Source organism: Eublepharis macularius, chromosome 4 (genome assembly GCF_028583425.1).
Source record: "Eublepharis macularius isolate TG4126 chromosome 4, MPM_Emac_v1.0, whole genome shotgun sequence".
Classification (NCBI taxonomy): Eukaryota; Metazoa; Chordata; class Lepidosauria; order Squamata; family Eublepharidae; genus Eublepharis; species Eublepharis macularius.
Window position 1 is genome coordinate 125,611,357 of NC_072793.1, and position 121,896 is coordinate 125,733,252.

At 42.7% G+C, this 121,896-nt stretch overlaps 1 protein-coding gene across 3 annotated transcripts; it reads left to right on the forward strand.

The window, feature by feature from the left end:
* Positions 1-37,298: 37,298 nt before the first annotated feature.
* SLC6A6 (solute carrier family 6 member 6) lies at positions 37,299-110,086 on the forward strand. Of its 3 annotated transcripts, XM_054975957.1 has the most exons (16): positions 37,299-37,502; positions 47,375-47,410; positions 51,462-51,527; positions 74,363-74,599; positions 74,821-74,955; positions 78,980-79,214; positions 84,019-84,151; positions 87,664-87,798; positions 89,086-89,189; positions 89,299-89,423; positions 92,910-93,022; positions 97,240-97,377; positions 98,281-98,383; positions 99,473-99,573; positions 101,105-101,275; positions 103,831-110,086. In XM_054975957.1, exons 3-16 carry the CDS (start codon positions 51,473-51,475, stop codon positions 103,969-103,971), a joined length of 1,926 nt encoding a protein of 641 aa, XP_054831932.1. In that variant the 5' UTR covers positions 37,299-37,502; positions 47,375-47,410; positions 51,462-51,472; the 3' UTR covers positions 103,972-110,086. The 3 variants fall into 3 exon arrangements, with proteins under 3 accessions (XP_054831932.1, XP_054831934.1, XP_054831933.1); XM_054975959.1 differs by lacking the exon at positions 51,462-51,527; XM_054975958.1 differs by lacking the exons at positions 47,375-47,410; positions 51,462-51,527.
* Positions 110,087-121,896: the final 11,810 nt, after the last annotated feature.

The following is a 121,896-nucleotide window of genomic DNA, read 5'->3' on the forward strand; positions in this document are numbered from 1 at the left end:
GTCAGGAACTACAATGCCAAGACCACGGCAATACAGCCCGGAAAACCCCCAACAACCATCGTTCTCCGGCCGTGAAAGCCTTCGACAATACATCAAAATCAACTTGTTGTTGTCACTAGAGGAAGTGACATTGTCTGATGCTTTATTTTGTTTACAAGTATCTTTTTAATTTTTTTATTATGGCCTTCATGTGATGCCTAGAAATCTCCCTGAATTACAGCTGCTCCCCAGACTCTAGAGTCCCCTTGCAGAAAATAGTGCTGTGGACTGTGGACTTTATGGCATTCTATCCCACTGTGGTCCCTTCTTGTTGCCAAACCCACCCTCCACAGGCTCTAAATCAGAGGGACGAGGGGAGTCTCTCCTCGTCCCTCTGACAGTGAGCAGAAGCAGCCCCGCGACAGTGCCTGCTCTGCCCACTGTCAGAGGGACGAGGGGAGTCTCTCCTCGCCCCTCTGACAGTGGGCAGAAGCGGGCCTGTGGCGGTGCCATTTCTGCCCACTGTCAGAGGCACAAGGAGCCCCGCGGCACCGGCTCTGCCCACTGTCAGAGGGACCAGGGGAGTCTCTCCTCGTCCCTCTGACAGCGGGCAGAAGCACCCCTGCGGTGGCGGCTCTGCCCGCTGTCAGAGGGATGAGCGGAGTCTCTCCTCGTCCCTCTGACAGTGGGCAGAAGCGGCCCCGTGGCAGCACCAGCTCTGCCCGCTGTCAGAGGGATGAGGCAAGCCTCCTCGTCCCTCTGACAGCAGGCAGAAGCTGCCTCGCAGTGCCAGCTCTGCCCGCTGTCAGAGGGACAGAGAGAACCCATCCCTCTTGCACCTGGGCCCAGCAGGCCGGTGGCGCTGGGGTGGGGCAGGGGGGAGAGGGCTTGGGGTTGTGGGGTGTTTAAAGGGCCCGGACCCTTTAAACTATCAGCCGGCATGCGACAAGGGGGAATCCCCCCCTGCCACCTGCCAGCTGATAGTTTAAAGGGATGTTTAAAGGGCCACGAACATGAACACTGAACATGTTCGATAAGGGAACATGTTCACTTCTGTTCATTGATCGTTGTTCATGGATGGCAACGAACAACGAACAGGATGTTCGTGGGTTTTTTTCCATTCGTGCCCATGTCTAAATACAACTAGGGAGCTGGAGCTGAGAGGAATGGCTTATCCAAGGCCACCTATGGAGCTCATAGCAGCAGAGGGATTCAAACTAGCAGAGTGCTCATTCACAACCTAACCACTTGTCCACTATGCTACAGCAGCATACATCTTAATGTATGCTAAAATTGGTTTTGTATTCCAGGCACAATTTTCAGTCTGCTTCTGAGTACACCCTGAAACTGATTGTTAAGTTCTGTTACACAATAGTGCACAGAACAATCAGACACAAAAATCAGTTCTATTGGCTTAGCAGGCAGTTCAGTTCCACTGCTGCAAGCCACAAGATGTGTCCAGAATGCACCACTGAAAATGGCTGCCTTGGTCATCATAGCTATGGCTCTGGGGAAATATTGAGGTAAAGTAAGTCATAGGAAGGAACATAACAGACACATGAAAGCACCCCAGATATTATAAATAGCAGGAAACAGAGAACAACACAGCAATTAAATCCATGTGGAAATAAAACCTCTTGTGGCCACTGCTCACTCCCCCTCCTCACAACCCATCCTGTTCTTATTTTCCAAAGTCTGAGAGATCATCTGATTGTTGTTCAGTAATGCGCAGCCAACAAGTTTAGGTCTGAAGCATTATGCAACGCACTTAGGCGTCTGTTGGTATTTCTCTCTTGATGTCCTGCCATGGATATTCAACTGTTCTACACCACTGCCAAATCAACGGTTTGTAAAGGAGGTGGAGGAAGGGAGGAAAAGGAAGAGATTCATGCAGATTTGGAGTCATTGGCTTTTATTTTTCATAATGCTCCTGAGACATTCTACCAGCAGTTCTTTGGAACAGGCACATACATGGTCTGTGTGGGTTTATTTTGCCTTTCGTAGGACTACCAAAGGTGTTTCTCATGGCTTCCTTGAAACCTATGAAGAAAACTGTCAGTAATTAAAATCAGTTTTTAAACATGGAACTTTTTTCAGTTTAGGGCAATAATACTTGGACTTTGTATAGTGTTCAAAATGCTTCACATACATTATTATTATAAGACCCCTGTAAGGTTGGCGAATGGCGAGTATTATTATCAATATCCCTGTATTGCAGAAGAGGAGGGTTGCTAACCTCCAGGTAGATCCTGGGATTACAACTGATCACTAGACTACAGCAATCAGGTCTCATGGAGAAAATGGTTGCTTTGGAGGTGGACTCTATTGCATTGTTCTCTGCTGAAGTCCCTCCCCAAAGCTCACTCTCCATAGGCGCCATCACCATGTTTCCAGGAGCTGGCAACTCTAGAAGCGCTATGAAGTAATTCATAGTACAGGTTGATTTTGAAATGAGAATATCCTGGTTTGTAACAAACATCACAAGGATGCACCAAAGCATCCTATTACACGTTTTTATTGTCTTTCTCCTACTCTGTTCATTTTGATGTCTTTGGCTGCTTTCAGACGGGGGTGAAAAACATGCCCTGACCATGGCAGCAGCGAGTGGAGCAGAAACAAGCAGGAATAGCCTCCATGTGCCCCATTCCCAAGCTGCTTGCTCTGCTGCTGCCCCCCCGCCCCCTCCTGTCATGCCAGTAACTCCCTTGAAAGTCCTTTAAATTGATTTCCCCCTCCTAGTCGTGCCATAATGTGATACTGCATAGCTCAGTGAAATGAATTCTCTAAAGGGTCGAAGCTTAGCTCAGCCATTTTGAAACTTAGCTCTGACCCCTCTCCCTATGGTGGCTACAGGGGCTGCATCTGCAGCCACCCCACAGTTTCCAGTTTAACCAGAAGAAAATGAGGCTTATATTTTCTCCAGAGTTAGGTATGGGGAGTGAGACAAGTTCTGCACTGATTAGTCCTGATGTCATTTAGATGCTTCCTCCTCTTTAGTGGAGGGCTCACTGCTGCCCATGTGGGTAAGAGCCCTCTATGGAAGCAACCTTAATTTCAAATACCAATATTTTAAGGATTTTGTGGGTTTTAGGTGCGTTTTTGGCTGGCATTTTAAAATAGTGGGGGGGTTTGTTGGTTGTCATCTGTGTTTTAATGTAAACACCTTGAGAGCCATGAATTCAATTGAGAGTACAGAGCATTAAAATTTAAAATACATGAAATAATATATTCTCGGAGTCAACAAAGGATTTCCCTCATAACCCTACCTCTCAGGTACCTACCAAACCTCACAAGGCCCTGAATTCTTAGGCCACAAATACTGTGTAAATGGCTATGCAGGGGTGGATAGAAACCAACTCAAAACTCAACTTGCAAAGCCACCACGCTTGTCTAATGCCTTGTACCTTTACTTCTTGCCTCCTAATAATGTCACTGCTATTTTGAATTGTGTTAAAAATGAGTGCAATGTATAAAAAAGCCCAAAGCCATGGTGTAAGCAGTCAGACTTGCCCCCACAATAGTAGAAGGCTTATGAATATAGTTATGCCATAAGCCCCTTCTCTGAAGCATTAAAACTATTGCCCAAGCTGTCAGAAACATGGAAGCCAGATCCCGGCCAGGAGATGGAACGTGCTAACATGGGGGATAACACGCGAGGCCAGCTCACCGCCTCCCACACCCTGGAGATGAGCTAAGGATCATGATACAATAGGGCCTTCCTGGAGTTCCTAAATTAATCACCGCAATTCACCCTATCGATCAACCCTTAACCACTTTCCTACTCTTAGGTGATTCAGGGAGCTGATAGCCTCACTCATCCATTCTCTGCGGATTGTCAATCATTACTGATAACTTTAGTTCTGCCTGGGAAGACCTAATCAAACCTTCCTTGTTCATTGTCCCACTTCAGAGACAGTTCACCAGCTCTTTGTCTCTTCCCAGAGACAACTTCTCAGTCCTTTGTCCCACCCTGGGAACAATCATTAAGTCTTTGTTTTGGGGGCAGAAGATTCAATTGGACTGCCTCTCTGCTATAGCTGTGTGCATGTTCTCGGATCCAGCATCCACCCTCAAACTTCTGTTCAAGTTCTTCCACATTGACACTCTGGTTGCTCAATGTTCTCTCTCCGAGACGTGTTCTTCTGGATGGTAAATATCACCCAATTCCTTAAACTCTATCCAACTTTCACCACTGCTTTCTAGTTAGCTCTGAGTTTGTGCTGTGTGTGCTTTGTGTGCTGTTGATCTTTGTTATTTTCAATTAAAAAATCCGTTTTTGATTGAAACCTCTGTCTGGTCATTGAAAGAGTTGTCTAGCTGGGACAATCCTCTTATACGCTGGTGGAAATCTCGAAGTTATCCCCTGTTGCTGCCTCTCCTTGCACACTAATCCCCCCAACTCACAAGGAGACCTTCCCATTAGGTAACAATGGCAGCAACCTTAGGCTAGAGGGCAGAGTTGGAGACAGAAAGGAATAGAAAGCAATAACAGCTGTGACAGCTGGGAGTAATAAGTCCATCCAGACAAACTCCAATTCCCCAAATGCAGACTTGTGCACAGAGATCTTAGTCTTGCTGTTTTTATTCTTAGGCACTCGATTACATAGCTGATTCTTCTTTTAGTCTAGAGACTCCAGCCCCAAGCCAACACAACTCACAAGTCCCATCTAAAACAGGAGATAGATATAGAAGAGAGAGAAATTCTATTTTTTACCCAACTAACACATTAAAATTGAGTGTGTTGTTTTAAAATACACATGCACTTTTGGGCTTTCAGCTCCATGGATGACAGTGGAACCATGCCAACCTGTGCCAGCTGAGGTTTTGTCCTTAATGTCAGAGCCACAGGATTAAGTGGCATTAATGATAGCGCTGGGATTGGAATCCAGGAATTACAGGAGCTCAGGCCACTAGACAGCTTCCCTCAGCTTTACCAAAAGAACTACATGCTGAGGAAATGGTTCAGGTCTATCTAATTTAGGTTCAAATCTATTGGCATTCATCTTTTTTTTCCCCTCACCACCCCCATAATTGCCTCAGGGCATGTTATTTGCTAATGAACATGGCTATTTGGGTATAAACAAAAGGGCTGGTGCCTCTTTACTCAGCCAATCCTCTTAAAGAACTATGTACGAGAGTCATATAAACAAATTCTGTCATGACGCAAATGGCAACAGAAGGTTAGGACAAGTTGGTAAGAATAAGCACCAACTGGCAACTGGCACTAATGGAAATGTTGGAAACAAAGCTGAGGGCACAAAACTCTTTGCCTGGCCAGCAAAACACGAAGTAGTTCTTAATTTATAAAATGTCATTGCTGATGTGTTCTGAGCTGGGCAGGCCTCAGACTTGCACATAGGCTTCCCTTTGTTCTCCTGCATGAGTTGCTCCTCTAGGCTTGCCTCCTTACATGTCTAAAACAGCAATTCATGAAGAAACACAACAGGTGGGCTCTACTGAAGGTGAGCAAAGGTTATGTGCAGCTTTGGTCCATGGACGCAAGACATTGGAACCATGGGGCCATGGAGGAATTCAGCTATCTGGAAACTCATCTTAGAGACTTCCTTTCTCAAGTAAAAGAAAAAGCACCCCAAGCTTGGGAACATAGGGAGTCACTCTCCCCCACCCCCAGCCACATTTTAAGGGCATAGGAACTAGACCTGCCATTTTAACAGTTAGTCAAAACATGATGGGTTCCCATGCAAAACCTCAAATAGGCCAATAACTAACAGGATTTGATAAAGATCACAGTTCCTTGCAGTTTACATGCATATTACAATATAGTACTTGGGCCCATCTTGTATATTAAAGCTACAAAGGTATTATCTCCTTCCTTAGAACCAGCTCAGAATTGCACAGCAAACACAGTGGTTTAATGTTACGTTGTTATTTGCCATGAAAGGCTCACTTTAAGGAGAGCCAATACCATTCAAGGGACCTTGGTTTATATAGGAACAGACCCTAGTTTATACATTAACCCTTTGGGTGCCAGTTTGGCCTTTGGATGTGCCCAGAGAGATATCTTCTGTAGATATCTTCTGTGTATACATGGGTGGCCATTCCAGTAACAAGTCTTCTCTTCTTAGTGGCCTCTCTTAGGATTGTCCATACGGAAACTGCTAGAACACAGGCTTTTCCTGTAGTAAGTCCAAGTAGATGTAGAAGAACGCACCACAATTGGCTACCTTTAGAAAGTGATACAAGACAGCTCTCTCTCATAGGGCTTTGGGGAAAGGTGAATTGTTTCAACGGATTTGGCTGTGTGTTTTTAATCTCTGTGTTTTTACTTTATACATTGCTTTTATTTTGTTAAGAGACTCCTTTGTTTTGCATCCTTGCAACTTCTTGTTCCTCTGTTAGCCAACTTCAGTTAAAGGAAATAAAGTAGGATATAAATATTTTAATTAATTAATAGGCACACTGATCAGAAGCCAGGATTGACTGGGGTTCTCAGTTGAGTGTTACTCAGGGCCAGGCTACATATTATGTGGGAGATCTGTGATTAGATCTCATGCAAACAGTTGAGGGGGGGCACAATCTGTATCAGGAAATGGGCCCAGGGGAAAGAGTTAAATGTGCCCCCCACACACACACACACTGCATGTCTTGATTACACTGGAACCACTACCAGCAGCAGTGGCATTTCCATTTTAAAAGAAAATGTCAGGAGGTCTAATCACAAATATCCTACATAATGAATAGTTTGGCTCTCTGTGACAAATCTTAAGTGTTACTGATACTGTTCACTTAATTGGGCAAATCCACACGCCCTTGGTGCATCCTGGCGTTGTGCTAAATAGTCGCTATTCGCTAAACATCCGGAAGTATAGTGTCTTTCTAGCATGATTTCAGAAATCGCGCTAGAAAGACGCTATACTTCCGGGCATTTAGCGAACATTTAGCGCAACGCCAGGACACTCCGAGGGCATGTGGATTTGCCCCCAATCTATAATCCCTTCCTTTGGCCCATTGCACAGATAGACTGAGTTTTCTGGCTTGGGCTTGGAAACAGTGGCGCTTGTTCTTTGCTTGATGGGCTAGCTGTTCAGTAAACTATGCTGAGGACCTCTAGCTCAAATGTACTAATGAAAATCAGTAAATGAATGAATAAAGGGAAGAGAGCATTTGACCCATGGAGTATATTCTCAACAAGTTAGTGTGAACTGAGTGTTTTAACTTAAATGATAACAAATAAAAATAAAAGAACAAAGCACTATTACGGTGTTGAAAGTTGCCACCAGGTGAATGTGAATGTCATGTTTCTATTCTATAGAAGCATTTGAAAATATCAGGCTAGAATGTGGCAGAGTCTTTGGTTTACATAGTAAAGAGTCCAGTAGCAGCTGTAAGACTAACTAAACGAGCTACTGGACTCTACAATTTTGCAGCTACAGACTAGGATGGCTAACTCCTTTGGTTTACATGTTTGCTGAGTTGAAAAATTCTGTCATTCGTGCAACAAGGTAGGGATTGGGTTATGTTTTGTTTTTAGAATACACATACATGAACACATGAAGCTGTCTTATACTGAATCAGACCCCTTGGACCATCAAGGTCAGTATTGTCTGTTCAGATGGGCAGCAGCTCTCCAAGGTGTCAGGCAAAGGTCTTTCACATCACCTGCTACTTGGTCTTTGCACTGGAGTTGCTAGGGATTGAAACTGGTACCTGCATGCCAAGCAGGTGTTCTGCCACTAGGCCACAGCTCCTCCCCTTAAAAAGAGCCAGGCTCTTCTGATTACCAGAACAGGGAAACAGACAGTGATATGAGATTTTAAATACATGATCAAGAAGCCGGAAATCAGCCTAGCATATGCTTGTCTGGCCTAGGACTTGAAAGTTCTTTGATAAAAGCAGTTCTATGTCATTTCTTAGCAGTTATTTCACTTGAAATAGCCTTGGTTTTACCATGTACCAACTTTTTACAAGCTCATGCTGAAATGATAGATGTCTAATAGGTATCAGGCTGTTTCTCAATGTGTGTTACTTGAATCTCTGTTACCTACAGACACGGGTCCCATGGGATCTGAATTTGTATGACAGATGGCTTGTGCTCCATGGAGAGAACACACACATTGACTTAAGTGGCAGAGCTTGGATGGATTCCAAAAGGGAAAATAAGTCTGCTCCAAAATAGAGTTGTGGAAATGTTTCACTAAATAGGGAATTTTAGCATGTAAGTATCTTGTTGAGGCCAGTGTGGAAAATGTCAATATGTATAATGGGAATCTGCCAGGTGGAAAAATCATAGAGAATTCCTAATAGCTAGTGTTGGCCTCTCTTGTTCCTTTGTATGCCATCAAGATGTCATCAATTTCTTATTTTTTTAAAGTCAAATAACATAAGAGTAGACATGCTGGAACAGACCCATGGACCGTCTAGTTCAGCATCCTGTTTTAGTTAGTGGCCAGCCAGGTATTTGACACCCCGCCCCCCCCCCCAAACATCTCTAATTAGGCCCAGGCAACTCTAAAGTTTGAGTCTGAATCTGATTTGAGATGGGTTTGGTTATGTTAAATCTGCATGCCAGTACCCCTTATTCCTACTGCCTTCCTCAAACATACTCGGGTGTAGTGGTGGGAAGTCTTGGAGAATAAAGCCTAGACATTGTCATGAAAATGTGTAACAGCTTCCATTTGTGGAGCCTGGGAACATGCTTATGTCATGCCAACAGATGCTGTCATGCATGCTCACGTTGGAGGCCTGCAGCTGCAAGTCCTCTATGACACAGGTCCTCCTTTTGCTAAAGTACAGGAAAGGAGGGCAATGGTGAGAGGGCTGGGTGTATAAGTTGACTGTGATGTGGTGATCATTGGTGGTGATTCAAGCTTAGACTGAGTTTAACCCAACCAATTTGGCTTCAACTCAAATCAGGCCAAATTTATTTTTTTAATCAGACTTATTCTGAATGAGGCTGAGGGAAGCATACCCAACAACAGTCACATCCATATGTTGGTTGCTATAGTGCTAGGGTGAGTAATCAGCACAGTGATTCAGAGCGCATACCCAAGTGTATGTGCACCAGCATCAATGGCATGATCAGTACATGAGGTGAGAGCTATTTTCTTACTTAAGCAGTATCAGTAATTCAGACCCCTCAGAACAGGAAGTGACTTTTTTAAACAAGTATTTTCCGTTGGGTGACACCTCCCTCCACTACAGTCACTTCCAGCAGTAATATTAGGCAGCACTCTCATTTTAGCATCCAGGGGGACTTAAATCCAAATCCTGACTCAGCTACAAAGCACATTGGGAGCCTGGGGAGAAATCACCATCTTTAAGCCTAATTTAACCCATTAAATTGTTCTTCTTTGGAGACGTGAAGCAGGATACAAACTAACTCAATAAAGAAAACCATTGTGTATTCTGTCTGAACTCCTTCATGGAAGGAAGGAAAACATCTATTTTATTTATTTTATTTTACAGAATTTATACCCTACCTTTCTGCCCTCATAAGAGCCGTCAAGGCAGCAAAATATGACAATTACATTAATGTTTCATAGAATTCTCCCATTAAAATTGACAGCTATTACTGACGGTGATGCCAACAATGATCCCAGTGTGAAAAGATGACAGAATTCAGAGGCTCGGGCAGAATAGGCCATGGATCTCAGTGTGCACTTGACATACACACTGAAATGGTGAGCATACACATTTAGAATGTTTACAAAAGTGCTTAAAGATGCCTGGCCACCTCTGGGGGCAGATTAAACATCTACAGTGTCTTATCCTGCTCTGGCATGCCCCATGTAGAAGAGATTTGCTGTTAGACAGAATCCACTCTGCAGAAGTAATAGATTTACTGGAGTCAGGTGGCAATGCCAGTGGAAAAAAAACACCCCTCTCGTTCTATCATAAACAATAAACAATTCTTCCTTTTCTTGTGTCAACTTGCAATTAAATTATGCCCTCTTGTTATGTGTTCCACTTATCCTTCATAAATAATCACCCAATTTTAAAACACAATGAAAGAAATGGGTATGTACTGGCCTGCATGGGTAATAAATTGTCCAAGACAAAACACAAACACACACACACATCTTAATCTGTTATTAAAACACACACATGGAGCATTGTTTACTGAAGCCCATAGAGTGCAAGACTGGACTAGGTGGATAAACATTCTTGGCACCCAAGCACTGAGCGGAGACTGTGCAAACTGCAGAGCTGGGTTGCCACTCTGCAGAGGAGAAAGGGAGAGAGCAGCTTCAGCAACACTCTGCTTCTGCAATACAGCCAGACTGGGGTGTTTTGCACAGGAGAAGATTACTCCAGCACACTCTAGAGGGGGTGCAGGGTGTTAGTGGGAGGAGCAGGTGTTCTGTTTCCTTATCAAAGCAGTACAACAACAGGCAGTTGTCTCTAATCTGTGAAAGGCTGGCCTTGGCAGTTGTTAAGGGAGGCCTGAACTCTAGGCCCCCGTCTCTCCCATGCACATTTCATACTTGTCTTGCTTGGATAAGAGAATATCAGACCAACAGCCTATCTAGTCCAGCACTAGATGGCCCATGCGGTGCCTCTGCCTACTCAGAAGCCAAGTGGTGGGGGATAGCCAATGTCTTCATTATGTGGATGACCATCTCATTGCTCTTCTCCAGCAGCTGAGATTCAGAAGTAATTTTCCTCTCTGATTAGTGTGCCATGTGTCATCCCATTTACGTTGTTTGGCAGTGTTGGGAACCAATGGCATGCTTTGTATTGGCTTGTTTTGCTTGTTTCTGGCAAGTCAGGGCTTAATTTAGGCAGGGTTCACCATAGTTTAATTGTGGCATGTGATGTATGAAATAACAATGAAAACAAAAGTGAGTATAAGGGAAGAACCTTTCTCACAGCACAGCTGTCTCAAATCCAGGGAGCTCTGGCTCTTCTCTGCAGAAAATGAAGCACTCCATCATGTTATAGAAGGATGGGCAAGAAGACATGACTGTAGGCCTTTTCTACTGGATATGGCCACTTACCAAGTTTAGGGAGAAATGGAATCAGTCATCAGTGGTCTTTGTAGGGACGTTTTGCAATCAAGGAGGCTCCCATTGGGAAGTTTACAATGTCAAAATCTGAATATTTATTTAGCAACATTTATCCCCCACCTTTCTGACCTCAAGAGGGCCACCAAGGATGCTAACAAATTAAAACATACATACCAAAATTACATTATAAAATCAACTAAAACATGCCATTAAAACACTTAAAACCTGTGCCGTTTCCACACAGCTGCTCTTTCCCACCCTTGTCCCACTTACTGTGTGTGTTTTGCTGAGTCGCTCTAAAAACTCAGCGCTTACCTTGCGCTTTGTGGTCTCAGGCAACCTCAGCAGCGCCTAGAAAAAGCGGGTTTAGAGGGGAGGTGGGGCACTTTTGTCAGCATCTCCTGCCTCCCTTTCAAAAAATTTTTTTTTGCTCTGAGCATGCATGATTGCATGATGAAAGCTTAGGGGAGGAGCCGGGCGGTGATCAGAGCTGTCCTCAGAGCGCTGTTACCATCCACAGCCCAGGAATGACAAAAAAGCGCTCTATCAAGCCACGCCAAAAGGAAAAGCTGGAGAAAGTGCGTTTACAGAAGAAACACCTTAAAAAGGTAGGTAAATACCCTGCACCTGTTTTGCTAACCGAGATGTGTGGCGGGAAGGGAGAAAGCTGCCAGCGTTCTGTGAGTATGCTGTCCCTTTAAGGACATGTGGAAACAGCCCTGGTCTGGTCTATTTCTATAGCTATTTCTCTTAGATACGAAGGGTGGGTTGTACTCTGTCCTCCTCTTATATCAGGTTTGTGTTGCCTAGAATAAACCATAAGTAGTATAAACAGTAGGCATGGTTGCTGTCATTCATGGCAGACAGATCAGCTGTTACCCACTATGAGCTGTTGCCTGTAACTGATCTGTGATAGGAAGATCTAGAGTACTTTATATTTACTTCATATTTACATTTGTTCTTAATGAAGGAGTATAGCATGCTTCCACTCTAGCCAGTTAGTTTCAAATTGCCATTATTCATTTTCTCTGTTTTAATGGGGGATTCAAATAATGATGCTGGACAACCATTGCATTTGTGTTTTCCTGTTATCCAACCATCTTTTCCAGATTTGGTTATGGCAATTTCTCCAGCCATAAGATGTAATAACAACTGTGCCAGATTGTCCAGGCAAAGCCCTCTTAATGGTTGTCAGGACTACTGTCTCTTTACATTTTCATTTTGGTTCCAGCTTAATTAATTACTTCTTGGTCTCTTCCACCAGGAGCCCCATGGCTCAGAGTGGTAAGCTGCAGTACTCCAGCCCAAGCTCTGCTTATGACCTGAGTTCAATCCTGATGGAAGCCGGGTTCAGATAGCCGGCTTGAGGTTGATTCAGTGTCCATCCTTCCAAGGTTGGTAAAATGAGTATCCAGTTTCCTGGGGGTAAAGTGTAGTTGACTGGGGAAGGTAATGGCAAACCACCTCGTAAAAAAGCTATTTTCACATGTCTTACCAGCTCCGGTACATCGCGCAAAGCTCCCGCAAGGACAGCGTCTTCCTGGCGCAATTTCATGCGAGAACCATGAAATTGCGCCAGGAAGACGCTATCCTTGCGGGAGCTTTGTGCGATGTACTGGAGCTGGTAAGATGTGTGAAAACGGCCAAAGTCTGCCAAGAAAACGTCATGATATGTGACCCCATGGGTTAATAATGACTCAGTGCTTGCACAGGGGACTATCTTTACCTTTTTAAAAATTCTCTTCCACATCTGCCACAGCATCACTACAGGAAGTATTAATGCTCATGTTGTGTTTGTGTTAAATATTGCTTTCTCTTTTTTATTGTTGCTGTAGCATTATTAGAAAATTATAATAAAAAAAATGTATCCACAGGTAAAAAACAAAAAAGCCCAACATCTTCCCCGATCCCCTGTAACAGAAACACAACATCTAGCTGTGTGTTCGAAATCAGGCAGAGGTGCAAGCAAGCAAACATTCTTTGAAGCATACAGAGGTACTCATGCAATGAGTCTGCTATCCTCCTCTGCTTGCTGCATCTTCATTTCCTTTTGAGAGGCTGAAAATGTGAAGGGAAGATTCAGAGGGCAGACACTTCTCTGCTTTAAAGAGGTCGAGATGGTGGAAGAGATGGTGGTATCAAAAGTTTCTCTCTCCTGGTTGGGATAATATAGATAACTGTAAAGCACTAGGCAAGTTAAAAACTGCTTCAGAAGATATAAAGATTAAGGTAGGACTGTGCTCATTTGAAGCAGGCTATGATTGCTGTCCCCAAAAGCTAACAGGAGCACCAAGTGGGGGACCCTAGCAAGCAGGCACCAATGACCATGGATAACAAGAACCCTTGTTATATGCACTCACCTGATACCTGTGTAGTAAAACCCTTTCTTAATCACTGTTTAAACTCGATGTATATGCATTTATTTCCTCTGAACACCCTTCTGAATAAATATTTCCCAGCCACCTAAGGCTTTTGTGTTGTTTGGTCTGTCAACACTGACATGTTTTCGGTAGTGACCAGGTGCTTAGCACAAGCTTTTGTCAATACAGTCTCACCAGCACCCAAGACAACTGCCTCTCCCAATAGTATTACATAACACGAATCTTCTCAGTGGCCCTCCAGTGTCACATCACAGAATCTGACACCTAGCAGGTCTCCTGGGATCAAACTTTCAAATAACACGTTGAGAACTGATGGCAGAATTAAAAAAAAAAAACTTGCTAGACATAGCAGTTGGAAGAAGTAGACTCTGTGAAGCCTGAGCTATGCTGGAGGGAAGTGGGTTGGAAGCAGCCAGTAACCTCTGAGGAATTTCAATCCTACACATTTGCAATTGTGTACATGGCATTTACTTGGTAGTTGATGCAGCGGGGGAAGAGAAGCCAATCTATGAAACAGAAAGCTCAGCTGTGCTGTTCCTGGGGAGAGGGGGGTGGACCAGGGAGAGGGGAAAAAACCACAGGTATAAAAATGACAATGAGTACAAACTACCAAGCAATAAGCTTTTCTGCACATGTTCTTGGGAAATTAATGAGAGCTGCGTGAAATGAATGAGAGAACACAGTACTCATTGGTAGGGCTTTTTTTCTGGGAAAAGAGGTGGTGGAACTCAGTGGGTTGTCCTTGGAGAAAATGGTCACATGGCTGGTGGCCCCGCCCCCTGATCTCCAGACAGAGGGGAGTTGAGATTGCTCTCCGCGCCACGGGGCAGGGCCACCAGCCATGTGACCATTTTCAAGAGGTTCCAGAACTCCGTCCCACCGCGGTTATGCTGAAAAAAAGCCCTGCTCATTGGTTACTAAAAACCCTGCTCAACCAGACAAGCGGTCCATCCAGTCCAGCATCCTGTTTCTCACAGTAACGAACCAGTTGCTCGGAAGGGCCAACAAACAGGGCGTTGAGGCCAAGGCCTTCCCCTGGTATTGAGCACTGGGATTCAGAGGCTTATTACCTCTGGGTATGGAGGTTCCTTCTAATCAGTGGCCGTCGTCACACGGGCTTTTATTTAGCGCTAAAATGGCGCTATTTCCCGGCAAACACCCACCTTATTCCAACACTGTAGTGATTTTCTCTCTTCTGCTTTGTGCTTGATAGTCGTGCTATTTTGTGCCTCAGTGTGAATGCCTCACATCGATGTATTTCGCCTCACAACGTCCTATGCCCTCCCTTCAATCCCAGAATCCATTTCTTCCTGCGACTCCCCCTTTTTTAATTTTATTATGTCCTTATAACGCCATAACACAATGCAAACTTTCTGCTAAAGTAAAAATGACTCAATCGCCATGGCAGAGTCTTCAGCGATGGGGATCACGTCGGACAGGGAGTTTTCTGCGGGCAAAGGGCTATTTATATAATTTCAAAGTTGGAAAAACAAAAGGGTCGTAATGTTTTGCTCTAACAGAATGTTTATATGCTGTTATTCCGTTATAGCGGAATTAAACGCCAGAATAATAAAAAAAGGGGGGGAGGAGCTGCTTCTGCGCGGTTAGAGAGAACAGAACAGAGTGCTTCGGTGTGGACAGCTGGTGGTGCGAAGAGCCATTAGGTGACCCAAAGAAACGTTACTGTGCCGATAACAGGTAGGACGCTATATGCTGTAAATTTAATGGAAGAGATGCCCATGTGATGACGGCCAGTGTTTCATCTTGTGAAACCCTCAGACCATATAAGACATGATGCTGGTTCAAATTCTGTACGTGTTATTTGAAAATATATATCTCAAACATTCTCAAATATTATTCTAACACTTTTTGCACTCTGTACTTTGTACTTTGATATCCCTTGTAACTCACAGCTCTATGTTTTTTTTCTTTTCTCTTATTTTTATTTTTAACTTTTGTCCCCCTTCCCTTTTCTTTTCTGTACCCCCTTTTCCATATTAAAAAATAAAATACATTTGAAAAAAGAAGTGATGCTGGGCACCCTTTGACATTTTGTTTGGTGGATGATGCAAGAATCCCCCTTCCCCGACATTCAAATGCTTTGCATCTATAAAGTGGCATTGGGGGCTTTCCAAACAATTCCTTTATTCTGCACTCCATAAAGTGATTGGATTCATCCTTTTAATCACCAGAAGAAATCTCAAGATCCATTTAAACACCTGGGCATTTTGCCATTGACTTCAGCTGTATGCCATGAGAAGTTAAAGTACGATGGGGCCACAGAGATTCTGTTAGGTTCACTGTGGTATGAGCTTTCATAAGTCTACACAGCTCATAAACCAAGACAGTTTCTCTATTAGAAAAAATTAAAGCAGTGCCAGTAGTTTTAAAAAAAAACAATGAATAAAGGGCAAAAGCACACGAAGAAACGGGGGGTATTAATTTTTAACATACTTTCAAGTTTCTGATTCACAGGAGATGTATGCTAAATTTACAATAAACAGAACAGATTTACACTTGACTCTGTTATCTTTGGGCACAGAACTATCCTTATGCCAACAGTTAATTCATGCTTTATTTTCCTAAACTTCAGTGGAAAAATGCCATAGCAAAATATGAGTTAATCTCCAGAATTGTGAATGGTGTGATTATGCATGCATACTTAAATAACCAGGTTTTCCAGCAATAAATGCAGCAGGCCCTACGTTGTGACCGCCAGTTCTGTGAAAGAAAATCTAGCCATTGAAATGCATGGGCACCACCGACAATTGATAGTGATGTCATGTATAGTGAATATAGTGAATAGGCTGGATGAATATTTGTCAGGGATGCATTGGGCAGTGGGTTGGACTAGAAGGTCTGTATGGCCCCTTCCAGGTCTATGATTCTGTGAATATGTGACAGACTGCTTTTTCTATATAGGGTGGACTTCATGCAGATACCACAATAATACCCAAATGTATCCTAAGAATTAAGAACAACAATATCTTTCTTTCCTTCCTCTCTTGCTTGAAGAAAAACAAATTGTCTGGTTGATTTATAGGGGAATTATATAAATACGTGTATGGGTGCAAAGAACATGTTGAATCAAGAAAAGGATTTTTCATTGGTGATGCACAATGGCATGATTCACGATTAAAGAATTAATATAAATTCTGGTTTTGTAAAAAACTGGAAGACGATTGTGTCAGTATGCTATGTCACTATTTCAATACAAGACATTTTAAGCATATCTAAAACATACTTTAGCATATCTAAAACATAATTTATATCATGAACATACTTTATATCAAAACATACTTTATCAAGCTACATTCTAGAATATAGAATATAGGGCCTTCACTGGTTGCATTCACACAAGACAAACAAACTTTGGTTGTTTATGATGACAGAGAACCGGAAAGTCTTTATGCTTTACAATCCCCCTCGCCTCCCACTTTCTCTTGTGCATGACATAGATAACAGAGGCTTCCTGCTTCAGAACAAATTGCAGTTTGCATTGATACCTAAAATGAGAAAAAATGACAAATTTTTGTTACCTACAAACCTCAATCTTAGTTTGTCTCCCCCTGCCCCCCACCCATGCTATTCCACCTCAATGTGAAATCAGCTTTTCCCTGTCTTTGCTTCGGCCATTAAACCAAATTTGGCCCATTACCACATCACAGACAGAAGAGCCATAACAGTAAGTAGTACTGCACTTATTCTAATCAAGCTCACTGATGAGAATAAGCTATTCCAAAGAGAAGCAGGGTCTGGCTCAGTACTTGGCTACTAGATTGTTAATCAAGAGCTAGTGTGGTATAGTGGCTAGAATGATGGATTAGGAAGAATCTGGGTGACCCAGGTTCAGTTCCCTGCTCTGCCATGGAAGCTTGCTGGGTGACCTTGGGCCAGCCACATGCTCTCAACCTAACCTACCTTACAGGATTATTGTGAGGGAAAATAGAGGAGAGGAGAATAATATAAGCCACTTTGGAGGCCCATTGGGGAGAAAGGCATGGTAGAAATGAAATTTTTTAAAAGTATAAACGTCTCTGATTAATTAGTGTGCCTTTAGCCACACACATAATTTATTTATGTCATTTATAGTCCTCCTTCCCCACTGAGACTCAAGGTGGATTACACAGTGTAAGATTAGTACAGTGGGTTTCAAGGACATTTCAATAAACAATGCCAAAGAGTATATAAATGCAAAGTTGTAAAGACATAATATTAACAGAAATCCAATACAGAGTTGAAGAAATTCTGAAAGAGAGCATAAGCAATTCTAAGGTTGACATATTAAATGATATAGAACTACCCAGTAGCATCATACATAAAGCAATAGATAATACATAGAAGCACATACTGGTGGGTCCAGCTCAAGGGGTGAAGGGAACCAGCAGGGTGACAGATGACACAGAGCTACCAGATGGAGTTCAAAAGGCCACAACTTTATTGATTACAGCTTTACAGAGCATTGGGCTAACCTCCCTGCCAGCTGCTGACCCCCCCACACCCCCTCAGCCCACCAGCTGATGGGGAAACTGTGAAACGGCAGCCAATGGGCATCCATGAGGGTATAAGCCTCTGTGTGGTTCTCCTGCTATCTGGGAGCAAGAATGCTCTGGCAGCCCCCAAAGTGGGCTTGCTCCTTCCATGTCTTGCTCTCAAGATCCCTTAAGAGTATTTCCATCTATGGGGAAACAGTGTCATCTAGCCATGTTTCACCCAAAAGGATCTGTGCCCCAGTACCAAACCACCACAAGAGCCCCAATGTAGCTCCTGCCAAAACTCCTAAAGCTGCAAACAATCATGGAGCCCATCCCACACATCCTGTAACCAAAGATCCTGAACCCAACTGGACAGGTGCACCTGTTACCTAGATGGGCCTTCTTGCGAGTTGGGCAATGAGCAAACAAAGAGAAGCTGCAAGAGGTCAGTAACAAGCGAGATCCTCCACCAATGTATACCAGGTCCCTTCCCCGAGGAAACTGACTAGACAGGTGTTTTCCAAAGCGAAGAATATTTTATATTAAAGGATATTTTATTTATATTTTATTTAAAGAAGAATTCACATACCGCAAAAGGCAAATATATAAAAATCACAGGCACACAAGAGTCCTAGGAAAAGTAGTGAGAAAATGAGGAATAGTTGTAGGATTTGGGTAATAGTTACCTATCAGAGGTCCACGGAGGAAGAAGGCTTGAATGACAACTGCTCCTTTCAGGGAGGCTCAGAGGGTTCTGAGCACTTGGATTCAAGTAAGTGCGGACACTTTGGCTGGGGCAAAGCCCAAGCAATTATAGGACAAAATGGGCCCTGGGGCTGGAAGGAGACTTCAGTTCAAAAGACAATGACCTTAATGGTTGTCTCTTGGGATAGACAAAGGGATTGCAACACCTTGATTGGCATTCTGGGGTGTGACAATGAGAGCTCGGGAGGTTTAGATTAGTCATTCTCAGTGCTGGACAATGAAACTGTTGTTTTGATTAAGTGTCTTCAGGGTTGGATAAAGAATTTAAAGCTTAGATTAAGTTTTTCCCAGGAAGAGTTTAAACTTATCAGAGATGATTGATGGCCCTTGATTGCTGGATAGGATTTGAGCTGGGGTTCTGATCAATGAGATAAAGGAGAGTGGAATGTCTGAAGGGTATTGTTAAGGGAACTCGCTCAAGCACCTTTCTTGTCAGGAATCTTACCTGTCCACAGCAGGGAGGACAGGAACCAATCACACCTAATCACTCAGCATTTCATTCACATTCCATCCATGCCTTAGTCTCCTGGGTGGGAGCCGGCAATGGGTAGCTTGCTAGTGCAGCTTGCAGTGCATAAGAGGCCTTATGATTTTACTAATCATAAGAGCATATTAAATGATGGAAAACTAGGTGGACGGCTCACACACCCTGTCAGGACAGAACAACACCTCCACATGAAAGGAAATGTCCAGGTGTTGAATCACATGGCCTCCCACAGAGATCGTAAGGCATTTGACAACCTTGGCCACTTGTTGTCTAGCCATATCAATCTTCTCAGGGGAAGCAGCACCCCGCCATGAGTGTCTCCAGCAAGTCTGCCCACAGCAGACACATGTCTGGAAAGTGATCATGCAAAGCCCCCAAGTCTGCCCAGATGGCACATGACAAGTCCAAGCCCGGTCGGGCCCCCAAATCATTCTCTCCAGCTGGATTATGAGAGCATTGGGCAGCCTGCTGCAGGAACATGGGAATGAAGGCGCTCCACTGTATCCCCTCGCACTGATCCATCTCATGATGACAGCTCCCTGGAGCCCCAGGTGCCTGCTCCATCTGGAGTCTGCCATGTAGCATCCAGCCCAGTATACCAAGCTATGTTCGCAGATCCAGACCACCTTCTGACAACCTGAAGGAACTAAAAACAAGCAGGATCAATGGCCAGTCCAGAGCATATGTATGCTTAATCGCATTAGACCACCACCTGCCCATTGCTTGGATCTTGAGGGGGTGTCCGGGGCTGGTGCCCCCGCCCCCAGCCTCTCTGGCCCCCTCCCCCTCGGCCCCTCGAGACGCGGCAGCCTGGACCCACCTAGAGGGCGACGCCGCCATGGGAAGAGGAGCTGGGAGGAACCATGCCGGGGACAACGTCACTCCACGGCCCCCAGCAGATGCGACGCCGCTTCCCCAGCTGTGACACCGGCCGGAGAAGGGCCAGCCAGGAGACAAGTCGCCACGCCTGGCCAAGTCGGTGCCTGGTCCCAGCCAGCTGAGAGGGCCTGGGTGCGAGCTAAAGAAGGCATCGCGGCCAACCGAAGGCCGGGGGAGTGCTCGACGCCGGCGCAGGCGCGGCCTGGCCGCCCCAGCCCAACGCAGCGAGGAGGCCCAGCGTCAGAAACACTGCTGCCGCCTCATCCCAGAGGGCGGGGCCACCTAATGCCGCACAGGCCGGGGACTGGGCCAGGCTGCCGCCACTCACAGAGGGAGGGAGCAGCCGAGGGAATACGAGGGGAAGAACAGGCAGGGCAACCAATGGGTGTGGGCGGTGGGGGTGGAGCACGGGGGTGTGGCCCCATCTGGCAGCAGTGATGGGGAGCACTGTGGGGGCGGGCATGTGGGAGGCTGGGAGGGTGTGGTAACGAGGGCGGGTATATCAGGAGGGCTCCAGACCAGGGCCGGGGAGGAGAGAGCTGGGAGGCTGCCCTCGAAGCTGAGGGCCAGTCTTGCCCAAGGAGGGCCGTGCCCAAGAGTGCTGCAACTCGCAGGCCGGCCCCTTTATGAGGCCCACTGGGGAGCCCCGACCAAGCACTTGCGGCTACAGGGCAGTCCCGGCCAGAGTCAGCCAACGGCCATAGGCAAGCGAGCAGCAGGGGGGGAGGAAGACGGACCTGAGCCCCACCCTCCCAGCTGAGGGAGGACCCGCTGCCGCCCCCAGGGGGCGCCTGCCAGCGTAACAATGGGGAGAGGCCGAGGTCCACTGCTGCTGTAGTGGCCCCATTTCTGAAGAGAACCCTGAATTCCCTGGCTGGCAAGCCTGTGGCTGCCAAAGATGCCCTCAGCATGCTGATGAATTGGAATCACATGAGGAAGGAGCTCTTGGCATGAACAAACAGGAGACCTAGGTCAGGCAGGGGTCAAAAGGTAAGCTGACAGAGCCCTGACTGGGCATGGAGGGTGCACAATCAATGCCAAGGAGAAGCAAGTACCCCACCCCCTTTCACCTGTTTTGGACCATCTCAGAGTGAGGTGAACCTGAGAACCCCAAATGGATATGTCTCCCCACTTGAAAGTCAGAGTCTTGACAGCTGTTGGCTACCAGCTCTTCCACCCTGAAAAGGCCAGCATGAAGGTGGCCTCAAACAGCTACGACTCAAATGTGGACCAAGAGGTGTACTGGAGCTGTCCATTGACCCTGGCAAGAATGGGCCTAGTGATGGGTCTGCACAAATTGCTTGGGGGTGGAGCGCTCCTTCCCCTGCCCTCAATGGCCTGCCACACAGCAAAGGAATTACAGGGGTCCAGGAAGCTCTGGACCTTGCTAAAGTAGGAGATGGCAGCCAGGTGACTGCTTATGGTCTTGGGGGCATATCCCCCTTCTCTCAAGGATGCTAAGTAGCGTCTCAGACATGGGTGAGGCAAGCCCTCCACAGCTGGCGGAAAAAAACCAGAAACCAGTCAGTGCAGCCCAATACACCCAAAAGGTGGAGGGGGCAATGGATGCCAATACTTCCTACATTATTGATTGCTCCCAAGTTCCCACAGATACTCCAGGAATGGGTCTAGGGTCTGGCAAGCATCTGGGGCCAGGGCAAAGAACTGCTCTGTCTGGAATCGAGACAATGCATCTGCCTGCCACATAAAGGTGAAGTTAGTGGCCAAGCAGACCAGGACCAACTGATGCATGAGGTGCATGACCCACTCAGAGCATGAGGACTAACTTCAGGACTCGGACCACTGTCTGGTTGTCACACCAGAAGCTTACCTACTTGTCCTTGAGCTGCTCCTATCAGATGACTACAGCCACCAAGGTTGAGAAGAGCTCTAGGAACATGAGATCACACCTAATCTTATATCCCCCCAACGCATGGGACCACCTCTGGGCACACCATCTGCCCTGGAGATAACCCTCCAAATTCATGCTCCCAGCTGTGGCCTTAGTCTAAATTCAGATGGAGATCATCTGCTAATGATACTAGAGCCATGACCTGATCTGAATCCAGATTGAAAAAGTTCCAAAGCGCTAGAGTTATTCAAAGACCTGGAACTGGCAGATTAGGGACAGGGCGATAGTTGGCCATGTCATTTTTGTCTAGAGGTGTTTTTTTAATTAGCAGACAGATATCCGCCTGTTTGAGCAGCTGGGGAAAGAGCCCTTAGTTAGTGATTGATTTATAATAGACCTCAGTGGTTCATTTATGTGGTTTTTATTTGATTTTAACAGCTAAGATAGGCTAGGATCCAGTGCACAAGGGGGGCTTTCACAGATGCCAGGATCCTGTTAAGATCCCTCATTGTAACTGGTTCAAAGTGGTCCATACATGAGCCAAATGATTTATTAAGCATTTCTTCCATCTCATCTATCTTACAGCTAACATCCAGATCAGAGCGTATTCATGCTATTTTATTGGCAAAAACTTTGCAATGTCCTCACAGTGAATTGTCTGTTCTTGAGAATATAAAGGTTCTAAATTAAATGTTAGAATCCTGCTGTATTAGCATTCTGCCCAAGAAAGAACTATGCCCACATTTTCATTTTCCACAAGTAAGTCAGACTGACCCAATAACATAACTAAAAACTATTTGGAATCACCCACCAAAACCACAGGTCACTGAGTAGACCAAGACTGCCTCCAAAACACACACACTTCTCCTGAAAGCTATTTGGAAACCTTATTTGGAAATATTCTAAGGAACTGTACTGTCCCTCCTCCCCTTCAACCATCCCTCACGCCCACTCCCCTTTTCCCAAACATGGAAAGAAATCGTTTTGTTTTTTATTCAGGCCTCTTGCCTTATAAATGGGTCTCTTGAATCTATGCCCCAGTCTAGCTTTCACCCATCTAAGAGTACCTCTGTCATGTGAGCTCTGGCACATGAACATGTCCTTGTTTCTCTTCTCCTTTGTATTATTTTCTGCATAAATGCTCAGGACCTTGGCTTGCGAAATGGATCTATCCTGTACCTGAATAGATATTATCAATAGCTATAGCCCCAGCTTTACTCATTTATTCTACTTCTTCAGCCTTATACTTCCCCTCCCCTTGAGCTGAATACATTGTTCAGTGTTTAAATTCTTGGAGTAACTGAGTCTTGTTGTGAGCTTCTAGAAATGGGGATTATTGAATGGCTGATATAATCTGATTGATACAGGCGCATTATTCCCTGCAAAACCGTCTTTTTCTGATTTAACGCTAATCAGATTCTCCATGCACCTTCCAGGAGAACAGAGACACCTTGCCCATTTGTGAAAGATTTCTTACAACCATTGGTGCAGGTCATTACCTGGGCTAAGAGCATTCCTTTCAGATGGGGATAGAACCAAATCAGCAGAAACTTTTAACATGGGGCTAAGAAATGATAGTAGGAGGGTTTGCTTCCTTATGCTTAGGTTATTTAGTGTGAATCTAAGTTCAAATTAGAAAATAGACCACGTTCACACTGGTGTGTAATGGATGGATCTGGCTATGACCACATACAGTAGGTGAAACATCCACTTTATTGCCTTGCCTACAAACCAGATTGTGAGGCTCGCTGATGGTAGGGTCCGCCACCTTCCCCTCTGCTATGATGCCACCTCCATCCATGGTCCCCTAGGTCAGCTTCTTACACCAGCCAACTGGTCGCCGTCACCCCAGGGAGGTGTCTTATCCAGTCGAGGGCTTGCCCAAACGGCTTCATAAGCAGTGAGTGAAGAGTCAAGGCCATGGAACCCCTGGGGAACTCTTTCCCACCTGAGAAGCTGCCCTTAGCAAGCAGGGTCAGTCCTCCTTATCTCTCTTCCTCCTAATGCAGGCCCTGCTGCACTCCCCAAGTGCTTGTCCTCAAAGCCCAACACCTGGGCCAGTGGCTGCCACATGGCCCTGACCCAGACCCAGCCCTGCACCCTATTGAGGCTGTCCCCTGGCACTGCCTCTCAGCCCTGCCTAGGCCTGGGTTCTGGTTGGTCAGGGCCTGCAGCAGGCCTGAACGTGACCTTAGCTAGCCTGCTGCTGCTGGGTGTAGGTCCCACCCCTGGACAGGAGCCTGGGATTCTGGCAGACGAGGCTGCTGCCATGGATGGGCAGTGTGTCTCCACCAGAGGCTGGCAGCAGGCTGCAGCTGCATTTGGCCACTGGGGGCAGCTGTCCATGCTGTCAGGAGCCCTGGCAATGCTCTCCCCCAGGCTGTTGAGCTGCAATGCTCCACCGGTGGCCTGGCTTCCCCATCAGTGGTCTCCTTCAGCATTTTCCTCCTGCCGATTTCTGGGTCAGCCCTCCCATCATCCATGCCCAGGCTGGCCCAGCGGTCCCTGCTCCAATGGTCCCCGTTTGTGGGGCCTGCTAGACTCCAGGTGGGTACCGTTCAGCCTTGGGGGGGGGCAGGTGGAGCTTGGTCTGGGCCACACATGGAGCGAGCCCCGGACTCAGATTCTAGAGGACAGTTTAATCCTGGTTTGTTCCAAACAAAGAAGTCATGCAGTGCACAAAGGTAAGAGCGAGGGAGCATGCAGCCCTGAGGTATTTTTGGTTCCTTCTCGTCACCAGTTTGATGTATTGTCGAAGGCTTTCACGGACGGAGAACGATGGTTGTTGTGGGTTTTCCGGGCTGTATTGCCGTGGTCTTGGCATTGTAGTGGAACTACAATGCCAAGACCACGGCAATACAGCCCGGAAAACCCACAACAACCATAAACCAGTTTGTTTGTGACGTCTGATCACAGCCACTATGTTCTCTGCATGTTGTTTTATAATAAAGTACATTTTAAATAAAGATTTCTTTTATCCATCTTCATAGTCTATTTTTATAGTCAATGGAGACAAACACAACTGACATCTACTTGTGTGCAAGTCTACAGCATTTATTTTGGGACTGGAGGAGTGAGGGTGAAACCCACTCAATGGCACAGTTTTAATTTATTTAAAGGAATCAGCTGCGTGCTTTTCTTAATTTATACCTGGAAATAAGAAATGTGTGAGTAGAAGTCATGCTTTCAGGGTAGATAAATAGCAATTAACATACCAGCGTAGGGTTCCTTATTGCTTGGTAGAACAGCTGGCTTCCCCTGACCACCCCAACCCAGATCAATTACAAGTGATGCTATAGTGAAAATGTAGGAATGTGGTATCCTAATATAATAGTTAGCTTGCCAAGAACTAATTAAAAAGTAACCGTTCTAGCTTCTTGGGTGCACAGAATCCATAAATCAAAGGCAGTGTTATGATCCCCACAATACAGCTGGGGAGCTGGGGCTGAGAGGAGTGGCTTATGCAAGGCCACCTACTGAGCTCATGGTAGTAGTGGGATTCAAACCACCAGAGTGCTGATGTGCATCTTAAGGACTTAAGTACTGTGCTACAACAGCTAAGTGCATGATGTTTCTGGCAATCCATTCTTCGAATATAAATGCTGGAAAAGATGCTAGCTCCTTTTCACTAATCTACTACAGCAACATAATTACTATAAATAAAAGCCTCATAGAAACGTAAACAGGAGTTATATTGGCAAAATATCAGCATATCCAGTCATTAATTTATCTGAGATCTGGAAAGGCACAATGCTTTAGATTCAAAAAATACTCATATGAATATAGGAAGTTGCCTCACATCACACTAGACCATTGGTCCATCTAGCTCAGGATTGCCTACTCTGACTGGCAGCAGCTCTTTGGGGCCTCCGTCAAAGGAACGTCTTTCTCAGCATCTGCTACCTGAGATTCTTTTTAGCTGGAGATACCAGAGACTGATCTTGGAGTCTTCTGCCATGTATCCTACCAATTAATGGGCCATCCCTATTCTATACATTGAGCTTCTGTGACTTGCGGATTGGGTTTGCTAGGTTTTGTAATGCTACAAAAGCCGGTACAACTGCCCAGGATGTTTTCTTGGCACTCTGAGGGTTTCCCCCCCTTCCTCTGGACATACAGCAGGGGTCACTAGGGGGAGGTGAGGGGTGAAGGTATTTGTGAATTTTCTGCATCGCTTAGGGGGTTGGACTAGATGCCCTTTGGGGTATCATCCAGTTCTATGTTTCTATGTCTTTCTGCCATTCCACCCAAGGCAGTTTATAATATAAAACAACAGCCCACCATATATTGCACTCAACACAAAAGGAAAAGGAGGAAGAAAGTGAAGGAAAACAAGTACAAATTCTTAGATAATATATGGAACTGTTTCATGGTGAAAAGATTGAATGATCACTGCAAGCAATTCCAGCATAGAAAGAGCAAAACAGCAGTCGATCCCAGGCAGGCCAAAGGAGGTAGCTTCACTGTCTCACTTCTTCCTCTGAGACAATCAGATGCTAAAAGACTCACACATCTCTGAAACGAATATCACCGAATGGAAGGAACTTTCTTGAAGGCATTAATGAGCTTCCTAATGATCAACCAGGAGGGCACTTCAAGGGCCTCACAGGAGACACCATTCCACAGGAGGGAACTATAGCCAAGAAGGCTTAGTTGGAAGCCCACATTACCTCAGTTAAGACAAGCATCTGAAACTTATCCCCCCTGCACACAAGCCCAGCAAATATTATATTCACAGGGACCAAGGTTAATATTTTCTCTTGCAAGATAACTTTCTCCTGAGCTGAACACTGCCCGCTTGTAAAGATACTCTAGTAATGGCCTTCACCTAGGGTTGCCAGGTCCCCTTACCATCTCCATAGGAGGGGGGGGGGACCCAGCACATACCTTCCCAGTGCTCAGGGACTTTCCTTGGCACTGGGCCCTGTACCAGTGCGATGACAGTACTTCTGGGAAGTGATGTCATCGCACAAGGCTGGGGGGCATGCGCCGCACACTTCACTGTTGGCCCAAATCAGTCCACTGCAAAGCACAGGAGCATTCTCAGGGGGGCACAATGATGTCAGCGATTGGAAAACCTATCTGCATGGGAGGCCATTTTGGCCATCTAATGACTAGGCTGTTGTAAGATATATTTCTCGTTTTGGCTTTAGAGGGTTTGCTGACACTGATGATGGGAGAGTCTAGTTGATCTCCTGTTTTTTATTGCAATGGCTAGGGCTTTGGGGGTCGTTTTGTTATTTTACATTTAACATATGCCATTCATACGGAGCAACCAGAAAAGTGTTATATAAATGAATAAACAGACATATATGCCAAAAGTGAAGTGGGAAAGAGTAGGGAGGAGATCATGTTGGAACTACTGGTCCAATATTCCCATCACTTTTTCAAACAAGGGGCTTTTATTGCTTGAAGGCAGCACATTTTAAAATGTCATCTTACAAAATGGAAAGTATTTTTAAAATGGTATTTTTAATTCATCCAACCATCATACCCTCCAAACATTTGGCTGTATAGAAGCCAAGGGAGGACAGCTGAGTCATGTGGTTCTTTCCCCATTATAAAATCCTCCTTCTCCAAGTATGAATGCCTCCCACTTTAGACTAATGTGATTTGTTTTGTAACCCAGAAGAGAGAGATGAATGGTATGACTTCGTATTCCTAGAAAATACAAAGAAATTAGGGTAAGCAGTGTGTAGCTCAGTGAAAGGAATTAATGAAGGCCCTGTGTTACTGTTAAAAAAAATCAAATCCATTTCTCACCATGTATACCTTTGAACTGCAGGTGTTGTAGATGTAGCAGAAATGCATGTAGGCCTTTTGTTAAGCACACCACAGGCACCTAAAGATTCATCTAAAACAACCAACAATGGAAGATTCAGTTAAAAATGAAACATCTAGATAAAAAACATAGAATGCAAAATAAATTCACAGCACTAGAGTTTATCTAGTTTTTATGGAAATACATTATAGTAAAAAGATTTCTCAGGATGCATTAGCATTAACACTGTGATGGCAGTTCACTCTTGGATGGTTCTTGGATAAAGTGGCTACTTCTTTCTAATTTGCAGCTGCGTAGAGTGCCTTTTCAAAAGCGTGTCCTCTGTTCTACATCATTTAATGCAAGGGAAGAGTGGATATCCATTACCTTTCTTCTCTGCATGAAACAGGAAAGAATAGCAGCAATTTGGCCCCTACTGATTCAGTCATGAGCCCTTTACTGTACAATAACAACATTGTCTTTTCCAGTAGTTTAAACATATGCATAATTGGGAGTTCCCTTATATCAATAATCTGTCTAGCTCAATATTCTCTACATCTGCTACTTCAGATTTTTTTAAACTGGAGAAGCTAAAGATTGAATTTAGAACCTACTGCTTGTGCTTTACCATTAAGCCACAGTCCCTCCCTGGAAGAGCTTTCGTTGGATGACAATCTTTCACTCCAAAATACTGTATCTAGTTCATTAGTTAAGCAGCAGCAAAATGCATTATCAATTGAATGCTTGGATAAACAAAATTATTAGTGGGGTCCTAATAATAATTATATAACAATAATACAAATAACAATAATAGCTCATAAACGTTTATGAAGACACCACCAAAATAGCCTTATCCTTTGAAGGTGAGGTCACCAACTTCCATCAATGATTTCAAAAGACAAGCTGCTTCACATAGAGGCAAGCAGTCCCTCCCTACTCACAATCATTGGCACATATTTCCTATTCTTCTGTGTCCTGAGGAGCACATCCTATATGTACCAAAGTGCTGTGGAAAAATAATTCTACTGGTCCCTATGTGGGTAGGACATGTTTATTATCTTAATTTTGAAAGGGGGAAATGCTTTATGTAGCTCCTATACCTATGGAGGACCATACAGAATTAAGACTCATAAATCAAACATACCTGAACAGCACAGAAAGACAGCACAGGCATAAAAACATAAAGCAAGCAATCTAGAAGGTATTTTACAGATAGATACCTGACTTTGACAGATAGTGAACTACCCAGATCTTCCTCATGGCTAAGAGCTCCTGCCTCTCACACAAACACACACACACAGCTGAGTGCAAATTTAAAGATATGTGTGGTGACTATTACTGGAATAGTTTACACGGATGCACCATTCAAATTACTTAATGTACATATTTCCTTACAGAAAGATCAGCCCCCACTTCACAGAAACACCTCAGTGCGTAATATGTGCTTTCCCATGGTATGATCATATATTGCAGGATGTGCAAGAATATTTCAATGAGGTGGGACGGGCTAACCATATGAGTAAAAATATTTACAGACATTCTCAAAGGGCGTGAAGTCACATGACAAAGAAGTAGCTCTGTGTGTTGTGTTTAAAATTGATTTTAATTCTTTTAAATTGTTTCTTAAATTATTTTCTGCCTTACGGGTCTTAATTGGGTGGAAAGGCAGAGAAAAATGTTTTTAAAAAATAAATAGTCCACCAGCCCCAGCCCCAGGCAGATTTAAGCAGCCAGGAGGGACAAGCGTTGTACAAGCAGGTGGTAGGTTTCAAACTTCCAAGAATACTATTCATATCCTTAGACTAGACAAGCTGAAAGGAATCCCACACAACTCGGTAAACTGACACCCTGGGTCCTTCCGATCCTGTTGCTGCTAAAGTAGAGGGCAAGCTGGTACAGATGCAAGAGACTGTATCTGCAAAGTGCTTAGCAAAATGATCGCAACAGGCTGCAGAACAGTCTACTTCCTCTTGTAGGCTGGAACCCACATCTACAATGTGCAGATGCAATGGTGGCAGAGAAATATTCTTTGCCGACATCACTGCCATGGAGTAGGTTTTAAAATGAGTTTTAGCCTGTACCGCAGAAAAGTGTATTACAGTAATTTATCCTGGATGTACAGAGCATGAATCAGTGCGGCCAGATCATGCATTTCAGGGAACAGACGTGGCTGGTGGATCAGTTGAAGATAACTGATATATCAGTTAAACATTATCAGTTAAAGCTGACAAAACATATCACATGCCACAGAAAGGACATGGGCCTCCAACTATAGGCCAGGATCCAGCTGCTATGAACTGGCTACTTCAGAGGGGGCACAACACATACACCTCAGAACAGACTCACTCGTCAGCCCTTGAGCAGTTTGTCATTGACCAACAGAACCTCAATTGTCTGGACTGAGCTTCATTTTATCTTCTCCAGTTCAGGACTTCCATAGACCCTCTGGACTCAACTACTAAGGAGAACCAGAGTTGGTATAATCTGAATATTGGTGTCAAATTACTCCAAAGCCCCTAGAGATCATTAGGGGCTTTGGAGTAATCTCGATCAGTGATCTCTATCAGTGGTTTCATGTAGATGTTACATGGGGGATAAGATGGAATTCTGTGGGACCACATAACATAAAAGCCCAGGGTTGATCAGGAGTCTTCCAGCACTACCTTCTGGAATTAATCAGTCAAGTAAGAGCAGAATCACCAAAGCACAGTGCCCCCTACTCCCAAATAAGCCAGTCCTCTGGAAAGATACCATGCATGAAGGTACTGAACACCACTGAGAGATCCATGAGACTCAACAGGGACACTCTGCCAATGGAGACCAACAGTCAGGGCACCAAGGCTGTTTCCATACCAAACAGAGGCCTGAATCAAGATTGAAATGGGTCTAGAAATCCATCTTCTCCATGACCACCTGAAACAGCGTAGCTTCATATACAAGCTCTTTCCTCATGTTTATTCCTATAAAGCACTCAGAAATGAGAAAAAATAGTCCAGATGTATGTTGGTGGCTACAAATTCTTAACTGTGCTCAATCAACCAGGAATTTGAAACACATTTTATTGTAATTGGTCTCAGTGGTTTGAAGTAATGTGCTCATGAACAGGAATGTTTAGGATTGCGGCTTAACAGTGTAACATAACCCACATATTATCATCTTGTAAGACTCTTTTGAATGGCTTGGTTTAATAAAATATGGGCCAGCAGTACCCAATTTTATGTCATGTAAGAATTATGAGGATTATTATTACGTTAGTCTGTTCTGGGTGCTGTTTATATGTTCTTGATTTCAAAACATCTTTGTTTCCTCTTATACATTTGGTGCCCAAAGTAGTCGGATTATTTTTACTTCTGCTGGTTGGTTTCAACAAAACAAGAAGAGACATGAACCAAAACAGTGACAGTCAGATTCTGCACAAGGGAAGTTCTGCCTACTTATTCAGAGAATTTAACCCTCTTGGTACAATGGCTTGGCCTATGCAATATTTCACCAGTGTCAGGGCCTGGTTGCTTACTTAAGCAGTGAGGCTTAGAATAGAAATTGACAAATCATATTTGACTAGGATTTGAGACTCAGCTTCAAATCCCCACTGTGCCATCGAAGCTTGCTAGGTGAGCTTGGTCTAGTTACACCCTCTTAGCCTAACCTACCTCATAGGGTTGTTGTGAGGATAAAATTAAGGAGAACAATGTAATTCACTTTGAGTGTCCATTGAGGATGAGGTAAAATGAAGTAAATAAACCAGTAACAGTTTTAAAATCCTTGTCTAGCACACCTACAATGCATTTATGAGTGTCCCTTAGCAGTGAATGCAGCCATCCCAATTGCAACAGCAAGAGACAGGCAGAGACCCCTGTGTACTGAGGTTCTAGGTATCTCCTAATCACCTCATCTCCAGTTTTCTTTCCCACCAGATCCACTATCTGAACAGAGATCATTTTTGATTGTTCTGATTGCACTGAGTCTCAATGAGAAAGGAAGACTGTAAATGCATAAATAAATAAAGTAGATAAAATGACAATCACATATAAGGCTAATCAAAGCACCGCTGATTTGGTGCAGCCTAGAGGGACCAGCTTTTATGATGTAACATAACTTCTGGAAAATGCATTTGCTCCTCAGCATTCTTTATATCAACTCATATTTTCTCTGTATACTTGTCAAATTCATTGCTGAGGCAGAATAAATTTAGTTTCATTTTTTAAAAATAGTCAACTCACTTCCGTTGTGGTGCAACATTGCCTTTCAGTCACACTTTCTACACTTTTCTAATTCACGTGCACATGTACATGATATGAACATCAGTATTCTTCTCTAGGATCTTTGATTCCGCTCCCCTTCACCCCCAATCCTGTTAAGCATTCCCCATACTTCAATTTCCAAAGGCAAGGCTTCCCAGATTGGTTCTCTTTGGATGAGAGACCACTGGACCCTTATGCTATTTTTGCAATATTTGCTGTATCTACAAATAATAAGACCAGTATGCTGCATGATACTTTTATGGCAGCTAATATGGACCTGGTATGCGTGACCGAGACTTGGGTGAGGGAAGGAGAAACAGTTGCTCTTGGTGAGCTGACCCCCCCGGGTTATGCGGTCCTTCATCAGTCACGAACTGAGGGTCGGGGGGGAGGGGTGGCAATCCTTGTCCGGGAGGGTTTCTCCTTCAAGCCGCTTCCCGCCCCGAAGATCTCTGGCACTGATTGTGTGGGCCTGGTGTGGAATGCCGAGGAGAGTTTGGCTGTCTGCTTGGTGTACCGACCGCCCAGCGCACCAGCAGACGCCTTACCGCGCCTGCTAGAGGTGGTTGCTGGGTGGGCCTTGGAGTACCCCAGGTTGATGGTGCTGGGGGATTTCAATGCCCATGTAGATGATGCCACCTCGATACAGGCCACGGACCTGGTGTCAGCCATGGCAACACTGGGACTCTCCCAATTTGTATCGGCACCCACACATGAAGCAGGCCACACGCTAGATCTGATCTTCGGGATGGGATTGGATGTGGTTCTGGATAAAGTAGAGTTGGTGCCATGGTCAGACCACGCGGTTGTGAAGGCCCGGCTGGGCGTGCCACCCCCCTCCTGCAAGGGCGGTGAGCAAATTTATGCTCGCCCACGGAGACTGATGGACCCAATTGGGTTCCAGAATGCTCTGCGGGAACCAATGCTCCACGGTGGTTCATTAGATGAGCTAGTGGAGGGCTGGCAAGTCCGGCTCTCTGAGGCCATCGATGAAATCGCCCCCCGTCGTCCTCTTCGCTGCCGGAATCGCCGGGCTCCTTGGTATACGGAGGAGCTGCGGCAACAGAAACGGGAGCTAAGACGACTTGAACGCGTGTGGCGGCGATCTCGGGACGAGGAAGCAAGAACATCTTATAGGCTGTTTATGAAGTCCTATGAGATGGCGGTGAAAGCTGTGAAGAAAGAGTATTATGCAGCTTCCATCGCATCAGCTAGCTCTCGCCCAGCTAAATTATTTAATGTGGTCCGTTCATTGGTCTCCCAATCAGGTGGAGACCATCAAAAGTTGAATTTGGAGATAAGCTGTGAGGCTTTTGCGAGCTTTTTTACTGATAAGATCTTGCTTCTCCGCCGCGACTTACCAGCCACAGTTGATACAGTAAATGAACTAGAGGCCCCTTGGCCGTCTTCGGGACCCATATTAGATCATTTCAGCCCTCTTTTCGGGGAAGAGGTGGACAGGATTCTGCAGGTGGTACGGCCTACCACGTGCCCCTTGGACCCGTGCCCGTCATGGCTGGTGAAAGCCAGTGTTGACGGGCTTCGGAATTCCTTGAAGGCGATTATAAACCTGTCCTTGAGCTCTGGGGTTTTTCCCAAGGCGCTGAAGGAAGCTGTGGTACGGCCTCTTCTGAAGAAATCATCATTAGATCCTGCTGACCTGCTCAATTACCGACCAGTTTCCAACCTTCCGTTTTTGGGGAAGGTGATTGAGCGGGCGGCAGAGAAGCAACTGCAGAATTTCCTGAAGGAGACCTCAGCCCTAGACCCCTTCCAGTCTGGTTTCCGCCCGGGACATGGGGTCGAGACATTGTTGGTCGCCCTCACAGACGATCTCCGCAGACATCTGGATCAGGGCGGATCAGCACTGCTGATTTTGCTGGATCTGTCAGCAGCGTTTGATACGGTCGATCATGAGCTTTTGACCCACCGCCTTGCCGATGTGGGGATTCAGGGGACAGCACTGCAGTGGCTGGTCTCCTTTCTCCACGATCGGGGACAGAGGGTGGCGCTCGGGGAGAGGGTGTCATCTCGTAGGCCACTGGTTTGTGGTGTGCCACAGGGAGCGATACTCTCTCCATTATTATTTAATATCTATATGCGCCCCCTCGCCCAGCTGGTGCGGAGTTTCGGGCTTGGGTGTCACCAATACGCGGATGACACCCAGCTTTATCTGTTGTTGGACGGGCAGCCTGGATCGGCCCCTGATGCCCTGGAGCGTGCTTTTGAGGCTGTGGCTGGTTGGTTGAGACAAAGTCGGCTGAAATTGAATCCCACGAAGACGGAGGTCCTGTATGTGGGTCGTGGGGAGATGGCTTTGGGACCCCAGCTTCCTACACTTGATGGGGCAGCACTTACACTGGCCCCGAGGGTTAGGAGCCTGGGGGTGATTCTGGATTCCTCCTTGAAGATGGAGGACCAGATCACTGCAGTTGCCAGGTCTTCCTTTTATTATCTTCGGCAGGCCAGGCAGCTTGCCCCTTATTTGTCTCCCCGTGACATGACTACAGTGGTCCAAGCAATGGTCACCTCTAGGTTGGATTACTGTAACGCGCTCTACGCTGGGCTTCCCATGGGCCTGATCCGGCGGTTACAGCTGGTACAGAATGCAGCAGCGCGGGTCATTGCTGGAGCACCGGTGTGGGAGCATATTACACCGGTGCTACGTCAGCTGCATTGGCTGCCAGTGGAGTACCGAATCAGGTTCAAGGTTTTGGTGTTAACCTACAAAGCCCTACGCGGACTGGGACCGACGTATCTGAGGGACCGTCTCTCACCATATGAGCCCCGGAGGACTCTCCGCTCTGGTGGAAAACATCTTTTAAGTGTCCCTGGCCCTAGGGAGGCCCGCCTGGCGTCGACCAGGGCCAGGGCCTTTTCAGTCCTGGCCCCGACCTGGTGGAATGCTCTGTCTTGCGAGACAAGGGCCCGGCAAGATTTGCTTGCATTTCGCCGGGCCTGTAAGACAGAGCTATTCCGCCAGGCATATGGCTAACGCCGGGCAGTGCCCACCCCCCCCTTGAAGGGGGGGGGTTAAACCATCACCCCTATGCAAACACAGAGGCATGTATGAACCACTGGGCAGCATGAATTGTTATATTTAATGTTTTTAAATGTATTATTTAATGTTTTTAAATGTTTTTAAACATGTTTGTATTTGTTATCCGCCCTGAGCCTGCGAAAGCAGGGAGGGCAGAATATAAATATAATAAATTAAATTAAATTAAATATATGTGCAGGGCAAAGGCGGCGTCCCAGAGGCATTATTACAAGATAGCTGATCTACCTTCAGTCCTCACGATGCATCCCGAGAGACATCCTGTACCCCAAAATGTTTCAGCCAGCTCACAGCTATGTCAGCTTCTCCTTTCCTGCCAGACTCTGAAATGCTGTTTTCCATTCATACAGAGACATACCTCCTCCATTAAGACGGGAGTCACCTTCTCCAAGCCTGATAGTTTGCTTCAAAAGAGCTATCAGTGGACCATCTTCCTGACAATTAGCTTCCATGGAGACATCCATGACATTTAAGGAACACTAACCTTCCTTTGTCCTAGAACTTCCTTCAGTTCCCTGAAGCCACCTGCTGGCCCACTGAAAAACCCCAAAATAAAATCCATGTAATGCCTTATTAAGATTAATCAAGATGACAAAAAACAGCACACAAGCCTTCAGGGCACTCTTACCTGGGGATGAAAGGGAATGAAGGGGAAGAATTTCAAATACTGACCTAAAGTTGCTGTCCTCAAAGAAGTTTCAAGGGCAGATTACAACGTGAGATTGCTGAACTAGAGTTTATTTACAAGTTCAGAACAATGGAACCTCTGAGGCTGAACTGAAACACAGGATTCTTATTCCATTACAAATGCTATTTTTTCCCTCTAATCAAGGTGCAATCTAATCCCTCTAATCAACCTTTACATTCTGACTCCTTTCTTGGCTTCACCCCACCCACCTCAGGATTTCTCCACTCCTCCCTGTGTCTGAAGAAGGGAGCTCCGACTCTGGAGAGCTTATACCCTGACAATCTTGTTGGTCCCTAAGGTGCCACTGAACTCAAATCCTCCTGTTCCATTGCAGACCAACACAGCTACCTACCTGAAACTATCAAATAGTGATGAATTTGTAAAGTGAGAGGTACCATGTCTCATATCTGCTGGGAAGTCACACCCTCTTACTGGGAAGGTAATTCCAAACGTGCTTTGACTGTAGTTACCCAATACTGAAGGGATTTGAGGGGGGGTCAATCAAGTTTTTTTTTTTTAATTACTTCACGTTACAGGTTTGAGTTATGTTACTGAGTGAAAATAGGTAGCATGGCTGAATGCTGGCCACTGCCCTCTCATATTTTCGACCCAAGCAACCTTTTTGCAACATCTCCAGGCCATTTCAGATTACACTCCTATCACCCACTGCCCTCCAGCCACTTGGGAGCAACATTTCAAATCTCACAAGCATGCAGCGAGGCAGAACAGGTGAAGAGGGAAGGCCATAGCTGAGCTGGAATTTGTACCCATGAAATTTCCTTAGCCACAGCTCACTTCTGCCCACTGCATCTGTCTGGGGAGTGGCGGGGTCTGTGTGTGTAGGTGTCCACCTAGAGGGTAAAAAAAAATGGTGGCACCTCCGGAATGGGACTTTGGGTCCCTGGTTCAGGGACTGGGGGAGTGGGCAGGACGCAGGCTGCAGCTCTGTCTTTGAAGCATCCAGCATTGTCATATAAAGCCCATTCGTTCCTGAGTCTAAAAATTGCTTAACAGCAGTACTACTGAAGGTAAAACATGATCATGCAAGCGAACGTGGAGCAGCATAGCCACATTCCCCATACAGCCATGATTGGTTGCACAGTGCAGGATGTGTCAAACGCAGGTTTGTCTGTAGGAGGTGTGAAATCGGCTCGCAGCGTTCCATTGACCCACCTACCCTGGTGAGAAGGGGGTGGGGTGGTAGGCCAGCAGCGAACTGTTTCTGACCCTGCAGTGAATTGTTTGATTCATAGGGTCGTCATAAAGTCGGAAGCGACTTGGAGGCCCATAACACACACCCTCGCCTATTAGGCTGTGTGTGTCTTTGTGGGTGGGGAGTGAGAGACGAGGGAATGTTCTCAGCCAGCGACGCCCTCGCCCAGTCCCGCCAAGCGGACGATTCCCCCCCCCCACACACACACATTTGCGCCCCCCCCCCCGCTTCCCATTGGCCACGGGCCGCTTGCTCCTTTCCCGCCTCCTGTGGCACGCCCGAGCTGCAGACTCCCTTTCCCGCCTCTCCGTAGCAGCCGTCGCCGCTGCTCAGGCCGCCCGGCAGCTGTTCCCGGCTCCTCGAGGCCAGCAGTCCCTCCTGGCCGCGCACAGCCCCGCGGGCCGCCTGCCAGACGAGGCTCCCCAGCCCCCCTCCGCGTGTGCCTGCCTGCGTGCGTGTGCGGCCGCCTGAGCCCTGGCCCCTCCCTCGCCTGCCCGCCGACCCCTCCCTCTTCCCTCCCCCCGCCAAAGAAGAGGCCGAGCTGGTGTTTTTCCACTCAGCAGGATGGGTGATGCTGAACGCTCCCTCATTAGACAACAGACACGAGAGGTCAGGAAGAAAGCGCTTATAAATTACCGTTTCCTCCCTGGCAGCCCGCTTAGTCGCCTTGCCGCTCTCTCCGGGACACGTAGGACAGACCCACGGACAGTTGAGAAACTGGACAGCCACCTGGCCAGGGACGAGCCGCTGCTGCAGGTACCCGGCCGCCTTTTCTGTGATTTAGAGAGAGGAGGAACGGGGGCGAGAGAACGGGGAGAAGAAGGCAGGCAGAAGCCCCGCCGCTACCTTTTCGCGCTCCCTCCGAGCTTTTAGGAACAAAGGAGGCGGGCGGGCATATGGAGCTGCTCGCCCTTGTCATTGCTGAAGGCAAGGAGCCGCCGCTCGAAAAAAAGGCAACCCTGCTTCTCCTTTCTTCTCTGGTGGCATCCCCTGAGTCAAGGTGGGAAGGAAGGAAGCCTTGCACGAGGGCTTTTTTGGCCCCCCACGCCCAGTCCTAACAATATCCCTTTCTTCCTCCGTGAAGATTTGTGCTTATCCTTTGTCATCTACCTTTACGATGCATTCTTTGGCTGCATTTTGAGAGAGCATGGCGGAGTTGCTTTTGTCTGCCTTTATCTGGCAAAAAAACCAAAAGTGTGCATGTGCACCCTTGGAACATTGTGTGGTTGGCTTCGCTGTAATTTCCACCTCTTTCCCTCTTGACACCTTGTGTTCACTTTTTAAGAAGAGATAACAGCTAAGTGGAAGCCACTTGTGTGGTAATGCTTTCCGCCTGATTTAGTACATTTTGTTCTTTTGTATGTGAGCATGTGTGTGTCCCCCCTCAAGCAATAGGCTGCTAATTTTTTTTTTGAAGGTGTGGTTCCCTTCTCAGAAATAGTGAGAAAACACCAGCTCTTGGCTTCACAGCTGTTGCCAGTCCTTCTAAGCTGTGATAGCCTTTTGCAAACCCATTCATTCATTTTCTTAATGGGGCGGCGATGAGGGGGGAGAAAAAGATTGAGATACTTTCAGAAACTTCGCTAGCCAGAACTGAATCTCAGGCACATTTCACTGTCAATGAAGTGATTCTGAATTTGCATCTCTGCAACTGGGATCAGAAGCCAGCACCAAGGTAATGACTGTTCAGCTGTGTATGACCATTGAACAAAAGATGCTTACAGACTTTTAGACACACCATCATCTTATATTTCCATATAAGAACATAAAGAGGAAGCCACTTTGCATGCATGTAAAAGATCAGCTGATGGCAAGTTGAGGACATTGTCTTTATACTTCCTCATTAACTGGAGAATGAAATGAACATTACCTATGAAAACTGCTTTTTGGCTAGGGTATATAAATTCTGAAATCAGGTGCTCTGGATTTTGTTTTTCTTCATAGTACAGTCTAATCATACATGCTGGGATTCAAGGCCGATTGATATATTTCAAGCAAAACTTATTTCCCATGAAGTGTACTTAGGACTGGTGTCTTTAGAATTCAGAAGATAGCAAGGTACAACATAATGTGAAATGAAAAGACAAGTGTAATAATGAAGAAAGAGCTAGCTTCTTTTGAAATCTTGAATCTTGTGGCTTTTGACAAGGTGAAGAGGCTTTTGACAAAGTGAAGAGAGAGAATGTTTAGTATTTTTCCTTAGCCTCTGATTTTTTAACCATATCAGGAAAGGTGCCAAGAAAATTCAGTTGTGCTTAATGTGCTATTTTGGTAACCACTATATTTGATTGTCCTCATGTGTCAAACGGTCTCAAGTGTTGGTCTGGCAAAATTGAAATAGCTTTGTTACAAAACCCATGAAATCAGCTATGTGATTTGGAACTTCAGTGAGTTCCAAGTGATAAGATTTTATCACTTTAAAACTGTAAAGCAAGTTTTTTTTTAAAAAGTAGGATAATTGTTGGATCACATTTGAGAACCAAAGCCAGTCTAGGCCAAACCTCTGTGCCCTTGGCAAATGAATTTGTTTTACTTGGAAATGAATGATGTTGCTTGGAAGTTGATCTTCTGTAGTAGAAAAGGAATGGCTTTTAGTTTGTATATGAGATGAATTGGTCATCTACTGTAATAACACTGTCATTTGCTTAGGACAAATTCTGTGAATTAAGTGTAGCTGGAGGAATAAATCTGTATTGGTTCAGCTTTTCTTTCTGTTTTCCATTTTAGATTGCTTGTCTTTCATCTTTCCAGGTTTGTTCAGTTTTCATTCATGTCTAACCTTTGCTCTTCAAGCTTTCAACAGAGGCCTCCGCTCCTGTTTTCTTCTCAAGGTCTCAGCATTTCTTTCATTTTCCTTTCCTACTTTCTTCTACACAATTCTCTAAACCAAAGGTGGCGCTTTTGCAGGCCAGCAAAAGCAGATCTGATAAATAACATCCCATCCTGTAGGGGGCACTATGTGGGATGAGACAAACATAGTACTTCCTTGAAAACGGTATGTAGAAAGAAAATACAAAAAGAAGACATTTTTAAGTTGTTACTTGGCCATTGATTATATTAGTATTTTCCAGTATTGCATAGATGAAAATATCCTACAAGTACTTCTTATTGTATTGGGCAAAATCGCATATTGACCTTGGATGCCATCTAAAGCATATTATGTTTATGCCAACATAGAACATTAGGAAGTAAACAAATACCTGGAAGTGTTTATCTGTGAGCTGATCATGAAATGAGCAGCTTTGGTTTTAGAGATGTTGGGGTGTCTGAGGACATATTTTAGTAAAGCTAAAGCAAACTTACTAAAGCTGATTTACTTCTGGAGTAGACCCAGAGTGAAATGTGATATTGTCTGGTTATTAAATGTCATGATGGTATATATTTGGCATTCTCCCCCCCCCCCTTTTCTTTATGGTTGAAGGAGAATGGGCTGAAATAAAAGAGGATATTAACTGATTAATGAATATTTGGTTGAGAAAACGTTGCACATAGGAAAAATATGTGACTGGAATATTAAAAATAGATGAATGAGACATAAGCCTGACAGGGTTTTTGTTGTCGTTCAGTAAGGCTCTCGTGAGAGACTTTTGTATCGGTCGCTCTAGGGCTTATTCAGTGATTGCTTGCCAAATCATTAGTGGCATCTCAATTACGGCCCATTGATGTCAGGAAAGCTCAGGGGTCAAACTCCAGGTCACGGGAAATCTGTGATTGGATCTCTCAGGTTTTTTTATGAAATGCAGCAGGACAGGGCAGCAAAACCCTTTGTCCTGCACCATTTTCCCAACCCAAATTGCTGCCCAACGTTCATTTTGCCTTATGTGGTAGAGGACGCTGGGCACAGTTTTGATTCCATCTCCTGCATTGCCTGTAATATCTCCTAAGATTTTTCCCCTTTCCTGTGAGGCAATAGAAACTGTCATAATTAGAGGTTTTTTGTTGAGCAGAGTCTGTGTGCTAGAATTCCAAAGTTGGTATGGCACTACCAATGGGGATTTGTGGTGCTCCTGAAGAGATTGCCCGTTTCTTCTGTGCTGCCTGCTCCGTGGCTCAGTCAACTAGAGGCAATATCCCTCTACACCTAGGGATTGGGTCAGTCCTCAAGACATACTGAGTTGCACTTCAGACTTAACTTGTGGCTCTCTTTCCAAAAAGATGAGCTACCACTGATCTAATTGATCAGATCGCCACAGCTAGGAATAGGGAAAAGGTTTTTTTTTTTCCCCCAGGGCAGGTTGGCTTGTGGTTTCGAGGGAGGGAACAGTTATCTTCCCTTCTCATAGCTTTGATTCTTCAGAATATTTCTGCAAACAGGAAGGAGTGGACTCTTGCCTATCTCCTCCCACCACAACCAAAATTTCTCTCCAGAAGTTGCTTCTTAAGTACAAGGGACGCCCCCCCCCCCCCGCCAGCAGTATGAGAGTGGAGTTTGTGAAAATCCCCTATTCTTTCATGGAAATTCACTGTGGGACCCAACCCAATGTGTGAATCAGTTTACTTGCTTGAGCTTCCTGTGCTGTTTTCCTAAAATAGTCTAAACATTTTGTATGGTCTGTTTTTATTTGTGCTTGTGGAATACCATAATCTATATGAAATGAGTTAGAACAAGTTAAGATGTGGTGGTCTGATTGCTGTCATGATGCTTTTTACTAGTCACGGCTTCACTCTGCCACTTTAAGTATATCTGATCAACTTCTTATATGGATAACCTGGATCTCATGGTAAACCCTCATCCCAGTGCCACACCTACTAATCTTTCAGGCAGAAAGCTATGCTTGTCCTTTGCAATAGAGTGCGTAAAAGTATTTTTCTTCTCTTTGTAGTGGTGTAAATGAAAGTAATCAACAGGAAAATAAAAATGTGGTCTAGACAAGGTTTAGGAGAAAACCTAAGGAGAAAAGAGGTTATGAAATATCTAGTAATAAAGATCTAGGCTTAAGTTTGTGCATAACATATTAAGTGATAAATTCATGTCATTCACCGGAACATTATGGTACTTAAAAAGTCTACAATTGTTTTGGAAAATTCCTAAAAACTAATAAGAGAATGATATACTGTTGTACAGAAATGGTTCAAAATATATTCAGAGTTTGTTACAGTGAACTGCTATATGTAATATAGAAAGTGCTCACATGACTTTTGAGGTTGTGGGATTGGATTGCATTGTCTCTTTGGCAGATTTGTTGATATGTTGGGTTAACAGTGCAGTATGCAGAAACAAATGTTGCCCATTCTTGTGACGTGTTTCCAGGGTCTGTTGCATAAGTAATAACCATGTTTCTGTCCATTCCCTGTTCTGTCTTTACACAAAAAGGTCCTGTTATAAATTTCTGTCTGTGTCTGGGGAAAAAAGGCTACTATAACATCTAGTCAATAAAATTGAGATAAACAATTCCTACCTTAAAGTACTGTGGAAGAACAAGATAAAGTGGTTTATATGCTACAAGTGTCTCATAGATCATCATCATAATCTTTTTAGCTCTATAATATTGTTTCTGATGTCTGCAGGTTCATGTATGAGAGTCTGACTGCTTTTTCCTGCCAAAGTGTGTCACTGCCAGAAGTAGTGATGTTAGAGAGAGTCCTTCAGGTGCCCCATCCCCTTAGGAAAAGCCGCCCTCCTGAACCACTTCACTAGCATGGGCAGAAAATTGAAAGGAAGAGAAAGGCAAGTGACTGGGTTTAGGGAACATGTGACCTTCCAGCTAGAAGAGAGGCATCCATATTCTAGTGAACCACTTGCCTCATAACGGCACAGGGCAATAGGACCAGCTTCCTCTGCTTAAAACGTTAGAGGAATTAAAGTGCTTTTCCAGCATCAGCAGCCATTACAGCTGCCCCAACCCGTGCTTAACTCAGACTTCTTGGCACACCTAAGGAAAGCAGCAAGAACGTCTGAGATGAAGAAGGCAGAATGATCTAACAGCCTCTGATGTCACAATTGTGTTGTTGTTGTTTTCCTTAACTACCATTGTAACGGGTAGGCTGAATGGAACGGAAAGGGGGAAAGGCTGGGGCATGAAGCGAGAGTTAAGGTGAGACCATGGATAAGTGAGGTTTCTAATGGATGGAGAGAAAGAGGAAGTGGCAGGAACTAAGAATCGTGGGCATTCTTTGATATTGTGAGATCTGAAATTTTTTTAATGACTTGAGATTCTTTAATTTATATTCATCTTCTAATAATTTAGCATTTGGGGAGCTTTTTGGGTCATGATGTTTTTAAAGAACTGCAGGAAAAGCAGAGCCTCTGCCTTCTTTAGAAACTTCTGTTCATTGTTTCTGTGGACCTGTACAGTGATTTAGACTTGATGTGTCTTTCATCATTTATCCTCTAAATCACCCTACTACATACAGCTGTGACTTGCTCAAGACATCTCCTTATTAGTGCTAAGACCCCCAGACTTCACACCTCCATATCACTGACCATACCAATGGTGGCAATGAAAATGAACATGAAATAAGGGACTTAAGAATGATTGGGCTACATAAAAGACATTGGCAGAAGCCTACCTTTGTTCTGCTCTTATTCACCAGTTTTCTTGCCACCTGATGATCGAGATAGTCATGAATTAGGTGGTCCCTTGAAGCCAAAGCTTCATAAATAGATACCAAGGGATGGATTAGATTCTGCTGTAATACATCCATCACCTCAGCACTACACACTTCAGTGAACATCCCCTGATGCTTTCAATTCTGTCTGATTCCAGTCTTGTCCCCCCACTTTTAAAATCAAACATGCTTGAATAATCTCCTCCAGCAGTGACTGGAAATTTGCCTAGAGGCAAGTTTAAGGCTGCTCACATGTAGACTAAACCAACCTTCTTTATCCACGGCCTCTCCCTTTCCCAGCATCCACATCGAACTAGATTGCCTCCATCTAGGGATAGTTTTATAGTTGCAGCTGGGAATGAGAGCTTGCTTTGTAGAAGCAGCTTGCTGCAAGACAAACAGTTGCTTTGCAGAAGCAGTATGTGCACCTTATCCCCGCTGCAAACAAGGACATTCTGTAATGACTCAAGCAGGGTCCATTGCCTCACCACACACAAAAATTGACTATCTGTTGTTAAGGGCCACTTCACGGAGGGTTTTTTTTTTTTTGCCTATATGTCTGTGTGCTGAATTTGAAATGGCTGTGGCTTCTCAGTTACATATGCACATGATGAGGGGTCATTTTGTAGAAAAAGAGCTGCAGGAACTCATTAGCATAACTCATTAACATATGTCACACCTCTTGACATCATTTGCATCGTGTGTCATTTGCATAATTGATTTGATCGGGCCCGAAATGGCCAGGATTTGGCTGTTGCCAGACAGAGTGTTCCCCCACCTGGCAGTGGCCCGATCAGGGCCGTTTTGTCCCCAATCTAGGCCGAAATGAGCCCAAAATGGCTCAAAATGGCCATTTTGGGCATGTTTTGGCCTGGATTGGTCCCAAAATGGCCCAGATCAGGTTGGTGCTGGGCAGGGGAGGGGTCCCCCACCAGGCATCAACCCAATCCTGGTGGTTTGGGCCCTGATCCCAGCCGAAATGGGCCCCAAATGGCCATTTGGGGCCCGTTTGAACCCGCATCAGGGCTGAAACAGCCTGTATCAGGTCAGTGCCAGGCAGGGGAGGGTTCCTCCGTCTGGCACCGACCCAATCTGGGCTGTTTTGGCCCCAATCCTGGCAGAAATGGGCCCAAAATGGCCAATAGTCAGGTGGGTGGGGCCACCTGACTGACCTTTTGGGGGAACTGCCGGAACGGCATTCCAGCGCATTTGCCCTGCACATGATGATAAATCCACATTTGCCACATACATAACATTTGAATTCATGCTCACCAGATGAAGTAACAGGTGCACCACTCCTTTTAGTAGGTTGGAATAATTGATGGTAGGTGCTTCCAATCCTTAGTAAACTCTGTTGATTGGAACCTTATTGAATTATTGGAGTGATCTGACAGAGTACTTTGAGTCTTAAAACATGTTAAAACTTACATGTTTTAAAACAGTATTATACTGTCAGGTGTCAAAGAATGAAAAGTAAATTTTGAAGAAATCAACGCTTCTGAGAATCAGTGCCACCCATTACTCATTCAAGATGTATTTCAAACTAAATGCTGGTGCAATCCTAAGAACGCTTTCCTGGGAGTAAGCCCATTGAATAGATCCAAGATGAATTTGGAGCACGCCTGCTTAGGATTGCTGTCTTAGAAAATTGACTTCTTTTTATCCTTGAATTTACTTTCTGGTTTTGCTTGTGTGACACAACATGAGCCTGTTTATTTCAGCAGAAGCAAATGCCTCATGTTCATAATTTGTTAGCCTGACTATAATGTGGTTGTTTCCCATTGTCTCTGCTGTCCAGTGTTGGCTAGGACTCTTCTTCTCTAGTGCAAAATGATACGAACTTTATAGCTTTATAAAGGCTTTGTTTATTTATTTACATTATTTCTAGTTTGCCTTTCTTGCTGACACTCAAGGCGGATTACACAGTGTGAGCGAATATGATCAATAATTCAGCTAAAGAAAGAGCAAGTGTTACTTTGGTTATGTTTGTACGGAATTTATTCTTTTCGGTTATGATTATTGCTATCTTTTTAGTTTCGCCATCATTACCCCCAACATTGTTTTGCTCCCATCATTATACTTTCAGGAGGTTGAGCCTCAACAAAGGGTTTGCAGTGGTGGTTCTGAGAGCTGCGTTCACTCAGACTTCAACATATTGGGTGGATCCCACATTCCATGGACACAAGGATCGTGTAACTTTCCTACATTCAGCACGCCCGTACAAACTTGAGAGAGTTTATTTCCAGATTTGTGGGGGCCCTATGGACCAGCCAGAGGGCTGCAGAGAGCAAGGGGAACAGAGCAAAGTCGCTCCCTTCTTTCCCCTCTGTCAGCAGTGCTACACTGATGAAAAAGGGAGAAAGGTAATTTTGTTCCCATTTTCCTTCCAACCACAGATCACTGAGCCATGTGGCTGTTAGTCTACATGGATGCTGCAGCCCTGGAAATAAACTTTTCTGGTTGGTTAGGACTGCTAGGGGGAGATTGAAGGTGGGAAAGATCCACAACAGTGCTTTCTGCTGAAGTATCACAGGGTCTAATCCATTTCCTGCAGTAGACCCAAAGGGCAGTTTGCTAGCAAAAGAAGAATACCAAGAAAATGTATGCCACAGACTGCATTCAGGTCCAATTTAACCATGATTAAAGTTGGTTCCTCCGTGCACTTGGCTTTTTCCATTTCTCCCATGTTACATAGAACATGGTTATTTATTTATTTACTTCGTTTATAGCCGACCTTTCTCACTAAGACTCAAGGATGAATCCAAAATATAGAAAACAATTCAGTATGACAGCACAAGACATCCAATAAAGAATGCAATTGCACTAGAATTACAGAATTAGAAAACAATGCAAACAAAAAACCAGTTTAAGGCATGATAAAGGGAAGGTGGTTTAAGGCTATTCTGGTTACCTTTGAAGTATGAATATAGGTGTGCAACTTAACTGGAGCTGATACCCACACCCAACAAGTCAGGATTCTCTTAACTAGGGTTTAATCCTAATTTAGGATTCCCATTAGTGGAAGGAAAGCTTAGCCACATATCTACATTTGTATGTCAGGGATAACTATAATTATTCTTAAACCTCCATTCCTTCGTTGTGCTTTGCATAAGAAGTGAAGGGCCAGGCACATGTGTGAGCAAGATTCGTGCAAGAATGTGCAAGATTCGTGCACATTTTTGTTAAATCGATGTTTGAGAGCAGCCACAGTGTTTAAGGATCCATGGAATGAGAAGCCTAGCCCAATTGGTTGTTTTATGACACTTCTGACTCTGGGGGAGGGGGAATAAATTAAAAAGTTCCATCAGAAGAAAGGCTGCATGCTAGTCTTTTGCACACTGTATTAGTTTTCCACTTCAGGAGACTGTTAATCTAGAAGAAATTGGAAGGGGGGCAATATCTCCCATGCAGTCTTATTTTACTACCTCAGAACTCTGACACATCATTGTCATTTCATTTTGCTGCCTGCAAAGGACTTCAGCTACAAGTTAGTTAGTCACAGAAAACAACTTGGACTGGCCTGCTGCCAAGGAAAGATTCAGCAGTCCTTCCTGCCTTTCTCCATCCTCCCACAGCTCTGGCAAACTAGAAGGAAACCACCAACGAATTTGGCCACAAAGTCCTTTGTCTGTGGGACAAAACGAGCTGGTTTCTAGCCTTCCATGATCAAATTTGAAAGTTCAGATTTACCACTGTAGGCTGGTGCAGACCTTTCTGTGTTAGAACAGAGATGGTAAATAATGGAGAATCTAGGCCTGTGAACCATGAACAAAGACTCTAGAAGGTGATTAAAGGTAGGATGGTGTGGGAACTCGCACGTGTAACTTGTACTCTGCCTCCTTTGAGGAAATTTTTTGTGGCATGTTACATCAAAGATTTAGTGGAAAGATAGAGGGAAATTTGTCACCTGTTAGCAGAATAGGCACTGTTTTCCAGTATTCTGATTTAAGTTTTTTAAAATGTTCGCAGCCTACACTTCTCTGGCATGATAAAGTTCATATCCTTATTTCCTCCATTAGAGTCTTCTTTTTTGTTTTATTTTATTTATTTTATTTCATTTATTTCTTTTTCTGAAACAGGAAGAGAAAATCCATTCTGGAGAGACTCTTCTTCATGTAAGTGTTACTTATGCTCGTTAATGAAATTAGTAAAATATTAGCAGTAGAACTCAGATGTTTGGTGTAGTGGTTAAGAGCACGGGATTCTAATCTGGAGAACCGGGTTTGATTCCCCACTCCTCCACTTGAAGCCAGCTGGGTGACCTTGGGTCAGTCACAGCTTCTAGCTCTCTCAGCCCCACCCACCTCACAGGGTGTTTTGTTGTGGGGATAATAATAACATACTTTGTAAACCACTCTGAGTGGGTGTTAAGTCATCCTGAAGGGTGGTATATAAATCGAATGTTGTTGTTATGTTCAGAATCCAAATGTTCAATGGTGGATTATTAAAAAGAAGTAAGATGCTATTAAAAAGAAGAAAATTAGTACTATTACTCTGAGTTTATTAAAAAAAGGGGCGAGAAAGAATAATTTAAGAATTGCCCAAGATCACAGAACAAACCAGTGTAAGACAATACCATAGAATGCATAAGATTTCCTTGCTGCTGTGCTAAGATACGCTTTTTAAATCTTGGATTCTGCTACCTAATCCAAGTTACTATTTGCAAAGTTGGTTTTGGTTGTGTGCACGTGTGTGTGGCCTCAGATAGTACTTAGATATTACAGGCTCTTTCAGTGCTTTCTTGCATTATTTGTTAACAGTCTTGAAGACCTGAAGCATTTACTAGCCCAAAACCCTCTGCCAATTCATGTATCCTAGTGCAGTTTGAGGTGGCATACTATTCATGCAGGAAGAATAGTCGTCCCTGGCAAGCCTCTAACTATGGGGTGCTGCTGAGCAGCTATCATCGGCTATAATTTGAGGACATTTACAGCACTCTGTACTAAAAGTCTCCCCTCTTCATGAGTGTCATACTTAAGCCAAGTGGAACACATGTGATAAAATGTTTTTATACATGGCTCATAAGTTTGGCTTGCTCATAAACAGGTGCTGGTTCCAAAGAGCTACTTTAGATGAGTTGAAGTGTTTGAGTACATTGGTAGGACCTTTAACCTTTTTAAAGAAAGAAATAATAAAAGTGATCCCAGTATCCTATCACTAAATGTTTTTCAATCTCACGCCCATTAGTTTCAAAAGTATTTGACCATGCAGTATACACTCAGGACTGCTGTTTGGAAAATGTATTCAAAGGCCTCTTTGGAACATGGAACAGTTTTTTTGGAATATAGCCCCTGTGTTTGAAAAGTTTTTTAAAACATGTACATATAATTTGATAAGGCATCAGAATGTTCTGATACAGCAAAATCAGCCTTGGAGTGAGAAACTACTACATTGTTTGTGATATGGATTTTGTTTTGCATAATTTCTTTGTGTGCACTCTGCCTTGTTTAATGATAACCCCAAGAACATTTGCATCAGGAAATTTTTTCATAAATGAATATGCTTTTCAATTTAAAATAACACACATAGAACTACAATGCTACTTTATACTTGCATAAAAACAATTGGTTAATGCATAGCAAAAAAGCTATGTAACTTTTTTTTGCTGTTGTTGGGCTGAATGATTAGTTGAGCTTTTAAAATAAAAGCAGCTCGTGCAGCACACCCTGCATAGGTGATTATTTCTGTGTCAAGTGCACTGATCTGTACAATAAATTATTTCTGCCTTTCCTTTAAGCCATTATTTTGCATCTTAAATTAGCAGTATTTTCAGGTATAGAAAAATGTTGGTGAGGATTTACTAGAATCTTCAGTGGGGCAGAAAGAAGAAAGGAGGCTGTGCTTCCTTGCTCAGGCTTCCTCCCTTTGCCATGTCTCTCTCTCTCTCTCTCTCATACATCTCAAACAGTAGAGTACAGATGGGCAAGGAGCTCTCCTTCCCTCCCTCAGCCCCATCCCTTAGATGTGTAAGTGTGCCTTCCTTAACTGTCTGGTGATCGAGTTGGGATATGAATTCATTTATAAGCCATTTTATAGAAGGTAGCATATAGATGGACCCAGTGTTACCTGCTGATTTGCCAGAAGCAAAATATACATAGAGGCAATATGCTAAGTGACCCATTTATTGTTTTCATTGTCTCCTCTTGTCAGTTACACTAATGACAACTAAATGGGCAGCTTTGGTGGGTGAGGATTGAAAGCATAGAAGTAATGTGGGGTGACCCAGAGAATATCAAGTTCATTGCAGGGGGTAAGAGAAGGAGAAGAGGGAGGCCCATTTTTTTTTGCCCTGGGCCATCAGTTCATTTGCATTATGGTCTGCAAGATGCATAGGAAAAAGTTTTCTTCCCAACCTGATGCCCTGGGAGGAAAACCTATAGCCCATCATCTGACCACACTGTTATCCCTGGCTGAAGAGAGATGAACCTGCCCACATTTATTCACTGTGCCTTGCACACTAGTTTGTAAGGTCGGAGGAAATGCTCTCACGCCACTAGTCCATGGGGGAGCAAACCTGAGTCCTATTCTCTAAGCCAGGCCAGCCTAACCTATTTTCACTGTGTAGTAGCAGCTGTGGACGAATGATGAGCTTCAGGGCAAAGGGCTCTCCCTCTGGTCCCTGTTCACTGCCCAGAGACTTCAGTCCATTGAAAGTGTCAGGGATGTCAAATGGAGAATGCACCTCAATGTACAGTGGCATATTTCCTCTCCTATACAGTTATACATATGGATATCCAGCAGTAGACTTTTCCTGCTCTTTGACTAATAAAGTCACTGTTATTAGTTTGCTTGGAGAGCTTGATGGGCTGTTTCTACCCTAGCTGCTTTCCCTAGAAAATTTCTGCAGTACCCCAGAATGTAGTTTCTGAAGAGCATTCAGATTACATCTTCTGTCCTTCTCCAGCATAGTTTATGATTGGGCATGCATGAGCAGAAGGATTTCCATCCTGGGGGGGGGGGGGCTGCTGTGAAAAGGAGAATGGTGGGAGTCACACTTCTTTGCCATGTGCAGAACAAAATGACCTTTTCACAGAAGGGATACATGGACTTCCTTGGCTGTATAGTGGCAACAAGGATGCATGAGTGGGAGGGGCAAGATGTTAGAAGGAGAGAAAATTTGCTCTGTCTCTTTCTTCCCCCTTCATGACATTTTTTCTGAGGCCCATATGTAAAAAAGGATGGGATGCAGCAAAGAAACAGAAACAAAATGTACAAAAAGGTCTGCCTTGTACACATGCTTATAACATGTGGACTACACGTAGTACATACATGCAGTATGGTTCTACACTGCCTGCTGTGGCATGTAGCAGTGAAAAGCAAACTTTGAAATGCTGGGTGCTTCTTTTTCTTGCATCTGCACATAACAATGGAAGGTTCAACTTTGATATATACATTTTTCTGTTCATAATCTCTTTGTATGGCTTACTGCTTTGGCTCCTTTTGACTTGTACAGCATGAATTTTTAATAGGAGCTAAGCGAGCTCCAGGGAGTTACATAGTAATGGCTTGTTTAAAATGCTTGTCTAAAACGTTCCATATAATTTTGGAATGGTATCTGATTTTTTGGTTTGTTTTTTTTTTTAAAAAATTGGTCCTGCAAATTAATTGCAAAGTTAATTTGCAGGACTATAAAACATAGACCTAGATCTAGTGGTAATTTTGTGCTAATGGAAGGGATTTGTGTCAGCAGAGCAGTACTTCCTTACCTCACCCTCCTCCTTTGTTGTAGCCCAAAGTGCGCCCCCAAATTCTGCTTTTGGAGGACAGCCCCCTCCCCGCCAGAAATAGCATAGGGGAGTCAGAGGTCTACGGAAGGAGGGGGAGGGGAAATTGGCAAAAATCGCTCTCCCATCCATTTGTGGGAATCCTCTGCTGGATCCAAACAATAATGCTTCCAAGACAGCTGTGTCCAGGTATTGAACTGAATCATTAAAACAGAAATGAATTCTCAAAGAGAATTCAGAATCATCAGGTTTGTGACCCCAGATGTAGCAAAGCATGAGAAATATTTCGAAGTGGGTTGTTTCTTAGTATGGGACTCGTTATGGACAAAGTAGACTGTTCATTGCCATCACCAGCCTCATTTGTAACTGTAATGCTAAGAAGGCATCATCTTACTGTGATCATTTGCGACAAATACTACCATCATTCATTACTTTCTATCAGTGCCTCACCCTATGGAGGAACCAGCACTGCCCATCCACATTGAGGAGGGGACATACGTTCCGACTGGTGAGTGCGGTTAAGATAGATGCTTGTGAAGGGGGGAGGTGTCATGTTGGTACATGGAGCTTGATGACTCATTTGTTTTTATCCATGTCACTAAAAATTCTGTAAGTGTTGCCTGCAAGCATTCTATATATTTGTCTATATTAGTTTTTCTAAAAGCTACTGCTTTGGCATTGTCAGTTCTTAGCTGATGAATGGAAAAAATTATGCCACTCTTCTGCTTACGACTGACTTATCAATATACCCAGAGTTACCAGCTCTCATCATGTTACTGCAATTCAAATGAATATAGGGATTCCAGCTGTCCTGAAGGCAGAGAAAGGTACAATCCAAAGAATATTGAGCATAATTATGACTTCCTAAGTTTCTCAGGATTGTTCTCGGTATTTTATAAATGATTCCTGCAGTGTATACAACATTTTTCTTCCCTTAGTTTTAAGAAGTTGTCCTCTGTCCTGGTCTTGGTATAGACATTTCACTTTGTTTGTGATGGGGTATGAACCTGCTGTTCACTGGTGAAGACACACTCTTCAACCTAACAATTAGTTTCAGCATCTGACTGCTTGGAACCTTTACTAACTAAGGTTTGTTTTTATTGAATGACAGGAATTCTTAACTGGAATTACACCTTAGTGAAGAATTCTAGTTATCATGAGAAAAAAGTGCCACATTTGGATGATGTGTCTAACTGAAATTAGATTGAAGATGTGCCACATGAGAGGAATCGAGAGAGAGAGAGTATGTGAGACTGTATTACCAGGTTCATGTTCATCGTGGTATAGCAAATGTTGGATTCCAACGTTTCTGAAAAAAATTAAACAATTTTAACTATCAGAAGAAGTGGATAAAAGATCAGGCAGAGGACAGCTATTGTGTCTTGGTGGGTCTTAACTCATGGCCATGCATATACATAAAGATCTTCATACTTTGTCAAGACAATCTAGATCCAGCATTAATAAATATAATCTGCCTTGAGTATCAGTGGGAAAAGCAAACTATAAATAACATAAAGATAAAATAAAATTATGCAATCTTTATATTTTAAGCAAATAAAGCAGATTTATATGTTACTCTATTTTTTTAAAGAAAAGGTGTTGTACTTTGAAGACTTCATATTCTGGTTTTGTTAGTCAAGCAGAGAGGCAAGTCGCTTGGGCGAGTACTGAAGTCAGGACACTTTTCTGACTTCTGAGATTTCACCAGGCATTTACTGCACTCTTTCAAATAGAACTTTATGAATAGTAAGGGCTGTTATCTTTATGAATATCATTACCTTTGCCTAATTTTCTCTGAAACATTTTATTGTGTAAAAACATAATTTATCCCTTGAAACATTACTATTTCAGTTCTAAAACTTCTACAAAATTTGTTACATTACTATCCTATCTGTCTTCTGTCATGGAACTCAGGGCGCTATACTTGGGACTTGTTTCCAGGAAGTCCTCCCATCCAGGCATGGGCCAGACCCAGATCCTCCTTAATTTCAGCCAATGTACTGTATCCTGTTCTCTCTAACTATGGTAATTAGGAACAAAGCAAGAACCAGCCTCCTTCTCAACATTTCTTGAACTTTGTCTGATTTTTCTTGCCTATAAACGGCTTGTTTTCCAGAAACGTTTGAGGGTTGTAACTTGTAACGTATCTAAAGCTGAGATCCTTTCTTCATCAGAGTTACTGTAGAAATTGCATTCAGAGGAAATAATGAATATCATTAGATGTGATTAAAATGAGACCTAGAAAAACCTGTGCTGTACTTCCATATAAATGAATGGATTTTTTTAAAAAAAATCATGTTTGAGCATAATTCTACTCTTATAGGGTGGGGTAGCTTTTAATTAAATAGATTTTACTTTTAAAGATAAAATTAAATATCACCTTATGTGTCATTGACTTAATAAAAGAATAACATTTTTTCACCTTATAATTATTTTTAAAAGCTTATATAAAATGTGTTGCCATGGCAAACTTAACTCATAGGCTTACAGCTTTTTTATGTTACAAGTTACAACCTTCAAACGTTTCTGGAAAACAGTCTCTGACACCAGACAGAGGAGCAGAAATCCAAAATAAAATTCATATGTAGGGAAGGTTGAGTGGCCATAATCACAGTTTGTTAATAGTCATTAATTTTGTTACCACTATAAAATGGTTCTGTGAAATTATCAAATAGTGAAATGATGAAACAAACATAAATATATAAATAGAAGCAAAATTGTAGCCTGAAATCGGCTAGAACTATCAGACCTGGGATGCCAGGTTCCTCATGGAGCAAACTGGGGGGGGAAATCAGACAAAGTTGAGAAGGAGGCTGGTTCTTGCTTTGTTCCTAATTACCTTAGTTAGAGAGCACAAGATACAGTACATTTGCTGAAATTAAGGCAATCTGGGTCTGGCCCTTGCCTGGATGGGAGGACTTCCTGGAAACAAGTCCCAAGTATAGCGCCCTGAGTTCCATGACAGAAGACAGATAGGATGGAAGAGGCTGTCTTGCAGTTCCTGATGCCTTTCCTCCCACCAGCCAGGTTAAGCAGCAGTGAGGGCGGGGAGAAGATGGCAGGAGTGGGGAATCCCCCGCTATACCAGGGGACCGAGCAGCCCTGAATCAGACAGATGACTGGAACCCCCCCCCCCAATTTGCTTTCTTTTTCTTTTTTCTCTGCTTGCTTGCCTATGGAAGAGATTATCAATATTTTACAGTAGAAGTTTTAATATAGCCTTAGCAAGAGCAAACTGTCATCTACTATGACATTTGGAAGAATGTTTTCATGGGGTTGTGGGGTTCTTTTCCCTCACACTGGAATTAATTTTGTGTTCATATAAAAGAAACTTGTACTTTTGTGAGTTTTGTTGGCTGTAGTTCAAAATAGGATTAATTATTTATTTACATATTTGTGCAAATTTCATTTTGCAGAACATGTTTTACAGAAGTCGGCAACGTGTTTGGTTTCCATAGAGAAGTGGAATGCTTACTTTGATAATTTGATTTTTCCTATTATTTGACAGATGAGCTTTTTTTTTTTAAAGCATATTTCTTGTATAACAGAAAGTTGTCAAATTCGTTGTCATGCTATGTTGAAGATTTTTCTGAATAAAATCACATGATCTTCAGAGAAAGGATGTTTTGGTTTAAGGGGTTGGAAATGATATAGGAGTCTTTCATTTTCAGGGAACTGGAGGAACCTGGATTCGTGAGTCATACACACATGCACACACAGAACATAATCTTTTTGCATTTCTACTCTGGACTACATAGAAGATTGCAACTGGCCTCCCTTTTCAGGTGCTGTGGACTCCTACCTCCTTGATCCATCCTTGCAAATATACATAGAAAGTCTGCCTGCTTACTCTCCCTCTTGTCCATCTTCTCACCTGTTACCTGTTGTCTCTTCTAAGTGTTAGGTAAAATTGCTCTTTCTTCTTTGGTCATACAGGGTTTTCCTGGATGCCTTGCCCCTGTTAAATATGTAGCCAAGTTCTTTTTCTGGTTGGGAAAAAGGGAACAACAATGGAATTGGAGGGCAATGTCTGCATTACCAAAGAGGGTAAATATGTGGCCAAGTATAGTACTAGCTCACCCCTCTACTTCCTCAGCTCTTTGAACCCATCTGTGCTACTGGCATAAATTGATTCTAAGAATCATGACTTTTACCAAGGAAACTTGGAAAGTGAAGCTTTGTGGGTGCTGTCAGTTCTCCAGGACTCTCACAGGGGTTTCTTTTAAAAATTAACTACTTAATTATAACCTTCCTTTTTCTCAGCCACATTCCCACACACTAGTTAAATGGTTCTTAAACACTCAGGGCTAATGGAGGCACAGAGCTGCTGCTACACGGGGATAGGAGGCAGGTGGAAAGGACTGGAAATGAGAGGGGAGAGGACTTCAAGGGAAGTCGTTGCAAGTCATATCTCTCAAGCCATCCCAAAGGCCACCTTACACATGCTACGGGCTTAAAATTATCCAAAGCTTGATTAGCAGCAGGTATTAGAAATTATGATCTTTCAGAAGCCACACAATCCAAGGGGTTGGACAAGCTCTGAGGTAAAGAAAGCTGCTTTCATTCCAGGCTGCTCCACCTGGCTTTTTAATTTAACACATTTTTATGCTGTCTTTCCAATTTAATGCTCCCAAGATGGAGAAGAAACAAAAACACAACATTTCTTCAGTTAATAGAGGAGAGAGAAAATGGGGGATGTTACCTCAGAGTTAGTTTGTTCTATATGCACTCAAGTGTATAAATAGAAGACTCACTTCTTCTTTGCTGCTATTTCACCCTCAGTGTGTAGGGTGGGGAAAGGCAAAAAATGACAGATTATAGGGTTTTTGGGGTGTGTGCATTTATTTCTGCTGTTTTACCATTCAGAACAGAACAAACAAAGCCTTGTGAGCTTTCTTGCTGGCAGGTTTATGTAACATCTAATGTTTTCTCTATAGAAACATCCTGGTCCTTTTCTCTTTCTCACTGCATTTCCAGTACTCTGGTTACTGCTGTAGGGCTTCATTTCCTGTTTGAAACACGGTGATTCTCTAGTTTCTGTTCAGTATTTTTCCCTTTGGTATTTTGTTAAGTAGAGACGTCCAAGTTTAAGGAAATAGATTTACCAGAGTTCATAAAGAAAGGTTTTCTTATCACAAACCTAACAAATGCAGCCATTTCATTTACTGGTGTTTTTTCATACTAATAGTCCTGCCCTGAACTGTTATCACAAAACTTTATATCGATATTGATGACTTGTACAGCTGAAGAAGTAGTGTATCCTGATTGTTACGAACATGAGAAACTGCCGTACACTGAGTCAGCCCCTTATTTCACCTAAGTCTGATTTTTAGCAGTTCTGTAGGGTCTCCAGTGTTTCTCAGTTTTGCTACAAACACTTTAAACGAGAGATGCAAAGAATAAACTCAGAAACTTCTGCATGTAAAGCTTGTGAGGTGCTATTTCACACAGGGCTTTATTTCCTGTTACAGGTCTGATAGTTTTATCAATGATGCAGTGGAATCCCAGTTGTAGTGTAGCTTTATGCAGATTCCCTAGAAATGTTGCACTCAGTAGGACTCAGTGTAGAAAACATTAACAGAGCCAACCTCTCCATGTCTACACACTGTGCAGGACACATTAAGACGAAGAAGATATAGAACAGATTTATTCTTTCTTTCTGTAGAAGGCAGGACTAGAACTAATGGGTAGAAATGACCAGAAAGTAGATTTCAGCTAAATATTAGGAGAAAGTTCCGAATGGTATGGCTTATTCCCCAGTGAAACAGATTGACTGAGGAAATGGTGGGCTCTCTTTCTCTGGAGGTCTATAAGCAGCATGTTGATGGGCCATCTGTTTGGGATGCTATAGTTGCATATTTCTGCACTTATCAGGGGGTTGGGCTACATGAACTCCAAAGACCCTTCCAACTCTAAAATTATAGATCTGCTACATTTTCTTTTGTGCATTCTGGGAGAAAGCTCAAAGTCTGCACTACTGAATGATGGCTTTTTTTCTTGTAAGATATTTAGGAATGGCCTGGTCAGTACAGAAAATTACTGTCTTGTACCAAAGACAATCTTAATCTGGTATATTCAGAACAAAACAAAGTGCAATATACAGGTTTATGACTTTTAAGTCTACTTCTTTTTCTGATTTGATTAGTCCAAAAGAGAAGAAAGTTGGCCTTGGGGAATTTGCTTTTGATGTGTCAGGACAAATAAAAGAATTCTTAGTGGTCTAAAATGCCATGACATCATTGCAGGACAGAGCTTTCTCTTGAATCAGACGGGAAAGTGGCTCAAAGAACAAAACAAATTCCCCACCACTGAAGGAGAGGGTGGGAGGGTGGAATGTAGTGAGTTGAAGTGAAACAGAAGAAGTGTAGATAAACTTACGTTTCTGAATCATAGTTTCAGCAGCTTGAATGCCTTCCTTTTCTTTTTGTAAATACTAGTCAGTTCTGATATGCAAGAGTTGCTTCTAAGACATCAATCCTGAGTGGGCCTATTCAGAATCCTACTTCATTCATGTAATTGGGGCTTACTCCCAGAAAAGTGTTGTAAACCAGGTCATTCCTCACTCAACTCAATTTATCAATATTATTAAGTTCCCCCCATTTATTTGTCTTCTATAGCTGCCTTGCCATCCTTACTTACTTGGCCTTCTTGCTTATACTGGCAGTACAAGATCTGTTGCGGATGCTTGTGTTGTTGTATGGCTCTGGACAGCTACAGAAAGGAAGACAAGATGAAGAGAGGCCTGTTACTGGAGCAACTGCCTTGTAGCATGTTATGTTCCAAGCACTCCTCATGCACAGCTGTTCCTTGTGTGGCATTACTTTGAATGTTATGTAACACAGAACTGATTTACAGGATGAATTTTGTCTGTGCCTGGTGCAGCCATCATTTCTGGAGGCAGTGGCTTATAACTGTAACTCTGTCTGTGGAGATTCTAGTTCATATGAGGTATTCTCTGCATGGATATGTAGACACTTAGGAAACACTGAAGAACTGATTATGTGAACTGGTCTGTAAGATGTTAGGCATAACAACAACAGAGACAGATCTGGAGGTAAATACAGATTGACAGGTGTCCTGATGTCAAACAGCTTTGTTTTAGCAGCACAAGCTTTTCACCTCTGTGGTTAAAACAACATACTAAACATGGGAGGCTAGATAGCATTATACAGTTCTGTGCCACTTACAGGAAACTGTTTTAAAAACTTACTTTCTTCCCTTGTTTTGGGGAACATGCTGCACCAGTATGGGGTAGATTCTAGTGCCACATCTCTGCGCCAATATGGGGTAGATTCTAGTGCCACATCTTATGAACAACCACGCAGCTGCTCTAAGGATCAGGCTGAAAATCTGGTGTGAACCCAGATGAATAAAAATAGATGGCTTTGTTAAGCTAAGTACAAGGGGTGTCACAGCTCTCTCATCATACTGAGTGTATTCTCCCGTTAATCTGCTTGCACACTAGCACAATTGTACATATACAGGGCTCATAGGAACCTAAGAAGAGCCCTGCAGCATCAGCCCAGTTGCCCATCTAATCCAGCATCCTGTTTCCCACAGTGACCAACCAGTTGTCTAAAAGCTAAACCAAGTGAGACAAATTACATGAGAACGCTCAAGTAAAGGAAGATGCAATGTTAGCCGGGAAGCGTAGTTTGAATTTCACCTTTCTCTACAGAGCCAACTAGATCCCCCCTCAGAGGGTTTGTTAATAATTGACAGAACCTTCAGGGAGACAAAGAAGAAATTAACAAACCCTCGGAGGAGCAATCAAGCCAGCTCTGTAGAGAGAGGTGAAATTCAAACTATACTTCCTGGCTAACATCGAGTCTCCCTTCCCTTGAGCGTCCTTGTGTAATTCTCTCGTGTGGTTTAGCTCTTAGAAAGAGCCCAACGAACAGGGCAAAGATGCCAAGGCCTTCTTATCCTGATACTGCTTCCTGACACTGGGCTTCAAAGGCTTCCTGCTTCTAGATGTGAAGTGTTTTAAATATTTTATTTATTTAAATATTTATTAGCCGCTTTTCCTCCAAAGGTGCTCAAGGCAGCTTACAATGAAAGAGATGCAGAGGAGTTCACTGTGTTAATCTGTAGTAGCAAAATCAAAAAGAGTCCAGTAGCACCTTTAAGACTAACCAACTTTATTGTAGCATAAGCTTTCAAGAATCACAGTTCTCTCAATTCGGTTTCGTTTTCTCAGCCATGCCGGACGCTCCTCTCGGCTGGTCCGGGAGGAAACGACCGGGCACCCTGACCGGGCGGCTGATCTGCAAGGATTAGCCCCCAGGACTCCCAGGGAGGGAGCCAGGGTCCGGGACGCGGCGGGAAGAACTCCCCGAAATCAATGCGGGGAGGGAATTGCCCGTTTGTCCCTATGGAGGCCGGCAGATGTGCGCGGCGCCTCGAGTGCCGCCGGGCAACGAGAAACGGCAAGTAAAAGAAACAGGCGGAAGCCTGTAAACAAGCGAATCCCTTCTGTTCTACAAGCGTTTGTGAAGGAGAGGTTGATCTGAAGAAGACTCGCTCTTCCCCTTCGTGGAGTTCCAGAATTTTGTTGGCGCCCCCCCCCCCCCAAATGGCAGCAAAGAAGCAAAGTCCCGCTCTCGGTAAGTCAATCTCGGCCACCTTGCAGAAAGGGGAGTCGCTCGAAGAATTGGTGCGCAGGGCGGTGGTGGAAGCCATAAAACCCTTTGTTGACAAGCTGAACGAAACTGATCAAAGGGTGGGCTTAATTGAAAGCGAGGTGAAAACCATTAAGGCAGCAGCGGGGGGGGCAGAAAAGTCTGCTCTGGAAAGTGCGTCACTTGTGAAGGCTACAAAAAAGGAGCTGAAGTTGGTGGAGAACCAACTGATCGGGCTACAAGTGGAACGAACGCAGACAATTTTGCGTCTCCAAAACGTGAAAGAGGAGGAAAATGAGGATCTGTGGGATTTGGTCTCGGAACTACTGGCGACACCCGCGAGGACGACTAAAGAAGAGGTTAAAAGCGCCATTTTGGAGGTCCGTCGGGCTTCTTCAAAATATGCAACAAAGCGACAGTTGCCTCGTGAGATCATTATTGACTTTTCAACTAAAAAGATTCGGGACACCATCCTATATAACTCATACAATGCGGATTTGGACTTTATGGGTTTGAAAGTCAAGATTTTGAAGGACGTTCCATTTCTAGTCCGGAAACGGCGTTTTAAATATAAAAAGTTTGCAGCTCTTCTGAGGGACCATGGAATAAAGTACAAATGGTTATTCCCGGAAGGAATATGGTTCAGATATAAAGATCAGGCCTATAAGATATTATCAGAAGATCAACTAAAGGATTTTGAGAATAAAAACCCAGAACTCTGCTGCACCAAGAACGAAGAAAAGGAGGAGCCGGAGGGGGGGGGGGGGAGGAGGAGAGCATTGCAACAGCAGTTGCACAGAGAGAATTGCGTCCGGGACCCAGAAGGGGGAGGAAAGTTTAATCAGAATTTGAAATGTTTATTCTCTGTATGATTAACCACTCCATCATTATTCTATGGAGCTATTTTTGTATTATGACAGTATGAAGGGAAACATTGAAGTGTAGTGTTTAGTGTTTGTAGTTCATTCCCCCCCCCTTTTTCTTTTTCCACTCCCCTTTGTCCCTTCCCTCTTCCCTTTCCTTGTGATAGTCTGGTGTAGTGTTTTGTAGTTATGAAAAATAAAAAAATATATATAAAAAAAAAAAAAAGAATCACAGTTCTCTTCGTCAGATGCATGGAGGGCAAGAAGAAACTGGTCAGATATATAGGTGGAGAGGGGAGGGAGGAGTAGATGCCACACACAGTCCCCCCCAAAAGCAGTTAAAATACATTACAAAGCTGTCCAAAATAAAACAGTCTTCAGCTGTCTCCTGAAGCTAGAGAGTAAGGGGACAGACTCACCTCCCAGGGGAGATTGTTCCACAGTCTTGGAACTGCCACTGAAAAGGCCCTCTCCCATGTACCCGACTATCAAGGAAGATTCTTTGGTTGATTGGACAGTTAGGAGGGCCTCTCCCTATGATCTCAGCTCCAAGGCAGGAATTTATGGGAGAAAACAGTCCTTCAGATGTCCTGGTCCCCAGCCATTTAGGGCCTTAAAACATAAAAACAGCACCTTGAATTTATAACTTCCATTTATTCACCATGGTAGTAGTCATTTTGTGGATCTATCCTCCATTCGTCTAATTCCGTTCTAAACCCATTTGTGCTCTTGATTATCACTGTGTCCACTGACAGCTAATTCCACAGTTTAATTCCTCATTGACTAAAGAAGTATTTCCTTTTGTCCATCACTACACTGGATGTTTATGAATTCTAGTATGGGAGAGGAAAAAATGTTCTTTAGCCACTTTCTGTACCTCCTGCATAATTTTATAGACCGCTCTCATCATGTCCCCCCCCTCCTTAGTTATCGCGTTTCTGAACTGAAAATTCCAGACTCTTAACCTTTCCTCATAATGAAGCTGATCCAACTCTTTAATCATTTTGGTTGCCCAAACCAAACTTTGGTTCCATCCATGGCAAGTGAATCATGAATGTTGCATAAAATGATACGAAGTAATCTGCTAAATAGATAGTAATTGATTTTATTCCCTTTATGAGATAAAAGCTGTATATTTCAGTTAATGCAAATGTAGCATTCCCAGGTGATGTGATAATTTATATCAAGAATTGCTTAGATACATTAAAAAAAAGATACTATAGCTTTGTTAATCCTACTTCTGATGTCAGTGTTTATATAAAGGCATGAGAAATGGCAGTGACACGTAAGCAACGTTTGCTCTCTAGGAGCAGTAAAACTCAGATAAACTCCTTTGTACTTTGTAATGTCCTCAGTTTACTTCATCGGATGACGTTTAAATAGGCAAAGGCCAGCTCGCTATAAGAAGTGCAATGAAATGAAAAATAAATTTAATAAGTAGAAGGCAGTATAAAATGATACAAGGTAATCTGATAAGAAGGTACGTTAAGATAAGCAAGGGAAGGAAAACAGGAGGGATCTTTCAAAACAGTAACAACCACAGGATACAACCACTGTTTATTACACTTCAGAACATGCAAGTGTGAGATTTGTAGTTAATGCTAATGGAATTTCAGCATTTATATCATTTGCTTTCGGCTATGGCTTCTGTGGCCAAACAGCCCTGCTGACCCATGAGCACCTCTCTGTTTGGCCCTCAGAGGCTTCTAGATGCCCAGCAACCATCTTGAGTCTCTACTTAGCAGTGTGCCACTGACTCACAGAGGAATTTCTGTCTTCCATATGGTGCCACCAGCTGGTCATATTAGAAATTACCCTCAGAGAGGGCCAGCTTCCCTTGCCATGTTGCTGTTCTAAGGCTCCACCTAGTGCCTCCATCTCCCACTCCCCAGCAACTGGTAACCATGGGGACGGCTTACTGCCTTTGCATATTCTGGGGAAAATAGCGATTTAGCAACTGGCTGCCTCTCTTCCCCTGTCACTCAAGTTAAATAGTGTGTTTAAACGGTAGAGGTCTATGCAGTATGAAGAACAAATTAAAAGAGTAAAAGTTCACATACATACACTCTGCAAAGCAACAGATCGAGCAAGGAACACAAAAGAAAGGTATAAACACATGATTCTCCTGTCTCTCATACTATACATGCCCCAGCTGATCTTATTCTAAGGCAGGCTCTTTAGCTTAGAAGTTACAGTGTTCTAAAAACTTCCCATTACCTTGGAGTCTTTGTCCAGGCAGCAGTCCCTTTGTTCCACATGGTGACCATCAAGATGGAGTTCAGCTGTAGGAATTCTTTTCCTCAGATGAAATCAGCCAAAATTGATCTGCAAAATGAACCCTCTCCTTCTAGGTGTCAGATTTGTGCTAAGGTGTGAACAAGCCATTTCATTGCCTCAGGCTGGATGGCCTTATCATTTCCAAAGCTTTGATGGTTAGTACTTGGGTGCTATTTGGAAGCAGTTGACTTCCCCCTTCCTGCCTATCTTCTGCTAGGAGAGAGAAAAACCTTAGAACCGAATGGGGTGGGAGGAGCCCAAACCCTGAAGTAAAAAGGTATTCCTCCACAACTCCCAAAATTATTCAGGCAGCACAGTAATTTGTTAGGGGACCTCAATGGGATCATCCTCCATACTAGACAAGAACTATCAGTTAATGTCAAAAAATGGTACCATAACAGTATTTAGTGCACACTACTGACCAGTGCAGTGGAATGATTTTTCTTGGGTTTGGAAATAGAGATTATATTTTCTTTTTCTTGACATTTGAGAGAGCAGAAAGGCAGCTGGTGGTAGTGAGAGAATCATGGCTATAAACTCTGTATATATGTGTAAGTGCATGTCTATGCTATCCTAAGCAGAGTTTAGGATTGCATTGTTAGGATCTCTCCATGTAGTCAGGAAGCCAACATTTTCAGGGAAAGAGCTCTGCATAAATACTTGTAAATATATAGGCTCCATACAAAAATTACAATGAATGTGTGTAGGTCACAGGTATAGATTGCCTTTGAGGGCCACGCCCCCAACACACATGTTCATCCTTACCTCTTACAATATTTGAAAAAAAGGCTGATATATTGTTATTTAAGTGTAAGTTTTTGGATGCCAAAGACAGACGTTACGTACTTTCTCCTTCATAAAATATAGAAAATTCTAGTTGAGTGCTCTGAATTTGGTGTGATCGACAGATTCCCAACAGTAGAATGACAACAATTGAAAAGAAGGTCTGGAGAAAGTTCCTTTTTGTTTTGGAAGGCCTCTAGCTGCATTTGGACTTGCTTCGTGCTATAAATGGCAGCTTTGGCTCACTGCTCATCCAACTTTTGGGCCAAGCCCTTGTTTCCTGAATGGAAGTCAGACATATGGCTCCTGGAAGCAGCCAAGGAATAGAATAACTTGTTTAGGCGTTATGAATGTAAGTTATATTTAAATATATTGTGACTGACTTTGGAAGACTCTGTTCCCTATTAACTGATACTGTAATAATAGCAAAATAACTTCCAAATATATGCTGATTGTTATCTCTTAAATGGCATTGTTGTTTCAATCAGTGGAATAAAAGAGCAGGAAATTAAATACAAATCCTATTAAAGTTCAAGACAATGCTTTTCACTAAACAAACTTTCCCCCCCTTGGAATTCCCCTCAGTACTGCGATTCCTCAAACTGCCTCCTTTTCCTGCAATTGGCAGTAGCTGTGGTGGGTCATAGGATACACAGCCCTAATAGCAGGCTGTGCTTTAATAGTCACATGTTTGTCATAGGTTAGAATATTTATACAGTTCAATGCAAATATTATGAGAGTAGTCTGTTCCATAAGCTATACAAATATTCTTATGAACAATGGAGACCTCAGAATTTGGCACCTGAGGACTACAGGCACTTTTGACTTCAAAGCCATGTTCGTCATATTAAGAAATAACATAACTAGCTCATGTTTATTATTACTCCATGTCTAAGCACTGCTTTTGCTTTATTCTGTGATGTCTGAAAGCATTTGCTCATTGGCAAATCAAGAGTTCACCCTTGGTTAGTTCTAGCTAATATGGTAATTCTCCCCCAGCAATGACAGCCTAAAGCCAATCAGACAAATGGCTGCAAGTTTTTCCTATAACAAAAGCATCCAGACAATCTGAAATCAGTTCCATTTTTAAAACAAGGATTTCACAACATGGTTCACTTAATCCAGATAATATTCATTCTTTCTCCAATTTTTGAACCTTTATAATTTATTCTTTCACCCATTTTAAACCTTTACAAACATGCAATAAAGTCTCCTTGAGGAGTCTTTTACTCAAGTGGTGTGAGGGGGTGTCTCAGATTTTGGATTATCTCAGTAGCCAGCCAAGGTTTGCGCCCATCAGCAAGCCTTTCCCTCCATGTACCAGAAGACTTGGAAGTATGTGTGTGGGTAGGGATCCCAGGTCTCCCAGTGGGGGTGGGGGATCCCCTGCTCCCGCCCTCTGCCCCCCGCCACCACTCATCTGGCTAGGGGGGGGAATGCATGGGGACGGGTCTCCTGGACACACTTCCATGATGCGACAACATCACTTCCTGGGAGTGACATCATCACGTCATCCCGAGAATGCTTCCATGCTTTGCAGTGTGCTGATTTGAGCCCCAAACGGACCGAATTGGGCCTGTTTGGGGCCCAAATCAGCCCACTGTGAAGCACACAAAGACAAGGAGAGATGACAAGGTGAGTGCTGCCCCCTCCTGCCGTGAGGGTAAGGGGACCTGTCAACCTTAGTGTGTGTGTGGGGGGGGAGGGGTTCATGGACTTTTGAGCAACTAGAAACACAACTGATTTAAACATTTATTCATTTACTTCATTTATAGCCCACTTTTTCTGTTGAGCCTCAAGGCACAATTAAAAACAATGCAATAGGAACAATATTCAACAAGCAGTATAATAAAAACGAGATTATAGAACTAAAGAATACACAGCAGAAATGGAATAATACATACAATAAACCAAGATTCTATGGAATGATAGAAATGTGGGAACCTTATGCTATTTTTCAGCAAGAATTTACCTGCCATTTTGTTTCAGCATGCCTCTAATCTGCCACAGTGGTTATAGACTAGTAGAGCACTCGCTAGTGATCTGTAGACTGAAACTGATAACACTCACACATGCTGATGAGAAAATCAACCTTTAAACAAGAATCCAAGGATGTGCAGCACTGTAAAACTAATGTCTTCTTTCCTGCTTGGCTGCGTGTTTAAAATGGGCAACTTTACGTGTCTCTCAAGCTGCTGCCACCTGCTCAGTGTAACACAGAAAATCATTCAAATCTCTCTTCCGTGCAGGTGGTGTGAGGGCAGGTCTCCTGCTCTACTGAGTAGTTGTCAACTCCAGGTTGGGAAAGTCCTGGAGATTTGGTGGTGGAGCTTAGGGAATCCACTCTCCAAAGCTGCCATTTTTCCCAGGAGAAAAATTTCTGGAGATCGCCAGGCCTCCTCCTGGATACACACCTTAACGTGGTGAGGGGGTTTGAGTGTGTCAGTGAAGCTGAGAGCAACACCATCAGGAGCACAGGCTTGGTCAAGAGTCTAAACTCCTGGAAGTGTCACTGAAGGCGGAATGGTCAAAGCTGAGACACCAGACTAAGACATATCCATTCCCTTCAGGAATTAACGGTCACATCAGCGGAAGAGAATTGAATGTTCCAATGGGGATGGGAGTGGAGGACTTCTTGAAGGTGAGCTACTGGGCAGCAGCAGTAATGGATGTGACACTGGCAGAGGATCTTTCACAGACAATGGCAGTATCACTTCAGCTAACCCTGGTTAGTACTGCAAAGCAGAAGAAGGCAATGGCAAACAACTGCTAATTTCTTGCCTTGAAAACCCTATGATGAGACAATCCAAAATGAAAAAAGATATAGTGCTGGAAGACTGGACCCCCCTGGTAGGATGGCACTCAATTGGCTTCTGTGGAAGAGCTGAGGACAAGTACGAATAGCACTATTCTTAATGATGGGACTGGATTAAAGCCAAAAGGACATCCAGTTGAGGACATGAATAGATGCAAAAGAAACATTCAAAGCTATGTGACACACACAATAGGAACATGGAACATGAGAAGTATGCATCCAGGTAAGCTAGAAATTGTAAAACAAGAAATGGAACGTTTAAACATTGCAATCCTGGGTGTGGAAATGACAAACTCAAAAGAAATGGTGTTGCCCTAATACTTGGGCAAGACATAGCACAAGCAGTCAAGAGCTACAACACAAAGTCTGACTAATATCAATCAGACTTCAGGGAAGGCCTGTTAACATAACCATCATTCAAGTTTATGCCCCAACTACAGATGCTGAGGAGCAGGGGTCATTTCGTAGAAAAAGAACTGCAGGAACTCATTAGCATAACTCATTAGCATTTGCCACACACCCTGCCATCACTGGAAGTGTGTCAGAAGGCAACACCCACCCCTCAGGCCCCTTTCCCCCCAAATCTCCAGGTATTTCCTGAAAATAAAGCAGAATGAACTCAAAGCAGCTTACCCTCCTCTGGAGAGCCAGCCCCAACAGCCCTACTTGCACGGATGCACTCACTCACTAGTCACAAATGAAAATAAAGCAGCAGAATGAACTGAAGCAGCTTACCCTCCTTTGGCGATCCAGGCCCAGCAGCCCAGCTTGCACTCACCCGCGCGCTCTCTCTCTGTCTCTCACTCACGCACGAGTCACGAATGAAAATAAAGCAGCAGAATGAATTGAAGCAGCTTAGCCTCCTTTGGAGGGGAGGCAGAGGGGAGGAAAAGAAATTACGTGGGCGGAGCCAAAACCCACGTGACCACTTTTCAGCTCTACCGGAACGCTGTTCTGGCATGTTCCCCCTCCAAATGAGCCCTGCTGAGGAGGAAGAAATCAAAAACTTTTACGCAAGTGTCCGAGATGAAATTGATCACAGACCTAAACAAGAGAGATGCTGATAATAATAGGTGATTGGAATGCAAAAGTAGGAGACAAAGCAGAATCAAACATTGTGGGAAAATTTAGACTAGGATCATGAAATGAAGCAGGAGAGCGACTCATAGAATTTTGCAACAACCTGTTCATTGCTAACACATGCTTCAGGTAACCAAAAATATGATTGTACATGTGGAAATCACCGGGTAACCAATACAGAAACCAAATAGATTACATAATTGGAAGGAGAAGAAATTCTATTCTGCCTGCTAAAACAAGATCAAGAGCTGAGTGTGACACAGATCATGAGTTGCTAAATTAGAATAAAGCTGAAGAGAAACACTAAAAGAATCATAATGCCAAAATACAATCGAAAGGATATTCCTGAAGAATTCGAAGTCCAGGTAAAGAACAGATTTGCAATACTAAGTTTAATTGATTGTGAACCAGAAGAACTATGGGCTGAAACCAGAGATATTATCAAGGAAGAATGTGCAAAGACTGTTTCTCTAGCCAAAAGAAAGGAGAAGCCTAAATGGATGTCTGAGGAAACTCTTAAAATTGCTAAAGACAGATAGAAGCAAAAGAAAAAGGGGACAGAAATAGTCAGAATTCTAAATGCAGCTTTTCAGTGATCTACACGCAGAGACAAAGAAATCTATTATAATAACCACTGCAAAGAAATAGAAGAGAACAACACAAAAGGAAGAACAAGAGATCTGTTCCACAAGATCCAGGAAATCAAAGGGAAATTCAAGCCACGGCTTGGGATGCTAAAAGATCAAAACGGAAATTCAGTATCTGATCAGGACAAAATAAAGGAAAGATAGAAACAATACACTGAAGAACTATACAGAAGAGATGGAAGGATGACAGATATGTTTGAAGAAGGGGCCTTTGATGAAAAACCAGAAATCTTAGAAAGTGAAGTGATAGCTGCACTCAAAGCAATTGGGAAAAACAAGCATCTGGAGTAGTTGGAATACCTATAGAGCTATTTGAAGCTACATTTATCCATCAACATCTTAACAAGAATCTACCAACAAATATGGGAAACAAAACAATGACCCACAGACTGGAAACGCTCGGTCTACATTCCAATTCCAAAAAGGGGGTGCCAAAGAGTGCAGCAACTATCAGACTATCACGTTAATTTCCCATGCAAGCAAAGTGATGCTCAAGATTCTACAGTAAAGACTCTTACCATTTATGGAACAAGAAATGCCCGATGTTCAAGCTGGATTCAGGAAAGGAAGAGGCACCAGAGATCACATCAAAAATGTATTATGGCTAATGGAATGCACTAGTGAATTTCAGAAGAAAATCAGCCTGTTTTATAGATTACAGCAAAGCTTTTGATTGTGTAGATCATGAAAAGCAATGGATAATGTTAAAAGAAATGGAGTGCCACAACATCTGATTGTTTTGATGCGCAACCTGTACACTGGACAAGAGGCTACTGTTAGGACAGAATATGGGGAAACAGAATGGTTTCCATTGGCAAAGATGTCAGACAAGGATGCATATTATCTCCTTACCTGTTCAACCTCTATGCAGAGCATATCATAAGGAAAGATAGATTAGATCTAGAAGAAGCTGGAGTAAAAATTGGTGGAAGGAAATTAGCAATTTGAGATATGCATATGACACCACATTACTGGCAGAAAATAGTGAAGACTTGAAACAACTACTAATGAAGATTAAAGGAGAAAGCGGCAAAGCAGGATTACAGTTGAACATCAAGAAGACAAAAGTAATGACTACTGAAGAGTTACACAATTTTAAAGTTGACAATGAGGAAATTAAAATTGTTAAAGATTTTCTATTCCTTGGTTCAATCATCAACCAACAGGGGGACTGCAATAAGAAATCAGAAAATTGAGACTTGGAAGAGCAGCTGTGAGGGAGCTAGGTAAGATCCTTAAAGATAAAGATGTGTCTCTGGGAACCAAGATCAAGATAATCCAAACTATGGTATTCCCATTACAATGTATGGATGTGAAAGCTGGACAGTGAAGAAAGCTGACGGGAAGAAAATTGATTCATTTGAAATGTGGTCATGGAGGAGAGTTCTGCCGGTACCATGGACAGCCAAAAAGACAAATAAGTGGGTACTAGATCAAATCAAGCCTGAATTCTCCCTAGAAGCTAAAATGACAAAACTGAGGCTATCATATTTTGGCCACATTATGAGAAGACAAAATTCTCTGAAAAAGTCAATAATGCTAGGAAAAGTAGAAGGCAGTCGGAAAAGAGGAAGACCTGAAACGAGATGGCTTAACTCAATAAAAGAAACCACATCCTCCAATTTGCAAGGTCAGAGCAAGTCTGTTAATGATAGGATGTTTTGGAGATCTTTCCTTCATAGGGTTGTCATAGGTTGGAGGTGACTTGACGGCACATAACACATACACCAGGTACTACCAGGCCACTCATCTCACAAATTGGCAAGTAAATTGTCCAGAAGCTTGGACATATAAAACATTAAGAATTAAAAAAATTTTTTCCTGTTCTGCTGTTGTTGATCATCTTTGTCTGATTAATGTTTCTTCTGATTGCCTCCTTACCAAGATCTTTCCTGTTCTGTGGTACTTTATATTGATTAGCAAGAAGATACAAGGATGGGAGCAAATGGTTTCAGGGCAAGGTTACTCATGCTGTTTACACTTCTAACAAACAGAATTAAGGAGCAGGGGCTCCATCTCATTCGACTAAACCAACAGACACAAATTTCAGAGGGCAGAAACAGACTGTTCCATTGTAATGCATTTCATAAATACACCACAACAATAAACATTCTTCAGACTATAGTATTTTTTAAGGTGAATTCTCTTTAGACCGTAGGACTTGAGAAAACTGACTTGTGTTAAAACGGCTTTTCAAATGTTTAACCAAGACACAGAGACATGATTTTAAGCAATCAATGTTTGCCCTAGTTTCGACTTGCTAAGCTGTATGGTTTATGGAGGGTATTTCATCTGCATGGGTACATTGATGCATATCTATCTTGTTCCAGTTGCAGATTTCCTGCCAATTTGATATCAACCCAAGTTTCAGGTCACTGTTACACAAGCTAAATCTGTTTACAGATCTGGAAGCAGCAAATTAATTCTAGGCTTCCAGTGGAATAGTATGGTATAGTTTTTCTTAGCAAATGGGTCCCCTCATCTACATAAACAAGAAGAAAAATTTTGCAGCCTATAATAAATGTTCTGGTTTGTACAAGTCTATTAAAAACATGGGACATTTTCTTTTCATTTATCATGGAAAGATAAGAAGGCTAATGTATTGTTAGTGCATTACAGATATAGTCAGATTATTTAAACCAGGCATTACTGCCTTTTATTTTCAACGTTATGCTTAAGCATTTACTAGCTGAATCATTTTTGCCAATATGTGATTTTAAACATCTTAAATTTTAAATCATTAAACCCAATCCAGCAATTTTCTGCTCTGTGTGTGCATGTGCTGATCCTCACAGAATTGATGTATTGTCGAAGGCTTTCACGGCCGGAGAACGATGGTTGTTGTGGATTTTCCAGGCTGTATAGCCGTGGTCTTGGCATTGTAGTTCCTGACGTTTTGCCAGCAGCTGTGACTGGCATCTTCAGAGGTGTAGCACCAAAACACAGAGATCTCTCAGTGCCGATCTCTGTCTTTTGGTGCTACACCTCTGAAGATGCCAGTCACAGCTGCTGGCGAAACGTCAGGAACTACAATGCCAAGACCATGGCTATACAGCCCGGAAAATTCACAATAACCTCACAGAATCATTTGGCAAATTTGCAGAACAATGAGAGAGCCAATGGGTGATCTTTAGGTTGCCAGTTCCCTGCTGGGGTGGGGATCCCCCACTCCCACCCTCCACCCCCACCCTCCACCCCCGCTTACCTGGCTGGGGGGGGGGAGACACGCCTCCTGGGTGTGCTCCTGCATGCTACAGTGCACTTGCGCACACCACAGCATCCTGATTTGGGCCAGGTTCAGCCTGATTCAGCCCAAATCCATCTGGATTCGGGCCAGATTGGGCCGCTGTGGAGCACGGAAGCATTCCTGCACTCCACAGCAGCCCGATCCAACCTGAATTGGGCCACTGCAGAGCACGGAAACCCTCCCATGCTCCACAGTGGCCCGATCCAGCCAAAATCGGGCCAGATTCAGGCTGAATCAGGCTGGATTTGACCCCCTGCGGAGCACGGGAGAGCTCCCAGGTGCAGCTCCTACTTTGTGTGATGATGTCACTTACCAGAAGTGGTATCATTGTGCAGGGCTTAAATTCACAGAAGTGAAGTTAAATGGCTTAAATTCACAGAAGTGAGCATAATTCAAGTGGACTATCTGCATCTTGGTCTCTGCAAAGTGTGATCATTTACTTCTATACTTCAATGCAAATTGCCTCTCCTCCTCAAGTCTGCCTACCTTCCTCCCACAGCTTCCACACTAGAATTATTTTGTGACCATTTAGGACATGTAAGACTTCCTGGATGGATCTTGTCTGAGTGTTTATGTTTCACTGATTTTTATTTAAAATGTTTAATTTAGCTAGCTGTATAGCTTTGTAGATATATTTATACGCATTGCAATCTGGTGTTTCCCCCAGTCTGGCTGGCCCAAACTAGCCCAATCTCATCAGCTCTTGGAAGCTTAAGCAGGTTGGCCCTGGTTAGTATTCAGATGGGAGACCACCAAGGAAGTCCAGGGTCAGGGTGCAGGAGCAGGCAAGGGCAACCCACCTCTGTTCATCTCTTACCTTGAAAGGCCTAACAAGTCACCATAAATCAGCAGGTTTTGCTATGAGTTTTATTCAGAGCAAGGCTTCAATGGCAGTTTTATTGGTCACTACTATGGCAAAGAATGTGGTTCTATTGTATGTCAGCATGACTCAGCCTTGCTTACTTTGAAATAGACGTGAGTTGCTGAAGTGGCAGTGGAATGAGGTGGTGGCGTATGTCAGAACTTAACTGAACAGAAAGGTTTATTTATACAGGAGCTTTTAAAAATCAGTACGAGGATATAAAAATAGAAGGAGGGGAAAATGCCACTTCAGATCCTTCCGATCATTAGGAGGATAAATCACTGCATTTAAGAAAAATTCAGTTTAAATAGAAGCATCATGATAACTCTCTTGGTGCTGCCATAATGTTCCAGTTTATGAAAAATATGGGAGTTTGGGAAAGAATTACAGGCATAGAACAGATGTTGGAAGTGGAAATGGGATGTGGGGGGGGGAGAGAATTAAGTGACTGGAACAGATTTATACAGTGATCAGTTCCCATTTACATGGTACACTGTGTTGTTGCAGAACTGTGATCAGTCAAAGAGAAATCTGTTGGAAGCACAGCAATGAGTTGCTAATCTTCACACAACTCTACAGAACACCTGAAAATTTGAGAATGTCAGTGACATTCAAGGGGTGAATCTAGACGAGCATTTCTGCATGGGCAAGGATTTCTGCTTGATGTTGCATGACTTTCCCAGCTCCTCCCCCAGATGCCCCCCAAATCCTGTTCTTGGGAGAAAGGGGAACCAAGAACAGGATTTCAGGGGGCATTTTGGTTTGCCGCAGAAAGGAGGGAGTGGGAAAGTCAGAAATCCTTGCATTTGCAGAAATGCTAGCTGGGATTTAAGTCACAGTGCTGAATGGAATTAGGGCTTGTTCTAAGTATTTGTATTCGTTGGACACAGGTTTGGTCCTTTTCCACAGCTGTGCATTCTCATCTCTGCCCCTCAATATTCAGTGTTTCTTCCTTCTCCTCCAAGAATCTCTGCTTCTTCTTCTCCAGTATCTTCTCCCTCTGCACATGGATGCACATCCTTCTCTTCAGGAACTTTCCTAGCATCTCTACTCTTGCTACTTATTTCCTATCTATTTTCCAGTCTTACCATACATACACAGAGAGACATTCTTCTGAACAAAAATTAAAAATATTAAGCATGGTGCAGGTGCCTAATGAGTGCATAAGGTCCAATGTCCTCTTCTTCCAAGGCCTGAAAACTGACTGTGGGAGAAGGCTATCCACTAACAGCTTAGCATCACCCATAGGCCTAGCTGGAGGCAAATATCCCAGCTGTTCAATAAGCAATTTAGAGAAAAATGCCTTTTTATTGCTTCCATGCAGAAAAAGTTTCTATGGGGATTTCCAGTCCTTACAGTCTTGAAAGAGCTGGAGAATATTTTGTTTACCAGTTTATTTTTTTAAACACTCTATAAAAATGTCCAAACTGTAGAGAGGCTGCCACTTTTCCAATGATCAGTTTTGTTGCTGGATCAAAAGCTAACATTTGTGCAATGGATCAAGTTCTTAAAGCGGCCATTCTAGAGAGTCAAGAAATGGAATGCTAAAATCATATTCTGAAAAGATCCTTCATCGATGTCAAGAGGCTTTGATGTCATTTTTGGCCAATTGTGAAGTCAGATAGTACTATAGCCTTATCTTCGTCTTTTTTGTGTGCTCATATTTCTGTACCAACTTGAAAGAACCTTGTTAATTTATCACCTTTGTATTTTACTTACCAAAGTGGTTCATAAGCAAAAGCAGGGCTTTTTTTCAGTGGGAACACGGTGGAACAGAGTTCTGGCACCTCTTAAAAATGGTCACATGGCCGGTGGCACTGCCCCCTGATCTCCAGACAGAGGAGAGTTGAGATTGCCCTTTGTGCCGCTGGCACTGAGGGCAATCTAAACTCCCCTCTGTCTGGAGATCATGGGGCGGGGCCACCGGCCATGTGACCATTTTCACCTAGGGCAATTTAAACTTTAAAAAACTCCCCCCTTGTTCCAGCTGACCCAAAGTGATGTCATTGTGCGGTCTTGAGTTCCACCACTTAGTTCCACCACCTCTTTTCACAGGAAAAAAAAGCCCTGAGCAAAAGTATCTACTAAGTAAGTTTAATCAAGTGAAAACTGTTCATAAAACCTACATTGTGCTTTTCTTCTTTGTAGAAAAAAATATGGCAACAAAGGAGAAGCTGCAGTGTTTGAAAGATTTCCATAAGGATATCCTCAAGCCTTCCCCTGGCAAAAGCCCTGGGACACGGCCTGAGGATGAGGCAGAGGGGAAACCACCACAGCGTGAGAAGTGGGCAAGCAAGATTGACTTTCTGTTGTCCGTTGCTGGAGGATTTATCGGTTTAGGCAATGTTTGGCGATTTCCGTATCTCTGCTATAAAAATGGTGGAGGTGAGTGTCAAAGTTTTTTTGCAAGTAGGTGGAACAGCTGTGCATGTTCATTTCTTATGAATGCATGTGCCAGAATATTAAACTACATCCAAAATTTACCTTTTCAATATTGCCTCCCTTCTATTTATTTTTCCCAAATTTATCTTCTTAGAAATCAAATCCTCAAATCATCAGTGAGTCGCAGAACTTTTCTAATCATCACCCTTATATTTTCTCTACAGGTGCATTTCTCATACCTTATTTCATTTTTCTTTTCGGGGGAGGTCTTCCTGTGTTTTTTCTGGAGGTGGCACTAGGACAGTATACCTCCGAAGGAGGAATTACATGCTGGGAAAAGATCTGCCCTATTTTCACCGGTAAGTTATTTGCCTTTACATAATGCTGTGAACATCCACATCTGCATTAAGGCCCGCTCTCAATATTCGGTCACACTGCACTATGACCAAGAAATTGAACCCACAATGAGGCTATGCAGAGGAGGAATAGGGCTGTGTACCTAAGAACAATTTGATTCTCAGTGGGTGGAGTCAACAGTGTCAACCTAGTGGAGTTCCCATTATACCCCTTCACTTTTCCCCTTCTTATGTAATGGGTTGTACCATGTTCTATGGGAAAGAGTAAAATGGTGACCTCGAGGTCTCTGTTGCATTAAAAGGTAAAGCATGATCTCAGCCTCGGTTAGGAACTCCACAGTAGGGTGCAAATGTCAAATAACTGAATTGTTTCTGAAAAATCCATTTTGCTTGTAATACTGTAGGATCTTCCAGAGATATTTTGGATGTTCTTTGGTTCTTCTTACAGCTTAGTGTTTTCTCCCTCTATTCCTGTATTCAGTAAGATTCAGTTAATTGTGTGAATTAGCATTTATTTAGGAAGCTTCTATTTCAGTGGAAATCAATCATGCACATATGTACTTTAATGAATAGTGATGGGATATCTCATTTTTGATTAGTGAGATTTTTTAAAATTGTCACCCAGTATTGCTAAACATGCAGTTTCACTTAATCCCTACAAAATCTTTCTTTTTTATTAAACTGAAAGTTCAGAGTTTATTTAAAGAATACACCTGTCTATTGGAGCAAAGCTTGCCCTATCATTAGATGTCTAGATGTGTAAAATTTCCTGTAACTTTAATATATATTAAAGTGTAATATATATGAGAGAATTGATTTTTCCCTGGATTGTAAAGCTTAAAAATCGGAAGTAATCTATCCTTTAAAAATATTTTTAAATATTATAACAGTATTAGATCCCAATAAGGTTGTTTTTACCTTATTGTTAAATTGTACCCTTTGGTACAAAAGGAGCTCCCTAAATCACCTTCTCTGAAATGCTAATTTTTGTGGTGCATGATGTTAACTCGCAAATGGTCTGGGCTCAATATTTGCTTCAAAGAACTGTGGATTGACTGCTGCAACCCCAAGTCCATACAAAGGTTATTGAAGAACTGATGCATTCACAGGTTACTGAATTGTTCCAGAGCAGCTTGATGTGGTTAGTCTAGGGTTACCAGCATTTTGTGAATTCCAAAATACCTAGAAGCAAGCTTTGCTGAAATCTGTAAGACTTGCTTCCAAGCAAACGGTACGAGGATTGTGAGGATAGTTAGATCCTTGTGGCAGGATATAAGCACCTAAACCATTGCTTGCATGCTGTTTTCGGCAGTGCAGGACATGGTCTTATCTACCAATGACCTTGTGTTTGAAAAACAAACAGGACAGTATTTTTTAATGTCAAGCATTGATACTAGGGTTAAACATTTATCTGGTTTTAGTAATAGCAGGCATCAGTCCTTTGCAAAAAAAGAGAGAGAGAGAAGGATGACCACATGAAACAGATTTCACTTTGCTGACTTTCTCCATTTACCTCTTGACCTTCTTGTTATCTCTGGCACAGATTTGTTGCCTGTTCACTGAGAATATTATTACTATTACTATTACAATTGTGGCAGCTTCTGTCTGCTGTTTGTTATGCATATTACAGTTAGAGGCATGAAGGTTTTGTTAATTTATTCATTATTTATTTATGTTATTTATATTCCGCCTTTCTTACTGAGACTCAAGGCGGATTATATAGTGTGAGATTAGTACAATTAGTGGCAAGGTCAAGGGCAGGCATTTCCATACAGTGCCAAGAACATTTCCGTAAACAATGTCATGGGGTAAAAGAATATAAGTTTACAAAGATATAGTATTAGCAAGGATCCAGTATGGGGTTGAGGAACACAAGCCTTGCCTTGCTTGATCAATGCAAGCAGCATCTCATCCAGTAGACCTTGACAGAGGTCAGGCAGATGCCTGAAGGAAGATCATAAATAGGGCTTGATCCTGGATGAAGGTAAGCCCATATGGGTTGTAAAAAAGTGCTACCTCCCATCTCCTGCTTTGAGCCCCACCCCACAGAGATACAATACCCATGAGAAACTTTAGTTACTTTCACCCCAGGATTTCCCTGAGGTAGACCTTCAGCACTTGAGGTCTCTAAACTTAAAGCTTTTGTAGGTGAAAGGCAAGATTTCTTCAAGATGCGTGCCTGGACTGAAAGTGCTTCTTCAGGTGTATTTGCAGGCTTAAATTTGTCCATTGAGATTTATATAGTTTTTTTTAACAGTAAACCATCCTCCTCTTCAACAGCTGTTTGGGAAATGGTATTAAAATCCCTTTAATGCCAAGAACAGTTTGCCATTTGGTATTAGAGGCCAAATTACAAAAACGAGCCCTTTTCTCTGAGTGGAACTTTAGAGCGGCTCTTTGGGTTTTATTTACAGACTGTTCTTTACACACAGCAATAGAGCCATAAATATTAGTATCATGCTGCAAGGTTACCATAGAAACAAAAGCATGGAATTGAATGTTCTACCAGTATGCCTAAAATTATGTTTAAACTGAATTTGTTCCATTTCTGCTTCCAGCTCTTATGACAATTGCACGCGATTACCTGGGCGGCGGGGGGAGGGGATAGAGTGTCAGATGTGACCCTGGAGGTTCAAATCCCCACTCAGCCATGAAACTCTCTGTCAGCGCCATGCCAAGCAAAGCCATATCATTCTAAGCCCACTGACTTCAGTGGATGTAGAAGAGTGCCACACTGCTTAGGACTGTACTGTGAGTGGCCCATAACTCTCTTTCAGCCTGAAGTACCTCATGAGGTCGTTGTGAGTACAAAAAGAGGGTTAAATAAAACACCCCTCTTTACACTGAGGAGGGAGGATGGGATAAAAATGTATTGATTAGGTAGTTGTAGCACTAGCAGTCTTAATCTGTCTTAAGCACATAGGGCTGCTAGTTTTCAGACTAGTTCCTCTAGTGGTTTCTTCTTGATTCTTGTTTCAGCTTGATGTGCAGCAAATACTAGGTGTTTTTTATTTGCCTCCATATCATGAAAAGCTTCATCTTCCCATTTTCTCTGGTAAAGGATCAAGACATTTTTCTCTTGTTCTTTTGGCAACTGTACTTAATCAGTGCACCCATGAGCATGGACTCTGATTGTCAGTGGTGGCGTGCAGCATAATGGGGAAAAATTCATAATGTCGACATCACTAAATCCTTTGGACCCATATAAACAACAAATGAAGTACAAAACTGTCTTGCCATTGTTTATTCAGCTGCTTGAGACCTTTGTCTGAAGTTCTCTGTCCATATACCTTCATGGAGGTAGTTGGAGGTAGTTGGTGTGTAGCGTTTTGATGACTGTTTTGGGTTTACAAATACAACAGAATGGAATGATAAGGGGAATGTACATTTCAAATGGCAGATAGAAACATTACATTTTTAATGCTTCCCTCTGTAAGAAAACCCCTGGAAATGAAAGTTCAAGGAGAAAGTTGATAATTTAGCTATTTGCATATTGTGTTAACGTTCTACGTAGAGAATTATTAATATCGGGGAACTTTGAAAAATAAAGTTACTCCCCTACAGTCACAAGTGGGGCAGTCCATCCTACACCCTTATTTCTAGATTAGGCTTGTGCCTAGAGTTGCCAGGGCAAGCATGGCCAAGTGAGAGGGCTGGGAGATGGGGACGTGGAGGGGAGTGTCACAGTTGGTTGCTCTAGGAATCACAACTCTGTGATATAAGTCTGTGGTTGTACCATAGAATGTCTAGCAATTCCTAAAGCTACCCGTTGCCACTTTTGGGTTGTACACAGAAGTAATGTACTGGTATATGGGCCAGAATCTTTCCCTCCCATTTTTTTTCTTCTAGGCAATGGTGAATCACTAGGATGTTGCCATTAGTGGGCACTTGGTAAGCCTACCTGTGCCTGCTGAGTTCTAGGTGAACAATCTCTTAAAGTAGTGAAGCCTCATGTTCTTCTGTAACAAAGATTGCATCTTGATGTACATTATTTCATACATTTCTTTCCCCCCTTTTTTTAAAACAGGAATAGGTTATGCTTCCATAGTGATTGTGTCGCTTTTGAATGTGTATTACATCGTCATCCTGGCTTGGGGACTGTACTATCTGTTCCAGTCTTTTACGAGTGTCCTGCCCTGGTCCCACTGTCACCACAAGTGGAACTCCGATTCCTGTGTGGAAGACACTCTCAGGAAGAACAAAACACTCTGGTTGTCTATGAATGTCACCAACTTCACATCTCCTGTCACAGAGTTTTGGGAGTAAGCAAGTTTAATTATTATTGGGTGTAGCATTCTATATAAGAGACCTAGAGCACAGATTAGCACTGCAATACTAGGTGGTGGTTTCCATGTTGGGGTGGTCTTGTATGGTTTTTGTGTTGCTGCTGCAGCTGCTGATATGGCACAGTTGCAATGGACTTTCCACATGGCGGGTTTCTATGCAGTTTCCCAGTCCCAGTCCCCCAGTAGCAGCCATCCCTCCCTACCCTGGGCCAGTGGACCATTGTCAGTTTCCAAAAAAAAATAAAAATCAGAAATTGAATATTCTTTTATCAATATAATGTATAACAATCTGTGTACCAGGCTCTCTGAATCCCCAGCTTTCATTTTTTAAAAGTCTCTAGCCCCTTTTATTGCAGAAATATGCCTTTCCCCTTTTATCTTCTCAGTGAAGGGGGCTAGAGACGCAATTATTTTAAAATGAAAGCTGGAAACTCAAGAGAACCTGGTGCACAGATTTTTATAATTATATCAATATTCAATTGCTGATCTTTTAAAAAGCCCCCTGCTGGTCAGGGGAATGGCAGCCCTGGGGACAGGGGCAGGCAAAATGGCTGCCATATGAGCAGGAAAACCCACCGACATGGCAGCTATCTAGGCTTTACTGCGATCCTTCACAAAACTTAATAGCAAAGCCAGGGAAACACTTGGAGGTACATGAATGCATCATGTTGCTAAGCAGGGGGGGAAAACTCACTTCTCAACTGCATCAAACTCAGTGCAAATAATTCATATCAGAGTGGCCACAGAGTTATATACCCTTCTAAGCCCATTGACTTCAGTGGGTTTAGAAGGATGTAACTCTGTTCAGGATTGCACTGAAAAACAGCAGCATTGAAACTATAACAATAAGTTTGAAATATGACCTGTCAGAAACTGAGTTAATATTTTTTTCCTTAAAGTTGCATAGACTCTTAGTAAAAAGATTTCCCTCCCACCACACATACACTAATAGCTGCATAGGCAATATTAAGTTCTCATTCATGTGTTTCCATTTTTTTTGCCACATTATGATAGCTCATATCTGAATGAAGATGAACTTATTTATTTACAAAATTTTCATCTCATCATTATGCTCTCATAGGGCCACTAAGGCCACTAAAAAATAAAACAAATTAAAATATCATCTTAAGAACCATTAAAATCAATACACAAAGACATCATTAAAACAATGTAAAACCAGAGCTTAAAATGAATGCAAAAAAGAAAAACAACAGTTAAAACATTTAGGATGGAGGAGGGATCATTGAGGGAACGCCAAACAAAACAAAACAAAAAATCTTCACCTACTGACAGAAGACAACAGAAGGGGACAGGTGAATCTCCCTGGGTAAAGAGTTCCGGAGTGGAGCCAGTTATTTGTTGAATTAAGTGAATATAACACAAAAGATAATAGATATCCTTTCCTAAGGATGTTAAGAGAAAATTATTTACTTACTTGGCTTTCCCATTTGCTTAATTATTTAGGACTTGGGCAACATTAAATTATTCTGTGTAGGCAGTGTAAATGTAAGGAGCTGGGATGTCGGAGGTTCTGTCAGCAGAAGCCAAGCCTGGTTTATGTGTAACATTTGCTTCCAGTATGGCTGAATTAATTTCTTTCATTTACATACCAGATTAGCTCTCTGAAGGGACTTGATTAACACATATTTTATAAATAAATGTAAGTTGATAGTTACTAAATGAACAATGTTCGTGCAGAAGATGTTTGGCATGTGTTCTAAATCACTTAAGTAGAATATATTACAAATATATCATAATCTGCTGATGACTGTGATAAATGAGAAAGTGAGGTTTATATGATAAAGTTGGTAAATACAGCATTCACAATAGAGTTAACCATTGCACAGTGCATGAAAATCAGTTGAGTTTACAGTGGCTGACTCATGCACAGGAGGAGGGGGGAAGATTTGATTACTTATTACTTAACCAAGGACTTTGCATCTTACATTAATGAAAAACTTTCAGTAACCTTTAATGATAGGTTATATACACACATGCGTGCACGCACATTTTAACTGATCAAAGAAAACCTCAGAGCTAGCTAATACATTATAGAACTCATTCAAAAGTATGGGATAATGCTTTTTATCTTGCAAATATATAAACTTCTTTATCATATGTTAACTCACTTGAAATTAACAAGTGAGTCAGAAGGTAGTCAGGGAGATCAATGGCAACATCCAAAAACAAATTCCAAATAATACCTTTTATTAAAACCTACTAACTTAACATAGACCAGCGTGCAAGCTCTCCAGAACTGTTCATCTGAGTGGATGTTCACAAACAAAAGGGGTTGGGGGGCCTTCTAGCCATGGTCTCAAGTCTGCTTTTTCTAAATCTTGGGTAAAATGTTTGGCTGACTTCAGAGGGTACAAGGTGTAGTTAATAGGAGGTTGCAACCGTGGCATTATGGGAAGAAGGAGCATGCCATGGGTGCAACTGGATGCTAGTCACACCTTGCATTCTCTGAAGTCAGCTAAGCATTGGCCATGAGGTTCAGATAAAACTGCCTTCAGGCCTGGACAAGCTTCTTATCCTCCCCCACCTTTGTTTTTTAACATCTGTTTGATAAAGTATCTCTCTAAACACTGTGATGTGTTGTCGAAGGCTTTCATGGCCGGAGAACGATGGTTGTTGTGGGTTTTCCAGGCTGTATTGCCGTGGTCTTGGCATTGTAGTTCCTGACGTTTCGCCAGCAGCTGTGGCTGGCATCTTCAGAGGTGTAGCACCAAAAGACAGAGATCTCTGTCTTTTGGTGCTACACCTCTGAAGATGCCAGCCACAGCTGCTGGCGAAACGTCAGGAACTACAATGCCAAGACCACGGCAGTACAGCCCAGAAAACCCACAACAACCAACTGTGATGTGTTATTTTGATGAGTCTTAATAAAAAGTATTACATTGCTTTTGTTTGTGGATTTCACTTGAAACTGATAGAAGACGAATGTCCATAGCATATCAGGATTTGAGTCCAGTAGCGCTTTAGAGACCAACAAAGTTTTCAGTGTGTAAGCTTTTGAGAGTCAGCGCTCCCTTCTTCCGACACCATGTACATAGCATTCATGCATTGCTGATATTTGAGATGTGAAACCTACTGTTGTCTGTTATGTAGGATGTATCTAATAGAGCTTTCTGAAGATGATACATCTTAGATATGGTTGGCTTTAATGAAATGTTTGCCTCCACAGGCTGAGTGACATCCTTTCCCTAGTCATGCTGCTGATTATGCATTGGGGGCTGTCATTATAGCTTATTTGAGTTAATGGTCTGTGCAAATCTCATGCTTGTTTGAGCAGCAGTCACCCAGGATAAGCAAATCTGGCTTTATTTCCTGAGACTTGCTCTTCAAGATCACGTCACATGCTTCAATTTCGTAGTTATAAAGGTTGCATTTTATAGTATCTTTTTGCAGACATAATATGAAAGGGAAAGAAGCAGGGGCCAATTACCAATAAACAATATCTTTGATTGTTCCATGCCACCCAAAGGCTTGTAAGTGCTTAGGAATCAGCAGACCTGGTTTGTCTAAAATCCAGAGAGGCTCATCACATGTTTTAGTCATGCAAATCTAAAGAAAGCAGAACAAAACTAAACAAAATTTGATTTAGGCTCCTGTGCAGTCATAAATTTAGGAGGAGAAATGTCTTCACTCCCCCCCCCTTTCAAAACTAGCAAAGCTAGTATTTTTATCAGCCATGCTATTTTAAACACCTCTTCACCTTAGATGAAATGGGGTATCTTTCAAGAATTGTGCAACTCCTTCAGTTTTGAGTTTTGTTTGTGTTCTGAAGTCAGTGACAAAACTGATGACTGCATGATCATGTTTCTGGGCTCTACGAAGTCATGAATGTGACAGTACTATATCCAGTTCCCCTCGGTGCTGGGTTTGCAGTGCGATCCTGAGCATGTTTACTCAGAAGGTAGTCCCATTGATTTCATTGGGACTTGCTCCGTAGTAAGTGTGTTTCAGATTGCATTCTTTATTTTACCAAGTGAATTTATCTATACAAAACTTATCAGGAATTTGTTTATATTGTGAAAGAAGATATATGAAAGCCAGAGAAATATACATACAAATGCATACATACAAAGTTAGTCATCATCAACAGAAGTACTAACAAGTTCTGAAGGTCCGTTCCCCCCCCCCCCCCTTCATACAAGTCGCATACTCTGGAGTAGGCTTGGAATAATCTCATTAATGTATGACTAGCTTGCAGTTCCAGAGTGCAAAACGCACACTCTTTATAGGACAATTTAGTAAGTTACCTGGTGTGTGCCATGCAAGACGGCTAACAAAATAGTAAAAGAAGCATGGACACAATCACCATGAATATTCAGCAATAAGTTTAAAACAGTAAACAGTTAATATACACAGTAAAAAGCAGTCAAAGACACCAAATGCCTTCGGGGACAAAACACTCTTACATGCCTTCCCAAAGGTGGTGTGATTTGTAATTTTATGTGTAATTTGGATCTGAAAACTGGGCCTAAGAGGCTGAATGCATCAGTAAAGGAAAGAGGAAGAGGGAAGGTGACCAATTTGCAGGAAGTTTTTATTATGTTAAGAAAATCATCTTCCCTGAATCTTTGAAAGACCACAAATCAAAGATCACCTTAGCCAATGGATTCTTTCCATTTAATCTGGTTATATTTGAAAATTAGCATCCAAAGAATCAACAGTATGATGTGCGCCCTCCTCCCGCTTTCAAACACTGGGTCTTGAGAAAGAGTTGATTGATTAATTGCATCTTTGTTTTTCTTGTTTCCTTTCATACTTCAAGGCAGAATGTACTGAGCTTGTCTCCAGGAATTGATAATGTTGGTGTTGTCAAGTGGGACCTGGCTCTGTGTCTCCTCCTCATCTGGGTGATATGTTTCTTCTGCATTTGGAAAGGTGTCAAGTCCACTGGGAAAGTGAGTGTTGTCTGTCTCTCTCCTTGTAATTATGATCATATTAAAAAGTCTTCTCTGGCTGGAATTAAAGGATTGATACATTCTTTAAAAGGTAGTCTGTGGTGGAGAGTGCCCTCAAGTCAGAGTTGATTTATAGCAACCTCCGGCGGGGTTTTCTTAGGCTAAAAGAGGTGGTTTGCCACTGCCTGCCTCTGCAACCCTGGTCTTCATTGGAGCTGTCCCATCCAATTAATAACCAAGGCAGACCCTGTTTAGCTTCTGATGAGCTCAGGCTCACCTGGGCTATCCAGGTCAGGGCAAAAGGTAGTCTATTCCATACTAAAATATGTCAGTGAATTATTTTAATGGGCTTTATCAACTCTGAGGATAAGGCCAAACTCTAATTATAATGAGATGTCAAGTCAGCTCCTTCAGCTGTCTAAATACAACATTCACATACTTATTTTATATAACAGTTTTGCACCTGTACAAAATCTTGTGTCTAAAATTACAGAATTATATCTTTCTGGTTCAGGTTGTTGCTCCTATTGTTATTTTAACTTTCCAGCCTGTTCCTTGTTCATCCAAGCATTGAGAACACATTCATCAGTTAGTTTCCTCTTCAGTGAGGTGCACTGAAACTCAGAGTTCAAGAACTCTTTAACATTTGGTTTTTGTAATTTAAATATGTTTCCAAAGTTAAATGTTCAAGATTCCATGTTCCATCCCTTGGAATTATTTTATTGCTGAACAGTCCTCTTTGGGTTTCTAAAATTTCTTTTTAATATGGTCACTGCAGAGGTTGGAAGTAGGGAACATTATGAACTGTCTTTTAAAATACTTGCCCTGCCCACAGGTAGAAACAACATGGAAAGATTAATGTAGTTACATGTGTTGCGTTTAGAGATCAGTCTGGCTGAAGGAGTTATTATGGTACAGCAGCCTTTGATATCTGCCTGTTAATCTCCTGAGGTTCACTTAAAAGGCAGGAAGATGCATCTCAGGAGCTTTCAGCTGGCTAAACCAATTTCACAAAAACAAAACTATATTAAACAAAGCAGTAGAGCTGTAATTACCAGGTGGCATCTTGTGACTCTATTAAGAGAATAAAGAAAAGGGAAGGAAAGGACAGCTACTCAGAATTTAACTGGGGTGTGCATGTTGAGATGCAGCAGGCATGTACTCGACTTTTAGGGGAAGCACAGCCAGAAGCAGACATGGGGTTCCTGCTAGGAACCTTCCCCACAGAAAGCCCGTTTAAAGGTAGTCGTCTCCCATTTAGGTCTTACATATAAAGTATTTTATATCGCTTGTGCCCATTGCTTCTCTTTGGCAGTGCTTAAGAGGAGGAGATGGAGGCACAATTTGGAGCAATAGAGCTTATCATGGGAGTGATTGGTGTGGTCTACATGCATGGTCTTGGGAAGCATATCTTGGTTCCAAGCTGTGGTAGTTCCTTGTATATGTGCTTTTGTGAAGCAATTTTGTGAAATATGCCTGTTGTTTTTCATTACATTGAACTCAAATTCCTGGAGAAAACCAAACCAGTATTTCAGTAAACCCACATGAACCTCAAATCTCTTTCTGTCTGCCATGTGACACTAAAATGAAAGGCTGGAAACATGATTAGCTCCCATTGGAAGCGAGTGACAGTAGCTTTTAATTTCCACCTTGTTTTGCTATGATGTCTGGCAGCATCTTGACAAAAAACAACATAATCTAGAGGTACCGTAAAGACAAGCATTTCTTCTTGCTTAAGGTTTTGTAAAGTAGAGCCCACTTTGTCATATGCATGTATCTTTATTATTAGTTGGCATAAATAGATACAGAGAGCTACAGCAAGAAAACAGCCAAATAGCCATGCAAGGCAAGAAGCATAGGTACATTTTTTTTTAAAAGTTCACAGTCATGAAAATGTCAGGTCTTCAATGCTTTGAGAGAAAAGGGGATATAACATAACTCTTCCCATCCCTGTAGCAGATCATTGTTGTATTGATGTTTTCACACCCAACACTCAAAGCACCTTTGATCCTCTTGTATGCTATTTGTGTTCATACAATGAATGTCATTACTGTGGGGTAGAAATAAGCTTTCTTATTGGCCCTTCTGCCCACTTGACTACAGCCTTGGTTATATAACATCCCTGTCTGGTTCTCTTTTTAGCAGTTATTCTCATGCTAGCATCTTCCAGAGCAGGCTGTGGATAGAGAGGACTAATTTCTACAACCACTCACAGCAATGTGATGTTTATTTTCAATACAACTACATGTGTTTCCTTCTCTGTTGTTCATTCTTACAGTGTCTCTACTTTTCTACCCTTTGAGATGTGCAGCTCAGATCTCAGGGTATATTCAGAAAAGCATAGCAGGAGTTGGATGAGATATTTGGATTTTCCAGAGTGGTCCAGTATTTAATGCATTCTGATGCTACCTTCAGCAAGTACTTTTAATGAAACTGTAGTGGCATGAAGGCCATCTTGACTTCTTCAGAAAACAGCTCCAGGTTGATTCCAGCAAGCTGTCCCTGTGTAATGGGATTCATATTGACCTGAGTTGTTTGAAGTGGCCCATTGAGCTATGGATTTTGGCAAAAATGAGAGTATGTTAAACACACTCATGGAAATATGCTCTAATTGTCTGGTGAAATTAAACCAAGCCATCCTTTATTTGGAAATGTCACTCAACTTACCCTTGCTTCTTTGTGTAGTTTCCATAGTTTTGAGTCTGCATCCTTCATTAACTGGTTCATTCTGCATGCATTTGTATAAGAATGAAACAGGCTAGTTTGTTGGCTTGAGCAACAGCGCAGTAAGTTGCTGTCAAGGAGATCCCAGTTTAATAAGGACTGGTGGGACTTTGGCATATCCTTTGTCTCAACTTCTCCACATTGAATGATGATGATATTAATAACCTTCCCCGGTGATGGGGCTGGCAGCTTGCCACGTGCTCCCTTCCCTCCTGCGGTAGGTAGCGCGGGCAGCACGCTTCCAGGGGGCACCCTGCACTGCTGTCAGCTGCCTGGTCAGCGGGGCAGGCGAATGGCATGGCGGCCTTCCAGCTCTCCATTCGGCTGCCTGTGTGGCTGCTGCCAGCTCTGCGCCACGCTGTTTTTGGGGTGGCTGGCTTCCCGCCCCCTCTTTGGCAGTGCCGGGTAACCCCCCTCAATCCAGCCCTGCCTTCAGGACAACTTAACTCCTGCTCAGATCAGTTTACAAAGTATATTGTTATTATCAACACAACAATCACCCTGTGAGGTGGATGGAGCTGAGAGAGCTTTGAAAGAGCTGTGACTAAACCAAGGTCACCTAGCTGGCTTCAAGTGGAGGAGTGGGGAATCAAGCCAGGCTCTCCAGATTAGAATCCCACTGCTTTTAATCACTTCACCAAACTGGTTCTCAATTGAGAAGGTTCCCCCTCTGCTACCTGCAAAGATCTTCATTTAGAAGGTGTGTTTAGAAGGTCATTGATGCCCATGACATTGGCTTTTTACTAGTAAAAGTGATAACCATTTTACTTTTTAAAAATTTTTCCTAGGTTGTATATGTAACAGCAACATTCCCATTCATCATGCTTTTTGTACTGTTAATCCGTGGTGTTACCTTACCTGGAGCTGCAGAAGGCATCAAGTTTTATCTTTATCCTGACATGACTCGGTTAGCTGATCCTCAGGTGGGTTGCTAGGAATGGGTTGTGATGATATTTTCTTCCCGTGTTCTAGAACAAAATGTGAGGACTGTAAGTTGATGGCAGAATAGATCTCCCTGCTGTTGTAAGCAATCAAAAGCTTAACTGAAGATTACTTCTGTATTTCTCTCCCTCCCACTATATCTTGTCAAAAGGTTATTATTGTTAATATGTTAATGTATTTTCCATGTATGTATTTTTTATATTAAAAGGATTCTGAGGCTTGTAGACTCTTTCCAAATATAGCATCTCAGCTTTTTTGTTGATATTAGACTGGACAAGGTAAGGGAGATAATTTCTACTTCAGTCTTTAGTTCTGAAAGGCAACAGAATGTGGAGCAGCAAACAAAATGGTAAGAAGCACTTGTGAGTATTTGCAACTGATTGCAGCCATGTTCTATGGATGCTTCTGGGATAGGGAGTTAAGGACAAAAATTAGAATACCATTCACATAAATGCCTGGAAGACACTCATAGCAAGGTAGGAGAGTCTAGTGCTTAATTTTGTTTCCTATAATACCTGCTACATCAGTAAAATTATTAGCTCCTTACGGATGATATGACAGCACAAGTTTTTGTCAGCCACAAGCTCCATTTTCCTCGCAGTGAGAGAATATAAAACTATCAAATGAAAAACAGAAATGCAAATAAGAATCTGTTTCTTTTTTAAATGATTGTGGTCAGTTCAATAAAGAAGAAGACAATGCAAGACAGAAGAACATACCCATTGGGTACAATCCACCCAGAACTTTTTCATACCAACCTTGAAGGATGGGAGATGCACAAGAAGATGCTAAAAAGCTGCTGCTTCTTTGCCTTTCAAAAGCTGGAGGCGGTTCTTTGGCCACTTAAATATGTGGCTCTATATGGCCAGGGCAAGAAATAAGTGGAAGTGTAGGAGAAGTATAGTCTTTTCCAGTACTTTAAAAAAAAAGTTTGAAATTATCAGAAAGTTGCTATTATTTTATTTTGTACATGTGTTATTCTGCTGGTGACTGCACAATGGTGATGTACAGAACTGGGCCATAGATGTATATAATGTTCAGTTATTTTCAAATTGATGATGTTTTTATCCATTTTTTTTTGCATCAAAATGTTGAGGTATGTTACGAAGGGTGTGATTGAAGCAAAAGAAATGCTTAGCAAATATGTCTACTTGTGTTCCTGAGCATGTTGTTTTGTAGATATACTTTTCCTTGGAGGTAGGAAGATGCATATAGGTTACATAGTCTGGACATTGCCATGTTCTAATGGTGTTGTCTTTCCTCTTTAGGTCTGGATAGATGCCGGGACACAAATATTCTTCTCCTATGCAATCTGCTTAGGTGCAATGACTTCCCTGGGGAGCTACAATAAATACAAATACAACTGCTACAGGCAAGTTTCCTTCCGAAGGGGTTTAGTGTGTTAGCTAAATGATGTGTAGGGAACCATGGATTCAATCTTTTCTTTAATTAACTTCCTCCATGACATATGTGTGACTTAGGGACTGTATGCTGCTGGGATGCCTGAACAGTGGTACCAGTTTTGTGTCTGGCTTCGCAATTTTTTCCGTCCTGGGCTTCATGGCACAAGAGCAAGGGGTGGACATTGCTGAGGTGGCAGAGTCAGGTACGATGGTTTCGGTGGCAGTGATGGTGGGCACTGCCACCCAGTGTGTGAGCAAAGTACTACAAACAAAATCAACCCAAAAAAGAGAGAGAATTTTTTAAAAGAAACACCTTTCAGTAAGCAAAGTCTAATTTATCACAAACACAGTACCAGGTTGAATATTTTTTTCCAAAACATGGTAAAATAGAAAATAGGTCTGAATTGAATAGAAATAAAACAAACTTGAAATGTTTACATCTTATGAAACTAAAACCTCTTAGACTGCAATCCTACACACACTTGCTTGGGAATAAATGCTACTGAATTTAGCAGGACTTACTTCTAAGTAAATATGCTTAGGATTTTGCAGTTAGCTACTCTCTATTGGTTTTGACATAACCACAGGCCTACCACGTTTCTTCATAGATGAATCTATGCTAGAAAAATTTCTGATTTTTATTACAGTTCTCACGTTTCAGAGTGAAGCCATGATGGAGTTTATGTGATTTGTAAGAAGGCCATGCGGAAATTAGGGGGTAGTGGAGGGATCCATTTTCCTGTCATATCCTCCCTGCTGCCCCCACCATCAGCACATGCAGGGTGCACATCTACCCACTGGTCCCACTTGTATGTGTGCAGTGCTGTGAACATGTGCACAGAACTGTTAATTGCACACACATCCATGAGAAATTCACAAAGGACATCAGGATGCATTTCGCACTTAGTGTGTGTTTCGATAAACAGTACTGAGACACCAAAAGAACAATTATATCTAATTTTGTTACTTTTGAGCAAAACATGCCGATTCTTTTGAACATCCCTTGTGGCACTTGAAGAAGTGAGGCACTCCTAAGCTGTCATGCCTTTGGAGCTCAGACACATGAGGCCAGATGCTCAGCTTATGTCATCTGACATCTCAGTTTATGTACTGAAATCTAGAGTGCTAAGATCAACTGGCAGCAGTTTGTGCAAAAGATGGTTGTAGTTGGGGAAAAAGTGTCCTAGGGAATCCCAAAGGTTTCCACTAGCCATTATTGCCCAAATTACACATTATTTGTCCATTTGAATGCATACATGAAGAACTCTAGGCCAGCTTTAGAAAGGAAAGCAATGTGAATTAGCTTTGAGAATGAAGCTCCCCAAAGTCTGTAAGGCTACCCTTGTTGTGAGAACACACCTAAAGTTGTAGACACAGGCTAATGAGGTGGGTACTGCTTCTTGCTGTGTGGTTGCATACCATTTTGTCAGAGATTACTTTTTCTTCCTATGGTGCCATTTCAGTAGTGGTGAGGAATTCCAGCAGAGATGCGTGTTTCCCCTTACATTTCTAAAATAATCAAATCCAGCACTATTCTTCTAGGCAAAGGAAGAAAAAAAATATGGGAGCTGGGAATGGTGTATAATGTCTCTTAATCTGTTGGCATGTAAACCTGTATATTTGAGTTCCAGCCTATTTTTTCTTAGAAAATACTGGCCACAAACAGCACAGAGGTAGACTTGCTCAAGTCTGTTGATTTCAATTGGTCTAAGCAATCCTAACAAATGCTGGATTGTAGCCATTTTAGTTTTCCTTGCCTTTTACTCATCTATCACTTTGAAATCAAATTCTGTGAAAAGGTACCAAGACCCTAGCCACATTTACTCAAAGTAAGTGCCGCATAGTCCAGTGATACATGGTTCTAATGTGGCTAGGATAATACCCTTAGATATGTTGTGAATGACCAGACAAATAAACAAGAAAGTTGGTCATATTGAGTTGCTTGCAAGAAACCTTGATCCAAATGACGTTGGGTCACCTCAAATGGGTCTATATTGAATTACAGTTCTGTTCAGCTGTAATTAAATATGGCACGTTTGGAGCAGCTGGACATTTATGCAGAGCTAAAATCTCACTGAACTGGGCTTTGGCAGGGAAGGGGATGTTGAAGGGCTGGATTTAGTCCTTCTCCCACTTCCCTTCCCAAAGAATTGAATGGTTGGAGTGTCTCTTTTTAAAAAGGGCTCCACATGTGTATTGCCAGCTGTTTGATTGTGAAGGGGAATCACTAGCACAGAACTCATTTGTGCATCTGGTTTCTTATGCAGCCAGGGATATATACTGGGCAAAAACATATATGAGCATACCATTAGCTGGATTATGCCACATAGCCCCCAAACCACCGAAACTTAGTTCACTCAAGTTCCACTGAAATCTGTTGGACAGGGTAGTAGCATCTAATTTACATATCATTAATTTTATTGGGGTATAAGTATAACTAGTTTTGTGTGGTTTGGAACACAAGCTTTTTCCTTTCCTTGCAGCTAAATGGAAAGGAAAATCAATAGTAGCAAGAGTATCAGCAATGACTTTAGTGCTGATCCATGACAAGGATTCTCCTGATATACTTTGTGACAGGTCGAAAATATACTTCCAGTAGAAAAAAGTGGTGCTTCAATCAGACTTTCAGATATTCCAACATTCTAATGGACTTTATTTTTTTAAAAGGTTTCATGAAAACTGTGGATGCAGTATTTTCTTACCATTTTCAAAACAACCAAAACATTTAAAAGTAAATAATATCTTGCAGCTTCTTGGTCGTTATACTGTTTCCATAAGTTCTAGCACCTGATAAAGTGACACTGAAATAAAATGAGAAATCTCGTTGTAATGCATGCTTGTTTTGTGCCATGGAAGTGAGCATAATTTGCCTTCCAGTGGCTCTTCCACAGGGATGATACAGAATAGCCCACTCTTGACTGTTACTAATTGTAGTTGGAGGTACATTCAGAGAAATCTATATTCATTATTAAAGGAACAGGATACAATTTCTGCAGCAGTTGCTATGTATAGTAAGAAATATCCGATAGTAGCGAATGGATTTGTTATAGCAGTACTTGGCTAAACCATTAACACACATGGCTAATAGTCACATCAGCAGATAAGACTAACAGTTATTCAGATAATCAGTTGTTCCATTATCAAGGAAAGCTGTTTGGCTAGTTTCTTTGCTGTTGCATGTAAACAATGTTATGTTGCTGAGTGCCATACCAAAGTCTAGAACAGAAGAAACTATATGGGTTTTGCTTTGTCCAAATAACTATATGTTCTCCAAAAAAATAGCTAAGAAAGATTTTGAAGGACAGCATTTTTCCCCTCCATACTCCAAGCATTCAGGAACTGGCCCTGCTGTAATTGCACTTCACATGCCAGTCACCCCTCTTCAATCATAGCTTCTTTATGAATTACATGTGCAGGGTTTGGCATACTTGAGTGTGATGATAGTGAGCCTGTCAATGTATAAGCAGTGGCTTTGAGGATTGCAGTTCCTGTGGGAGCCATGCATGCTTCTATGTCAGATAAAGGATCCGAATGAAGTCCTCCTGGAATCTTCAGTTGGGTTTGGGTTTATCTGAATGGAACCAGGCATCCCTATTGGGGGAAATGAGGTCTTGCCTTTAAGGAAAGCTGCTTACTTACTACCTCTTCTCCCTTTTCCCCCCTCCCTTTTTTTCTCTTTATTCCTCTAGGTCCAGGACTGGCCTTTATTGCCTACCCAAAAGCTGTGAGCATGATGCCACTACCAACTTTTTGGGCTATTCTCTTTTTTATTATGCTTCTGTTGCTTGGCCTGGATAGCCAGGTGAGTCACCACGGTAATACTCACTGATAGGAAACCCCACACAGCGTGTGAAATTATTTCTATTGCATTTTCTGTTCAGAATCAAATATATCATAGATGTTGCAGGACAGGGTTGCATATCTTTCTGGGCAAGGAAAAGGCGACTGAATGTCATCAAGTTTCTAAGTAGGTTCTGCAGTTTAACTATATTTTGTTTGTATTTGACATGTTTGAACAAATTTGATTAAGAAAAACGTAACTTACAACAAAACAAAAAACTGCATCCTAGGGTTATAATGTACCAAGTCCCCATAGACTTCACGAGACTTGTCTTCAGAACCTGTTGAGGGAATTATCTTATAATTCAGACCTCATTGCCAATTTTAAATAATTGAGACATGCGAAAGACATTTGTGTGTTCTTTATTTCTCATAATTAAGAATTCCTACGTACCTGCCATTTGTGTTGCACAGTCCCTTCAGAGATCTCCAGCACCACATATGAGGTTTCTAAGTATTTTCCCATCCAGGTCAGGTTGAGGTTAAACCAAGATCTGCTCAGATTTAAAAACAGACCTACATTGTTAGCTTTCAGCCAGGCATTCAGGTGCACACACTCACAGAAACTTTCCTCCTCTTTTTCCCCCCTTCTACAAATCCATCAATTTACTGGGGACATAGGGTGACTATGATGAAAGGGTGTATTGGTAAAAACAAAACAACAAGGAAACAATTGTTTTTGTTCCAATACTGTTTTCACCTCCTTACCAAACCTGCTGCTGCCTTTGTTCTTCATAAACCTCATATCTGCATACCGCAGCACACCTAAATTAACAGGGAGTGTGGGGGAATTGCTAGAGGTCAGATTGGGCCAGCAACATTGTTTTTCCTATGCTATTAAACAAAGTATGGTTAAGCAGTAGGCTTTGATAAGTGTCAGTCACTGTCACTAGACTCTTTGTTTTGCACTAAATGACGTGGTTAAATAAGTTATTTAGTAATTAGAAAAGGGTAAAGCCACCTTTGGGAGTTTGTTTTCCAAGAGGCTAAGTACCATCATCGAGGTCACAAGGAGTTCCACCTTTAAAAATGAACCATTCTTTTTGAAACCAGATTGTTTTCATATAGTTGGACTAATTTTCTGTTTAATTCAACAACTGCACAATTCATATGGTTATTGTTACTCTCTGGAAAAATGGAGGGTTTGGTTTTTTTCCACAAGACTTGTTCTTTACGCTACACAAAGAAATCTGTTAATAATTTCTAGACAATTGCTAGTTGCAGATATGTACTGGGGATTTAGGGGACACTTCTTTTGAGTTTTAAGACTTTAAATTAACAAGCTCCCATTTATTCTTGGCTAAAGTAGCTTTAATGTTAAATAAATCTACTTGACAGGGGCACACTTTTACTGAATTCAGAACCTCTCATATGAGCAGAGATTAGTGGAGTTTTCCCTCTGGTTGTTACTCACTTGATCTCTTGAATTGTCAAAGCATTCCATTTGTTCTAAATGGCTCTTTGGCGCTTAATCTTTGAACTCCAGTGAGTGACTTTTAATCACTTCCAAATTGAATGTTAAAACATGCTCAGTGCTGTGGTTCTGCAACCAAGTACTTATGTAAATTGAGGGTTGCCTAGTAATTTTAAGTCATTTCTCACTGTGTCGAATAATTAAAACTAATTGGAGCACTTAATGTTTTGTTTGCTTTTGGAGCGCTGTCAAGCAGGGTTTTGGAATGCTAGAGCAGCTTAAGAACAAGCTGGACAAACTGTTACATTGCAATAGAATTCTCTCAGGTTCTTTTATATAAGGATGTAGGTTAAGAAAGGAGTTTACCACAATCTGAATGAACCACAAAGAACTAGTTGTTCCTTAACAGACAGAAGTGTAGTGTTTAGTGTGTGTAAAAGAAATTATTTAATATATGGCACATATAGGAAGATGAAAAGGAAAATGTGTGGGACATGGAACATAGCTAATTAATGAGGCCAGTTTGGAAGTACCTGTACATTACTCGCTCTCACAACAGATGAATGTGTGCACTGGCTTCTTTGATTTTGGCAGTGATATGTAGCATCTTTCTTTGGTGAGCAGTCACTGAATAAGAACCTACAGTGAGGTAGCCATGCTAGTCTTTTTCAGCAAAAACACAGAGGACCACTAAATGCTTTGTGTTCTAATGCAGGAAGACCCATTAGCGGGGAGGGGGGATTTATGGATCAGCTAAGCCTTCTCTCACTGAACTGGTGCAAGTGCCACCTTAAGGAAGTAGTTCTGTGTGGTTTATGAACCACCTACCATGAAGTTATGTGAAGAATGAGTTGGATTTGACCACATTAGCTCTGAATTGCTGTTTATTGCAAATCATTAATAAAGCTCTTGCTCACAGCTTTATTGAATTCTAATGTTACCTGCCTTGCAGGCACTTCATAAATGTCATTGATCAACAATTGTAATTAGGGAAGGAATCTGAAAGGTCACCTTACTCTGGGCCTCATTTTAAATATGGCCATACAAGTAGTTTATTTTCCTACTATAGAGGCTAATTCACAATTAGTATTATACTTGGTGTTGCCTAATTATATTAGCATCTGTTAGACAAACTGGGACAAACTGGACAGTTTGTCTTTGTGTTTCTCTAGCCTGTTTTGGCAGTTTGCAGTAAAAAGCAATTGTTCTTACAAGGAATCCCATCCACACCCTAGGGAATTTGGCCTGTACTGAGCTTCTTACCTAGATTCACACAACTATTTTAACTTGAGGAAATAGAATTTGATTTGTGCCCTGTAACAGCACAGCCCTGTGTTTAAAGAAAAAGTGATTGGATGGCTTGACCAGATGGCCAGATGGCCAGTTCACCATGCCATTACATAACTGTATCTTGAAGCAGCATGCTAAATATATGGTGATTGGCAATCTGAGAATGAAGAAAAGCCATCACATGGTGACAGTCACCAAATACTGAACTGGCATACATATGCAAAAAATACTGAATGAATCTAGCCCTTAGTTTCAGCCTAGTTCATCCATCTCATCGGGAGACTATATGGATGTCATGCTGAGAAATAGGACAGCATAAACCTGCCAAGAAACCAAGGAAGAAATAATCACTCTCTTTGAGACCAGCATGGCAGAGGTACACTATCAGCTCTAGGAGCAAGTAGAAAACATCCTTCCCTTCCTCCACAGAGCTCAAGGGTGGCATTGCTGATTCTCTCCTCCTTCATTTTGCCCTTATGACAGCCCTGTGGAGGAGGTCAGGCTTAGAATGAGCGATTGGCCCTAAGTCACCCCATGAGGTTTATGGATGAGTGGGGATTTGAACCTGGATCTCTCCAGTAGCTGTCCAACAATACAACACTGACTTTCAGTACAGAAATGTGGCCCTTCTCTGATTCCCTGATCCCCATGCTTTTTAGCTCTCTTACCTAACCAGATTTGATTGCTGGCTCTCAAATCAAATAGCGATGATGCATGTTTTCCCTTCTTCTCTTTGCAGTTACCCTAGCAGTGCCTGGCTGTATAATGTGACTAACTCCCAATCCTATATTTTATGTACTGAGTTTGCATCACTATACATTTAGAGCCAAGTTGTTTCTAATTGACAAAAAACTGACTCCACAGTGAATCCAACTTAGATGCTGCCTCTGCTTATATGGGGGTGGGATTATGCTTCCCTGTGTACAGTGCTTATTCATGGGGAGATAGTCCTGCTTTCCTCCTCTTTAGTGTGCATGCATGGGTATTTACGCTGGCAAGGATAGGGCACCAGGGCAGTCTGAAGACAAGGTTGTCTGCACATGCCTCTCAATTCCCTCTCTATATTTCCAACTCCGATGTGTCACATTGCACAATCTTGTATAATTTGACAGAGGAGAGAGGGAGGGCCAGACCAAGATATGAAATGTATGCACAGATGTCCTTGTCCCTGGACTACCCTAGTGTTCTATTTGTGCCAATGCACCAATCAATGATCTTTACAGGTGTAAAAAAGAACTTCAGCTGTAGGGCTAGTTTATTTGTAAAAGGTAAGAGCAACATCCCCAAACATCCTAAAAACAAGGCTCAAACTGAACACCATCCACAGTAGGTCAAAATCCTGACTTTCTGAAAGGAGTGGGTTTTACTTCTGCACTGGAATTGCTGGCACCGTTTTCAAGGAGTGGTTTGTTATAAGAGAATGAAGCCCTTACCACACATTTTGTTCAGTGCATTTTCTTTTTCTTCCCTTCCAGTTTGTTGAAGTTGAAGGACAGATCACGTCATTAGTTGATCTGTACCCATCCTTCCTAAGGAAGGGTTACCGACGGGAAATCTTCATCGCTATAGTGTGCTTCCTCAGCTATCTTTTGGGACTAACTATGGTGACTGAAGTAAGTGAGAATGTGATTGAAACACCTTTGCTTTGCAGTGTTAATCCATGCTGTGTGGGCAAGCGGCACAGCCCAAGAGAACAGCTATACTCCTTAAGGAAGCATTCAGCAAAAAAATTAAAATTGGGCTGTGTCATGCTATGGACATGGAGTTGGATACAGTCAGCTTTTTTGCTCCATCTCACCCATTTCCCTTAATTATTGCAGCTCCTATCCCACATGAATTTTGTTCATGAAAGTCCCATGGCCTTTTTGGTGGTCAGAAGGGACTCTACCCTTCCTTCCTCAACAGCTGAAAACCTGGTTGGATCCAACCCTTACTACAGAAAAAGTGAATCAAGGATAAGGCATGTGGAACATTATGTCCAGAGTGCAGTCGAACATTAGGGAGTCTAGAAGGTTCTGGAAAACTAGAAAAGTCATTATTGTGCATGAAGGAAAAATGGTAGGCTGAAAAAAACCATTGATCAATGCATTAAGACATTCCTAGTGTACTTTACTTGCACATTTCTCATAGTAATTTATGTTGAAGACCAATTGTTTTCTTCCATCTTATTTCTAAAAATGCCCATCCTAAAATATGATCCTGTAGGAAGGAAGTGCTTCACTGTTGCCATATATTACACTAAGTGGCTTAATTTTGGTCAATCACCATTTCTTTCAAAATGCTTTCTATATGGGGGGGAAATGAGTGCAGGTTTTTGAAAGGACAACAGTATGTACTTACAACTCCAAGAGCTAATTGGCACTTGCGCTTGCGGATGACTCACAAAGTGAGTCATGGATACGAAAGATAGTAATGAAGGTCAGCTTGCTTTCCACAATTTTTTGTGTGTTGGTGGTAGTGTGTCAAAAATACTCATGCGTAGTGTATGTTTTTTCCACTGTGTTCTTCTTTCACAGGGTGGCATGTATGTGTTTCAACTCTTTGACTACTATGCAGCTAGTGGTGTATGCCTCTTGTGGGTTGCATTCTTTGAATGCATTGCTGTAGCCTGGGTTTATGGTGAGTAAGGTATAAAGTTACAGAGTAATCCCTTCCTTTCAAGAAAGAGGAAAGCTGCAGGCTGTTGCAGGACAAAGCAACTGGAGAACCAGTTGGGGAGGTTGATGGTTGGATAGGAGAGAAAAATAATTTTAAAATGGCAGAGTACTACAGAGTGATTAGAGTTTGGTAACAACTAGTAGTATTTTCACCTTGTTCTCTTATGTTTCTGAGATTTAACCATCAGCATTACATCCCTGACATAGATAAGCAGGGTCAGCCCTGATTAGTACTTGGATGCAAGACCACAAAGAAAGTCCAGGGTCACTACACAAGATAGGCAATGGCAAACCACCTCTATTTATCTCTTGCCTTGAAAATCCTACGGGGTCACCGTAAGTCGGCTTTGACTTGGTGGCAGTTTGCACACACTACAGCCCTTGGGACACTTTCTGCCTTGGCCTGAGAGAGAGAGAGAGAGAGTTCACCGACATCATCTGATATTCATAACGTAGTTCCGAAACTTTGCTCAGTGTGTTGAGTTTCTGCCCTATAATCCTCTGAGACTGGTCTATACAGGCCTGCCAAAAGTTCTGTTCCTGAAGCTTGGTGGTGGCGGAGAGGGAACATATTCCCTTTTGCTCTGCTGAAACAATTGCCCTTCTTTGCTGTGTGACAGTGAAAGCACAAAACTTGGAAGGATTGGATGGGATATTAATTGGAACATACATTCTGGTGTGAGTAGTGCTGGGTCAGGTCTTCAGTGTAAGGACAATGTAACTTTGGGTTTGTTCATCAGCATAGTCCCATAGCCAAATCTGATTGGCTCTGAGACAAGAATATGTGATCTCTGATTGGCTCAATTACACAGCAAAAGAGAAGTCCTGTTAACATTAAAATGTGCAACAGGTGATCAAGGGAACAATAGTTTTGAGCCCAAAAAAAGGTCAGGTAGGATTTTTTCCCCCAGATTGTGGTTCTTTTTTTGTTTTTCATCATTCAAAACTGTACTTTGGATGTTCAGCGGTGTTCTATTTACAAGGTCAGGAGGGAAGGAAGAATCTTTTGTTGAGACTGATGAATATGACTTCTACTTTGTTTGAATTGTAGGCGCTGATAATATTTACGATGCCATCGAAGATATGATTGGTTATAGGCCTGGTCCATGGATGAAATGGAGCTGGATGATAATTACACCAGTTCTCTGCATGGTGGGTGTTGAAATATGTAGGTCTCTGGAGAGGCAGGAAATACATTTTCTAAATAATTCAATAAATCTTGACTTGTTTGATGTCTTTTGTAGGCTGGTAGTTTACCTCTCGTTTTCTGCAAAAGTGGTTTTATGGAGAACTATATATATTCATTTTCTATATAGTATCAGTAAAGCACTGTAAAGCAGCATTGTTGAAGACAGAAATGTGATAAAAAACTCAATTATATAACTCCCCAAAGCCAACATGTTCCTATCAGGTAGAAAACAAGCAAGTAGTGCTATGAATATATAAATGCCCCCTTAATAGATACAAAGTCCAAAAGGGGAAACCTGACAAAAATGCCTTTCTGTTTATTGTGGCATAGTCTTCTATAGGCTGCAATCCATAAATTGATTGCTAGCCTGCAAAATCTTACGGCATGATGAATCTGCTAAACTTTAAGACTGCTTTTTATTGTTAGCAAACCATGCTGGTGTGGTGCAATGTGAGGTCATCACACTTGTGCAGCAGTGTTGGCTTCAAAAAAGGCAACAGTTTGTACTCAAATGAGCAAAGTACTGTTCAGTTAAAAAGTAGAAGTCAGGAGAACAAAACAGCTAAAACATGGAGGAGGTTTTCCCCCCCTCAGGTTTAAGATTATTACATCACAGCTCTCAGAAAGATGGCAAGCTACATAATGAGGAATTTCTCCTACATAGTGTAGGTGTGCACACACTGAACGGGTGCACACATTCAACTTCTCTTCTAGGGCAGAGCAGATGGCTTTTTATGGCTGTGTATGAATCAGAGGGATGAGATTCATGTGGCCTTGTTATTTACTGTTCCTTTAAAGAAGGATTGCATTGTGTATAATAGATGAAGAAAGCATAGGTTCCTACAGTTCAGAGGCCCTGTACACGTTCCACATACCCTTTATGCGCACAGAAAGTCACTGTACAGGCTTTGAGGATGAGAAAAAAATGACTGTTAATAAAATAACAGAGAAGACAAGATTCTCTGGAAGAGTCAGTAATGCTAGGAAAAGTAGAAGGCAGTACGAAAAGAGGAAGACCAGATGGCTTGACTTAATAAAAGAAGCCATGTCCTCCAGTTTGCAGGCTCTGAGCAAGTCTGTTAATGGTAGAACATTCTGGAGGTCTTTCATTCATAGGGTTGCCATAGGTTGGAGGCAACTTGACCTAACACACACTCAATAAAATAACAGTAAGTGTGGCTTGAGTGTTTGGGAGACCCCAAGACATACCCTGCTCATCCATAAAGCTTCCAGGGTTACCTTGGGCTAGTCACTATCTAATTCAAACCTCATGGGGATTTGAATGGCAAAGGGAGGACCAGATACACTGCCCTGAACTGCAAGAAAGATGAGTGGGATAAAAGTGTAATAGTCAACTATTTTCATTGTATATAAAATGATATTATTACTACTGCTGATGCTGCAAACCAATGCAGCAAACACTGTGTCAGACCACAGTTCTTTTGCCTCATCTTGAATCTGACATTTGTATTTTTGGTGTCTTCTTTTGCATAGGGATGCTTTATCTTTTCTTTGGCCAAGTATACACCGTTGACCTACAACAAGGTGTACATATACCCTGACTGGGCAATTGGCCTGGGCTGGGGTCTTGCCCTCTCTTCTATGATCTGCATCCCACTAGTTATGGTCATCCGTATAATACGATCGGATGGGTCTCTCATTGAGGTAAGTTGAAAAAAAGAAAAAAACCCCACAAGGGCAGGAAACAGTGAAAAATAAGGTTAAACAAACTGGCAGCTGTCACCACTGTTGGATCCAGTAATTTACTACAGTCAAGGGGAATTTGAGGCCACAGATACCTACTCTGCAAATGGTTTCCCCAATCCTTCTGCTGAATGGGGCAGTTTCAACTGTGTTGCTCAAGTATCTTTATGGGACAGAGCAAGGCTCACAGTGCAGTCCTAACTAGAGTGACACTCTTCTAAGTCCATTGATGTCAGGAGGTTTAGATGATGTAATTCTGCTTGGGAGTGCACAATCAGTGTTGTTTAAACAAGGTAGTAGTAGTAATTTATTTATTTACATCATTTATAGTCCACCTTTCTCACAGAGGCTCAAGGCAGAGTATAAAGTGAAGTTCAGTACCATCAACAGCTGGGGCATTCAACGAATGGTGTAGATTGCAGAAATATGAAAGGATGCAGAAACCTGATAAAGAACTGAAACAGTGTTGAAACAAAACATAAGAAATTTGACATGACATAATAAACGACAGTAACAGTGCACAGTAGTATAGTCTAGAGACCTATATAGAATGCACTACTGCAGTCCAGTCTTGATGTTACCATGCCATGGATCTACGTGGCCAGATTGGCTAAGTCAAGGTTATGTCAAGGTAGGGAGCCATCTTTCAGGCTAGACTGGAAGGCTTTTTTTGCAACAGCATTAACTCACTTCACTAGCAGCAGTGTTGGGTCCAGTATAAACCCTAGGCTCTTAACTTTGCCTGCAAGGGTCAGCTGAGCCCCTTCGAAAGTGGGGAGCACAGTACCTTACAAGGTCTCTGCCTACAGTGTCTCAGCATCATTTCTGTCTTTTCTGGATTCAGTTTCAATTTGTTCGTTTTCAGCTTTTAACACTTCTCCTGCATCACCAGGGGATTTGGATAGACAGATACAAAGCTGGGTGTCATCCAGTTCCATAGCTATGAATGATTTCTCCTAAAGGCTTTACATAAAGGTTGGATATAAGATTGCAACCTGTGGACCCAGCAAGATAACTGGTCTCTAACAGCAGCCTTTTGAGTCCATTCTGTGAGGAACGATTTAAATCAGTCCAAGGTACATCCCTTGATCAAGCTGATCAATATTCATATATCTTGGGGAAGGTTGCTGAAATTCATGATTGGATAGTTGGAATATCATTAGACACCCCTGTGATAATAGTATACACAAATTGGTTTCAGATCACTCATTTTAGCCAGCATGATGATATAAAGCTATTGCACAAAGCTCCTTGTCCCAGGCTGTTCTCCAAGCAGCAAGCATTTCTGTGTCTCACATGGTTAATTCTTAAGATGGCTCCTCAGGAAACTGTTGATCCTGGAATAGAGGTACACAGAGTGTAAAATACATGATAAGATGCAGCTGTGTACCTTTTCGAATACATGGGCATTGTAAAGAGTGGGCTCCCATTTCCACGTATTTTTCTAAAAGGACAAGCAAGCTGTTCAGAAGGACAGAAGTCAAGTAGTCACATGAGAAGCTGCCCTCCTAATTATGCCTAATTATGGTGTAGTCTTTAGAGTGTTGGACTAGGAGGTGATGGACCAGGGTTCAAATCCTACTCTACCATGGGAGTTTTCCAGGTGACCATGGGCCAGTCGCATATTCTCATCCTAGCCTGCCCCACAGGTTTATTGGATAGGTTAAGTGGAGATGGAGAGAACGTTATACATCGCTTTGGGTTTCCATTGGGGAGAAAGGTGTGCCATAAGTAAATAAATAATGCTTGAATCTCAGACTGTTCAGCATGGTACGTAAATAAAGGTGCACAGGAGGGTCCTCATGTGGAGTATGCAGCCTTTTCTGCCCCCTTCCATCTTGTTGTGTGGGAGTTGAGTAACCCTGCTGCGGCATGTATTGTATGAAAGGTGATGGGGGTGGCTCCATTGCAGCAGCTGCAGTGCTGAGGTAAGAGAGCCACCTAGTGGAGAATTTAAAGAATCATCTCCAATGGGCCTAAGAAATCTCCTTTTCCAATTTTGTTTGCATCCTCTTTCTTGGGAGATACTGGATGACTTTGATTCCCTTGCTTTGCACACAACACTTCCTCCCCCCCTCCCCCTAGAGAGCCAGACCAGGGTTGTCCTGTGGCCAGGGTAGGATTGCCAGCCTCCAGATGGCAGCTGGAGAGCTCGTGGAGTTACAGTTGATCTCCAGGCCATGGAGATCAGTTCCCCTGGAGAAAATGGCTGCTTTGGAGGGTGGTCTCTATGGTATTATGCCCTGAAGAGGTTCCTCCCCTCCCCAAACCCTGCCCTTCCCACCCCCCAAATCTCCAGGAATTTCCCAAACTGGAACTGGCAACCCTAGGCCAGGGGGCAGCTTGGCCTCAGAGTCAGTAAATGGCAGGTCTTCCAAGTAGGTGTATCTCTTGGTAACTGACACTTGCACGAGAGGCTCTCCTGTGGCCTGTGATCTCTAAGTGTGCCAGTAAAAGAACAACCCAGTTGACTCAACATCTCCTTTTCCAACCTTTTTCTCTCCTTTTTGTCTTAGAGGGTGAAAGCCGTAGCTGCCCCACGCGAAGTGAACCGGTGGGCCAGGGAATCTGAAAGTGCTGTCCCATTCTACCCTGCTGGAATGGCCAACGGGGGACTGATCAAACCGACTCATATCATCGTGGAGACTATGATGTGAGCTCTCTCTATGAGAGGAAGACACCTGCTTTAAAACTGCCGTTTACTAACCATAGAATCTCTCATAGGACCAGGTTTACAGAGCTTTATATTTGCACTAGGTTTATTTTTATTTCTCACAGAGAAAGTTATTTTATGTGTGTTTTGGTTTTTATTTTTTAATATTTTGTAAAGTAAATCACAGCAGATGTCTCTCATTCTATTTAGAGGCAGAATGTTCATATCAAATTAGGCACATTACAGGATACTATTTCTTTTTTTTTTCCATATAACATATCTAACTCCTATTCATCATGATTTCTTACCACTTGTGTTGATTTACTTGCAAGCAATACACTCACTCACAAACACAGAGGTAGAAAATATACATCTACAAATCTCAGATTTCTTTAGGTGCTGGTATGGTTGGGAACAGGGTAAAATCTAAATTTATTTTTTAAAAGCATCTCTCATTGAAAGGATTTGCTTTTTAAAAATACAGATAGCATGCATATGTTATTTTAAGAAACTGGTATTCAAAGGTGTAGCATTATCTTCCTCTGACTCAAGTGGGGAGAGTTACAACAGGAAAAAGGGTACATGCTTTTAGGCTTGCTGTGGTCCATGTTAGGCTATTTGTGTCTGTGTGTGTACAGTTGGAAAAGCTGCAATATTAGGGTGTAAGGTGGGAGCAGTTAGGAACCAAGGGAACAATCCAAGTGACAGCCATTTCTGAGTACAGTGCATGTACAAGGGTAAGCAGCAGAATTATTCATGCTTTGGAGGCATTTTTTGCCAGATACTTCCCTTTCTGGGCAACTTTTTAGATCACAGGAGTCCTTTCCCAAGTCAGCCACGTAGCTAATAATCTAACCCTGAAAAGGTTTATATGCATCAGGCTCTAAGAAACTCAGTCATACAACTGAGTTGCTTCACAAAATAATGGAAGACAAGCATTTCTCTGAAAAGTGCATGTTACATTTTTAGACAGGGGCGTGACTTGACAGATAACAGATAATGACATGTAGAAAGTGACCCACTTTTCATAGGCTCCCTGCTGTACTCAAGATAAACTGATATTAACTTGAATTTTTAGAATGCTAGATCAGTGTCAAAGAGCACATACCAATGCTGAATTTACAAAGAAATGCTGCAAAAGTGCTGTGCGATCCCAGAAGTTGCTTAAAAAAATCAATTTGCCAAAATTTGTTGTTACCAGGAAATGCAAAGGATTGTTGGGTACTGTGATGATCCCAACCAGGCCAGGGTCCTAATTTCACAATGAGAATGCCGCTGGAACCACTGCAGGTGAAGTTTTTAGAGCGAGGCACATTCAGAAGAAGAGAGATGATAGTGGCTCTTAAACCGTGATCTTTAGAAGAGGAAGCACAAGGAGATGGACTGAGCCACAGAGAGATTTTAGTTTGGACACGGTGTGAAAGTACTTGAACAAGGTTTCTGTAGGTAAATTAGATATTAAGAACTTTCCCACTTAATTTCAAAATAAGGATTTGCTTCTAGTCAACTCACCTCAGATTTTGCCAAACCCTCCCCCCCCCCCCCCCCGTTTTCAATTATCCTCTGCATTCTGAGCTGGATAAACTTTCTAATCCCTTCTATATGGGCATTGTTCTTGGGAGGTATCTCCTTCTGAGTGAGTATTGGTACTAAATATAATATTGGAAGTATTAGAGGCCAGAAATAGCAGCAAAGTTTTCACCTATATGTATAATTTATTGCCAGTTTAATCTGTCGTTGACAGATACTGTAGTGTAAACTGGAGCCTAGCCAGTATTTAAACATTCCTTAATGCGTGTTTTTTTTAAATCCCCAGCACATTGGCTATGCATTTGCTTATTAAATCATGTCAGTTTTTAAAAAATAAAATGGAAGGGGATGAATTCAAAACAAGGACCAAAGCACAGCAGTTTCAACAGACTTGTATAGTGGATGTTTCTATAGTTGGAGACTGCTATTTATTGCACGCTTTCAGTAACACGTGTAGCTGAGATCAGGGTGCCTTTGCTTTCCAGTTACCATTTTACTATGAGATCCGTAAATCAAACACTGCCAGCATATCTGAGGAACATGCAGTGTCCTCAGCAGCCCCCAGCCCAGTAGAAATTGCTATCTATCTTCCTGCTAAAAAGTCAGTATGTTAACCAGGAAAAGTAAGGCAGCTGAGAATAAGTGATTGTTTCTCTTAATTTCTACAAGGGCACTGAGGAACATGTAGTCCAACACCAAAGCAAGGCTGCAATTTCATTCAGTGAAATTTAGGTCACATGCGTAATCTTTTGTTCATGTGATTATGGAATAAGAGCTTAATAGGGATTTTAAAAAATCTGAGCACAATCATAATACCCTTGACTTACCTGGTGCATGTTGCAAAAGTTTGTTAACAATAATGAAATGAGTTCAGAATTTTGAAAGCAATTAGTAAGCCAGGTATTCATCTATGTCAACCAGGATATGCTTTGAGCAGACTTTAGTAGAAGAGGGATTTCTAGAACAAACCAGAGAATATCAGCACTGCACCACCTGTAGAGTTCCAACTAAGGCAGAGGAGAACCCAGTCCCATTTTTATAAACTGTGCCATTAGAATCATTTGCTTCCTTGTTGAGCATGAAGAGGTTAATTATGCATGTACACAGTGACCTTAAAAGGTACTCTGGCTATTTAGATTTGACTGCAAAAACTAAGTCTGGATTTAGGGAAAGACACCATAAATTACCATGTAACACAATCAGATTCTGTCCCAGTTTACTTTTTTAAGGAGCACATTTTCACATCATAATTTCTGGATAATAGAATGTGGTAAATCTGAATGTCAATAACAGATTCTGCCAAATTAAAGAGGAAGGGGTGGGGGTGGTAGGGGAATATTGTAAACAACTGTTTGTATTTTCTACTTATTTATGATTGCAAAAAAATGATTTTTTTTCTAATTTACTTTGTAGAACTTTGTGACTTATTTTAGCTGTCATTTCTAACAGAAGTTAAATATTCAGTATTGTAACAGTTGGTGAACCGGTTTGGATACTGGGGGTATGGGTGGGAATGTGGAATTAGCTTGAATGTGTATTCAAGGAAACACTTTCATTTTCCAAAAAAGAAGATGAGGGGAGCACCTTTAATGCTTTGTGGGTTCCTTCGCTGGTTTGAGCGAAATCCTGAACTAGTAAGGTACACAGGCCGATATCTACTTAAAACCGTTGGGGTGTACACTTATTTGCAAACACGTTGCAGGAGCTTTTGGAAACATGCGGAAACATGCATTTTGCTCCTAAAAAAATCTTCCAAACTGTCAACATTCACTCATAATCTAATTGGACAGTATCTGTTACTTATTTTATGAGCAATAGTGCATATTTGAGTACCCATACAAAGTAAACATGCTGAGTTTATGCCTGTTATTTATCTTGCCCATTTGTATTTGGATTCTTGGTCCAGTTCAACCCACAAGGCAGAATAAGAATTGGAGTACACATGTTGTGAGTACTGGCTGAAAACTTGAATGTTTGCTACCAGATCTGCAATAGCTGCAACACTTACAAAGCAGCCCTGGTGGGGGTGGGGGTGATAGAAGAGAAGTGGCTGGAGGACGGTGGAGCACCAGTACTTCTGGCAGAAGGAAACCACGAATAAGCAAAATGATGAGCACAGCATTGCCTATAAATAATGGAAGCAACAGTCTTCTTAAAGAGTAATATTTACTTTCTACAGTTTGATCCTACCGATAATTACCTGAAAGAAAATTGCATTGAATTTGGTGGTTAATGTTTCTCGGTAAATGTGCATGAATCTAACTGCTCTGAAGCATCCATCTAAAGAAATAACAAATATTTCTGCCTTCTTTACCTTCAGGTCAATCATCCAAAGGATACTGAGCATAAGTATAACTTGCTTTGACTTCAAGTTGAAAACATTTAGTTAACAATCTCCTTCTCTTTACCGACTTCTGTTGGTAAAATCTTGTGGTTGCTACAAGCTAAAAACCTAATACAAATCAAAAGTGATTTCTATGTGCATGTAGGCTGACAAAACTGCACAGAACAGATCAAATATGATTTTAAGAACCATAGCGCTCCCACAGAGAGTGGAATTGCAATCTGGGATTGAATAACTTTTAAAAACAGTAATCAACTCCAGAATCAAACTAGATTTTTTTTGCTATAGGAGAGAGTATAAAAGAAAACACTTCCCCCTTTTTATACATACTGAAACTGAACCGCCTTGCCTTGCCTGACTTTTTCAAGAAATGTTTTTGACAATAAAAAAAATCAGGGTAGTAGTGAAGATAAGAAACAAATTGATGCCACCTATGTGGACTGAAGGCAAGTGGGATCCAAATCCTTCCTGGATTTCACGAGCAGTGCTACTTTGCCATCAAATAAATGGCCCGAATGTTCAACCACAATATCTGAAAACTCCCCTCTCTAGTCAGAGCTGATAACCTCACTTGCACCACACTAGCATACTTTGCTAACAACAAAAAGGAGTCTTAAAGTTTAGCAGATTTAACATGCCCATAAGATTTTTCAGGCTAGAGACCAATTCATATGAATATATAAATACCTCCTTATTGGTAGATATAAAATCCAAAAGGGAGGAACTTGACCAAAAAAAAGTCTTTTTGCACTTTAAAAAACTAACAGATTTATTGTGGCATAGGCTTCTGTGGGCTACAGTGTGATCAGACTTGAGGGTATTTCACCTGTCTCTGTCTACTTCCACTTGAAAAGCAACCACAGACAGCCTAGGACGCATTTCAGTCAAACCAAAGCAGTTTGATTTAAGCCAATTCTTATTAATTCCAAACATACACACCAGTCAGTATTTTGTGTAAGACCAAGACCAGTAAAGACAGCCCTTTTTCTTAAGGGCCAATCCTAGACAGTCTGTCGAGATAGGAGGAATAAACCTGCAAGTAACTAAAACTGAAAAAGCAAACCCTCCCCCAAAAAGTTGCAGAAAAAATCTATTCTTCAAAACAATTATACATAAACTTAAATAGTAATGGCACAAATGACTAAACCGCTTAATTCCAAAATGTCTCAGAAACACAGGCTTAGATCCACTGGACAATTTCATGGATGGAGAGATTTCTACCCATATAGCCTGACTTTCTCTCCTCTCCCCTAATGGCAGCCAAAATGCTGCTCCAAAATACTGCATTTTGAGGGGCATTTTGGGCTGCAGCAGGAGTGGGGTGGTAAAGTCATGTTCTACAGGCAGAAAATCCTCTGTGCAGAAATGCTTTGTGGGGGGGGGGAGTCCACGCCACAGATCTGCAGCCTTGACCCTAAACATGATTACTTGATACACCAACTTCAATGTAACATTCTTTCCAATAGGTAGGTTTAAGACTGCAGCCTTACTCTGATTTGCTTTAATTCAAAGTTCTGTTTAAAATCTATCAGAATAGGGGGGTGGTCCTACTGTTAAGTAGGACCTGATAAGTTAATTTAAAAGCTTTTTATGGAGAAGCTGCCTGCCTGATTGGTTCCCAAATGGCCAACTAATGATCAGGTGCAGGAAAGCAGTGCAGAAGCTGACATTTCAGCGCTGACTCTGTCAGTGTGTTTGTGTAACCTGTTTTAAGTAAGACAAATGTTGGAGGGTAAGAGAAAAAATTGGCAAGCTGAAATTGTGCACCAGTGTCTCCACCTCCATCTGTCCCCAGGTGGTCAGTATAGTGCTCTGATATCTTCACTATTGTTAATAGAATGTTGTTGCTGCTGAATTATGCTGTTGTAATTTTGAAAGGAATGCACCTCACGGGGCTTCACGGTTATAATATAGTACAGACAACCTCTTTATTCTGCTGAAAATATTGGTGAACGTTTTAAAATTATTTAAATTCACACTTGTGACTACAGTCTGTAGTAAATAGCTGCGTGGATTTGAGAGGACAACAGATGATCCTCCTTTTAAAATTTTTAAAGTAATTTTTAAAGACATTTTAGACCTGTTGTTGTTTGTCATTATTGTTCCAGTAAGGATTATTTGTATAGGATTAAACATTTGGAGTGTATCCTGAAAATTAGTTTTTTTGTTCGTGTGTATACAGTAAATGTTTGTATTTTGCAGTTTATCCGTTTTGCATTTTAGATAAAGAAAATGTATATTGATACTTTAAAGTCATTTTTTTTGCTTTTTTAGATGAGTTTGTAATCATCAAACAGAAAAATTAAAAAAAAATCCTTTCCTCTACAATGTGAGCCTTGGTACTATTTTCTATACTGCCTTTCAAACATATGCAAAGCAGCTTACAATAAATTTAAAAGCATTCAGATGTAAAAATTAAATTGTAATTCTCATGACTGTTAACAAGTGTGAGGAATATTCTCACACAAACCAGCCATCAACAGCCTTCAATTACAAGCCCTCCTGAATAGTTACATTCTGAGCATGTCACAGTGTGGGCACCACTACAGAAAGACCTCGAGTATGGACCACAACAATACATAACTGTTTGTAACAGGACACAAGCAATAATCAGTGTGATGCGGTGGCAAAAAAGGCAAATTCAGTCTTGGGTTGTATCAAAAGGGCCATTACATCGAAATCGCAGGAGGTCATAGTCCCTTTCTACACTTCCTTGGTCAGGCTGCACCTGGAGTACTGTGTGCAGTTCTGGAGGCCTCACTACAAAAAGGATGTGGACAAAATTGAGAGAGTGCAGAAGAGAGCAACGAGAATGATCAGGGGTCTGGAGACTCAGCCCTACGAGGAAAGGCTGAAGGCCTTGGGAATGTTTAGTTTGGAGAAGAGATTGAGGGGCGACATGATCCCTCTCTTTAAATATTTGAAAGGCTGTCATTTGGAGGAGGGCAAGGAGCTGTTCCAGTCGGCAGCAAAGGATAGGACTCAAAGCAACGGGCTTAAATTACATGCAGAAAGGTACCGGCCGGATATTAGGAAAAACTTTTTCATGGTCAGAGTAGTTCAAAGGTGGAATCGGCTGCCTAGAGGTGGTGAGCTCCCCTTCACTGGCAGTTTTCAAGAAGGGGCTGGATGAATACTTGTCAGGGATGCTTTAGGCTCATCCGGCATTGGGCAGGGGGTGGGACTAGAAGGTCTGTACGGACCCTTCCAACTCTGTTTCTGTGTGATTCTGTGACCTTGGTCACAGTGGAAATGTTGCATAGGGGCAAGGTAGGAGAGCAGTCTTGTAAATGTATGTGTTTAGGCCATAAAGGGCTTGCATTGAACCTGGATACAACCTATGCAGTTGTGACAGACTGCACTTTTTAAAAAGCTTAGAAGTGCTGTACAAACAACTGAAGGACTGTGAAGGATTAAAGATTCAAAGAAACAGAGAACTTTGAGTGACAGACTACTCCAAAGAATCTGATTGGGTAGCAGGAGTTGAACAGAGAAAGACTTCTGAACTGGATACTGGGGATGGAAGTTTGATTTCAGCCCTAGCTGAGAGGAGTGGAGTGCTGACATTTTCAAGACTGAGCTCTGACTGTAGAACAGTTTAACACAAACGACAACTGTTGGCAAGGAAGTTTGGGAAGTAGGTGCAGACTCCCATTTGGGCCAAAAAAAGGGGATCTTCTATTGAGATAGGAATCTCCCTACCTAGTCAAATAGAGCTAGTTCTGAAGAGATCCCTAGTCCAGTGTGGTTAGAAACTGCCTTTGGAGTTTGGAGATCTTAAGAGTCAGATAAAAACTCAAGATGGGTACTGATGTTTCAAGAGACGGGGTTTGGTTACTGAAAAGAGGACACGAGCCTTCTGAAAACCAAAGAGTAAGAGAATACTCAAAACATAGAAGAGTGGGAAAACACTGGAACAAAAGCCTCTCAATATAAGGATTAAGTAACTGTGAAGAGCTTAAGAAACTCTCATTAATCTCTGAACCATTAGACCTCGAGTCTGTGCATGTACCGATTTTACCTCCGAGTTATCTATATCGAGTTTCCTCAGAAATGTTCAACCCTGATATAACCTGACATTTCCCATCTATGTTAAATAAAATATTTTGTTATTTTTTAATTTAAAAACTCTTCTAGTGCCGTTTAAGTTGTTTAAGTCAAAAAGGGGGAGGTCATAGCAGCTTTCACAATTTCACATATTTGTAAAATATCCTGCTCCTGATAGTAAACAAGCAACCATATTTTGCTTAAAGTGAAGTTTCAAATCTGTATTCAAAGGCAGCTCCACACAGAGAACATTGCAATAGTCTAGTCTTAAGATTACTATGGTATGGATCAGTATGACCAGGTTAGCCAAGTCCACAAACTGAACTAATTTACATGCTAAATGAAAATGGAAAACACTTTGTTCCTGCACCCACCTCATTCTCCAGTAAAAGAGTAGGTCCCAACATGAAAAGGGATAAATTAACCATATCAAGGGTGAGAAGAATAGTAACCTCAAGGGCTGAGCCTTGCCAGAATATCCTTTCTAGTCTATTCTGTTTGTTCCCCCTTAGCCATTTGACTACAACAGACGGACACTAGCCCACAACAGAGATGGCTGTTCAGAACTTTGATAAGTAGCTGAGTGTTATCAGCATGCTCCAAAGCTATGGATGATCTTATTTAAAGGTTTCACATAAATGTTGAAAAGCACAGGTGATTACACAGAGCTTTGGAAATGCAGGATAAATCCCATATTCCTCCCATGTTCAACTGCAGGCCTGCTGTGGAGCAAAGATTCTAAAGCTTTCTAGAGGTCTTCAAAACAGAGGCAAATATCAAATGCCCTTTTTTTTCTTCCAGGCTGCAAGGGACCCATAATCTTTCAAGAACACTTTTCAAATCAGTGTTTGGGAACACTGCTCTGTACCTTCCCACCCATTCCTCTCATTGGCAGAGTTCTTTGCAAAGGAGGCATTTATAACATAATTGCCCCTTTTGGGCCTCACCAATACTGATTTTTCAACCCTTCAGACCAAGGCCAAGGGTAGTGTGCCCCCCCACCCTCTTGCAAAGACTTCCTTCATAGGACTCTTTGCTACATCATGGCATACTATCTCTTAATCTCAGCATGGTTCATCCACTACAGCCTGTGAGTTTTTTTCTGTGAGTTTATTAGACAATTATTGCATATACACCAAGGAAATCATATGGAGGTAGATGGCTCATGTTTTCTATATGGTCCAGTACTAATGGTTTGCCGTTTGTTTCCCACCCCCTCCTAGTTATCTCTGAGTACCTGAAGAGTTAAAGGGCCATGGCCTGGCCTCTACCTCTCTCAAGGTCTACTAGGCAGCAATTTCTGCCTCAGATGATTCTGTTCATAGACGGGTTTTTTAAACCAGTCGTCTAATTTTTTCTCAAGGGACTTTTCAAACCACCCCCTCCCAGTCTCCCCTGGTTTCTCAGTGAAACCTTTACTTGGTGTTAATCTCATAAACCATATGAACCCATGGCCACATCACTTACTACTGTTTCTTTCCGAGATCCTAATTGTGGTGCCTATTTACTTCAGTTCACAGCGTTAGTGAGCTAGCTGCCTTACATTCTGACCCTCCTTCAGCAAATTTCATTTGCATGTCCAAATACGATTTCCCAATCCTCATAGTATTTTTTGCCTGTTCAGTTTGTGCTAACTGTACACTCTTTGGCTGTCCAAAGAGTTTTATTCCTTTCTTTAAATAGGACCCATCCCTTTAGGAGGAAGCCCAGTTTCTTTTATTGGTTCTCTGGTCCAAGACTGGATAGAGCATCCTCTTCATAAACCTGATCGGGATAATTTACCTCAATACTCAAAAGTTGCTATGCCCCATGAAGATGTCCCTTGCCCATTCCAGGCAACTGCTTATTCTACCAGGACCCAGTTATTTTCTACAGCTTTTCCCCAAGAAAATCTGCAGAGCTACTTACTACATGGTCATGAGCTTCCACATTTGTGAAACACAACTCCATGGACATAAATTCCAGGTGTGAATCATCAGTAGGAAAAGCAGTTCTTCCAGACTTATTTATACACCTCCTCTTTGGTAAGTGAGCTTGCTGTTATGGACCCACGGTTGGACTGCACAGTGAGTCAATGATGGGGAAAGGATTGGACTTATGTACAACTGCTCTTCATTAAGAGTCTTTTGTGCAGGCACACATTGTTTCCTTCCTGGCCCTGCTGTGAGCATACAGTGTTCCTTTTTTATTCATGACTCTCAGTCATCCTTCAGTGACTTATGAAAAAATGAGGGAAGAGGCTGCTCTCCAGACCAAACCACATGATGATTTTAGTGGGAATGGCCAGGTCAGTTGAGCACTCCCTTGAGCTTTAGAAAGCTCTAGAAAGAAAGCTTTAGACTCTTGTCTCTGTGGCTGGCCTGCCCCTGGGCAGTCCCAATGTGTGCCTACACAGAAGACTCCTGAACGATAGTTACAGGTAAGTGCAACCCTGTTAAGCATACTTAACACTACCACAACACTCTGAATGCAATCAGTTACAAAGTAATTAAACCACTCAAACATGTTGCCTTCTAATGCCTAATTCCTTTATTAAGCATTTTAATAATATCAAGTAGTCAACCATGTCAGAGGTTGTTGAGCGGTCCAATAATAATATTAGCAAAGCAGCATAACCTTCATCAGCCTGCAAATGGAGGTCATCCACCAGAGCAACCAAGGCCATCTCTGCTATGAAGCCAGATTAAAAATGATCAAAGGCAGATGTCTCACCTAGAAAACTCTGGAGCTGCTAGGCCAGCACCCTCGCAATTCCATTCCCTTAAGAAGGAGGCTTGGGACTGGACTATAATTAGCCACAGCCTTCCTGTCCAAAGAAAGCTTCTTTATTAAAGGATGGATGACATTTTCCATGAAAGATCTAAGAAGATAGCCCTCAGACAAAGTGTTACTAGTCTCCATAAATGGGACTCTAGACTAGCAAGCTTTCATCAGCAAAGACAGGCAAGGATCAAGTCCACAAGGGGTGGTGGTGTTCAGTGAAGACGCCATCAACATGGTTCATGGATGCTAAACTGAAGCAAGCCACAAAAGGATCAGATGGTGCTATCAATGCTTCTACGACTTGATCTGTTTGCAAGTTGGAGTGGTTCTTAAGAGATTTTTTTATCAATTATGCAAAGCCTCCACACTGAGTAGTTATAGACTCTTTGTGAGACTATAACCTTGGGATATTTAATCATCAACAACCCCACCCTTCAGCCATAGCCCAGGCATGCACAGAGACAGGCAGGCAAGGAGCAGGTGCCACTGGCTGGGTGCATGAAGCCTGCAGGTGCATACTTCCCTTTCCTCTCTCCTTCCATTGAAGGCATGAAGCTGAGAGCATGGACGGCTGGTGCAGGGGCAGGCTTGGCCAGCACACCCTGGTCTCTAGAGTCAGCAATTATCATGCAGTGTACCTGGTTGGTGGCACCTGCTGCAGTTGATCCAGTCTCAGCCAGGCTCTTCCTTGAGCGTCTGTTGGCACACACACCCTGGTGCTCCAGGCAGTTGTCTAGGTGAGATGGATTGCTAATAGAAGAAAGGTCCTTTTCAATCACAGCATCAAATACAGAATTCTCTCTTCCAGGAGCTTCATTTGTCTCTCTTTATCATTGCCTTCTGCCAATGGGTGAAGATTTTTCTGCTTTTTAAATATTCCCTTGCTAGTCCTCCTTCTTGTTTCAATGTTCATTTGTGTGTGTATTGTTCTAAGTTGAATTTAATGGGTTTTTTTAACTGTTTGCCATCTTGAGGACCTTATTTGGGTGGAAAGGAGGGATACAAATGTTTTAAATAAAATAATCTCCAGACCCATTGGTGTTCCCCAGGTAGGATATTAATCATGTTAGAATGATTAGGAACCCTGCCAGAGGCATCCATCATCTACATTATCCCACAAGGAACCTGACAATTCCAAGTTCCATTTATCTCACACTCATAGAAAGCTATAATAGATTACACTAATTTGAGTTGCTTTTGCTTCCTAGGTCTTCTTCTAATGCTAACATGAGACAACATCCCATCTTCATGACAGGCAGATTATAACCTACATTTCTCCCTGTCTACTTTCCTTCATGCCCACCCAAATCTCATCTCTGCATCTTGCCCTCTTAGCCCTAACCTTGTGGAGTCCCTTCCCAACCTGCAGCCAGTTATCGTCTGGCTCACCATAGTCTTTCTCGAGAGCTCAAGGTGGATCAGAGACCCCCTCCAACATATCCTTTCAATGTTTCTCTTTCTCCTACTCTCAGTTCCTATACATCCCATCAGACATTCATATGCACCTTCCTGGTTGTTTATTCCCCGGACAAGCCACATAGGAGGAACATAGTTTGGGGCACACTTTAATTCAAATGGGATACTAGGGGGCTTCCATTTAATGTTAATAGATATTTTTGTCAGTTACAGGTAAATTACTATCTTGTGTTATCACACTTGTGCTTTTAAAGCACGTTTCTCTTGATCTGCACGTTACTTTTGTCTTAACAGTTTTGTTATTTTGGTTAAGACAATAAAGTTATCATCTGGTTAAGCATCTGTTTCCCTCCCATTTTCCTCTCTGGAAGCATATCAAGCCTTGCATGTCTGCGGCTTAAAGGTGACACTCTCTCCATTTCAGGGGGAGTGGCAGTCCACCTTCTGTTTCCAATCAGGAGCATGCCTGTGGCTACTTTACAAACTGTTTATATTAATAGACGGAATGCTGCCAAACCTTCCACACTCCCCCCTCCAAATCTGAAGAGATGGAAATGGACATCTACCCAATGACTGATAATACGTGTTGGACCATTGGTTTAGGAGGGCTCAGTGCTGTCTATTCTGATGGGTAACAATTCTCCAGGCAGAGAGAGGCCTTTCCCACCTGCTGTAATGAGAGATCCTTTGACTGGCACTTTTAGGGGTTGAACTTGGCATGGTGTTTGTGACAACTCTAATCCAGGCTAGTGTTTTAGACTGCACTGGTCCACTCCAGGACTTAAAATGGGCAGGAATGGAGTAAAAGGAAGTTGTTTTCACTGCAACTCCACACAGAGAAAGAACCAGAGTTATTAAACTGTGATCTTGTTTAAAACTGTCCTGCCTCCTCCTTCTGATGGCTAGCATTATAGACATAGCTCTTGGGACCTAGTGTATTCATATGGTCTACCATTCAGGCACAGTTTTTTAAAATTTCATCCCATTCCTCTAGGGATGCTAGATCTTTACTGACATGCTTATATATTTAACAGGCCTGAGGCAGGGAGGAGGGATACAGCTGCTATAACTCATATCCTACTGCTCCAGCAGTCCCTTTGCCCTTTTCTCCACTACCACCTGCTACTGGTAGAGATGGGGTCAATAAGAGACAACTAAGGTAATACTGGAATTTCCCCATTGATATTTTATCCTCACAGCAGCCCTGAGAGGTAGGTAAGGCTAAGGGACAAAAGTCAACTCAAGCTCACTAAGTGAGCTTCATGGCTGAAGGAGGATTTGAACTCTATAGATACTACACCTCACTGGCCATAGAATACATCATCCATTCTGATATCGCACAATGTTCTTCCTGATCTCTTTTCTTAGCTTTGTATGTACAAAAGGCATTTTGCAGCAAATTGCTACCATAAACAACATTTTGTAACACAAACTACTTTTACTGTAGGGCAGACATGTCAATCTTACTCTTTTATGAACAGCAGTGCTCTCGAAAGATAGCAATTTATCTCTGTCGAAAGCTGAAACACATTTGCCACATACTAAGTGTTGACAAGCACTTTTGCAGTTCGCAGAAAAGCCTCGGGTCTGTCTTGACAAAGAGAAGGAATCAACTATCAAGTGCCAAACCTCTGAAGGTCTTTGTTGTGTTAAAAATTCCTACCTGGAAAAGTGTCCAAAGATCACAGATGAGAGTTGTTTGATGGAGCAGCATTCTTCCCTGTGGAACGTTAATCAAGAGAAGAAGGTGGGGAAAAGGAACAAAGATTTTTGTGCATGCACATACCATTTTTATTCTGTTGTTTCTCCTTTCCCTGAACCTTGATGGTTACTGTGCATGAGTGTTCATTCTCATAGCTACTGCAAAATTAGGTTCCTGTATCTCAGCACTCTGGGTACGCTTCACTTTTATTCAGTCCGATGAGGAATATGTCAAATGACCAGTATTGGCTGTTGTGTCATTACAAAGAAAGTCTCTCATGGCTCAAGATGCTTCAAATACCTCTCTTGGTAAGGGAATACTGATGCACCAAAAAGCAGCTCACAATGTCTAATGTTCTGCCAACCAGGGCCGGTGCCAGGGTTTCTGGCGCCTGAGGCGAGATACCTACTCCCCCCCCCCCCCCCGGCTAACCAATTTTAAAAAACAAAAGAAATGTAGGAAAAATGAAAATCACAAAATTTGAAACTTTTTACATTTTAAATTTAATTATTTCTTAATTTTAATTTTTAAATAAATGTGAGAATAAATAACAACAATCTTTGTTTTTCTTTCTCAAATAGGAAACAGAAAACAAATCGCAAATAACTTTGAATAAACCTGTGAACTGTGATGTCAAAATTATGTCTCTTGCATGTTTTCATTTCAGGCACGTCAAAATCTTACTTTGGTGCCTTTTCTCTTGCAAATGTTCTCACCAATTTCTTCAGATCAAGTGCTGATGCTTCAGTGCGTTCAGTTGAGATAGTTGCAATTGGTCTCTCTTGCAGCATTGTGGAGTGCAGGTATGTCTTTATAAGTTTGAGTTTTGAGAAACTGCGTTCACCACTTGCCACTGACACTGGAAGTGTAAGAAGGATCCTCAGAGCAATAGAAACATTAGGAAAAGTACTCAGGGTTTGTTGTTTCAGTAGGAAGAGAAGTACTTCTTTTGGTGTCATATATCCTGAAAGTCTTCGGGCTACTGCTCCAAGTTCATCACACAGGTCGTCAGCATTAATATCTTTGTTTCCATTGTGCATCAATGATGTTTCTACATTCTTGCAGGCCTTAAGTACATCTTCAGTAGTTTTTCTGTTGATGCTGTATATATCATACAGGAAGCCAAATAGGGAATTAAATTCTTGTAGCTGTTGGAATCTCTCTTCAACAGACTGTATGGCCATGTCCAGGGCTTTTTTTCTGGGAAAAGAGGTGGTGGAACTCAGTGGGTTGCCCTCAGAGAAAATGGTCACATGGCTGGTGGCCCCGGCCCCTGACCTCCAGACAGAGGGGAGTTTAGATTGCCCTCTGCGCCGCTGAGAGGTGCGGAGGTCAATTTCAACTCCCCTCTGTCTGGAGATCAGGGGGCAGGGCCACCAGCCATGAGACCATTTTCAACAGGTTCTGGAACTCTGTTCCCCCATGTTCCCCCTGAAAAAAAGCCCTGGCCATGTCTAAGACAGCATAATAGAAATCTACTTTAAATTTCCCCTTGGTGCCTCGTCTAGGGCTTCATACCCAAACTGCCGTTTTGTTCTCTTTTTTCTAACTGCTGTCTCAAATTCTGGTATTATTTCCAGCTCCTTTGCAATGTCGGTTGCATCTTTTAAAACTTGTTGAAAAACCTCATCACACCTACAGTGCACAAGGTAATCCTTGGTCTTGTAGGTTTCTAAATGGGCATTACTCTTCTCATGTAAAGACAGAACTCTTCCCATGTTCTTCCACTCTTTTGAACCTGCTTCTTGTAGAGATGATATTGCTCCAGTTCTTTTGCCAAACAGCTTACAGCAAAAACAAAAAACCATCTCTAGTCCCCTCCTCTCAGTAGCCCTGATCAGGGACTCCAAGGATGGGTCAGAGGCTGGCTGGGGCCTCCAAACTCTCATCAAGCCCAGAAGGGAGCAGGGCTATGTAACAGCCCCCAAGGCTGATGGACAGTCTGAAACGTTTGGATTGCTTAGGCCTAGCTCCTAGCACCATGCCACCCTGTTCTTCCTCCAAGGAGCTCAGAATGGCATGCAAGGTTCTCTCTTCCTCATTTTACATTTTTATCCTCCTAACAGCAACCCTGTGAGCAGGGCCGGCGCCAGAGTTTCTGGCGCCTGCGGCCACGTGCGTACGCGCTCTGCGTGCGCCCATGCCTTGGAATGCATGACTTCATCATGCGATGATGTCATTACGCAGAGCGGGATGGATGGGGCGGTGCGCGGAAGCTGCTCCATGCTCCGCATGCTGCCCCAGCAGCTTCTCGCAGCTTCTGCGCCCAGCTGGGGCGTGTGGGGGCGGAGGAGCACGCAGCAGAGCTGGCGTGGCTGGCTGCAGCAGCAGCTGCAGCTGCTGCTGCAGCCAGCCAGCCAGCCCTGTGCCACCGCTGCCGCCACGTGCCCCAGCCGGGCACAGAAGCCACGAGCCGCTGCTGGGGCGGTGTGTGGAGGCTGCGCCCGGCTGGGGAGTGTGGTGGTGGCAGCAGCACGGGGCTGGCTGGCTGAAGCAGCAGCCCAGTCACACCAGCTCCGCTGCATGCGCCTCCACCCCCGACACCCCCTCCGGTGCCCCTCCAGTGCCCTCGCGCCCGAGGTCACCGCCTACTTGGCCTCAATGGGCGCGCCGGGCCTGCCTGTGAGGAAGGTGAGGCCAAGTGAGAAAGGTTGAATATGAACTGACAGTGGTCTGTTCAAGCACTTTGATCTCTTGGACAGTGGCAGGAATTTGCAGATGCATAAATGGCACAAGGAACAGAATGGTTTGGCAGGGACAGCACTAATTTATACTCTGCTACTGCCTCCTGGCTGTTGGCAACTAAAGCTTTAGGAAAGTCCAGATTTTAAAAGGTCTGTCTGTCTCTCCTTTGAGCAAACTGGGGGAGCACCATGACTTAAACACTATAAATAGAGAAGGTTGCCCAAACACAACACAGATGGGGAAACCCTGTATTAAACACACACACCCCTTCCAATTGCATGCCTTTTTTCCCTGGCAGGATGAAAATGGGGATGTCAGGAGATTAGAACTGGAGGAGGATGTCAGCAGTGTGTGTGTGTTTTCATAAAACTATTCTTGGAAATTTACTTTGCCTGGATTCTTCTTTTGCTGTGAATCACCAAGGGAGCTTCTACCGTGGCATTCTACATGGCTGAAATGTGTTTTTTAGCACATTCATCCTTTTGTACAGTGGGAATGCAAGGGAAAATAGGAAGGATGGAAATCCCATACATCTTGCATTGTTCCACCTGTACACTGAATGTGAATGGGAGTTTCCAGAAATGCTTTACAAGCTGTTTATTACATCAGGAGCAGAATCATTCTGCTAGTTCAAGCCTGGGCTGCAAAACAGACAGATAATAAGCTTTCCAAATACACGCACACTGTGCTGTACCTGATCCCCACGCCAGGGCCCACAATGCGGGCAGGTTGCGTCTCTTGCAGCTCCAATTCACCTGCAGCCTTTCCCTGCCTGACTTCGGCGCCTTGTGCTGCTGCTCAGCACAAGAGGCCAGAGCACACTTCTGCTTGGAGCGGGGCTGTGGCTGCGCCCCAGAGTCTCCGCCGTGTGTGCACCAGGACACATGGCCTCCTGAGCGCCAATGAGAATGCAGCGGGGTGGGGCTCCAGTGTGTACACAGACACCACATGGAGGGCCAGGGAGGGGATTGGCGGCCTCAGCACTGCCGTGCTGGTGTAAGCCGGGGAGGGCTGGGGGGGCACAAAAGCATGGCATGAAGCAACAGGCACAGCCTGGTTGCTTCTGCACCGTGCGGCCCATGGGCCCGTCGCTCGCTGCTGTGCTGGTGCTGGGTTGGTCTGAGGTGTTGTTGGGGGCAGGGCCAGGGCTGGCACACAGCGCCTCCTTCGGAAAGAAGTGCCTGAGAGCCAAACTACAAGTGACGTCTTACACAGGTTGGACACTAGTCGGCTTCCCTCAAGTTTTGATGGGAAATGTAGGCATCCTGGTCTTGCAGCTGTAATGGAGAGCCGAGCTGTAAAACCAGGACTCCTACATTTCCCATCAAAACTTGAGGGAAGCCGACTAGTGTCCAACCTGTGTAAGACGTCACTTGTAGTTTGGCTCTGAGGCAGCCACTGGCCCTGCCTCTATGGAAGAGCCAGCCTGCTGCCAAGTCTGA

What these genes read in the sequence shown, in the direction of transcription:
- SLC6A6 (XM_054975957.1), top strand. Translation starts at nt 51,473, where the DNA reads ATGGAGGAACCAGCACTGCCCATCCACATTGAGGAGGGGACATACGTT. An exon ending in GTGTCAAGTCCACTGGGAAA is followed by an intron (nt 84,152 to 87,663) that starts GTGAGTGTTGTC and finishes AATTTTTCCTAG; the next exon opens with GTTGTATATGTAACAGCAAC. An exon ending in GACTAACTATGGTGACTGAA is followed by an intron (nt 97,378 to 98,280) that starts GTAAGTGAGAAT and finishes CTTCTTTCACAG; the next exon opens with GGTGGCATGTATGTGTTTCA.